The sequence below is a fragment of the Adiantum capillus-veneris genome, chromosome 17 (assembly GCF_014529385.1).
Source record: "Adiantum capillus-veneris isolate H3 chromosome 17, ASM1452938v2, whole genome shotgun sequence".
Classification (NCBI taxonomy): Eukaryota; Viridiplantae; Streptophyta; class Polypodiopsida; order Polypodiales; family Pteridaceae; genus Adiantum; species Adiantum capillus-veneris.
Genome location: NC_140947.1, coordinates 117,661,035 through 117,805,213, shown reverse-complemented (window position 1 = coordinate 117,805,213; position 144,179 = coordinate 117,661,035). Strand labels below are relative to the sequence as shown.

Genomic DNA, 144,179 nt, shown 5'->3' with positions numbered 1-144,179 from the left:
AGATTTAGGTAATTTGATAATTCAACTAAACTCTCATTGGACCCCTTTGCCTCCTGGCCAATAGGAATCAGGCAAGCCATTGGGCTGCTGAATGCTCATTGGATCCCTTGGGAGACTGTCCAATAGTCTTCTAGAGGACTTAATTCTCATTGGTTCTTTTATTAAGTGTTTTTAAATTAATTAAACTAGATTTACTCTAGCCTAATTCTCATTGGTCCACCTCCAAGGCCATCCAATAGGAATTGGGTACACCTTGTGGGCATCTGGCCTAGGGAGCTGACATGTGTCCCTCATTCCCTTTGTGTAAAGGGAGCTTGTGTGTGTGTGTGTGTGTGTGACTTTCTCTCTCATCCTCTACATGCTAGGCTCGCCCCCTCCTATGTAGGGATGTGCAAAGACTTTTTTGGACACACACAAAGCATCCAATTCCCCTAGGGTTGACCTTTGGACACAACCTTCGAATTTTGGAACCTTAGCATTTTGGAAGTCTTAATGGGCTGAACCTTAGGGTCTTTTTAGCCCATTGTTGCACATGGCTCTTTTGCAGATGGCCCCCCCTTTGGATCCCTATTTTCCCTCCTTTGGATCCCTACTATGGCCGGTCTGCTAGCTTAACCAATATTCTAGCTTTTTCTCCCCTGGCACTTCCCCATATTAAATGATCATTTTAACATGAGAAAATCTTTTGGGAGAATTAGATATTGATTATTATGACACCATTTGTGTAAGAACGTATTGACCACATCCTTGTTGCCATTACGCTCTTCCCCGTGAAACTCAGGAATGGTGATATTTTTAAGTAATGCATTGCTACCTTCTGCATCTTCTACAAAACTTGTCTCTTGGACTCCTTGAGTCGTACGAGCTTGGTTCCCTTGAATCGTGCCACTTGTGGCTCCTTGAGTCGTCTGTGAATTCATAAATTTCACAAGTAACTCCATAAGATTGATAACATTTGCGTAAAGTGCAGAGCTTGCGTTGAAGTATGCTTTGGCGATTTTCCAAAGTCTTGAAAGCAGCCATATCTACAAGGCCATGATCTCCTAAATCATCATCATCATGCATATTAGTGTCAGCCGCACGAATGGTGCCCTGATTTTGATCTACGTGCTCAGAATCAAACGTGTGTGTAGGTGGGATATCCTCACTGGCCATGGTAAACACACTAATGCAAAGAGAGAGAAAAAATGTCAACTTGTACCTTATGAAATTGAAGTCTTTGTGTTTTGTATGCTCCACGACTTGCATTGCATGCGAATCTTGCCTTGCAAGAATTGGAGCGCTTCACGTGTCGCTCGTCGTAAGAACACCTTTGTTGGTTCTTCATAAAAGCTCATCATTTTCGTGAAGGCTTTTCTTCACTTTGAAGCTACCTCCTTGAGGAAAAAAGAATTTTTGGAGGAAAACTTGCCTTCCTCCAAGAAGTGAAAAGAAAGCCTGAAGCTACTTCTTTGAAGTTTGAAGCTTTCCCTTTCCTTCTAGTTTTCCTTTCAACACAAGTATGCTCTCTTTCCTTGTTATACACAATAAGGGTCAATAGCTTGATGGTAAAGTGTTGGCCTCTTACCCTCATGGGGTCGGTTCAACCCTCCTTCATGCAAGGGTTAAGCGGGCCTTCCTACGCGCACAACCAACGGCGTCAAAGAAAGCCTTTGGAGTCTCAGTACTGTCGAGTTGCCAGTCGAGTTTGCCTTGGTCGCCAATTGTGGAGGGCGTAGATGGGGCGACCGCGATCGACTGTCATTGTCTATCCACGCGTGTTGTGCACAGAGAACCGAGTCCGTCTTCTTTTTGCTACACAACGCAGACGTCGATGTCTGCGGAACGTGGGAGAGAAGCAGCACTTATAGAAAATGACGCATGGACTTTATGTGATTTGCCTCCTGGCAAAAAGGCCATTGGTACGAAGTGGGTTTACAAGTTGAAACGCAAACGGGATGGTGAGATCGATCGCCATAAGGCTCGACTTGTTGCAAAGGGTTATGCACAGCAAAAAGGCATTGATTATGAAGAGACTTTTGCTCCCACTTGTCGTATGACTACTGTGCGTTTTCTATGCGCATTGGCAGCTCATTTTGGTTGGGATGTACATCAATCAGACATTGTTACTGCTTTCTTGAATGGTGACATATTTGAGGAAGTTTATGTAACGTAGCCTCGCGGTTTTGTCATAAAAGGACAAGAGGACAAAGTGTGCAGATGTAAGAAGGCTTTGTATGGGTTGAAGCAATCTCCTCGTGCTTGGTATGAGAAAGCTGACACTCATTTGGTTAAACGAGGCTTTCGTAACATTCCAATTGAAAGCACATTGAATGTAAAGCGTGAGGGTGATGTACTTCTCATTGTGGTTCTTTATGTCGATAATTTGCTGATCACTGGACCAAATGAGAGACATATTGCTGAATTTAAGGCCGATTTGAATGCTACTTTCAAGATGAAAGATTTGGGGCGATTGCATCATTACTTGGGTATACAATTTAAGCAGTGTGATGGTGGTATTGCCTTGTGTCAGAAAAGTTACATACAGACATTGCTATGTAAGTTTGGACTTGAGGATTGCAAACCTATTGACACTCCCATGGAAACAGGTTTGAAGTTGAGTCTACATGATGCTGGCGATCCTGCTGATGTCACTCTTTACCAAACTGCCGTTGGCTGCCTCATTTATGTATGCAACACGAGGCCAGATATTCAGTTTGCCGAGCAGATTTATGCATAGCCCAGGGTCTAAGCATTGGCAGGCTGTCAAGAGGATTTTCCGCTACTTTAGTGGCACTATACATCTTGTCTTGTTTTATCCCAAGGGGGGATCATTGCCGCCAGACTTACATGCTTTTTTGGACTCAGATTGGACTGGTTGTTTTGACACGCGAGTGTCCACAAGTGGTTCTTGCTTCATGCTTGGCAGTTCATGTATATCATGGTTGAGCAAGAAGCAACCTACTGTGGCCACTTGGAGTTGTGAGGCTGAGTACAGGGTAGTCTTCATAGCTACGATTGAGTGTGTATGGCTCAGACGCCTTATGGCTGATTTGGGTGTTGGACAGGACACTGCCAACACTATCTACACTGACAGTCAGAGCGCATTGGCAGTTGCGAGGAACCCAGTTTTTCATGCTCGCACAAAGCACATTGAGGTGCATTACCACTATGTCAGGGAGAGGCTCTCAGTACGAGAGATCAGCTTGGGTTATGTGCCAACACAGGACAACCTTGCAGATCTTTTCACAAAGGCATTGTCTCGTGAGAAGCTTGAAGCTTTCCACAAAGTTTTGGGCTTACTCCCCTTTGTGGACTGATCATGTCCTCAGGGCATGGCACTTCCCTTTACTCATGTGCCAGCTCTCGTTCACCGCATCACTCCAGGGGAGATTTGTTACCATATACATGTGGTAGTAATGTGTGTGAACACACTACGACCGCCGGGGTATTTTTTCCCTCTTTAGGAGGTTTTTTCCCCCGTGCATTGTATATACGCCCATCACTCTAGGGCTATCTATCTTTCCATTGCACACTAAGTAACACACTCTCTATTGTGTGCCTTGAGCTTCCTTCGTCTTCTCCAAGCTGTGTGCGTTTCTCTGCAACCCTAATTCCAACAGTAGGAAGCGCGAGAAGGAGAGGAGTGAGCGCCATTAGCTCACGTTGTGTATTTCATTATCCAAAAACTTACAAATTTTGACTTTTATACCTTAGCCAAGGTTTTTGGTGGTCAAAACTAATAATCTGGGAGTTCTACCAAAGCTCGGTAATGACAGGCTAATACAATCTAGAAGCTTGTAGCCCCGGCTCATTAATTATAGAGTTTATCCGAGAAAATAGGAGTTAGAATAATCACAATTTATCAAAATAATAAGTGTTTTACAAAGAGAATTCCAAAAAATGGTATCCATGTTAGCTTGTTGCTAACACCCCGGCAGTCAACATAACGTTTTCAGCCAAAGACCAAGCATAGTGTTTTCTTCAAGTGCAAAACCAGTCCAACATTTTTGAAAGGGTGGTGGTAATGTGTGTACTAGTCTCCACCCAACTGTGCTCTCTTTTAGCCTCCCCCTAGCGTACACACTATCTGACAGTGCCGGTGACCTTTCTTGTAGGACCCATGTCCTTATATTATTCCCCCCCCCCCCCCTTGGAGAATCGTTTTCGTCCTCGAAAACTAACGTAGGAGAACGTTTCTTAAGTGCGGAGACATTCTCCCATGTAGAACCTTCTTTAGGTCTATCTAGCCATTTTACCAACACCTGTCATTTGACATGATGTCTGGTGCGAAGCTCATGAGAATCCAAAATATTTTCGGGCTCATGAGGGATGCTTGGCGGTTCAATTAGATCAACTAACACACCTGTGTCAATGACATTATCATTCTGTCCTAGCTGTTTTCGTAAATGGCTAACATGAAAAACAGGATGAACTCGTGAGTGCTCTGAAAGAGCTAACTTATAGCCCACTTGACCTATACGTTTGAGAATGGTAAACGGTCCACAATAGCGTGGTGAAAGTTTAGCAACTTTTCCCAACTTCAGACTTTCTGAATGCTCCGAAACTTTGAGGAAAACCTTGTCTCCTTCTTCGAAAGTAGCAAGACGACGATGCTCATCTGCGTACTTCTTATATCGATATTGAGCTTGCTTAACATTTTGTCGAGCAACTCGAAGCATGTCAAAGTGGTCTTGGAGAAAATCCTCCGCTTGTTGTATCTTCTCCTTAGCCAACCCCACCCTAAAGGGTGATCTAGATTGAATTCCATACAAAAGCATAAATGAATTAAACCGTGTAGTCACATGCTTTGAACTATTATAAGCAAATTCCAATATAGATAAGTAGTCTTCCCAATTGGTTTGCTTCTTGATAACCTATGCTCTTAGCATATCCTCTAGCACTTGATTAACTCTTTCTGTTTGACCATCCGTTTTAGGATGATCAGTCGTATTTAGATTAAGTTTATTTTCCAACAACTTTTGGAACACAGCTCTCTAGAAGTGATTATCGAACTTTCGATCTCTGTCACTAATGATACTAGCTGGAAGACCGTAGAGTTTACATATATGCTCTACAAATAGCTGTGCTAATTCTAGTGTCTTAATCGTAGTCTTAGTGGGAATGAATCGACCCATCTTTGTGAGACGGTCTACAATTACCCAAATTGCATCATGGCCACGATTTGTAGTAGGTAATCCTAAAAAATCCATAGAGATACTCTCCCACTTACCTTGTGGAATCTCTAAAGGATGTAAAAGGCCACCTACTTTGAGGCGCTCTGCCTTATTAACTTGGCACTGTTGGCAATTTAGTACGTACACTTGAACATCATGATGTAAGCCCGGCCAATAAAATTGGCGTTGAACTAAGGCATACGTCTTACGAATACCTGGATGACCAGCACTTGGACGATCGTGACACTCAAATAAGATTTGGCACTTAGTGTCTGAGTCCTTTGGCACACATACTCTACCTTTGTGGAGTAAGTAGCCATCATCAATGGAAAAATTCTTCCATCGCTTAAGCCCTTCTTGAGTAGGGGTGGAGCTCTATGTGCTGGAGTTTTTATATGCACATGTAGAGACATGTAAGTGTGAGGGATCCCATTTTAAAACTGCACTCCACACTTTAGCATATGATTGATCTTGTGCACACTTGCCACGTAATGACTCTAAAAATCCACTCTTTATTTTTGTGAAAGCAAGTGAATTAATCTGAGGCATCCGACTTAGTGCATCCGCTACTACATTATATCACCCCTTGCAATATCGTAGCTTACAATCATAATAAGGATTTCGGTCCATCTAGATTTACGGCACTTCAAGTCCGTTTGAGTAGTAAACCAATTGCTACTCTCATGGTCAAAAACTACTTCAAACTCGGCACCATATAAATAGTGTTGCCACTTTCGTAAAGCGTGAATTATGGCATAGAGCTCTCTCTCATAGACATAATAATTATGTTGAGCTCTATCTAACTTTTTACTTTCAAAGGCTATAGGTCTTCCCTCCTGGAGAAGTACCGCACCAATTGCTTTATCACTAGCATCAGTCTCTACCACAAACAACTTAAGTGGGTCGACGATTGCTAGGATGGGAGCAGTAGCTATAGCTACCTTGAGCTGTTCGAAACTGCCTTTTTGGACTTTTTCCCAAGAAAAGGTCTTACCTTTTGCTTTAAGTTGATCCGTCATAGGAACAACAATTTTGCATCACGGATATACTGTCGATAAAATCAAGCCATGCCTAAAAATATTCGAAGCTCCTCAACCGTGTTGGGATGTGGCCATCCAAGAATGGCAGCAACCTTGTTAGTGTCCATTTTGATGCTAGAATAACAGATCACATGACCAAGGTAATGTATCTCTATTTTAAAGAAATCGCACTTTCTTTGCTTAGCATACAGCATGTTAGCTTGTAGCTGTTTGAACACTAATCCTAAGTGTTCTATGTGTTCATCTTCAATCTTACTGTAAATGAGAATGTCATCAAGAAAAACCATAACAAATTTTCCAAGATAGGGACGTAAGACACTATCCATGAGTGTCATAAATGTAGCTGGAGAATTGGTTAGGCAAAAAGGCATAACGAGAAATTCAAAATGCTCAAACCGTGTTCTAAAGGCAGTTATGGAGATATCTTGCAATAGGATACGCACCTGGTGGTATCCTGAACGAAGATCTATCTTTGTATAGTATCTTGCCCCGGGGAGTTGATCAAACAACTCATCCCCTGAGGTAGAGGATACTTGTCCTTGATGGTTATCGCATTTAATCCGTGATAATCTCTGCACATGCGCATAGTACCATCTTTCTTTTTCACCAATAGAATTGGTAATGCCCAAGGAAAAGTGCTAGGTCTAATGAAACCACGAGCGAGGTAGTTAAAAAATTGACTCTCAACCTCCTTGGCTTCTTTAGCACTCATACGATAAGGTAGTTTACTCACCAATTTAGTGCCTGGCAAGACATCTATGCCATGTTGCACATCACGTGTAGGGGGTAAACCCGGTGGTAAATCACCTAAGAACACATCACTATACTCCATGAGTAAGTGAGTTAGCTTTTCCCGTGCAAAAGGAGAAAGTAAACTAGAGTTATGCTGGGACGGAGAATCTTGTAATGTAATGTTTGTTTTACAACAGTTGCACGTTGCTCTATAGAATTAAAATTGAGAGCACTTTGCTCATTCAATTTGTTAACACTTTGTTTATCAGTAGATTCATTGCACTTTGCATACCATTACTAGAATTCACCGCACTTTGCTGTTGAGAATTCACAAGACTTGGAGACAAGCAGTAACACAAAAAGACTTCATCTATTAAATCTGCTTTCTGCAAAATAAAAAGCTCGGCTGTACATATAAGAGGTGCAGATGGTATATTTCTCTCACCAAGAAAAAGCGCCAAAAAAGATAAGGAGTTGTGTACATAACTAGTGTGCAATGTGTTTCCTAAACCATGCAGCCACTCCCATCGTAAAACTACATCAACACGGTCCATGTTCATAACTTGGAAGTCAAGGGTCATTGTATGATCTTGAACACTAATCTTAACACCTTGAACTAAACGTGTCCGATACTTCTTTATTATTCCTAGACATCTACTCGACCACATACTTGTGAGAGCAGGGAGTCTGTGTAAGCTTCAATTTCTTGACTAGTTTATAGTTCAAGAAGTTATGAGTTGCAACATCATCCATTAAAATATGAACAGGTTGTCCGTTAAAAGTGCCATGCATGCGAATCAAATCATGGGGGCCAAAGGTGGCTTGCCACATTGAAGCAGGCACACAACACTTGTGTTTTTCTTCCATATGAAGAACCTCTACAGCACAATATTTAGGAGATGAATCTAATGTGAGGCGTTGCACTGTGTGCATGGCCTTTTCTTTGCCTTGCAAAAGAGGACAATCTTTCTTGTTATGTTGGTTCAAAAGACATCTAAAACACAAATTATGTTTCTTTGCACGCTCAAAATCGGTAGTGCTGAGAGACTCACGTGGAGTATCTCGTGAGTGCTTAGGCTTCTTAGCCTCTTGTGGGCGTGGAGAGGTAGATTGTCTCTTATCCCTCTTGGAACGTGTGGGAGATCTACCTCGCCATTGGCTCTTAGCCACATTGCTCTTAGTAAAAGTATTCTTAGAGTAGGGAACATTTCCTTTCCTCTCTTGGTCATCATCATATCTTTGGGCATGACTGATGGCTTCTTCCAAAGTTTTTGGATGTTGGGTCTTGACATGAAGACGGTAGTCTTTGTCAAGACTCCTATTAAAACCCCGTATCTTTTGGAATTCATCTAGACCTTCTAGTTTTAATATGATTTCCGGATACTTTGAAAGGTACTGTGTGTGAGAGAGGCCAGACATGCGGCATGCATCCCATGCTAACCAATTCTTATCTTCTTCATTGGAGTCCAAAAACTCTTTGGAGAAAGAAGCTTGAAATGCACCCCAAGATGGAGGACGGGCATGTATTGGAAATGTCATCCACCACTTATAGGCCTTGCCTTTAAGGGATAAACTTGTTTCCACATCTGTCTTTATATCCTGGGTGTGTCTCAATCTATGAATATCACCCCCTAGCATACACACTGTCCGGCCGTGCCGGTGGCCTTGCCCGTAAGACCCATTGTCCTTACAGTTTTGCATCTATAGCAAATTGGCAACATCCAGATCGTAGATCAGCCCTAGCGTTAGCAGATCCAACAGATACCCTAGCGTTTTTGCATCATGACAAAATTCAGCCCTAGCGTTTTTGGATCAGTAGGACAAATCAGCGTTTTGCGTATTCACTGCGACGGAACCACCAAAAGCACTCGCATTTTCAGTTTTCAACATCAAGACTCCGCACCGAAGTTTGCAGTTTCAGCCCGAAAAATGCAAATTTAAGCATCTGTGTTTTCAGCGTGTTGTCGTTGCATCATCGCCATCATCGACATAGAATCAAAATTCAGCAGATAAATATTTGCAGATTTCAGTCATTAGCGTTTTCAGATTTCAGCCCATCTCGTCATCGTCCTCATCATCGGCAGGTCCAAGCATTGTAGAGATTTGTGCAATAGTAGACCGCTCTCGCCATAGAGAGCGGGGCCTTCGGTGGAGGGTTTGACAACATTTTGGTGTCGTATTCTTCTCTCTCTATCTCTCAGTCTCAATACCTTCATTCACAGTGTTTACCACTTTGTTTGTGATCATTGCACTCTCTCACTAAAGGAAAGGAAGGCTCTCCCTTACGTAAGTTAAAGGAACATCGAGCACATTTCGGAGCAATCATCTTGAGCAAAGTGCAACATTCACTTCCGCTGCACCTTACATGTCCTTATGTGTGTACTTACTCATCTAATAGATAGAACTTTAGATTTAGAGTGTCTTTGAGCAGGTATGTTTGTCTCTTATCCCAAACCCCAATAAGGTATAAAGTAGATGGTAAGCCTCTTCGATACTTTGCATGATTAAATTATAATAATAAGTAAATGTATATGACTACTAGGCAAAGTACTTGTCTTTACTTGCTCATCTAATGGGTAATGCCAAAGAACTCTAAATGTCTTTGAAAAGATATATATGCCCTCTTCTCATAATCCCCAATACTGTATGCATACATCTGATAGGTAATTTATTGGCCTGTACTTGATCAGCAGAACTTGGGATATCCTTTAGAAATTATAGGTTTTGATCCGAAAATAATGCACTGAAAGGGTCTAAGGAATGGGAGATGGAACATACAATAGTGGATACAATTAGACAAGATTATATGGTCTGGAAAAACAACATAAACTCTGAATTTAAAAGAAAGGGTTTTAAAAACCAGTTGCAGGATTGTTGATGGGAATACACATGCTTGATCAATTGTCATAATTAAATAAATAGGATGATACTTAGGCCGATCAACTGCTTTTCAGATTTGCACTACCTACCTGATAGAGAAAAAATAATTATGGTGTATATTGCTAGTCGCATAAAAGTCCAGAAGTCTTTGTAAACATAAGTGTAACACTTTGGTAGGAAGAGCTTTTTGGTTGTAGTCTTGAAGACATAATCTGATTAGAAAATCTTCTTTTGTTGTGGGTGAACCAAGGGATATACATTTAAAACTGGGTCATGCTTACCCGATCATATGCAGGTCCTGATAAGGTAGTTCTGTAAAGATATATATGGTCAAGTTTTTGGAAGACAGCTGGTTGCTTGTCGAGAAGTAATAGTATAATGACTGGTTTTTTTTGAGCAATTATGGATTACATATTATTCATTACGGGAAAATGAAACATATTCGGGAAGGTAATTAGAATGGTTGGAGACTTGTTATAGTTATGGTTTTTTTGAAAAATGCTTGAAAAACAAACAAAACTCTGTCAATTTTTAAAAATAAAGTTTCATAGTACAATGATTGCCAATGCTCATGAAATGAATGCTTGTCTGGCACAAGAATCAAGCAAAATAAGGCTGACTGATCGGATTAGGGTGAATAATAACCCAGAGAACATGAAGGCAATTAATAATAAGATGCAAATGGACAAACTGGAGCTTAAATCACCTACAGGGAACCCTATAGGACTAGAGAATTCTTTTCTAGAAAAGCTAAAGCTGTTTTCGAACCTACTGTTGTAAATAATCATAATTCAGGATAGTAGTAGGGGGTTGTTCTAGGGGTGTGACAACAATAACAAGTGGCGGAGGTTACTTGGTACCTGTCTACCCATTCATTGTAGCCTATTCTAATAAGCTTTGCTATTTGGATGGTGGCAGGTACCGATGTCTCCTTCACCTACCAGGGGACGTATCTACTCCTCCCGAGTTGCCACTTGTACTTCATACTTGATGAATTAATTCATTGATTTATATTCATGTTTTCTTATTGTATAATTATGCTTATGTCATGTTTTGAAGTCTACTGTTTATGTTCATTGGTGCAATTCACTATACAGTTCTGGTAAGTTGGAAAAATAAAGTAAACACACACACACTCCTTCCTCTCGTGTGTGGGTCATTGAGTTTGCAGTGCTAAACAAAAATATTTTTTTCCAAAAACTTGGCAAACCTACATATGATAAATTTTAGATATAAATTGACTAAATTTGGAGGGTTTCACACTAAATTTGTCTAAATTATGTACGTTTTCTCACCTTCAAACTTAAAATTTAGACGTAAAACTCAAAATTTATAGGTGGGATTACACTACGCCTAGTTTTTTTAAAGCACTAGTTTGTTGCTTACGATTTTGCTGATTAACCCTATAGCAACATATTCAATATAATTTTTGAGCTCCCTCCCGACGGCCACTTGCCCCCTTGGAGGATGTGCCATCCATCACCAAGGGCGGGTCAAAGGAGTAGCACGCACATGAGATGTGACATGCACCTTGCAATCATGATCGCTATCCATCGCCATGGCTCTGATCTATGTCGTCGCTACACGGGAGGGAGACGCAAGTGCAACAACCAAAATGAGGGTAAGAGCAATCGACAGCTGGACGATATAAACTGAGGCCGAGAATGATCATCAATGACTCGTGACTAATTATAGTAATATAATGACATAGAGTGGAAAAGTGGTGAATCTTGAGACCAAACCACTCAGGCTACTACCAATAATAGCTTGGACAAGTGGTGGACCTTGAATGTAAACCCCTCATCTACGACATATCGTGGGTTTAATGTTTTTCGATGGAGCGTAGCATCTTGGAGACATGGTGCACCTTGCTTCTCCTCATGTTTCAATGGAGCCTACCTTGGACAAATGGTGGAGCATCCTTCTCTCCATGTTTCAATGGACCCTAGCTTAGACAAGGGGTGGACCTTTGCTTCTCTCTATGTTTCAATAGAGTTAGCTTGGACAAGTGGTGGACCTTGGAACCAAACCCCCATGTAAAACCTACCATGGTCACTCCAAGTAGTAAGAAATAATAACCTTTAAGATGTAGCCTTATAGGTTGGACAAGTGGTGGACCTTAACACCCACATATTCTTAATAAAAGTGGTGAATCTTGAGACCAAACCACTCAGGCTACTAGCAATAATAGCTTGGACAAGTGGTGGACCTGGAATGTAAACCCCTCATCTACGAAATATCGTGGGTTTAATGTATTTCGATGGAGCCTAGCATCTTGGAGACATGGTCCAGCTTGCTTCTCGTCATGTTTCAATGGAGCCTATCTTGGACAAATGGTGGAGCATCCTTCTCTCCATGTTTCAATGGACCCTAGCTTGGACAAGTGGTGGACCTTTGTTTCTCTCTATGTTTCAATAGAGTTAGCTTGGACAAGTGGTGGACCTTGGAACCAAACCCCCATGTAAAACCTATCATGGTCACTCCAAGTGGTAATAAAGAATAACCTTTAAGATGTAGCCTTATAGGTTGGACAAGTGGTGGACCTTAACATGCGCATATTCTTAATATAATGACATAGAGTGGAAAAGTGGTGAATCTTGAGACCAAACCACTCAGGCTACTAGCAATAATAGCTTGGACAAGTGGTGGACCTTGAATGTACACCCCTCATCTACGACATATCGTGGGTTTAATGTTTTTCGATGGAGCCTAGCATCTTGGAGACATGGTGCACCTTGCTTCTCCTCATGTTTCAATGGAGTCTACCTTGGACAAATGGTGGAGCATCCTTCTCTCCATGTTTCAATGGACCCTAGCTTAGACAAGGGGTGGACCTTTGCTTCTCTGTATGTTTCAATAGAGTTAGCTTGGACAAGTGGTGGACCTTGGAACCAAACCCCCATGTAAAACCTATCATGGTCACTCCAAGTAGTAAGAAAGAATAACCTTTAAGATGTAGCCTTATAGGTTGGACAAGTGGTGGACCTTAACACCCACATATTCTTAATAAAAGTGGTGAATCTTGAGACCAAACCACTCAGGCTACTAGCAATAATAGATTGGAAAAGTGGTGGACTTTGAATGTAAACCCCTCATCTACGAAATATCGTGGGTTTAATGTATTTCGATGGAGCCTAGCATCTTGGAGACATGGTGCAGCTTGCTTCTCGTCATGTTTCAATGGAGCCTATCTTGGACAAATGGTGGAGCATCCTTCTCTCCATGTTTCAATGGACCCTAGCTTGGACAAGTGGTGGACCTTTGTTTCTCTCTATGTTTCAATAGAGTTAGCTTGGACAAGTGGTGGACCTTGGAACCAAACCCCCATGTAAAACCTATCATGGTCACTCCAAGTGGTAATAAAGAATAACCTTTAAGATGTAGCCTTATAGGTTGGACAAGTGGTGGACCTTAACATGCGCATATTCTTAATATAATGACATAGAGTGGAAAAGTGGTGAATCTTGAGACCAAACCACTTAGGCTACTAGCAATAATAGCTTGGACAAGTGGTGGACCTTGAATGTAAACCCCTCATCTAAGACATATCGTGGGTTTAATGTTTTTGGATGGAGCCTAGCATCTTGGAGACATGGTGCACCTTGATTCTCCTCATGTTTCAATGGAGCCTACCTTGGACAAATGGTGGAGCATCCTTCTCTCCATGTTTCAATGGACCCTAGCTTAGACAAGGGGTGGACCTTTGCTTCTCTCTATGTTTCAATAGAGTTAGCTTGGACAAGTGGTGGACCTTGGAACCAAACCCCCATGTAAAACCTATCATGGTCACTCCAAGTAGTAAGAAAGAATAACCTTTAAGATGTAGCCTTATAGGTGGGACAAGTGGTGGACCTTAACACCCACATATTCTTAATAAAAGTGGTGAATCTTGAGACCAAACCACTCAGTCTACTAGCAATAATAGCTAGGGATAACCATTAAGATATAGTCTTTCAAGGGGTGAGAAAGAATAACCATTAACATATAGTCTTATAGGTTGGACAAGTGGTGGACCTTAACACCCAAATATTCTTAATATAATGACAGAGAGTGGAAAAGTGGTGAATCTTGAGAGCAAACCACTCATGCTACTAGCGATAATAGGTTGGACAAATTGTTGATCTTGAATGTAAACTCCCCATGTACAAAATAACGTGGGTTTAAGGTATTTCGATGGAGGCTAGCATCTTGGAGATATGGTGCAGCTTGCTTCTCTTCATGTTTCAATGGAGTCTATCTTGGACAAATAGTGGAGCATCCTTCTCTCCATGTTTCAATAGACCCTAGCTTAGACAAGTGGTGGACCTTTGCTTCTCTCTACGTTTCAATAGAGTTAGCTTGGACAAGTGGTGGACCTTGGAACCAAACCCCCATGTAAAACCTTTCATGGTCACTCCAAGTGGTCAGAAAGAATAACCATTAAGATATAGTCTTATAGGTTGGACAAGTGGTGGACCTTAATACCCAAATATTCTTAATATAATGTGTTGAGCCAGCAGAGGATCACACCCGCATTTTTGTTCACACCCATCATTTTGTAACCATTGATTGTAGTAAATGTCTTTCCGACATTAATTTTGATTTGAGCCATTCATTAAGTAACGGGACTCAATTGAGTTTCCAGCTTGTAATCCCGACGTAATTTCACCTGCTGATGTAAATAATTAGAGATGTTTTCACCTCCAAGGCTGAGGTATATAAGCCAAAGTTTTGTAACCTAAAGAAGATTCAATTATTAATAAAAGTGAGTTTTTTTGAGCGCCGTGACTGTGTCTGAGAGAGAGAGAGAGAGTCTTATCTCCTTGCTACGCGAGCTACGGGGCCGCCATTGGAGAAGCGACACCGCCATTGTGTTAGCAACGGTGAGAGCTACGCACAGATACCAAGAGTGCGCGCTATCGGCTTCTATGTGTGGTAAGTTCCTACGAGCTTCGGTGTGAGTTTTCTTCCAACTCGTGTGTCGGAATAGAGCGTGCAGCATATCTATAGAACCACAACGAGTAGAGCTACACATTAGTACCATCGGGGTCAAGTTTCGGTCACCTGTATTTTTCGGCCTGTCTTCATAGGCGTTTACCGCACGGAGTGGTTATAGGTTGATTTTGCAGTTCAAGTCTTTAGGGTGTTGTTCTTACCTAGTGCATAGACTTCCCCTTGAGTTTGAGATCGATTCGATGATTCTAGATCCTGTTTCGTATAGCATTCGTTCGTAGTACGGATTTCAGTCACTTGCGTGTTTTAGAACTTAGATTTGGTTTCCTTAGTAGTGATTGTCATTAGAAGGTCGAGTAGGTGATTTGACACCCACCTAGTTGTTTCCATGCGCCTGCGGGTCAAGCTCCGTCCTCGTCTGACAAATTCTGTTGTTGGTTGAGTTCTCGCTATTTAGCTTCCGCTAGCGGCGTAACCGCCTTAACATTTGGCGCCGCTGCCGGGGACGAGAGCCCTAAGTAGGTGACCTTAGACTAATCCTACGAGGTGAGTCGTATAAACTACTTTGTATATTTTAGTTAGAAAAGATCTAGGAGTGGTGGACTCCGAAGATCTCGAGAGATACTAGGAAGTGGGGTATTCCTGGGTCTTCCGTGTTGACAGTATTTTTAGTCTAGCTTAGATTAGATTGTTTTTTGATGGTGTTTAAGGGGTTGTTGACATAAAAAGCATTTGCTACTCCTTGTGTGGTAGTAAATCTCTTTATATTTTCAATTGCAAAATAATAATAATAATAATAATAATAATAATAATAATAATTCCACTTTATGATTAGAAGTAGCTTAGGTAGGGCCTGATTTGATCCTGATCTAGAGCTATCAATTGGTGTTCTATTTGCTTGATGTGTTTGATTGCATGTTAGATCACTGAAAAAAGTCTCTTTGGTAGTGAAATATGCAATAAACAAAGTTCAGAAAAATTTCCTGTGTAACTGATTGTTGCTGAGCACTTAAAAGAGCTATTGGAAGAGTTCTGTGCTGAAAAACTGGAAATCTGCAACTTTAGACATCATACGCGTATGATGTTTGAGAACCTAAACAGAGACTAAAATTGAAAATTTGACATTGCCAGAGTGTTTAGAAGGGGGGTTTTACCCTAAGATCAACTTAAAACAAGAGCATTTACACTCAAAGAAACCCAAAAAGACAAGTCGGAGTCCAAGAAACGCAAAGAATAGGAAATTTTGGATTCAGATCTTGTTTTTACATTCAAACCTGACAAAAACACTTGAAACTCAATTATAAACATTGGAGAAGGCTTAAAACCAAAAAATAGTCAAAATCTGGGACAAAAGACATCATACGCGTATAATGTCTTTTGGCACATCCACTGCTTATTTTTGAAATCTGACCTGACAAGATTGTTACAAACACTGTGGGAAGCATAAATATCAAGTTTGGACCCAAATTGATGAAAAACACATCATACGCGTATGATGTCTTTGACCTAATTTTGGACATATTTTGATACTTTGCTAACACAGATCCATTGTAATAGCTGTCTAGAGGTTATATTTCAAGTTTCATTCCATTTGGATCACAATTGACCCAAAAAACAAGTCAAAAGCGGAAAATTGCCAAGAAAAGCCTAAATTAGCCATAACTTGCTCAAACAGAGTTCAAACTGAATTTTGTGAGTGAACAGAGCATAAAGGGGTCACTGAGAGTGAGCATAACCAAAATAGTCAAAATCTGTGAAAAAAGACATCATACGCGTATAATGTCTTTTTCAGCATAACAGTAACAAAATTCTCACTTGATGAAACAGAAGTTGCCCAACTGACAAGATTAAACAATTGACCAAGTATCAGTCAGTTTGGATCAATTCTGACCACAAAAACCTGGGAAAACAAATTGCCGAGACGGAAAAGTTAAAGTCCTTCAGGGGAATTGATGAATTTGAGATCGGGCAGGAATCTCCGGAATAATCAACCAAAACAAGGGGAACCAACAAGTGTTATATCAACCGAGGGAAGTGTAAACCAAAGTTGGGTGCAACCATTAGAGCCGATCTTTGAAGGAAGTGTCTCTGATACTTCTTCGGAGAGATCTTACGAGATTTTCACCAAAAACTTGGAACACTTGAAGCTGAACAACAGAGAAAATATGGCAGCAGGATCATCAAACCCTTCCGCCACCATGAAGCTATTGTTCATAAAATACCAGTACAACAATGAGCAAGGTGCCAAGATCTACAAAGATGGAATGGACCGCTATTGTGTAAAGATAGAAGAAAGACCTAGTGAGTTCAAGGACTTAGTGCCTGTGAGCTATAGCGGAGATAGATATCTAGATGACGAGGGTACCATGTACTTGGTAGTCCTAAATCCTAACATTGTGGACAAGTGGGGATTGATGGGCACCAAAGCCAAAATAGATGAAGAACTTGAGGAGAAAGCACCAATAATGAACTTCCCTAATGCGAGGTTAAGAAGAGAGAATGAAACTACAAGGATCAACACTGATAACATCTATGTGGGGCTATACAAATATAATAATGGGGAGCAAGATCTCTATTATAGATGTGAAGAACCCTACACCGGAGAGTTGACAGACCAAAAAAGACTTTATGTCTTTACCTACACAGAGGGATCGGAAGTGAAAATTGCCGCTTACGATAAGTATGGCAGGCAATACTCAACAATGGGCAAGAAAGAATTAGAAGGATATACATACTTTGGGGGACCACTACATCAGTATTATGTTACTTCTAGCTCACATAGACCAGCACCAACAAATGGAGTGCAAAACTCAATGACAACAGGAGGACAAAGAACTCAGGTTGCTGACTCTTTCAGTCAACCTTGGGACTCGAAGCTCGGACCAATGGGATCATTACATTCCAGAGAGTCAATGGAGACGAATCGAGGTAGTGCAGTTCCAATCCCCACCTATACCACTCCAGGTCCAAGGTTTGAAGCGGAACCATCACATTTACCTCCTAGTAGTAGATTCAGGGCAGAGGAACCGACAAGGGTAACCCATGAAGTCCATGATGCTAGAGAAAGCTTTAGCCGAGACACAGGAGCAATGAGATTGGTAGCAGATCATAGACGTATGAGACCATCTCAAGTAGCCAAGTGTATGCCAAAGAAGTATGGTGGTTCAGGAGATCCGTATGCACATGTGTCACTCTTTAAGCAAGTCTTAAGAGCTGAGCAGATAACAGATTTCCATACACAATACGAGGGATTTGGTCTTACTCTAGAAGGTACCGCATTGACATGGTTTCAACCAATGAACATTGGGGGATTCCATGACATTGACCATTTGCTAAGAGAGTTTGCTGAGGAATTCTCAAAACGAGGGATTAAGCACAATACGGTCTCACAAATATATGCTTTTAAACAGAGAGAACACGAAAAAGTGAAGGAAGCTTCACTTCGCTTCAAACAATACATTGAGAGATGTCCAGTACGTGAACGACCACAAGATGACAGACTATCTGTTCTCTTTATTGAGGGACTGAGGAACGACACTCTCAAGAAGGACTTGCACTTGAAAGCTTGTACAAGTTTCGAGCAAGTAACGAGAGAGGCATTGTACTTAGTGGATAACTGTACGGTTTATGGAGAGGTGTCAGCGGATACAGATTTTGCATCCAGTAGCTCCTCCTCCGTAGCGAGCGAGACTACCACTAAAAAGAATGTTCAAACAACAACCATGCCAAATGTAGAGCAAATGATAGAAGATGCTCTAAAAAGGATGGCACCATACCAAAAACCATTGCCAAAAACACTGAAATGGTGTGCTATTGAACAAAAATGGACAAACCATCCAACAGAGGAGTGCTATTACAACAAAGGGTATGTAAGGGAGCGCCAGTATGCACCTCCTGCTCAATTAGCACCACCTCAAGTACATCCAGTACCTCGATACCCAACGGGAAATGTACCTGGACCTATGGGGATAGAAAGACCGCAACCGGTATTGGGACAACAACCACCTTTACCAGGAGCAAGACCAGTGGGCATTAGATATGCACCAACCTTAGAGAATCAGGAAGAACAAGCCTTAGTGCCTGTTCAAGCCTATTATGAAGAATCGGGTGCACACATGTCTCCGACAGTTTATTACCCACCAGAAGAACCAAAACAACCAGAACCATGGGGCATGATGGGGAATGTTGGAATACCAACAATTACAAGTGCTTCTGATGAAGAGAGATACAATTTGGACGCAAGAACCTTGATGTTCATAGCTCATGGAGGGTTAACAGGACAAAGACCATCCTATCCACAAAGGACGAATCAAGCGGGACCAAGACCAGCACTAGGACCCTGTTACAAGTGTGGAGGTGACCATCTGATGAATGTTTGCCCACATACGGAAATCATTAGAATTAACGCTTATTGCACTGAGTGTGGGGTTACTCACTTCATTGAGGATTGTTCAAAGAATCCAAACAAAGTGCAAAAGACGACATTGAATATGCTAGAAACTATTCCTACCAGCAGTGGGTCTGAAAATGAAACTCTGATACCAACGCAAGTTGTTACTAGAGCTCAAGCTAAGAAAACCACTAGAGAACCTGAGAATGGAAAGTTAGCGACTGAAGTGGTTAGTCAAGGACCGCGGAGTCAGAAAAACACATGGAAAGCTAGAAAAGCACGCATGAAGTTGAGAAAAGAACGTGAAGACGCTATTCTAGCTGAGGAACTAAAGCAAACTAAAGCTAGATTAGAAAAACTTGAGAGTCAAAACGGGAAACGAGAGATGAGCCCGGAAAGAACGAAACAAAAGAGTATCAAAGAAACAACGAGCTTAAGCTCCGGGGGATCAGTGCTAGTCGACAAGGTACACGAACCATTGGACGCACTGATGAGAGCTTACGAAGCTAGGTTAAGAACAACCAAACACAAGAACAGAGGTGGATGACATACCCAAACGCGGAATTGGAAAAGCAGAGACTTGAAATGTGCCAGAGAATGATCGAGACTGCACAAGCCTTATTAGAACCACCAAAAGAAACAATGAATTGTGGAAAGGAAAACCCAATTCAGCAAGAGACTATCGTTTCACGGGTAGCTGAAAAGACTCCCAGTGCACAAAAGCCTGAAATACACAAAAGGATGACCGCATAGTATTGAACACAACCGATCAGGAGATAGAGAGTTTTCATCCAGTCATACAGAGGATTTACGGAAAAGATGAGGATTACAATGAATTTTGGAAACAAGTGAGAGAGGCAAACTTTGCAAACGAGCTAAGTTGCCAAGCTAATCAGACAAATTGGGAAAAGGACATCAGGAATCCTCCCATAGTGGAATTTGAGGCAGGATCTCAAGTGGACTTGGATCTGCAATCTTACTGGGGAGATGGGGGCTCTGTTAGAACAGTGGAGAGCAAACCTCATTCACTAAAAACCTTACCTTCATACTTAGGAGAGTATGAAGCAAAATCCGAGATTAGAGCACTTCCCTCACGAAGAATCTCATCAGAAAAAGTCATGGACTCGCAAGGATTTATAGAGATTTTGTCAACACCAGTGACATGCACTATCACTCTAGCTGAGCTTTTGAGGCTAAGACCACATATGTGGACCACTGTAGGAAAATGCTTGGAGAAATTCGGGATAAAAGATCCAACATCGAGATTGCAAGAGAGCATTAAGGAGCTGAGCAAGCCACAAAAGAACGCTAAGCCTGTACCCTTAAACAAGGTTGGAGAGTATTGCGAAGGTGAAGAGGGGAATACAACCTTACCAGTTGAATTCCAAGGAGTGAACACGATGGCAATACTAGACAGCGGAGCTGGGGTAGCCATTGCTACAAAAGAAATCTGGAAAAAATGGGGGAAACCAGCAATAAGGAAGACTAGGTTGAAACTCCAATTAGCAGATGGACACATGGAGAAACCTATGGGGTTATTAGAGAAAGTTGTAGTGACTTCTTGCGGCATTGAATACGAACATACTTTTGCTATTGTCGATTTTGGCAAGGAGAATAACTATGATATCATACTGGAAAGACCATTCATGAGACAGTTGAAAATGGTCCAAGATTGGGGCTACGATCACATATACTTGAGAAATATGGAAACCACTACACGTGTGAACCTGAAAGACCATAGCTACAAAGATGTGAACCGAACACCGGTAGAGGAGTTTGATTCAGCTACTTTGGCGGGATCCGAATTTCCAGCTTGGTTAGGTAAACCCAAGGAGTTATGGATGTGTGGAGCTTCGAAATGTGGAAGTCTGAAACGAGAAGAATGTGTTTTAGAAAGGGCTATCGAAGACGAAACTTATGTAGGAGAACCCTTTCCAGAGGACACGTTTGAACCATTAGAATGGACACACATTCTAGCAACCCTAGATGTTTGTGCAATTCCGGATGGTCCCACAACGAAATTTTGCGACAAGGACGGGTACGACGTGGTTCCGTATTTCATGTTGAGAACTGTACTCAAAAAAGAAACTGAAAAGAACGATACACTGGAAAAGGAAGATGAAGAAGAGGTGTTTCACGACATTCCCGATCATCCAGAGTGGGAAATGAAGCAGACAACGAGTCAACGGACAATTCAAGCGGAAACGAAGAAACTATAACGGATGTCCGATTTTATGATTTTCCGAACCAAACTAAACAACGCCAGAAACACTATAGAGCAAAGAAAAAAACAAAAGGGGTTAGAACCAATCCGATGCCTAGAATAAGAGGAAAAAATCAATTCCTAATGCTAGTAAAGGCTGAAGATTGTGTTAAGGATAAGATTTCTGAAAGAATGAGAGGCAGTGATCAAAAGAGCTTACGAAAAGACAAAAGAGGCTCAAGAAATCAAGTTCAAAAGAATGGAACGAAAACTGAAACAGAAAAATCAGAAAAGAACAAGCGCAACAGAGAACACACGGAGTCCAAGCTAGAACGTAGAAACAAGTACAGAGAGCTCAAGAAAACTCTGAAAGAAGTTTGGACTACAGAAATTGAGAGTGGAGAGGACAAAAACGCCAAAATCAAGGAAAACATGGATGTTCCCTCTCACTATAGGAAATTCACAATAGAGGATAGGAAGGTGATATTAACCCCACCTATTCGAGAGAGAAAGGAGAACGAATCTTATGACGGACCGGAGGATGCAAAAAAAGTTGATTTAGCAGCTCCAGGTGAGCCACCTAGACCGGTGTACATAGCCACAGATTTGTCTCCAGGCGAGGAAGAGAGACTTTTGAGTCTTCTCAGAGAGTATAGGGATGTGTTTGCATGGTCTTATAAGGACTTAAAGGGAGTTGACCCATCGATATGCCAACACACAATCCCACTGAAACAAGACGCAAAGCCTAGCAGACAGAGACCATACACATATAATGATACGTTTGCTAAGCGAATCAAGGAAGAGATAGATAAGCTAATGGAAGCTGAATTCATATACGAGATTGAACACACTGATTGGGTATCTCCGATTGTGGTAGTACCTAAGAAGAACGGAAAACTCCGAGTGTGTGTCAACTAAAGAAAGTGAATGCTGCAACAATCAGGGACAATTATCCCCTGCCGATAACTGATCATGTTCTAGAGCGTGTATCAGGAAAAACAGCATACTCCTTTCTTGATGGTTTTTCAGGATATAACCAGCTAGCCATAGCACTGGAAGATCAACATAAAACAGCTTTTGCAACGGAGTGGGGAATTTATGCTTATCGGGTTATGCCTTTTGGTCTAACCAATGCTCCCGCAACCTTCCAGAGGCTGATGACGCATGCTTTCAAAGAATACTTAAGGCTGTTTCTAGAAATATACATGGATGACTTATGTGTACATTCTCTACTGAGAGATGAGCATCTAGAACACCTAAGAAAAGTATTTGAGAAATGTAGGACATATCGCATTTGTCTCAATCCTGAGAAATGTGTGTTTATGGTCCGACAGGGCAGAATTCTGGGACATATTGTCTCACAAAACGGAATATCCACGGATTTAGAGAAGATAAAAGTTATAGTGGATATGCCTAGACCAACCAATGCGAAACAAGTACAGAGCTTTATGGGACATTGTGGATATTATAGACGATTCATTTACATGTACGCTATAATAGGCCAACCACTTTACAGGCTAATAGTGAACTTTGAATGGACAGAGGAGTGTGAGGAATCATTCAAGAAATTGAAAGAGGCACTCATTACTGCTCCAGTCTTGAAATCACCAGATTGGGAGAAGATATTCCATGTGCACATAGATGCTTCGGCATATGCAATAGGATGCATTCTGGCTCAGCCAGAAGAAGGAAACATGGATTTTCCTATCTGTTACGCCAGTCGACAGCTCAACCATGCAGAGAAGAATTACACCACAACAGAGCGAGAGGGATTAGGAATGATATATGCTGTGAAGAAATTTCGGCATTATCTTCTAGCCAACAAGTTTGTGTTTTTTACGGATCACCAAGCCTTGCTCTACCTAGTGAATAAACCATGCAATACCGGGAGAATAGTGAGATGGTTCATTATCTTACTGGAATTCGACTTCACGGTAGTAGTAAAGAAAGGAAAAACACATCTTAGAGCTGATCATCTTTCGCGATTGACGAATGGAGAAGACCCTATAGGAGTAGATGACGACATGCCAGACGCGTACTTGTTCAACATAGAAATGATACCGAGGTGGTCTCAAAATGTCGTTGACCTATTAACCTATGGAGGAGAGTTCGATAGAAGAGAATACAACCTGAAACATATTGCTATTCAGCAATCCAAGAATCTTCAATTGATTGCAGGAAGGTTGTATCAATTGGGAAATGATCATGTTTTACGACTATGCATCAATCCTGAGGAATATAATATATATCTGTGCGAAGCACATGTTCAGGAATGTGCATTTCATTGTTCAAGAAGGAACACATATAGGAATTTGTTACAATTGGGAGTCTATTGGCCAGGAATGAAAGAAAGCGTACATGAATATGTCACTGTATGTATTGTATGTTCATCAAAACCTCCAGCTGAGTATTCGACATTATATCAGATAATGATCGCTCCAGAATGGAGTCAGTATATTGTTGAATATCTCACAAATAGAACTTTCCCAGAAGGAACGTCAAAAGCTCGTCAGAAATCTGTAGAGACAGAAGCTAGAGATTACGCTTTAATAGGAGATCAACTCTATAAGAGAGGTAAAGACAACCAGCTTAGGATTTGCGCATCAGAGTCTGAGTATGTGATAATCCTGGAGCAAGCTCATGGAGGAGTAGGTGGAGGCCATTTCTCAGGTGATAAGACAGCAAAACTTGTCTTAGCCGCAGGAATATGGTGGCCAACATTACATATGGACGCTGAGGAATACGTTAAACGGTGTGATGACTGTCAGCGGACCAAAGTACCACTTAAAAGAGATGATATGCCGCTTAGACCAATGATGGGGGCAAGAGCTTTTGCAAAATGGGGGATTGATTATGTCGGACCCATTTCACCTCCTGCATATAAGACTCATGCACAATACATCATTGTGGCTACAGACTATCTAACAAAGTGGGTCGAAGCAAAGGCAACTCAAAAAGCAGATGCCAGGACCACGGCACAATTTCTATATGAATACGTCTTTGTACGATATGGATTGCCAATAGAAATTGTGAGTGATCGAGGCACACATTTCATAAATGAAGTGATAGAGATCCTTCTAGATGAATTCATGGTAATCCATAGGAAATCAGCCCCGTATCATCCACAAGCAAACGGACAAGCTGAAGCAACAAACAAAACCATATGCACGGTCCTCACGAAGATTGTATCTGAGTCGAGAACTGACTGGGACCAAAAGTTGCATTCAACATTATGGGCATATAGGGTGCATATAAAACATCCATAGGAACGACCCCATATAACATGGTTTTTGGGCTAAATGCTATCTTACCAATAGAATTCTTGATTTCAACCTTAAGGGTGGCTAAGGATCTAGAGTGGACAGGGCACGAGCTCTCTGATAGAATAGATGACCTGGAAAAGCTAGATGAGCTTCGCCTAAAAGCAGTAGCTTCCATCTACGCTCAAAAAAGGCGACAAAAGGAATTTTTTGATAAGCATGTGCGGACTAAAGAGTTTAAAGTTGGGGACTATGTCCTAGTTTACACTCTGAAACAGCATGCTAAGAAGCTTAAAAAGCGAGGGATGGGACCTCTGGTGATTAAAGATCTATCACCAAGTGGAGCCGTCAAGCTTGCTACATTAGACGGAGAAGAAATGCCCAATTGGATTAGTGGATGCAGAGTGAAAAAGTATCTGTTGCCGCTAACACAAGACATGCTTCTCAAAATACATCAAGAAAAGCTGCGTGTCCAGAAAAAGAAAAAGATTAGGAGGAAGCGCAAGCCGAGGCGAAGGAAAGAATGGAGAAAAGAAGACTACTGCGTCAGAAACAGCGCAATGAAGGAGCAATACGAATAAACGCAGTCAGTATAACAGAAATGGATAATGACAAAGAAGAACCCATCATTGAATGCAAAGTAGGAACCAACCAAATCAAAGCCAGAGCACTATTGGATTCAGGAGCTCAAGCTAACCTACTTTCACTCAGTTTGTATAGACAATTGACAAATGACACTAAACTACAAACTGCCAAGCAAGAGTTAAAGAGTTACTCTGAGAATTCAATCAAAACTGTCGGATGCACAGTTTTACATATACAGATTAACCAATATGTGTATCCTCATATGTTTTACGTGGTTGAAGACCAAGCTACACAACATCCATTATTGCTAGGACAACCATGGCAGAAGCAATACAATGCAATGATTGACTGGAGTTCTAAATCAGTGCTTATCAAATACGAAGGTGAAAGTCAATCAGTTAAGTTCACCAAAGGAGCAGAGCCAACTCCAAAGGAAGAATCCACGGACAAGGGCAAACAACAAACAGAGAAAAAGAAGAAGCAATGGCAACCAAAAGTTTCTATACAACCGGATTACTCTTCGACGAGGAATTCTCAACAGTGGATAAGGAAGACAAGCAATAATATAACAGCTCAACCTTGGAAAAAACGGAGTCAAAGTTGGTATGGAGACCAAAAAAGGCTGTGCCAGAGAACAAAAAGGTGGAAAACAGAGTCTTCAATACCAGACAACAGAGTGATCCCCGACAATCAAGGACAGTGAAACAGATCTGGATTCCAAAGAAGTTCATGACGGCACAAAGCTACAGCAAGCAAATTTGGATCCCAAAGATTTGTAAACAGGAACTCCCTTCAATACAATCAACGGAAACTCCTAGGTATTTCAAGGCGAGGAAATCAACACAAAGAACAAAGCAGGTTTGGGTCGCAAAGAGTTTGTGGCAAGCACAAGCAAAGCGGAAGCAGATTTGGATTGTAAAAAAAGACAACAAGGTAACGAAGAATCCATCTACTGATTCTACTACCGAAGTGCCAAAACCAACCCAAAACCCGACCACCAATCCTTCAATCAAACAAAGAGCAGCTTTATTGGAAAGACTGTTGTATCATCGCTCTACAATTGCATTGGGAACTTATGACCAAAACAACTACAATGCTTCACCCACAGACACTTCATAGTCGTCCGGGAGGACTCAGACTAGGAGGGGGGGAGGTATACAGGAGCTACAAAGCAGCTACAAGCGGAAAAAACAAAGAAAAACAAAAATTATATTACAAGGGCAGTGTCTTACATGATTTTGCAATTTTTATGTTTGATTGCGGATATTGATAATATTTATGCCCTTATATACCTTGTTTTGCAACAAGAAGAGATCAAATGATGAATTTGGGTCTCTAGATGTGTAAATATCACTAAATAAGAGTGTTTTTGGAGCTAAAAAGTGGAAAAAAGTGGTAATCCAAGTCCAGAAATCACAAAGAAGTGTATATTCATATACACAGGGTTACCAGCTATTTATCATGTATGTTTGGAATTTTTTGGCTTCAATTTGCTATTTTCCTTTATTTTTTATGATTTTCTTAATAAAAGTAAAAGAAAAATAAAAAAGCAGGTGAAATGAGATCGAAAAAAGAAAAGAATAGACGGTGATGATCCTAATGACAAGGGAACCCAGGTAAAAATTGGGTACAATTCTGAAAAAGTTGCGGAAAGCCCGAAATGACAGAATTTTGGCAAAGTGGACAGATTTCTCAGAAACAGGTCAAACGGAGTCCAAATTGAGAAATTTCAAATCCTAAAGTGCATTTCACGACGAGATAGGAGCACATGTCAAATTTGGTAACAAGTGATCCGGGAAGCCCGAAGTTAAGTATTTTTCACTTCACTATCAAGCTCATTTCCACTATTACCTTCTTGGAGAGAGCAAAGAGCACACAGGAGCATCCGACCTTCTACCGCCTTCTACGACTGCTACGAGAGCTCAGAGGACACCAGACATGAGAGGTAGACTCGTTGCCATAAGCTTTTGATGCTTATCGTTAACTTTTGTCGCGAAAACTCACCAAAACCAAGAAACAAGAGCAGACGGGGAATGGGGAAGAACGCTAGGTAGGGGCACAACCGCCTAACCAAACCTTGCAAGAACTTAGAGGTGGGTTACCCTAACATAGAGGATGAGTTTCTAGCACTCAAAGCTCGAGAAAGAACGACTGGAAAAACCCTAGGTCAACAGAGCCTGCAAGAGGCAAACAGAAAAAAGTTGTCGGAACGACACAAAACTTCTCAGGAAGCTTAACAACATCGAGGGCAATGCAACCATGGAGTATCTCCGGGTTTGGATCACCAAAAGTAGGTCGGAACAACCGATTCGGCTGCGGACACACAAAGCGTCATTTTGGCATAACGGCTAAAATTGACGACCAAATGACATGAAACTTCACAAGCAGCTTCAACTATACATGGATGACTTATGTTTGCAAGCAAAACCCAAAAGAAAGCTGATTCACTTACCGATGGTGAAAAAGACGCTTTCGGGCAACCAAATGGAGAAAGATGGAGAACGGGGAGCCAAAGTCAAGTTCAACCAATAGGTGGCTTCACAACATATCCAATGAGCTGGAAATGCAACTCTCAAGAAGAAAAGTTGAAGAAATTCAACTCCAAGGCAAAAAGACGACTTCGGAGACTGAAATGCCTATAAGGGGGCTTTTTAGCTAAACTGATGACTTTTTAAGTTGAAAACTAGTTAGCAGGGCTTAGGGCACTAGCACAAAGCATTCTTTGCACAAAAAGACCAACATTTCAAGAAAAGACATCATACGCGTATGATGTCTCACAGCATGATTTTCACATCCATTTCAACATTTGAGTGCATAGCCTCATTCCACATGTTAATCACATCCTATGAACCAAGTATCATGAGAATTGGAGTTAGAAAACCCAAGGAAAACCAAAAAGACGCAAAGTAGGCCATAAAATTGATTTTTGGTCCTAATTTTGTCAAAATAACTCCAAACTCATTGAAACTTTGTAGGATTGTTGATTAACACATCTACAAGCTATCTGGAACCAAAAAGCACCATTTTGACACAAAAGACATCATACGCGTATGATGTCTATTTGCACTTACAGAGCCAAAAATGCTCATTTGTCATCATACATCCATTATATATATCTAATACATGCTACATATGAAGTTTGAAACCATTTGGTCAAGTGGATCACCCCATTAGCCCAATTAAGAGAAAATCCTTCATACAAAGCCTATTTTTGTCCCAAATCCAACATATTCAAGTCCAAACCAAGATTTGAGTATAAACAGTCCTTCACTAGCACATGGAGAGTCCACAGAACCAATCCCATGAAAAATTGATGAAAAAGACATCATACGCGTATGATGTCTCCAGAGCCATTTTTAGCCCAAATCTATCCAAACTTCATAAATCCACTGAATAAGCCTATCTAAAGCCAAATCCAAGCTTATAGAGAAAATTGGTCCAAAAATGCACCAAAAGACATCATACGCGTATGATGTCTCACTATGTGATTTTGGCACCTCGGGGCTTCAACCACCAAACAGAAGTGTTCTACATGCTATTTGAAAGTAATCCACCAAGTTTTACCCAATTTGGATCATAAAATCCAATTCCCTTTCAAAATTTTGCCAAGAGCCCGAACTGGACTAAACTGGCCAAAACTTGACCAAATGGGATCCAAACTCAAATCCAAGCATATGACACTCATGTATACACTATCACCTACAAGCACAACCAATATGAAGTCATTCTGACACAAAAGACATCATACGCGTATGATGTCTCAAGCATGTTTTTGAGCCAAGTTTGCATATTTTTTCACCTACACTGCATCCTTAGGCCCTGAATAGCTCATGTTTCAATTTTCAAGTCATTTGAATAGTTAAAAGCTTCATTTCGGCTTTCAGTACTAAAAAGACGCTAACTTCTGAAATTGGAGTTACAGGATCCATGGATTCCGCTAAGTCATCGGCAACTAAGAGAAAAAGACCAACCATCAAGGATGCTCTTGCAGAGGCAGAACCTTTTGATATTCCAACAGAAACCCTCAAGCCAACCAAGACTTGGGTGGAGGAAGCAGTACTAGAAAAAGAGGGAATAAAGATCTACCAGGGGACTTTCAGAGATCCTCAAGGGCAATCGGTCGATGTACCTATGATCCCACGAGAATTAGTGGATTATAGCAGATCAGAGAACATAAGCAGATACCTGGAAAAGGCTGACTTACACAGGTTCTTCACCTCGAGACCATCAGGTGTAGACACAAGAAGAGTGTATGAGTTGGCAACATCCATTCAGAAGGATGGGAAAGCCACGTTGACAGCCATGGATGGAGAAACAGTTGAAGTACAGATCACTCCACAGCTCATTGCAGATGCATTGAAGCTGCACAACAAAGGGAGTTCTGTCAGAGAAAGAAGGGAGGCCATAGAGGTCTATGGATCAAAGAAACAAAATACAACCTACGGAGATATGGCAGATCAACGAGCGGCAACCCTTTGCCGATTATACAACCAGTTTTTCCATGTGTGCAGTAAAAGACCGCAGAAGTATACTACACCACCCCATGCCATTGCGACAACCATCACATGGGCACTGAAGAGCAACGTGCCAAAAGAGGTGAATTATGCTCAATACATCCACGAGCAAGTAATCGCCATGCACAACCAGAAGCCAAAGTACATAGGAGGAGGAGAAATCCTAACAAGAATAGCTTATGAAGCTATTGGAGCTAGGGATCAAGGGCCACAGATTCCCTCCCAGAATGAGTGGCTTAGAGAAGCCGATGAGGAGGAAGAACAGCAAGAAGTATCCAAGAGGGCGTCCACAAGAGCACGCCGAAAACTAGAAATAGTTTCAGAACCTGAAGAGGCTGTGGACGAGCCGCTCAAGAAGAAAGCGAAGAAGAAGGCCGATCCCAAGCAAACCAAAAGTCAAAAAGCCGCAAGAATGGAAAGGCTGGTGGAGCAGTTTAGAGCGGAAAGAGCTCTAAAGGGGGACTTCGAAGAAATGTGGGTGCCAGACCCCAGTAAAGTCGGAACCAGCTCAGCCAGGCCACATGTTGATCAATATGATCAATATATTAGAGCTTATGAGGAGTCGGAGGCCATACTGGAGCAGCAACCTGTCGAGCCTTATACTGAAGAGGAAGTACAGCTTTTAAAAGCTGAGCTGCAAAAGGACGACAAGGGGAAGAAAAAATAGATGAGTCTACTGAACCTAAAGAAAGAAGGCAAGCAAACAAAGGGAAAGCCAAGATGACTGAGGACAATCAGCCCTCTTTTACTGTTGTACCAAGCCCGAAGAAGATGGAAATTATTGTGGAGGAAACCACAATAGAAATAGAAACAGAAATTATGGAAAAGCCGGAGGCCGGGACCAAGGAAAAGAGATAGATCCAGTTCAGCAAAAGAAAGATGATTATGAGGATCTGGTAGCGATCGGATACAGTGAAGAAGAGGCCCTGGAGGCAGTTTATGGGATATCCCTACGGAAACAAGATGATCGGAAAGGGACGAAAGAAAAGACAAAGGGTACAATGGAGAGAGAAGAAAAAATGGACGAGCCGAAGCCATTGGAGGTGGTGGCAGAAAGAGCTGTCAAGTTGACAGATGAAGATGAAAAAGACATGCACATGGTGCATGAACTGCTCAGCAAGATTAAAGAAAGATCCAGAGCAAAGGAAGTAGCACTTGAGACAGCAAAACAAAAGGAAGCAGAGTTGCAGAAGAAGTTAGAGAATGCTATGACTGAATCTGAAAGTCATAAAGCATCACTCTACGACGCAGAAAACGAGAGAGACGGCTTGATACTCCAACTAGCCGAAGCTTCAAGAGAGGTAACAAGCTCACAGGAAGCAAAGGAGCGAATAGAAGATGAGCTGGAGGCAGCCAAGGATGAGCTCATTGAGCTAAGGGAAAGAGTCGAACTTCAAGAAAGGACAATCATGAGACTCAGGACCACCCCTAGAGCTAGCAGAGCAGGAACAGAACAAGAGGGAGCCCTCGTACCAGCTCTGGAAGAGCAGGTCAGAAGTTTGCAAAGAGAGCTGAGGTTAGAGCAAGTGCAAAGATTGCACATGGCAGGAGGGATCATTGGCTGCAGAGGAGAGGCTCACATCAGAAAACCAAACACTAAGGACAGAAAATGAGGCCCTCCGCAAACAGCTCCAAGACCTCCAAGAGCAACAAAGAAGAGAAACAGAGACACCACAAGAAGAAGCAGGGGGAGCAGCCATAGAGCTACCAGAAACTGGAGAGGCAACCACAATTGAAGATCCAGCCCAGTTCAAGAAGTGGCCTCGACTTCAGGAATCTCTGAAGAAGAAGAACAAAGGCTCCAGGACCAAATAGAAAAGTCAACAGAGGAAAGTGCCAAGGCGGAAATGGAATGGGAAAGGAGACTCCTCATCTCCATTAGACTTCAAGGTTTAGACACAAAAGTGCTCCACGAAGAGTGGATGCAACCCAGCCTGCCTTTCCCTCTGATGAAATTTGAAGTGATAAAGACGAAAAAGAGAATAGAGGAGGAGCAGTATGTCGCTCTTTACGAAGGCGACATCACAAAGGATGAACAATCAAAGAAGATTGTAGATTCTCAACCTAGATGGAGGAAAGGTTGGCTGAACAAATACCCAGCCTACCTCATCTACTTGGTAGAGGCTCCAAAGGAGATTCGGGAGGATGCAACCTTCTGCCCGGTGCCAAGAGTCAGAAACTGGAAAGAGCATGGCAGGATTGCAGAAAAGAAGCCAAATTGGCTTAATTACCCAGGATGCCAGGACCAAAGGAAGGAGAGAGAATAGGTAAAGCCTACATGGTGAAAACCCTAACGGGCACCATCAAACTCTTTACTGGCTCTCCTGACCTTTCGTGTCAGATGCTAAAGAAAATCTGCAGGACTCTCTTAGCATGCATTGAAGTGTTCGCGCCAGATAAAGCCACGACCTCGAGTCTACTATCGACGGCCGACACAGTGACGGATATGATGTATGATCTTTCATTGCAGCCATCACCAAAGGTGTTACATCTCTTATACCAAAGAATTATGTTTTTGCCTAGCTTCCACATGCAAACATTCGAAGAAGCTTTCTACACCGGTTTTTTCACTCACGAAAGCAAAATATTCGGCCCAACCTTGACCATCGGCAACCTACGCTACGAATCACATTTGCAGATGCTCAAGACGACAGGACTCTATTGATCAAGCCTAAAAGTCATGTCAGGGACGACATGAACGCGGAGGGGGGGAGTGTTGAGCCAGCAGAGGATCACACCCGCATTTTTGTTCACACCCATCATTTTGTAACCATTGATTGTAATAAATGTCTTTCCGACATTAATTTTGATTTGAGCCATTCATTAAGTAACGGGACTCAATTGAGTTTCCAGCTTGTAATCCCGACGTAATTTCACCTGCTGATGTAAATAATTAGAGATGTTTTCACCTCCAAGGCTGAGGTATATAAGCCAAAGTTTTGTAACCTAAAGAAGATTCAATTATTAATAAAAGTGAGTTTTTTTGAGCGCCGTGACTGTGTCTGAGAGAGAGAGAGAGAGAGAGTCTTATCTCCTTGCTACGCGAGCTACGGGGCCGCCATTGGAGAAGCGACACCGCCATTGTGTTAGCAACGGTGAGAGCTACGCACAGATACCAAGAGTGCGCGCTATCGGCTTCTATGTGTGGTAAGTTCCTACGAGCTTCGGTGTGAGTTTTCTTCCAACTCGTGTGTCGGAATAGAGCGTGCAGCATATCTATAGAACCACAACGAGTAGAGCTACACATTAGTACCATCGGGGTCAAGTTTCGGTCACCTGTATTTTTCGGCCTGTCTTCATACGCGTTTACCGCACGGAGTGGTTATAGGTTGATTTTGCAGTTCAAGTCTTTAGGGTGTTGTTCTTACCTAGTGCATAGACTTCCCCTTGAGTTTGAGATCGATTCGATGATTCTAGATCCTGTTTCGTATAGCATTCGTTCGTAGTACGGATTTCAGTCACTTGCGTGTTTTAGAACTTAGATTTGGTTTCCTTAGTAGTGATTGTCATTAGAAGGTCGAGTAGGTGATTTGACACCCACCTAGTTGTTTCCATGCGCCTGCGGGTCAAGCTCCGTCCTCGTCTGACAAATTCTGTTGTTGGTTGAGTTCTCGCTATTTAGCTTCCGCTAGCGGCGTAACCGCCTTAACATAATGACACAGAGTGAAAAAGTGGTGAATCTTGAGACCAAACCCCTCATGCTACTAGCGTTAATAGGTTGGACAACTGGTGGACCTTGAATGTAAACCTTCCATGTTTCAATAGAGTTAGCTTCGACAAATGGTGGAGCATCCTTCTCTCCATGTTTCAATGGAGCCTAGCTTGGACAAGTGGTGGACCTTTTGTTTCTCTCTATGAGAAGAATAAAGTTAGCTTGGATAAGGGGTGGACCTTGGAACCAAACCCCTATGTAAAACATATCATGGACATTTCAAGTGGTGAGAAAGAATACCCTTTAAGATATACCCTTATAGGTTGGACAAGTGGTCGACCTTAACACCTAGATCTTCTTTATATAATGACATAGAGTGGAAAAGTGGTGAATCTTGAGACCAAACCACTCATGCTACTAGGGATAATAGCTTGGAAAAGTGACTGGCCTTGACGTTAAACCCCACATGTAAACAATATCATGGGTTTAAGGTATTTCAATGGATCCTAGAATCTTGGAGACATGGTGCAACTTGCTTCTTTTCATGTTTCAATGAAGCCTATCTTCCACCAATGGGGGATCATCCTTCTCTAAATGTCTCCGTGGAGCCTAGCTTGGACAAGTGGTGGACCTTTGCTTCTCTCTATGTTTCCATAGAGTTAGCTTGGACAAGTGGTGGACCTTGAAACCAAACCCCCATGTAAAACATATCATGGTCATTCCAAGTGGTGAGAAATAATACCCTTTAAGATCTAGCCTTATAGGTTGGACAAGTGGTCGACCTTAAAACCTAGATCTTCATAATAGAACGACATAGAGTGGAAAAGTGGTAAATCTTGAGACCAAACCACTCATGCTACTAAGAATAATAGGTTGGACAAGTGGTGGACCTTGAATGTAAACCCCCCATGTACGAAATATCATGGGTTTAAGGTATTTCAATGGAGCCTAGCATCTTGGAGACATGGTGCAGATTGCTTCCCTTCATGTTTCAATGGAGCCTATCTTGGACAAATAGTGGAGCATCCTTCTCTCCATGTTTCAATGGAGCCTAGCTTGGACAAGTGGTGGACCTTTGCTTCTCTGTATGTTTCAATAGAGTTAGCTTGGACAAGTGGTGGGCCTTGGAACCAAACTCCCATGTAAAACCTATCTTGGTAACTCCAAGTGGTGAGAAAGAATAAAGTTTAAGATATAGCCTTATAGGTTGGACAAGTAGTGGACCGTAGCACCCAGATATTCTTAATAGAATGACATAGAGTGGAAAAATGGTGAATCTTGAGACCAAACCACTCATGCTACTAGAGATAATAGGTTGGACAAGTGGTGGACCTTGAATGTAAACCCCCCATGTTCAAAATATCATGGGTTTGAGGTATTTCAATGGAGCCTAGCATCTTGGAGACATGGTGTAGCTTGCTTCTCTTCATGTTTCAATGGAGCGTATCTTGGACAAATGGTGGAGCATCCTTCTCTCCATGTTTCAATGGACCCTATCTTGGACAAGTGGTGGACCTTTGATTCTCTCTATGTTTCAATAGAGTTAGCTTGGACAAATGGTGGACCTTGAAACAAAACCCCCATGTAAAACCTATCTGGTCACTCCAAGTGGTGAGAAAGAACAACCTTAAGATATAGCCTTATAGGTTGGACAAGTGGTGGACCTTAACACCCAAATATTCTTAATATAATGACATAGAGTGAAAAAGTGGTGAATCTTGAGACCAAACCACTCATGCTACTAGCGTTAATAGGTTGGACAAGTGGTGGACCTTGAATGTAAACCCCCCATGTTTCAATAGAGTTAGCTTCGACAAATGGTAGAGGATCCTTCTCTCCATGTTTCAATGGAGCCTAGCTTGGACAAGTGGTGGACCTTTGTTTCTCTCTATGTTTCAATAGAGTTAGCTTGGACAAGTGGTGGACCTTGGAGCCAAACCCCCATGTAAAACATATCATGGACATTTCAAGTGGTGAGAAAGAATACCCTTTAAGATATACCCTTATAGGTTGGACAAGTGGTCGACCTTAACACCCAGATCTTCTTAACGTAATGACATAGAGTGGAAAAGTGGTGAATCTTGAGACCAAACCACTCATGCTACTAGAGATAATAGGTTGGACAAGTGGTGGACCTTGAATGTAAACCCCCATGTACAAAATATCGTGGGTTTAAGGTATTTCAATGGATCTTAGCATCTTGGAGACATGGTGCAGCTTGCTTCTCTTCATGTTTCAATGGAGCCTATCTTGGAAAATGGTGGAGCATCCTTCTCTCCATGTTTCAATGGACCCTAGCTTAGACAAGTGGTGGACCTTTGCTTCTCTCTATGTTTCAATAGAGTTAGCTTGGACAAGTGGTGGAACTTGGAACCAAACCCCCATGTAAAACCTATCATGGTCATTCCAAGTGGTGAGAAAGAATACCTTTAAGATATAGCCTTATAGGTTGGACAAGTGGTGGACCTTAACACCCAGATCTTCTTAATATAATGACATAGAGTGGAAAAGTGGTGAATCTTGACATCAAACCACTCATGCTACTAGTGATAATAGGTTGGACAAGTGGTGGACCTTGAATGTAAACCCCCCATGTACGAAATATCATGGGTTTAAGATATTTCAATGGAGCCTAGCATTTTGGAGACATGGTGCAGCTTGCTTCTCTTCATGTTTCAATCAAACCTGGCTTGGACAAATGGTGGAGCATCCTTCTCTCCATGTTTCAATGGAGCCTAGCTTGGACAAGTGGTGGACCTTTGATTCTCTCTATGTTTCAATAGAGTTAGCTTGGACAAGTGGTGGACCTTGGAACCATACCCCTATGTAAAACCCATCATGTGCATTCCAAGTGGTGGTAAATAATACCATTTAAGATATTGCCTTATAGGTTCGACAAGTGGTAGACCTTAACACCCAGATCTTCTTAATATAATGACATAGAGTGAAAAAGTGGTGAATCTTGAGACCAAACCACTCATGCTACTAGGGATAATAGGTTGGACAAGTGGTGGACCTTGAATTTAAACCCCACATATACAAAATATCATGGGTTTAAGGTATTTCAATGGAGCCTAGCATCTCAAAGACATGGTGCATCTTGCTTCTCTTCATGTTTCAATGGAGCCTATTTTGGACAAATGGTGGAGCATCCTTCTCTCCATGTTTCAATGGACCCTAGATTGGACAAGTGGTGGACCTTTGCTTCTCTCTATTTTTCAATATAGTTAGCCTATATTAGACAATTAGTAGACCTCGAATCTCTCCATGTTGTCTAGAGCTGAGCTTGGACAAGTGGTGGACCTTACTTCTCCCTTCCCTTAGTTTACTAGCTTAAATGATCACTATGTATACTTGCTTAGATCTAGCTTGAACAAGTGGTGGAACTTGTATTCACACAAACTTAATCCATTACAAAAAAGTATATGTTAAAATAACATTTGGTTTTTTTTGTTTCAGGAAAGATGGCTCCAAAAAAACAGGTTGCAAGGGTTGCTGTCTCAGTTGACTATACTTGCAATGATCTTAGGAAATGGTATTTGGACATAACATGGTATAGAGGGTGCACAATTTCATAAGGTGCATCTATTTATTGCCAAAAAGGAGAATGACAGCTTGTTTGAAGATGTTGGACAAGTTGGTGGAAGCATCTGTCTCTGTAGTTGATAGTCATCCAGAGGTGGAATGCATGGCATTCTAGTTCCAATGAATCTAGAATTTCAACTATCTCCAGGAGCATATGCATTGGAGCGCATGTCTAGAAACAAAGAAGAGACAATGTTTTCTCGAGGATGGAAGTTTGCAGAATCAAATCCAAATATCACAGCAGATCAACTTCAAAGCTCCATCATTGCCACACTACAACGAAAAAAGGTGAAAGCTTCACGACCACCATCCACAAAGAAGCAAGCAAAAGTGCAGAAAGTAGAAGCTAAGCGAACTAGTTCCATTTTGGATGTAGACAAGGCATCTTTGGCATCCTCATCAACAGAGGTTCAATGTCAAAGATGAGAATTGTGGATCCAAATGTTTTAGAAGCTGAGGCCATGAAAGGACAAGAAAAAGATACAGGTGGAATGAATAAGTACATAAATTATTTTCCTTTCCAATATAGGGAATTTGATATCCCTATTCAAAATTGTTGGCTTGCTCCTGATCACTATAATGCACGTATTATGGATAAAAAACACGCTGAAAGTGTGTTATTTGGATTTTCACGGAGTACGACCAAGCCTGCAGCATGTGCATATTTGATGCCTGTTCGAAATGCAAAATCAAAGAAGGGGACTCCTTTGGCAGTAGAAGAGGTAGAGGAGCAAAAAATTAAAGATTATCATTATTGGATTCTTGATGGGCAGCATTCAATCTATGCTGCAAAAGTTTTGCTTCACAATGAACAAAACAACAAAGAGATCTTTGAAAGACTGATTAGCGTGTATAAATTTAGAAAGGCTCGCATTGTTGTGAATTCTCCTCCATTTGTTGCAACTGCTATATCTGCCATTGCAAATAAGGAGGCTCAGGCATTGTATGTCAAGCAACCTTACAGCCAAATATTGAGACATTTACGGAGTCAATGGATCTTCTCAGACGACCACCAAAGGCAGCAAGTAGAATTGCAGAGGGACATGCATCTTGTGCCGGATGGGATGTAAGTTATTTTCTTTGTCTTTTTTATAGTGTTTAATTAACAAATCTTGCTCAATAGTTTAATTATTTCTCTATTTCTTTTTAGGCTTTTCTTCGATTGGCAAGAATGAGTGCAGCAGCAAGTTGGATTGCTAAACAGGCACACATGGTCACGTACTCTGATTTAGTTTATGATTGCTGGATAGAAATCATTGAAAATCTAGAAGAGGAGAATAAGAAACCCCCAACAACTGTATTTAGATACCTTTGTGGCCTTGAGGAATCAGAGGTAAAGACTATTCAAGAAGAGATTAGAGATGAGAAGATTTTACTGTCAAAGAGTGCAAAGGATGGTGATGCAACTGACATGTATGATCAAATCAAGCAGTTGAAGCAAGACAAATTGATTCAAGATTCACTTCTTGAAGGCTTCAACAATTTGAATGATCTTCACCATGTAAAGACTGGGAGGAGGTGGTCAAAATGTATAACATCAATGATGTTGTTTATAAAACAATTTTAATGCTATGCGAGGAATGGATCAGATCTAGTTTGACGTGTGGAACAAAGAAAATGGCTTTTCCAGATGGAGCAATAAATACATGCAATGGGCAATTCACCTTCAAAAGGAGAAAACTGAGCCTAGAGATTTGCCATGGTCAATCTATGTGGTGAGCCTACAAATGGAAGGCAATCTCTACTTGATGCGCCACTTCAATAATAAAGTGCCTATTGGCTTATGTGTTTTAGATATGACAAAAAACGTTGGAGGCAATTTGAAGTGGAGTGAGGAGACATTTAACAATGCTTTGGATGGGATCTTGGCTATTGCTGGAGGGTCAACAGATCCTGGATTTGTCTTCTTGCATTTGTGGATTTCACCAACTTCACAAAATTGCAATGTGCCTTTGACGCCATGGAGATAATCTGAGCTACCATTGTTGTGGTGCATTGCATCACTTTCCATCAGCTCCTTGCAAAGGAGCAATTCAATTCCTAACATTTATTGCCTTCTTGGGACAAGGCAATGCATTTGAAGACCTGAGAAGAAGATTAGAGGAACATCCCATGCCAATTGATTGTTCTCTTCTTCAAGTAGCAGATAACGATATGTCAGATTTGCAATATTTGGAGGCCAAAAAAAGAGCTTTGGTCAAGCACTACATTCGTACATATTGTTTTGAAGACCGCAAGCTTGTTGATGTTTTTGGTGATGGCTCCTTGGTTGCACAAGAAGGAATACAACAGAAAAAAGAAGTTATCTGCTTAATTGATAGTGTGGAGGAGGCAAAAAGCGTGGAGACCATGCTGCTAGACTTTGTTAAGTCTCATGAAGATATAGAAAAATGGGTTGGACTTCAACAATCCACTTCGCAATCAGGCGACATTGTGCCTGTTACAGAGGAGTGCTCTCCACAAAGAGAAGAAGAACAACAACAACACCATCCTCTGTCAATGGAGGACTTTTGGAAATGGAGACACGTATGTTTTGAGTTTCTTGTGCATGTTAGTGTTTCTTGTTACTGATTTGATACTCTTAATGTTAGATTTTGCTTTATATAGTATTGATTGAGTTTGTATCTTGTATCTCAAGCATTCAAGGTTTGAATGTAAATAGTAAATTACTTGAGTTTTTGAATGGTGGATCTGTAGACTAAAACTATAACATTTAATACTCACAAAGACTTAATTACTTAAGAGCTTGAACTCAATAAGTTTTGGACCTTTTATCAATACCCCCTTGATATGATACATTAGATCGTAGCATGGTTAAATGGTGATGCTTCATAAATTGAACCTAGCTTAGACAGGTTCTCAAGCCTAAATTTAAACTAACCTTGCTAGAAGGGAGCTTATGTTTGGACTTTGAGAACTAGCATAAGTAATCAATTAGAGCATAGATTAGACATGTGGTGGTGGCCGGCCTTAGAGACCAAAATCTTAATGAGCTTGGAAAGGTATTTAAGTACTGCAATTTACTTAGTTTTAGTACTCATTAAATGCATAGCTTGACAAAAGGTGGACCTTACATGGATCCTAATTTCAAGAGGTATGGTAGACCTTCAAAACAAGCTCATATAGCTTGGACATGTGGTAGACCTTGCATGAAGACTAGTTTAGTCAAGTGTGGTACACCTTGTAACCAACACCCATTTGTTATATTAGCTTGGACAAGTGGTGGACCTTGCTTTTATGTTTCAATGGAGCATATTTTGGACAGGTGGTAGACCTTTTTTCTCTCCATGCTTCAATGGAGAGAAACTTTAGCTTGGACAAGTGGTGGACCTTGTTTTTATGTTTTAAAGGAGCATATTTCGGACAAGTGGTAGACATAGTTTCTCTCCATGGTTCAATGGAACCCACCTTAGACAAGTGAAGTACCTTGAAACCAAACCCCCATAATACAACCTACTAAATAGGTTGGAAAATTGGTGGGATATGAAACCATCCATGATAGAGAATAGTATAGGTGAAAACGTAGTGGTCCTTATATCAATTACCCATGCATAGCTTGGACAAGTGGTGGACCTTGATTCTCTCTATGTTTCAATGGATCCTATCTTGGACTAGAGATATATCTTACTTAGTTCCATGCTTCAATGGATTGTAGCTTGGATAAGGAGTGGAACTTCAAACAAAACTCCACAGCATAGCATATATTAACAATTCATGGGTTTTATAGAGATTGTCTTGCCTATTTTGGAGAGTTGGTACACCTTTATTCTCCATTCTTCAATGGATCTGAGGTTGGACAAGCGGAGCTGGAGAAGTGGTCAACCTTAAAATGAAACCTCCCATGCTACAACCCATCATAGATCGTATATGTAGTGGACCTTGAAACTCTTTTATGTCCCTAGCTTAGAGAAGCATTGCACTCTTGATTATCTCCATACATGAAGGCAAGGTTGGACAAGTGGTGGACCTTCAAACCAGAATCTCTATGCAATAATAGGCAAGTGGTGGAGCTTGTTTTCTCCATGTTCCAATGGAGCCTAGCTTAGACAAACAATGGAGCTTGCTTCTCTCCATGTTTCAATGGATCCTAACTCAGAAAAGTGGTGGAGCTTTGCTTCTCTCCATGTTCCAATGGACCATAGCTTAGACAAGTGGTAGACCTTGAAAAACACCCCCCGTATACAACATATTATGGGGTTTTCATGTTTCAATGGCTCCTAGCTTGGACAAATGGTAGAGCTTGCTTCTCTTTATGTTTCAATGGATCCAATCTTAGCCAAGTGGTGGACCTTGAAACAAGAATCCCCCCCCCCCCATGTACAACGTATTATGGGTTTTGAAAGCACTGGGAGAAAATAATAGCTTTGATAAGTGGTGGACCTTGCTTCTCTCCATGCTTCAATGGAGCCGAGGTTGGACACATGTTGGAGAGAAGATGGTTGCCCATGAAATAAGACCATGCATGCTATAATCAATCATATGTTGTACACATGGTGGACCTTGCAATTGTTTTATATGCCTAACTTGGACAAGTGGAGGACCCTTGATTACCTCCAGATATCAACAACAAGCCAAGTTTGGACAAGTGTAGTACCACCAAACCAAAATCTATATGCTACAATAGAGTATAGGTAGGACACGCGATGAACCTTGATATCAAACCATCCATGCTACTAGAGATGATAGGTTTCACATGTGTGGAACCTTGTATCAATGTTCTATGTGTAGTTTTTGACTAGTGATAGACCTTGAAACTAATCCCTCTAGGCTACAAGAAAAAAGAGATGGATGAGGAGGCTAGACTACTTTTGTGCATCAATGCATCCCATGTTACCACATATACTATAGGGTTCTTGGATAAGTGTTGGATCTTGTGTCAATGCTCCATGTCTAGCTTGGACAAGTGGTGGACCTTGGTTCTCTCTATGCTTCAAATGGGCAATAGATTGGAGACACAGTGGCCTTTTTTTTCCAATGATTTTATTTTTGGAAACCTTGGAGGCACCATGTAAGAGGCACTCTAAGTCTTCCATACAATGGACCTATTGGACTATAAAATAATGATATCTTTCTTTGATATTGTCATTATTTTATGCATAATATTTTCTCTTTTTGCAGACACAAAGGAGTTAAGTGATATAAAAACTAGATGTATTTCACACTATGATTGGCATGAAGATCCTTTTGGGACACCAACTTTTCCTATTCCCAAAGATGTAATTTTCCATATTAACGGTGTGGATTTTGAAGTGCGACTTTCATGTATTGAAGGAGCTGGTTATGGGCTATTTGTGCATACTACCCTGGAAAGTGGTTTGACTATTCTAAACTATGGAGGGCATAAGTATAGATTTCAAGACTGGAAAAAGATATGCAAAATATTTCCAAGAGCTTATAAATATTCTCTTCTAGAGGATCCAAACATAGAAGAAGAGGAAGATCAATCATACATTATTGGTTGTGTAGAAGAAGGAAACGTGTCGGGCTATATAAATAGTTCTCACAGTACAAATGTCTGTCCCAACGTACGCTATACATTTGATCCAAATTTTCCACCTTGGCATAAATGCACCTCTTCACACATCAAGTCAGAAGAATATGGCCATGTATGCATTGAGACTATTTGTCAAGTTGAAGCAGGAGAAGAGTTGTTTGCTGACTATAACTTTACTTGACATTGTAAAGTATTGTACATGGATGGAAATCTCAAGTACATGCATCATTTTCATTTTTCATGGATGAAATCTCAAGTGAATATAACATTTGATTATTGTTTAGTTTATGCTCAACGAGAATCTAGAGTGCTCTTATGCTTTGTGTGTTGTCTAACATATTTGACTACCTTGGCCATAGAATCTTGATTCTACTCTAGATTTGTGATAAATCTTACCAAAATTTAATCAATGTCTAGGTTGGACAAGTGGTGGGCTTCAAACATTACTGTCTTAAACAAGTGGAGTTATCTTACTTGAATAAGTGGTGGCCTTTGAATCCAAATCTAAGCCAAATCTCTAATTATTTTCTTGTAGTCTAGGTTGGACATTTGGTGGACCTTGTATCCATGTTTCCTCAACAAGGGTGGCTTTTAGTTTTCACTTTAAGTACTCATCTTTAATAAAGTGTAGGATGGAAAATGTTGAGTTAGTAGATTGTATTTTAGACAAGTGGTGTTTGGTGTACGAATGCTGAAAATGGTTGCAAGGATTCTAACAACGACTTTACCTTAAATAAATTTCTTACTAGGAGTTCTACATATAAATATGGTGAATAAAATTCTAGTGGTTTTGAGATACCATTTGTGTGTGTGTTTTCTTAGATTCACAAACTGGGATGGATAATGCTCCTATGGTTCAGTCAACAACTATAGAATCCATAGATTCTATGGTTTCTAAAGTGCCCAAGATGGATGATATTTCTATACTAGAGTCTAGTGTTGTGCAACTTGAGCAAGCTTCCAATAATGAGAACCAAGAAATCGATGCTTCAAAAATGCAACATACATCAAAAGAGACTGAAAAGTCCACTCACGAGCTATTGCCAATTGGTACTACGTCATGTAGCGTAGATGTTGAGAAATCCATGCTTACAATTATATTGGATTTAAATGGTCTATTGTTGAAACGTTCCCCTCAACCATCCTCACACCACAACTCAGTGCAAATGGATTCAAAAAGATATATTATACTCAGGCCAGGTTGCATCCAATTCTTGAAGACTATTTTACAAGGTTTAATGTTGCAATTTGGTCGACAGCTACTAGGAATAATGTGTATCAAATCCTTGCAGCACTAAACAACTTAGCTGAGGATACATTGCCTTTCTTTGCAATTTGGTCGCAAGATGTTGCTACACCGCTCAAACTCAAAAATTGTTTAGACCCGACAATCCAAACGTTGAGGCAATGTTCAAGCCTCTAGCCAAAATTGCCATGGGGTTTGAATGTGATCCACAAAGAACAGTGCTTATTGATGACTCTCCTTACAAGGGATGTATTTCACCAGCAAACAATTGCATTTTTCCACCACAATTTGATGCTGAGAAGATGGTTGACAATATGCTCTTGGAGGAGCTACTGCCATACTTGATTCAGCTTGATGAGAGAAGGGATGTGCGTGATTTAATTGCTTCTAATCGTTATGGACAACCTATAGTGACAAATGATAGTGAATACAAACAAATCATGGAGTATTGGAAGCAGAAAAATGATGTTTGGTCAGCTAAGGTGTTTCTTTACAAGAAGAATACCACCTGCAAAAGGTGACAGAGATGAAACTATCATTGAAGATGCAAGTGACACAAGCCACCGCAATGAAATGAGAAGAGCCCAAATACAAGAGATCTTGGCAAAGGAGCGTACACCCATTGAAAGCATGAAGGCGTCACAATTGACCACTTTAGCTAGGCAATTGGGTTGTAACACAAAAGGAGTTTTGAAGGCAACCACAGCAAAGGCTTATATAAATAAGGTGAAAGCTGAGAACAATCTTCTAAGGCTGGATAGAAAGCAACCCTAAGGTACTAGTGACATGTCATATATTCTTGATACACATGCTTGAACACTCATGTGCATGGTATCTAACAAATCTTTCTTTTATTCCTTCTTGCAGGATCTTACAAAGGATACTACTAGATGGAGCTCAATCAATAGAGATTTTGATATTTTTGCTCAAAATAATGAAGCAGTCACCTACATTTTTTGTTTATCAATTTCTTGAGAGACTTTATTTTAGTTTGTAATCATCAAATGAAATGAAAAGTATCCTTCTTATAAGATTGTTGATCTTTTTCTTGTTCAAACCTTTCAATTGTGATTTATAGTTTTGTTAGCATGAGATTGTGCTTTTTTAGTTTGAAAAAAACTGTCAAAGATCCAAGTCTTTTTGGCTTTACTTAAGTTATTAATTGTGAAAGATCCAAGTCTTTTTGCTTTACTTAAGTTATTGATTGCCTATGTAATAGTCCTTAAAACAATATCGGATGGCTTTCTTGCTCCCATGTCTCACATTGGTCTTTAGGTAAGACAAGTGGTGACCTTGAAAGTATGGTCTCATATCTCGATCAAGTGAAGAGACATGAAGCTTAAATATCACTACTATGTATCTAGTGTTAAACTCCATCGAGACAAAGACTAGATAGCCAAATTGCAGTCGAGTTTAAGTGAAAAATCCATTTGAGCTAAGGTAAAACTTATAGTGCCTCATTTTTCTAGGATTCTACCCCATCAAGGAAGTTAGAATCTAGCACAAACCAATTAAGACTCTTTTGGAGCCTAGATAGGACAATTCGTGGAACTTATGAAACTTATTATTGAGTTAGAGTCTAGTTTAGATAAGCAAAAGATCTTCAAACCAGCACTTGACTTTCTTACTATTCAATATTCAAAGTCCCTTGAGGCTAACAAATTACATACCCACTTGTAACCTAACTAATGAGTAATTATATAGATCTAAGCAAGTATATATAATGAGTCTTCAAACTAATAATCCAAGGGAAGAGAGTAGCAAGGTCCACTACTTGTCCAAGCTCAGCTCTAGACAACATAAAAGATGCTAGTCTACTAATCTAATTATATTATTGGAATTAGAATTGAAGAGGTTGTTGTCCACCTATCAAAAATAAGGTTTGGCCTTAAGATTCACAAACCAACCCCAATCATCCTTACAAATGAAGAGTAAAAAAACTCCACCACCCTCCAAGCTATTCTAAAATCCACATGGAGATAAGCAAGCTCCACCATTTGTCGAATCTCTCTTCCATTAAAACATGAAAAAACTCATCTATGTTGTATAGGGGGACTTTTTTCCAAGGTCCACCACTTGTCCAAGCTAGGATCCTAGTAGCACGAGTGTTTTGGTCTCAAGATACACCACTTGTACACTCTACGTCATTATATTAAGAAGAACTATGTATTAAGGTCCACCACTTGTCCAACCTATAAGGTTATATCTTAAATGGTATCCTTTCTCACCACTTGAAATGCCCATGATATGTTTTACACGGGGGTTTCATTCCAAGGTCCACCACTTGTCCAAGCTAACTCTATTCAAACATAGAGAGAAGCAAAGGTCCACCACTTGTCCAAGCTAACTCTATTCAAACATAGAGAGAAGCAAAGGTTCACCACTTGTCAAAGCTAGGCTCCGTTGAAGTATGGAGAGAAGTAACCTCCATCATTTTCCAAGATAGGTGCCATTCAAACATGGAAAGAATCAAGATCTACCATGTCTCCGAGATTCTAGGCTCCATTGAAACACCCTAAAACCATGATATTTTGTACATGGGGTGTTTACATTCAAGGTCTACCACTTCTCTAACGTATTATACCTAGTAGCATGAGTGATTTGGTCTTAAGATTCACCACTTATCCACTCTATGTCATTAATTAAGAATAACTGGGTGTTAAGGTCCACCACTTGTCCAACCTATAAGGGTATATCTTAAATGGTATCCTTCACCACTTGTCAAGGTCCATCACCACTTTTCCAACCTATAAGGTTATATCTTGAATGATATTTTTCCTCATCACTTGTAATGTCCATGCTATGTTTTACAAAGGGGTTTTGTTCCAAGACCCACCACTTGTCCAAGCTAACTCCATTAAACATAGAGAGAAGCAAAGGTCCACCACTTGTCCAAGATAGGCTCCATTGAAACATGGAGAGAAGGATGATCCACCATTTCTCCAAGATAGGTTCCATTGAAACATTGAGAGAAGTAATCTCCACCATGTCTCCAAGCTAGGCTCCATTGAAATACCCTAAACCCATAATTTTGTACATGAGGGGTTTACATTCAAGGTCCACCACTTGTCCAACTATTATCCCTAGTAGCAAGAGTGGTTTGGTCTCAAGATTCACCACTTGTACACTCTATGTCATATATGAAGAAGAAATATGTGTTAAAGTCCACCACTTGTCCAGACTATAAGGTTATATTTTAATAGTATCCTTTCTCACCACTTGAAATGCCCATGATATGTTTTACATGGGGGTTTCATTCCAAGGTCCACCACTTGTCCAAGCTAACTCTATTAAAACATATAGAGAAAGAAAGGTCCACCACTTGTCCAAGCTAGGGTCATTGAAACATGGAGAGAAGGAACCTCCACTGTTTCTCCTAGATAGGCTCCATTGAAACATGGAGAGAAATAAGCTCCACCATGCCTCCAAGTTGCTAGGCTCCATTGAAATACCCAATACCCATAATTTTTTGTACATGGGGGGTTTACATTCAAGGTTCACCACTTGTCCAACCTATTATCCCTAGTAGGTTTGGTCTCATGATTCACCACTTGTCCACTCTATGTCGTTATATTAAGAGGAATTAGGTGTTAAGGTCCACCACTTGTCCAACCTATAATGTTATAGCTTGAATGGTATTTTCCTCACCACTTGTAATGCCCATGACATGATTTACATGGGGGTTTTGTTCCAAGGTACACCACTTGTCCAAGATAAATCTATTGAAACATAGAGAGAAACAAAGGTCCACCACTTTTCCAAGCTAGGCTGCATTGAAACATGGACCTTAATACCAAATTATTTCTAGTAGCATGAGTGATATTTTGTACATGGGGCGTTTACATTCAAGGTCCACCACTTGTCCAACCTATTTCCCTAGTAGGTTTGGTCCCAATTTCACCACTTATCCACTCTATGTAATTATATTAAGAATAATTGGGTGTTAAGGTCCACCACTTGTCCAACCTATAAGGTTATATATTGAATGGTATTTTTTCTCACCACTTGTAATGCCCATGATATGTTTTACATGGGGTTTTTGTTCCAAGGTCCACCACTTTTCCAAGATAACTCTATTCAAACATAGAGAGAAACAAAGGTCCACCACTTGTCCAAGCTAGGCTCCATTGAAACATGGAGAGAATGATGCTGCACCAATTTATCCAAGATAGGCTGCATTGAACATGGAGAGAAGCAAGCTTTACCATGTTTCCAAGCTAGGCTCCATTGAAACACTCTAGGGGTTTTATTTCAAGGCCCACCACTTGTTTAACCTATTATCCCTAGTAGCATGAGTTTTGTTTCAAGATTCACCACTTGTACACTCTATGTCATTCTATTGTGTTTAAGGTCCACCACTTGTCCAACCTATAAGGTTATATCTAAAATGGTATCCTTTCTCGCCACTTGAAATGCCCATGATATGTTTTTACATGGGAGTTTCATTCCAAGATCCACCACTTGTCCAAGCTAACCATATTCAAACATAGAGAGAAACAAAGGTCCACGACTTGTCCAAGCTAGGCTCCATTGAAACATGGAGAGAAGGAACCTCCACCATTTCTCCTAGATAGGCTCCATTAAAACATGGAGAGAAGTAGTTCCACCATGTCTCCAAGATGCTAGGCTCCATTGAAATACGCAAAACCCATGATATTTTGTACATGGTGATTTACATTCAAGGTCAACCATTTCTCCAACCTATTATCCCTAGTAGGTTTGGTCTCACAATTCACCACTTTTCCACTATATGTCATTATAATAAGAGGAATTGGGTGCTAAGGTCCACCACTTGTCCACCTATAAGGTTATACCTTGAATGGTATTTTTTCTCACCACTTGTAATGCCCATTACATGCTTTACATGGGGTTTTGTTCCAAGGTTCACCACTTGTCCAAGCAAATTCTATTGAAACATAGAGAGAAACAAAGGTCCACCACTTTTCCAAGCTGGGCTCCATTGAAACATGGACCTTAATACCAAATTATTCCTAGTATCATGAGTAATATTTTGTACATGGGGGTTTGCATTCAAGGTCCACCACTTGTCCAACGTACTTTTCCTAGTAGGTTTGGTCGCAAGATTCACCACTTGTCCACTCTATGTCATTATATTAATAATAATTGGGTGTTAAGGTCCACCACTTTTCCAACCTATAAGGTTATATATTGAATGGTATTTTTTCTCACCACTTGTAATGTCCATGATATGTTTTACATGGGGATTTTGTTCCAAGGTCCACCACTTGTCCAAGCTAAATCTGTTCAAACATAGAGAGAAACAAACGTGCACCACTTGTCCAAGGTAGGCTCCATTGAAACATGGAGAGAATGATGCTCCACCATTTATCCAAGATAGACTCCATTGAAACATGGAGAGAAGTAAGCTCCACCATGTTTCCAAGATGCTAGAGTCCATTGAAATACCCAAAACCCCTGATACTTTGTACATGGGGGGTTTACATTCAAGGTCCACCACTTGTCCAACCTATTATCCCTAGTAGCATGAGTGGCTTGGTCTCAGGATTCACCACTTGTCCACTCTATGTCATTATATTAAGAAAAATTGGGTTTCCATATCTAAATGGATCTTTGCTTGGGGTTTATCACAAAAATCTGAGTGATATTTGGAAGATATTTGAGGATTTGGATGCAAACAATACCTTAATTTTTGATGACACTCCATATAGGGTGATGTGGAACATGCTAGGGACATATCTTATATTTCAAAGATGTGGAGGCAAACTTCCGAGCAACTTCAAAACTTCTTGCAGAGAACCATAATTCCATGGTTGGTAGGATGGTTTGTATGCAAGAGATAAAGAGTCTATACATACAACACAATTTAAATCAGTATAGTGATTCTGAGACAAATTATGTCCTTGGTGTGTACTTGTCAACACGAAAGCATTGAATAAATATGGCTATAAGATGCTTTTTTTATTCTAGTGTGTATCTTTCAACATTTTTATAATTTGATATAGTCTTTTTTTTTTTTTAAAGGTGTGTCAATTTTATGAACACTTGAATGGAGTGCACCCTACTCTAAGGGGACTTCAATGTACTATTGGAGTGCATCCTATTGTAAGGGGACTCTGATGTATTGCTAGAGTGCACCCAAATTTTTGGGGACTCATTTTTTATTTGATTGGGGCCTATGTTGGGTCATATAGTAAAAGAAATTCATTTTTTGTCATTCATATCGAGGTTGCATTTATTTGGAACTATGAAAGAATTGATGTTTGATGTCAAAATAAAACTTGTAAGTGTGGATCAGAGAATTCATAGACTTTAAATATGTGAGAGGGATCTTTTTCTTGGGCACAAATGTTTGCTTCAAGAATTTTGTCATTACATACTTTATGTGAAAGAGTTTTAGAACCTAAAAGACTTTGAAAACAAAACTATGGAATCTAAGTGCATGTATTCTTGAATGGCTTGAAAGTTGATGTATACATGCATGTCGCCTTGATGAAGATTTAGATCTGACAAGATGGAAAGATATAATTCTTGGACGTTACCTTTGTCAATTTGGTAATAACATATTTAACTTTCTTTTAATATGGGTGGAAAATATATTATTATGTGCATTTGGAACTAATTGCTTGACCTTCAAACCAAGATTCCTATGTTATTTTTTCATATACCTTTTTGTACTGAATTAAGATTGTGGATGCAAGGTCCACCACTTGTTCAAGCTAGATCTAAGAAAGTATATATACTGAGTCTTCAAACTAGTAAACCAAGGGAAGAGAGAAGCAGGGTCCATCACTTGTCCAAGCTCATCTCTAGACAACATAGAGAGATGTTATGTCCACTAATTCTCCAATATAGTCATGGAGAAATGATAGAAGGTTGATCCACTTGTCCAACCTATCATCTCTAGTAAAATGGGAGGTTTGGCCTTAAGATTCACCATGTAACCAACATATACTTCATTGTATTATGAAGAGTAGAAAAGAAAAGCTCCACCACTTGTCTAAGGTAGTTCCAAAATCAACATGGAGAGAAGAAAGCTTCACCATTTGTCCAAGATAGGTTCCATTAAAACATGGAAAACCTCATATATGTTGTACATGGAAGCTTTTTCCAAGGTCCACCACTTGTCCAAGCTAGGATCCATTAAAACATGGATAGAAACAAGGCTCCACAACTCGTCCAACCTTTATAGCTGCGAAGTGTACCGGTTGTCTAAACTAGGCATGGGAAAATAATAGAAGGTCCACCACTTATCCAATATATTATCTCTAATAGCATGGGAGGTTTGGTCTCAAGATTTAGGAATTGGCTGACCTGTATTTCATTGTATTATGATGAATTTGGTTTTTAAAGTCAACTACTTATCCAAGCTATAAGTTTATATCTTGAATGGTATTCCTTCCCATCACTTAGAAAACCAATGATATGTTGTACATGGGAGGGTTTGTTACAAGGTCCACCACTTGTCCAAGCTAGTTTCATTGAAACATGGATGAAGACAAGCTCCACCATTTGTTAAATCTAGACTCCATTGAAATCTAGAAAATCCATTCTATGTTGTACATGGGGTTTTTGTTTTAAGGTCCAACACTTGTCCAAGCTAAGATCCATTGAAACATGGAGTAGAGAAACACTCCACCACTTGTCCAAGCTAGGCAACATTGATAGTAGTTGGTTTATTTTGAAGATCCACCACGTGTCTAAGCTAACTCTATTGAAACATAGAGAGAAGCAAAGGTCCACCAACTATTCAAGCTAGGCTCCATTGAAACATGGACAGAAGCAAGCTCCACCATTTCTCCAAGATAGACTCCATTGAAACATGGAGAGAATCAAAGGTCCACCATTTCTCCAAGCCAAGATCTAGTTGTCCAACCTATAAGGTTATATCTTAAATGGTAATCTTTCTAATCACTTGGAATACCCATGATATGTTTTACATGGGGGTTTTGTTCCAAGATCACCACTTGTCCAATCTAACTCTATTGAAACATAGAGAGAAGCAAAGGTCCACCACTTGTCCAAGCTAGTCTCCATTGAAACAAGGAGAGAAGCAAGCTCCATCATTTCTCCAAGATAGGCTAGCATGGATAAGTGCACCTTGAAACCAACCTTCCTATGAGGCAATAGAGCATATGCTACATATTTTATGTATGCCCCATGCCTCAAATTAAGAAGTTATAGATTAGAAGTGGACCTTGCTTAAATGTCACATGCAATAAATTAAGGAAAAATAGCCAAGTGGATTGTATTCCTCAATGGATCCTTGCTTTCATAAGTTGTGAACCTTGAGTCACTTTTACATTAACTTGGACAAGTGGTGGACCTAGAAACCAAGCTCTCCATGTTGAGATAAGTTGTAGGTAGGACAGTAGAACATAGACAACGATAATGGATGCAATATACTCCTCTCCTAATAATCCAATTGATTGAAACCATGATATTTTAGTTGTTTTCATTGTGTATTGTATGTGCATAAAGTAGAATGAGACCTTAAGAAAACTCAAATTTTTGACAAAATCTCTATATTTTATACATGATATATTGAAAGTTGTCCAACCTGGGAATTGGGATTTTCCCACTTTACCTAATATGGTCTTCATGCATTGAAGCTTGGATCTTGGTTGGATTTGCATCACAAAGCCAAGAGTTGTTGGTGTAGGCCTCCCTTCTCACAAGCTTGGAGTAGGTGATAAGCTTTCTAATGAATTAGAGTAGATGATGATATCATCAAAGAACACTCCAGTAAAGGTTCGGTGAGGCCTGAATAGCTTCTCCATCAAGCGGTTGAATGTGGCGGGTGCATTGGTCAAGCCAAAAGGCATGACAATATATTCATAAAGACCAAACGTAGTGCAAAATGCGGTCTTTACAATGTCTTGATCAACTATCCTTATTTGATGATAGCCTCTTTTTAGGTCAATCCTATTGAAGTAGGTGGACCCTTGTAGCTTATTAAATAGGTCTTCTACCCGTGGAATGGGAAACCTATTCTTGATAGTGATCCTATTTAGTGCTCTATAGTGGACACACATACGATATGTGCCGTCTTTCTTTTGCACTAGTAACACGGGTGAGCAAAATGGAGATGAGCTAGGCCTAACCATGCTTTTCTCAACTAACTCATGCACTTGCCATATAATCTCCTCTTATTGAGCTTGAGAAACTCTATGAGGAGGTTTATTAGGCGGTGAACTTCCTAAAACAAGTTCAATTGCATGGTCATCATTGCCTCGTTTAGGAGGTAGCTCACAAGGGATGTAGTCAATAAAGACATCTTGAAACCCCTTGAGAAAATTGGATAACTCTAAATCCTTGTAAGTGTGTATATTTTCTTTTGCTAAAACATTAGGTTCATTTTGAGAATCTTTAACAAAAATCATGTACATGAAAATAGATCTATTTATTGACTTATTGAAAGCTTGTGTATGTACAATGGGTGTGGTGTTACCTATTTCTTTGGCATCTATGTACGTATCTTTTTCCCTTAACCTAAAGTAGATTCTCCTTTCAGGGAATTTAATATCGGTAGCCATGAGATCAAACCATGGTGCCTCTAGGATTACATCCTCATGCTTGAGAGGAGAGATAAAGAAGTCCTCTTTGTCCACATAGCTTTGGACATGGAACCTCAGTTTCCCGATTAAGGGAGTGACTGAAGCTTCTTGCCCCTTGAAAGCACCATCTACGGATAGGACATCTCCCATCTCGTAAGCTTGTATGCCTAGCTTGGTGGCCAACTCTGTGGATATGAAATTGTGAGTAGAACCAGGGTTAAAGAGAATAAAAGCATCATGGTCTCTTACCTTTCCCCAAGCATGGCATAGAGGAGATCCTTTGTGGTGATTTTCCTCCTCTTGGATTTTGACCAAGGTAGCTCTAAGAGGCTCATGGCGGTTGTTCTTTTGGGGACAAGCGCGGTACACATGCCCTTGCTCGCCGCACTTGAAACAACAGTTATCTTTGCAATAACGCTCAAGCTCTTCAGGAGAGAGTTTATTTTTTGCCTTTGTAAAATCCCTTCTCTTTAGCTTTGTTGGAATTGCCCTTAGAAGACTTTTGGACATTGTCCTTCCCCTTAGGCTCATTGAAACCTTTGTTTTCCGTGGGCTTAGAATTTCTTTTAGCCCCTATTTGGAAATTGATTCAAGAAGCCACCATAGTATGGTGTATAACCACCGATATGGTGTGTGGCCTTTGGGAGTTGACATACTCTACCATTTCTTCAGTTAAGCCCGCACAAAATTGTTGCTTTTGCTCTCCAAAATCCAACTTTTTGAAGACAATGGCTTTGAGTTGTAGGTCCCAAAACTTGTCTACATATTTGTGAATGGATTTGTAAGGAGAAAGCTTCAAGCTTCACCATGCGGTGAGTACTTTGTCTTTGGCATCGGTGGCCAAAAACTGCTTCATAATGGTAAAGCTTTCCATGTTCGTGGAGCTTCACCGTTGGCCCGTAGGCTAGACCACCATTGCCTGGCGGACTTTTGAAAGTGCATAGCTACATGGTGTAGCTTAGAGGACTCTGTGAAGCCCTCATCTCCAAACGCCACATCAAATTGTTGGATAAAGGCCAAGACTTTGTCCGTAGCACCAAAGGTGCCATTGTAGGTAAGGAAAGAGATGCTCTTTCCTCCCTCTTTGAACTTCTTGAGCTTAGATGACCTCTTCCACACGGCATAGGATTTCCTATGGCCTCTTCTTTTTTATGGTTCAAAAGTTGCACCATCACTTTCTTCAGAAGATGGAGAAGAGGGTGACCTCTCTCTCGCCTTTTTCTTTCCTTGATCTTCTTTGTCTTCACCATCACTTTCATAAGAGGAAGAGGATGAAGAAGATGGAGAAGAGGGTGTCCTCTTTCTTGCCTTTTTTTTCTCTTGATTTTTGTCATCCCTCTTTGAATTATGGTGTGGAGAAGCGTGAAATGGTCTTCTCCGTTTTGGAGGTGATGGAGAGCGTTTAGCCCGCCGTCTTCGTGGAGCCATCTCTGCCGAGGTGGTGAGAGTCTCGCTCCTTTATCGTTCCTTCGGTGGAGGCTCTTGAGTTCTTCTTTGAGAAGGAGATGCGTCATCAAGAAGAAAATTTATGAGCCCTTTGTATGGATCCTCTTCTTCTTCCCAAATCGGAGAGAGGCCTCTTTTGGGAGTCTCACAAGGAGGCTTCCTAGGTACTCTCTCGTCATGGTGGGGAGCTTGGAGAATCCCATGATGACAAAGCTGTTGTTGCACTTCACTTTGGAGGGATGGATTGCCCATGGCTTGTTGAAGCCTAGAAACAAGGTAGTTAACAAGCTTAGGTGCATCATTAGTAGCCTGCTCATTCGCAAAATCAAAGTTATCAACATTAATTTCACTCTCTTTACTATTGTCAGCCACTCTAACAACTTTTAGGTGTAAACTTTTTAGGTGTACTTTGGTACTTCAAGCCCTAGCTGCTACTCCTCTTTACCCCTTTAGAAAAAGCACTCAAGCTACTGTACCCATGGCTCGAATACCATTAATTGCAAGGAACAGAAGAGAGGGTCGTTCAACACCAAAACAGCACCGGCTCATGTCAAGCTTCTAATAGCTCAATAGTGGTTTAGCCGTAGGCAAGCCCCTTAGGACTCCACTATTAAGACCATAGCTCTCGACGGTGATGCCCCGTTATCTGCACGAAGGCAGGCGCACTGCAAGGCTGAAAAATCCCTATTCTACTTACTCACATGCAATTAATAATACCAACCATTTATAGCTAGCTTGAGGACCTCCCTTCTTGAGCAAGAAAAGAGAAACCTTGTGCTCTGATACCAATGTAACATTTAATGGCCTAGTAACTTGTGTGTAGCGGAAAATAGCATGAACATAGTGAGCATTTCATTAGAATAGATTCCTAATGAGAATAACAAGAGTGCTTGGGTGGAGAGAGCAATCAAAAGTATAACACCTAGTTAGATAGCATGAACAATACTTCAAAAGAGAGAGATTTAAGCTATTCACAATAGTTGAGGACTGGATTTACATGGAGCCGGTCCCCCCTCCAAAAGGCTTTGTATTATGGTTTATCCCATCAAGAGAGACATTTTACAATACAATTCTTTGTGTTCCTTCAATACTAGCTAGTGCAACGAAGATGGAAACTTCAAGCACTAAGCAAAACACTTATCAAACACAACATCAATTCCCTCACGGTCTCAGACCCAAGACCTCACACACGTTCGAAGATAGTAAGAGCTAGCGGGGTATGAGAGTAGATTGAGAGGAAGAAGGAGTGGTCTTACGAGAAAGATGTACATCTCCTCACATAATCACTCATATTAGCATAGCTTAGTTTAGTAATTAGCATGGTAGAGGAGATGAGCATGCATTGAATCTTGGCTCTTGGTTGGATTTGCATCACAAAGCCAAGAGTTGTTGGTGTAGGCCTCCCTTCTCACAAGCTTGGAGTAGGTGATAAGCTTTCCATTAAAGCTTGAGAAGGAGAGAGAGAGTCTTCTTACTCCACATATGGACTTGTGTGTGTGTGCGCGCGCAATAATGCCTTTGAAAAATCAGTCCCCCTCATTCTCTTGGTCGACCCCTCTTGCTATTTGCACATGCTCACACCCTACTGGCCCATGCCATGCTTAGCCAATGAAACTTAAGCAGCATAAGTGATAGCCTTCTCACATGTGTTCTCCTTTCCCCTTTTGTGAGAGCTTTTTCTAATTAATTAATGCAACTAAACTCTCATTGGACCCCTTTGTCTCCTGGCCAATAAGAATCAGGCAAGCCATTGGGCTGTTGAATGCTCATTGGACCCCTTGGGAGACTGTCCAATAGTCTTCTAGAGAGCTGAATTCCTATAGGTTCTTTTATTAAGTGTTTTTAAATTAATTAAATTAGATTTAATCTAGCCTAATTCTTATTGGTCCACCTCCATGGCCATCCAATAGAATTTGAGTACACCTTGTGGGTATCTGGGCTAGGGAGCTGACATGTGTCCCTCTTTCCCCTTGTGTGTAAAGGAAGCTTGTGAGACTGTGTGTGTCTGTGTGTGTGTATTTCTCTCTCATCCCCTACTTCTTGGGATCGCCCCCTTGTCACTATATGGCACAGCTCTGGGTAAGAGGGGATCTAGGGCCCAAATGTGGGGGCGCCAGGCGGCTTTAATCTCCGTCGTCGGATCACACAGTGAACTAGGGGTGAACTAGGGGCGGGTAACCTTGAGGTGGGTGAACTGGGGGTGAACTAAGGGTGAACTAGGGGCGCCTAAACTAGAGTATGATCATGTGCCATGACAACATGGACAGCGACACGCGCTAGCGTGGTGGTAGGGCATTTATGTGGCAATCGAGACGTCCCAGGTTCGACCCACACCTTGTGAACTGGGGGTGAACTAGGAGTGCCATTTTTGCCCCGAGTTCACCCCTAGTTCACCCCGAATTCACCCCCAGTTCACTGCATGATCCAACGACCGAGATCAAAGCCGCCTCGCGCCCCCAAATTTGGGCCCTAGATCCCCCCGGCCAGAGCCGTGCCATATAGTGACGAGGATCGCCCCCTCCTTTGTAGCACTTGGGAAGACTTTTTTACACACATACAAAGCATCCAAATTTCCTAAGTTTAACCATTGGACACAACCTTTGAATTTTGGAACCTTAGCATTTTGGAAGTCTTAATGGGCTGAACCTTAGGGTCTTTTAAGCCCATTGTTGCACATTGCTCTTTTGCAGATGGCCCCCCTTTGGATTCCTATTTTCCCTGCTTTGGATCCCTATTGTGGCCGTCTGCCAGCTTAACCAATATTCTAGCTTTTTCTCCCCTGGTACTTCCCCATATTAAATGATCAATGTAACATGAGAAAATCATTTAGGAGAATTAAATATTAGTTATTATGACAGGTGTTGCTCAATGCAATGGAGTATGCAGTGGGGCTTAAGGGAGTGAGAGTTGCTGTGAAAGAAGGGGGTGAGAGAGGAGTTGGGAAAGAAGACAGCAAGGAGGAGGTGTGTGATGGAGGGGGTACATGCATTTAAGGAAAAAGTGAAGGGGAAGATGATGGGTATTGAAGATGTTGGCAAGAATGTGGTTGAGGTGGTGTAGGAGGCTAGAGTGGGCTCATCGTTGTTATGTGATTTTACCCACCATGTCATACTTGTTAATTGCAATAGGGAAGAAGCACATCCATGGACATGGCATGAAGCCCCATGCTTGTAAAATCTAGCCTTTTACCCGCTGCTCTTTCTGAACCTATGTAATTCCCAATGTGGTGCTTTTGACCAAACTCCAATTCAATATTTTTTGAGTTCATGTCAAAATTTTTCTTTGCCTTGTGTACATGTCAAATTTTCTTTGTGTTTTCTACACATGTCAAATGTCCCCTTTGACTTGTGTTCTGTGTGTCTTGGTTTTTTGAGTCTCGAAGTGTGTCTCTTGATTAATGAAGATAGTGCTGATATTTTGAATACTAGTACAGCCGACCGCCTTTGGCGGCCTCTCTCTCTTCCCCTCTCTCCCTCTTTCGCGTGCAAAAGGGCTTTTTTTAGTTTTGGACTTTAGCCTTCAGGTTTTGAATATGTGTGAATCATATTTCACTTGGCACCGTTGTATCTAATGAGTGGTGGCTAAAGGATAAAATTGCTGCCACAAAGCTACCAACGGATCATTTGGCAAAAGAAATGTGGCTTATAATTTTTGATGTAAAAATCTACTCAATGCCACCATCATATGAAATTTTTGGTCAACTTTGTGAGGAAAACGGACCGATTGTATATCAAGTTTTTAGATACTTGTGGTGTGTCGTGAGGTAAGATGTAGATCAAGTCCTCACGCATTTGTACTAGCAAGCAAACCTTATAATTTGGTCATGTTGTTGAAGGAAAAATCTCCTTCAAGTCCTACATATGTGCATGCCTTTCTGTTTCCAAAAGAATGTGTTCAGAGGTAAAAGTCTAAGCATCTTATACCTATGCTACCGTTGTGTAGGCATGGCCTCCACTATAACATATTTGTTTAACACGCAATATAAGCTATTAAGATGAGCATAACTAAAAAAAGTTACATCGATCAATAAATCATAGCAAACTCCACAAGAAAAATCTTTTGTTTTTTCCAAAACTCACAATTGTGAGTGGATAGTATTAAGAACAGAAATATACACCAATCCTTGAGCTCAGACCAAGCCTTGAGGATCAAAGGATTACGAGTTGTCTGCTTGGCAGAGAAACCACTCCTACTCCTCGGCTTTACTTATTACAAGATATTATGTATTGTTCTAGTCCAGTCCTCTAAGGTTTGTTTGCATCCGATCATGTGGATCATCAATCTACTCTCTTGCATGATTTCACAAAAGCTTGCCACAACTAGATCCCCCTCAAACATGCGGCGGTTCCTTGCTTGCCAAATATGGTGCAAGAAGTACCTGATTATTTGAGTGCAGACGAGAAGAGCAGGACTTCCCATCACTACCAAAGAACAGATCATTCTTGAAGAACTTAATTTGCCATATCCTTTGAATCCACTTGCATATTTTCCCAGCCATGCCCCTGATTGTCTAGAATTCCATGAAAAGGTGGGCTAGGTCTTCACTGGCTATTCTGCACCCCGAGCAACGATTGGACCCGATGCCTCTTTGTTGTATCTTTACGTCCATCGCGACAGAGCACCCCACATCACTTTCCACATAAATATCTTCATATATTGAGGCCATCTTGGCTTCCAGATGTTCTCCATGACTCCCTCCCACCGTTTTTCTGTCCAGTACCTCTTCCATAATTTGTTGAGGGGGCTACACCAATTAGCCTCGTGCATTAATGCATGGTAGATGCCTTTAGAGTGTGGTTTCCAGAAGAGGCTACTCCCGAGCCATCTCCAAACGTCCCATTCAAAGTTGGATTCACAAATTGGCATCACCACCTTACCAAGCTCTTTAATCACCCTATAGACTAGTAAGATCTCAAGGCCATCCAGCTGAAATTGGATGGCTAAAGAGTCAACAGTTTTCCAGCACTTCCTATTGCCATCCCAAGATTGTTGTAGTCGAATGAGCCCCTTATTATTCACCTTCCTAGCCATTTCTATCCAATAAGGGCTTTGCGGCAGCCCCAATATTTTAGAGAGCCAAGGGGACCAGTGCAATATGGAGTTCTTAAAGTATCTGGTTACTTCCCCCCATTCCAGAACCTCAGCAGCACTTTTGCACTTCCTCATCAGTTCCCCTGAGAGTCCACCAGATCTAAGATAAGACCACTTCGAGGCAAGAAGTTTGTCGTGCATCACAACCCCCTTCCACTTTCCCCCTTTCGATCCCAGTTTTGCTGCATCAAGCATTTCCTTGGTCATGATAGCCGAAGCTTGGTCCTGTTTAGCCAATGAGACCAAAAATTTGGCACAAAGGGCCTCAGCATGAGATACAAGGTTAAGAATTCCGAGCCCTCCTTAGTCTACCGGGCAAGCAACTACCTCCCGGCTAGCCCATTGCCATGGCCGGGAGGTTTTCGTGTTGTTCTTCCAAAGAAACCTTTTTACTGGTTTTAAGAATTCTTTCCAGTTACACTTAGCCATCTTGAGCAGGGGGCTAAGGAAAGCAATATACGGGATCATAAAAGCATTGATCACTCTAATCCGGCTTTGGAAGGGTAGAAGAACAAACTCCCCCTTCTCATTTTGGCGCTTATTTTTTCAATGACCCATTGAAATCTTTGACTGTGGGTTACGTCCACCCCTATGGGGGCTCCCAGGTATCTAAATATACTCCCTTTTGAGATAATCTCTCCTGTCCAGACTGCAGGGTCAAAAGAGTCGTTTTCCGACAGGGAGATTAGTTTTGACTTCTCTGTATTGCACTTGGATCCCGAGGCCACGGAAAATGTTTGAACAATCTCCAGAGCTCTCCTGACAACTTGAGGGCACGCCTTCAAGAATAGGAGTGAATCATTTGCGAACATTTTGGCCAGTAGCTGGTTGGACCCCGGCAATGCCAGACCTTGAATCTCTCCACGTGCAGCACTGGCTTCGAGCATTGTAATGAGAGGATGCGACCCAATGGAGAACAGCAAGGGTGCCATGGGACATCCTTGCTTAATAGACCTTTTTACCTCAAAAGATCCCACAATTCTGTCATTAAACAAGAGCTCTGATTGGCTGCCACCGCCTAGTGTGCGTATGAGGCGACAAAGGCGAGGCCCAAAGCCCAGAGCTCCCATAACTTCTTCTATATAGGACCATTCTATCCTATCATAGGCTTTGTCAAGGTCCAGCTGTAGCAAGATGCACTCTTGCTTGGAGAAGGATGCATACTCTATTCCTACCATTGATACCAAGATATTGTCATATATAGATCTCCCTTTAATGGACCCGTGTTGATGGGGAGAGATGATCCGACTCAGGAGGCGGGCAAGTCTGAGAGCTATCACCTTGGCAATAATTTTGTATGCTACTGACATCATTGTAATGGGACGCCAATGTTTAAGTTGAGAGCAGCAAATCTATTTGGGGATGGGTTTGATAAGCCCTCTCTTAACACTTGCATCCAACGACTCTTCGAAAACAACTAGATTGGCCATCCGTGTGACTGGACCCTTGAGATCTTCCCAAAATTCCCTGAATAATTTAGTCGTCAGTCCATCCCAGCTGGGGGACTTTTCATTGCCAAGAGCTTTTAGTGCCGCTGAGCATTCTTCCTCAGAGAAGGCCTTTTCCATGCGGTTGGCTTCCTCCTGGGGAACCTTCTTTTCAACACTTCCAAGTAAAGACGCCCGGACTTCTTTTACTTCCTGAGATTGGGTCTCTGGCTGGCCGATAATCTGGTTGAGATACTTGAGCATAAGTGCAGCCATCTCATCTTGGTTTTGAATTGTATTCCCTTTCTCATCATCGAGCACTTGCACGCGGCCTCGACTTTTCCTCATTGGCTTTTTTTACCCAAGGACCCGACGTTTTGATAGCTTTTTGTATAATCTGAACAAATACATTCCAAGCACAAGGTTTATTCATTCCCACATATTTCTTGAGCTTTCCCAACGCTTTCTTGGTGATGCTTGTGAAGGGAGGGTCTTTGAACAGGTATGTCCCTATAACAAGAAGCTTTTTCTCCCCTCTCGGGGATTGCCCCCCCCCCCCCCCCCCTTGCTTAAGTTGTAAGTGCAATGGCATGTGATCGGGAGAGGCTTTTTGTTGAGATTACCTTCATCTCTACCGTCGATGAGATCCAGTCAGCTTGATGAGAGCAGTAGCATCTATCCAGCCGGAAGGCGATGCAGGCATACTGAAGGCTTGTGTACGTGAATACAGGCATGTTGTTCCATGGGCCCACTTCCCACAAGTCAATCATAGCCCACTTCTCACATAAGCTCAGCCATTTAGACTTTTCTGAGCCAACTAGTAGACTGGAGGAGCCTAATCTGTCCTTACTTTTCTCAACCATATTGAAATCTCCATACCATCAACCACTCCCCTTCCATCGGAGTATCCCTGAGCTGCATCCACAAGAAAAATCTTACTGAAGCATTTATATTCTCATTTCCATGCTTAGATAGTCACAATTAAACTAATGTTTTGATAAGTGTTATTGAACAAAATCTCAAGATGCATAACAGTGTATACAATTTATGTAAAATTGAATCCCAAAAGAATTTGTATTTGAATGGTTTTAATCTATAGAATCACTTTAAATCATACTTTTTAACTAAAATTACCACATTGATTTTTGTCTTTCTAAAAGAAGCCTTAGAAGAGAGTTAAGTTATACATACTTTCAATGTTTTCATTGATGATTGAGACTTACCTTGAATGTTATTTAAATGGATTTTTTATTTCACCTTTCATTTTGCATCCTCACATGGCTTGACTTCTCTTGCATTCTATTCTTTTAGAATGCTAAAGTGAAGCTTCACCTTACATAATTCTAGTAAATTCTATACATACATACATACACACACACACACACACACACTATATATATATATATATATATATATATATATATATATATATATATATATATATATATATATATATATATATATATATATATATATATATATGTATGTATGTATGTATGTATGTATGTATGTATTTATGTTTATTAGACCTACCTTTTTTATGAAGGCATTAAAAAAGAAGTCCTTAAATAACAAGACATTAGGCAGGGCGTTTATAACATAGTCCGTCGTTGAAGACAATGGTGGGGGTCAAATCGACCAATAAGCCGTTCTGGAACTGCTAGTTTGTAATTGTGTGTGTATATAGACAATACAATTTAATATTAAAACAATACAATTGCAACACTGATTAAAACCTACTTTCGATAAATCTTTCCTCTCCTCTTACCTACAACAGGCCATCATGAGTCCTCACCTTTCTTTATTTCCTTTTCATTCTCTTTTGTTTTACAATACCAATGTGCACATTTCTTGTTGTTTAAGTGGGACCCTTGTAATATATAAGAAATTTATTATTTATGTATATAATGGATAATATGATTTTATATTAAAACACAACAAAAATAACATGTGATTGTACGCATTGATGTTAACATACTCCCCATAAATCTCTTCCCCTTTTAACACTATATTTGTGATTTGAACCACAATAGTGGCTTGGCACCTCATTCTATAAACTTGGCTCTAAAACTATCTATTTTTCAAGAAACCCTGATCATAGGATATCATTGAGGTCCTATGGCATAGAGGAAAATTTTAATATACCATTTATTCCAAAAGAGTGAAATTAAAAAAATTAAAATTTTAAAAACAGCAAGAAGCCACAAAACTGGCTTTTAAATTTAACATCATACATGTTTTTGAGGTCTAAAACAATTCCAGAGTTTTTTTCTCAAAATAAATATGTATAGATTCTCATTGTATAGTATACATAAAAGTTTCAATGTGCTTTGAAGGTTTTTAAGGGATTTACATGGGATATCAAAACTTTTGAGAGATTTTTGCTCGATTGTACCTAAAAGATGGCTCTTAAAAAATAAAAATCTTACATTAAATTATTTATTTCTATTTTTTTTAATTGCTAACATACCTTGCAAACAAATCCCTAAAAGGTTTGGATGAGGTTTTTTGTGGTCTATGAGAACAAGAATTTACAAAAAAGTTGCTTATAGCCACAAAAGTGGCTCATGTTCACACATCCCTAGTGTTAACTTCAGCATTCTTCGTGACTCTAGTTACCTTGTTATTTTACCTTTCATTTCCTATTGAGGTGTCCAGCATCTCGTGATGGTGCACTGCAATTTTGGCACCAAGAAACCATGCAAAATGAACGGTTGCAATTGACTACCCTCCGACCCCCAATTGTGACGGTGGGGAGCGAGCCAAGTGGAGACCACATGTGGGAAGTAGGTGCATCATGGCGATAGCCCCTTATGTAGTCCATAGTGAACTTTCACCTTGTATCATTTGGATTGATCATATAGCACAATATTCAAGATATTCCATTGTATTAATTTTTGAACTTTTTTTGAAGAATGTATTATAGTTGGACTTTAGAGACTTTGTTAGGCAGAATGTCTAGAGGTCATCCCAAGGAATATAAAAGAAACAAGAGAAATCATCATAAAAGAAGAAGCAAGCTCCGATCAATGGGACCTGAGAGACCAGACAAACACTTAGAAACTTCGATTTAAAAAATCTTTGATAGGTCCACATCTTTAAACCAATTCTTCCAGCACATAATAATTTTGTGTAGGAATACCATGTAAGAATCTATCTTAGCTACTTTTAACAACATACCTTCTCGGATGTAATGGAAATGAGCTAGGAAGAGCAATTCTTTTGACTATATGTAAGCAAGAGCCATAGTCCCATACTATGCTAAGAATCTTAGAAAATCCTTGTTCCTAAATCTTGGTGTTATTAAAAGCTATGTTGATAAATTGAACAAAACTAGTTCAAAAAGTTGACAAGGAAGACATAAACAAAATTAAACGTATTAACATATAAAAATGAAATCTTATTTAAAAGTAAAATGTCAAGTACATGTGTAGTGTACAAATCTTTTGTGTCTCACGACATTTGTCAAATGTACAATACATAGAATTAAATGTCAATGTAAGAGAATATTTATTTATATCCGTAATCCAATCCTTAATCTTCAAAAGAATCTAAGTGTTATAAAGCAAGAGCAGACATCCTCGGTGTTCGCATTCATCCAAAATGAGAAAACACATAGGTAGCATGGATTGATTTTTACACAGTGTCAACAAATCTACCCATATTGGGTATTGATGTCATTCATGTTTGAGCACCTGTGTTGCAAAAGTGTACTAAAGAGAAAACACATAGTCAGCATGAATGCGTTTTACAAAAGTGTCGATAGAGCCACCCACGTCTTATTAATGTCACTCATGGTTGAATCAGCTATGTTAGAAAAGTGTTCCAAGGACTGATTTTTCCTTAAAAGAAATTATGCAGACCTTCTACTGCCTCTAAGAAAGATCAATCTATCAATTCAATTGTGGCCATTTTTACCATGGGCAATCATCCTAGTTGGTTATTCAAATGGAATCAAGTGCAACACACAACGGTAGGCCGTTCAACAGTCACATGATTGACTTAGGGCTTCAGTTCAAAATACCAATAAAGACAAATCAACCAGTTAATGACCATGGAATTCATAAATAATAGTTCAATAAAACTCCAAACAAGATGTGCATAGCTTATGTAGACATTCTTATATGTCCGAAGCACTGGCTAATAAACAACCAATGCAAGAATCACCTTAGGTTATTACCCATTTAGTACAAATTTTCTAAAAATCAAAACAAAACTTTATGCATAGGAAAATAATCAATTAAAGTAGATTTTCTGCCCACATAATCTTGATTATCCCAAAGATAATTGTTTAGTGCCCCGCCAACGCAGGCCAAAGAATCTTAATGCACACAAGTCTCATGGACCATGAGAAACTTAAATTTACTAACCAGAAAGAAACTCACATCAAAGAGTTGTAGTCAGAGGGTGAATGGACATATATATAGGTTCCACATAGGATTCAGAGCCAATATTGCGTCCTGTGAGGTTTCACAATGTGAGACACAAATCTAAGGAGTGCATCATTCTAACCATTCATGTTTTAGTCAAACTCAATCAAACAGATATCCCGTTATCGAAAATACACAAGTTGCATGCAAGTCTACGAGACTTAGGAAGATGGAAATCTCTTGGATGGGACGGGCTTACTGTTGAGTTCTCTCTCCTTTTTTGGGAATACCTGTTGGATAAGTAGGTTTGTCTAGCTTCTTGCCATATAGTGTGAGTGGCCCCCATATGAAGATATCAAGACTGGAAATAGATGAAGAAATCAAGAGTATTATCAGCTAATCATAAATTCAAGAAAGGCCATCATATTTGAGACAAAACAAGACTCGTTTTAGTCATCCATCATGTTGAATAAAGTCACATGCTCTGCGGAATAGTTTAATCAATGAAATATTAATTAAAGTGTTAATTAAGAATTGATTCAAACTAATTAATAAACAATAGATTAATTCCTTACATTGGTTAGTCAAGTAAACCCTCATTAGAGAATTAGATAACACTTACATGGGTACAACTCCTAGTACTATGGCTTTTGATTCAACCACGCACACCAAACCATGCCAACCCCGCCTAATTAGCCGACGGCCCCATTCTTGTGAAGCTTCAGTAATGAAGTATATGCAATCCATTGCCCTACCAGCCAGGGAGTCTACATTTTTTAGTTCAAGGTATAAAGCATGCAAAAATTTTATGCACAAAATGTTGAAGGGTGAAAATATCAGGCTACTTGTAGACATTTATCATTTTCATAAGTGGGGTAATCAGTCGCTAATCAGTCCATCTTCCAATGTTTGGAATGAGGAGGATGTGTCTTGTCTCTTTAGAGATATGAGTATGTATGTCTCAAAAGATGTGCCTTACAGGCGAAGGGAACTTCAAAAGGGAATATGAGCTTACGTGGAAGCCTCTCTTAGTCTTCTAAACTGCTTACATATGCCATAACAATAGGCTAATCCTGCAGAAATTTAAGCGCAACATCAACCTTCGATTTCCATATAAACTATTAAAACCAACCATTGCCAATCCAATCATGTCCAACACACACAATCCAATAACAGAGCAGCCTTCCTCATTTCTTCCATAGCAAGTGTCGGTACAAATGGTGTCACCCATGTGAGGATAACATTAGAGCAATAAGTTTCAAATGCCAACCTTAAAGGTCAGACCATGTACAGTTGAGGTGTAAGCACAGAGTACTAAAGCTACAAAACTTTCGGTCATGAAGTGTCCAAATCAGTGGTTCCTCAACACATCAAAAGCCAGAGTTGATACAGAATCTTGATATCACAGTTCTGCAGTTGCGGACTCCATATTCTTTGAATTTGAAGCTCCAGACCACCACTGTTGAAGCCGGTTCGAGGCATTCTTCACGTGTTTCTGGGCAGTTGAAAGTGCCTTCTGTGTTCTGCTCTTGATGGCAGCTATAATAGACTGACTATGGCTAGTGTACTTGTCTGCTGGTTTGGTTTGAAATTTCCCCTGAAACATTTAATAGATGTAACCACAAACATTTGATAGATCAGAAAACATTTGACCACAAACATATAAAGGATCCGGAAACATTTGACCACAAACAAACAAAGGATCAGAACACATTTGACCGAAGTGCTAGCTTGGCTCTCAGAAACAGAGATTCATACAATTTGTCCAATTGACTCCTTGAAGATAAAATGCCAAACTCTAATATAATGGAAACATGGTCACCACAAGAAACAGACACGGAAAAACAGGAGTTTAGAGTTTTGACCGAGGTCAGAGTAGTCAAGAAACGGCAGTTCTTTTAATTTAAAAAATAACTTAATGTACAATCTATTGTAGGACTTAAGCATACACAGAGCCACCCAAGATGCCCACTAGTCACAATGAGTGTTTAAAGCCACAAGAGTCGCTCTCAAGTACCCCTTAAACCTTGGGGGGGGGGGGGGGGTGTGTGTGTGTGTGTGTGAGAGAGAGAGAGAGAGAGAGAGAGAGAGAGAGAGAGAGCAGTACACACAGTGCAGAGTCTATAGAGAAATGCAAGTCATAAAAATGATACTGCGGAGAATAAAAAGTGACATGCAGATTTTTTAACTCCCCCATAAAAAGGTCATTAATGCAGAAACAGAACGGTGGGACACGGCTGGTCCTTTTCAAGGAAGAAAAAGCGTTTCTTGTTACTATGAATGGAAATGTACCTTAGTTTGGGGCATATCATCTTCCTCTTCATCATCATCCTCATCCTCATCCTCCCCACTGAAGTTTGGAATCCCATTCATAAGATCATCCTTGGAGTATACCTTCATCCCAGGTGCTCCAGGCATGTCCTGCAATGTGAACAAGTAAATTCAAGAAGTTACTTTCTTGCTGGATCCTAGCATACCGCACGAAGAAAATATTAAGCACAACCAAACTTACACTCATTGATTTCATTATCCTCTCTATTTCGGCATCTTTTGATGACTTTACCATGAAAGCCTCACCAGGTACCCTATCCTAACATTGCGCAAGCAAAACCAGGTTACCTCCAATTGCATTATGATATTATCATCCTGTAAATCAATGAACGAGAAGGGCCGCAAGGGAAAGTGCACTGCAAAAAACAGCACCTTACGAAGCACCAATATTGAAACAAAGTAAATAAATGTGAGGCTCCAGGAATAGAGAAGAAAACAACAAAAATGAGTTCCCCTGACTGCTGTCTAAATCATCGTAACTATTTATCTTGAGGCTTCACGACATGGAAGGAGCCTCACATGCCAAACATTTACCTTCTCCTCACTTCAAAGGCATCAAAGACAAAAGAAACTTGTAAGCCATTCTGCTGAGCAGAGCCCGCCTTGAGGTTCTTCAACCAAAAACAATCAAAAAACACAATGCAGAGAAGTAAGAGGAGTGCACAATGGGGGACATGACTATACGAGCTGGTAGAGTGCCATGCAGTGCCGATGTAGACAGGTCCAACAAATTTTTCTGTGCCACAAACTTGAACCTCATGTATGACACCTACACTAATTTTCACCTTATTTCGAAGAAATACCTTAGGTACGGAAGGTATCTTGCCACGGCAAGCTTTACTAAGATCTTTGCAAAGATAATTTGATAGCTCATCCACAGATACAGCCCCTTTATACATAAACTCTGCAATATCTGTATCATGATAGCCTATAACCTGCCAAAAAACGTACCCATGATAATGTATCATTAAGAAGAGATTCTGAATGGTTGCTAGTACTCCTCCAAAACTATTTACTTCTTAATGGAGGTTCAACAAATACCTCTTGGCAAGCCTTCTCAATGGTCTTGCACTCCGTTTTGCATTCTCCTTCCTCCTCTTGTCGAACTAGCTTAAGGCATAAATAAAGAGGAAGATTGGCAATGTTATACAAGAGTCGAAAAGATACAAACTCAAAAGCCGAGATTATATTTTCTGAAGAAAACAGACATTTCAAAAAAAAAAAAAAAACTAGAATGACTTTCAAGTGATGGAGGTAGTTCCACTGTATATTGTGATGAAAGGAGGTCTTCTAACCATCTGAGCTAATTTTCCCACATTGAATCATTATATCAAAGATGCTAACAATAAATCTCTAACCAACAAGCCACTGGTGAGGTGGTGAATCCACAGCAAACACACGACTAAACTTGGAAAACTATTTTCACTTTGAACTTTCAGAGAGACACGGAGAGGCGGAGTTCCACGCAGTAGCCCCTAATTCAGGCACCTGTAATGGTACTTCCTTTTCTTGTGATAAAATCACACACTACAACTAACGGGAAGTCACTCTGCAACTATGTAGCTATACACTGTCACAAAGTGATGAGGTGGCGTGTCTAATGGAAGAGACATGGCCAAGTGGACAAGAGAAACTCAACCCAGGACAACTTTGAAGTTGTGGGCGAGGGGCCTAAAAAGGATTTAGGATTTAGAAATCCTAACCCAACAACTTAAAGAACTCGTGGAGCACTGGCCAAGGGGCCTAAAACCCTAAAAATCAAAAGCTTGATCCCTGGAGGAGATTTCTGATTGACATGCTAACGTGGCAAGCTGTATGAAATTCCGTGTTTTGCGCTTCTGGCTGTTTTGGGCAGTTTCCGTGAGCTATTGGCAGCAGATGCTTTTGGGGGTTTGTGCTTTAGATTGAGTGCTTTTGGGGCTCTGTTTTTCGGCATCCCTTGTACAGTTTATAAGTGCCCTTGGGGTCACCTCTCGAGACAGCATCTGGATGAGAGTCTCGGAGAGATTTGGACCCTCGGGGAGTTGTACTTTGCAAGCATAATAATAAAGAACTATAGAAAGGGACTTGGGGCCAATGCATCTAGGGTCGTCTCTCTCTCTCTCTCTCTCTCTCTCTCTCTCTCTCTCTCTCTCTCTCTCTCTCTCTCTCATCAGAGACTAGACTGACGAGAGCCTATGCAGCCTTGGGAGGATTGGAGAGGATGTGTTTGCAGGACCAAGTTCAAGAACCGCGAACAAAGCTCTGGCTTTTTGACACTCTAGTGACTTCAGCTATGCTCTACGGAGTTCAGGTATTAGTAGACCATCATGGGAAATCTGGTAACACAGATGGATGGAGATGCATGGAGAGGCCTTTGGTCTCTATGATCGCTCGGATGATTCGGACTAAGGCCTCAGTGCCGCATAAGATTATCCAAGCCGAGCTAGCCGCCCCCCCCCCCCCCCCCCTCGTGGTCGAGTCATTGACTAGATCAGTATCCTTTATACACAGTTTATGGGACCTCCCCGGAGACAGATATGCTCGGCTTGCCCTGGAGTCATCTCGACAACAAGCGCTACAAGGCGATACAGCATGTTGGTATGCTCGGCTTGCCCTGGAGTCATCTCGACAACTAGCGCTACAAGGCGATACAGCATGTTGGTATGGACAGATGACAGCGTGGTTTCAGTCACATGGTTTCAGCATGGATAGATTGCATCCGTTTCAATACTCCCTGGATGCACCCTGCCTATCTCTCACACGGACAGAAATCACTAGACTCATATGTCAAGATCTAATTCAGCTAGATACTAGGAACACATGTCAGGATCTGATTCAGCTAGATACTAGGAGCACATGGATACAGCCGACACAAGAGTTGGGCACAAAGATGGCCTGCTAAGGAGAGCATCTTCTCCAACTCACGGAGGACAGTTTTCTAACTAGGCCTGCATACATGGATACGCACTTATCTCATGGGATACGATGCGCTATTGGGCAGATAGCACATCCTCACACTAGCTCTAGATTGAGACTGGCCGATTTTTCGAGGAGTACTGGCGTGGGGCCAGGATATGTCACTTATGTCGCTTAGAGCCAGAGACAGAGCTGCACTACACATTTCATTGCCCGACGTAATATGAGATACGAGGCGCTTCCATTGTCTGTCCAGAGAGGGTTTTGGACCATTTTCTAGAGTCATGAGATACGAGGATAAGAGATGTCTCGGATTGTTTCTACTAGAGCTAGCAGACTTAGGGAGAGCTTGCTAAGGACATCAGGGGGGAGAGAGTCTCAGAGACAGATCACAGATTTCTTTACACCAGCAACGGGAGAGCTAGAGGAGCAGTCATCACAGCAGATCTCAGAGCCCACCCACACTAGAGGTACGTTGATTGATCGAGCCATTGAACTAGGCAGATCCAGACGCCCACAACCTCAGGGGGTCTCCCACCATCGACGAAAGCTACAGCAGAAGATGTTAGGGAATAAAGGCCTAAGTGCCTTGTACTTATAACTTATAAGTTAAAAAGACTTATAAGTGAGGGGGCCCAAGTGTGAATGGCCCCCTAGTCACTTACTCATATACTCAAATGTGAAGCCCAAAAAGAACAAGAGCGTGGCTTTTCCCAATTTCCAACGAGCTCTCTCTCTCTCTCACGTTTTCTCTGCGTGTGCTCTTTCTGCGCCTATTTCCTCTTCTCCTTCACTCTCATTGCATAGGATAGCAAGTGGGCTCTCTCTCCTGCTCCCCCACACATGGTATCAGAGCTTTAGGGTTTCCAAGAGAGCCATCTTCGCAACACAGATCAAAATTCTGTTTTTGCTCGCTGCGGAAAGGATATTCAACCGTTTTCGATCAACTCTGTCGCGAAGGGATCCTCTCACCGTGTAGAATCGACCTCCGGTGACAGTTTCCCCAAAATTAGGGTTTCAAAAACTGGCGAACAGCAGCCTATTTCTGCTGAAATTGACCAATTTCGGGGTCAATTTGATGCAATTTCATTAGGGCAAGTCTCACAGGTCAATCTTACAGGTGTTTCCACCAACGAGGTTCTGAAAATTCAGCAAAACAGGTGTTTACAGGTCTGATTTTTGCCCTAAAACAGGGAATTTCAGCAAGCAAATGATGTATACACCTTGTGGAAACCTTTGGTAAGAGTTTGGCAGTGAATGCACGCTGTTTTGGGGTGATTTCGCGTGAAATTTGCTCGCTGTTTTTCTGTAACAGCAAGCTGTTTTTTGCCCGATTGCGCACATTTGGGCATGTTTAGGTCGGCAAAACAAGGTTTCAGTGTTTGCAATCACTCAGAATGGCTTCTAGCAGTGAAAGTGGCAATTTGTTGCACATTCGCAAGCTTGAAGGTGCCCATAACTTTGCTATATGGAAGAAGCAATGTTATAATGTGATGTTGCAGAAGAAACAGGCGAAACCTATTAAGTTACAGGGTGTGAAACCAGTTGATATGGAGATTGAAGAATGGGAAGAAGTGGACGAGTTGGCTCGCTCCACGATCATGCTTTCGGTGTCTGACAATTTACTCTTCAATGTAGAGAATGAGCAGACAGCATGGGGCATGTAGAAGCGTTTAGACGAGCTGTATGCACAGCAGAGTGCTGCCAGTAAAGTGTATTGGCTTAAGAAGCTTATGGATCTCCGCATGAAGGAGGGCACACACATGTCAGTGCACCTCAATGAATTCAATTCTATTTTCAGCCAACTGACAGAGCTGAAATTCACGATTGATGAGGAGTTCAAAGCTACTTTTCTGCTATGCACATTGCCCGAGAGTTGGGATGTATTCCGGACAGCTCTTAGTAACTCAAGTGCGTCACTTAAGTATGCAGATGTAGAGAGTTCTCTCTTGATGGAAGAGATGAACAGGAAGAACACCACAGGTGGGTCTTCTAATGCATTGCACTTGAGAGGCAGGTCTCAACAGAGGGAGAAATCTGACAGTAAGGACAGGGCACGCAGCAAATCTCGTAGGAAAGATGTTGTGTGTCATCATTGTGGAAAGAAAGGGCATTATAAACGGGAATGCTATGAGTGGAAGAAAGAGAAGAACAAGGGTGCTGAAACTGATGCAAAGGACAAGGGAAATGCCAAGAAGAGCACTGTGTTGATTGAGGAAATCAATGTTGCTAGTAGTTGTGACAGTGACAGCAGCACTGATGTACTCAATGCCTCTTCTGTGGATGCACATACCCTTGCTATGGGTTCTGATGTGGACATGCATACTTGGATTCTTGATTCAGATGCCTCCTTTCATGTAACACCTCATAGGGATTGGTTTACACAGTACTCAGGTGAGGTGCAGGGCACTGTTTATTTGGGAGACAACTATGCATGTGACATTGCAGGTATTGGCAGTGTCCAGTTTTCTTTTGCTGATGGTATGACTTTTGTTTTGCACAAAGTGCGCCATGTGCCACAACTCAAGAAGAGTTTGATTAGTACAGGGCAGCTAGATGATGCAGGCTATCACACCACTTTTGGTGATAGCAAGTGGAAAATTTGTAAAGGGGCCCGGATTGTAGCCAAGGGTTGTAAATCGGACACTTTGTATCCTTTGCATGTATCTAGTGTGCGTGACCATGTTGTCGCCGTAACCGAGCAGCCAAGTGTTTCTTTGTGGCATGGCCGGTTGGGACACATGAGTAAAAGAGGAATGGAAACTCTGTCTCGTTGTGGTTATTTGCCGTGTTTGAGGTATGCTGATTTTTCTCATTGCGAGCACTGTATTTATGGTAAGCACAGTCAAACACCGCACAAAAGGTCTCTTTCTTTGAAGTCTGACAGGTTAGACTTAGTGCATTCCGATGTATGTGAAATGCCACAATTGTCCTTAGGGGGAAAGAAATATTTTGTCTCGTTTATCGATGATGCTACACGTAAGGTGTGGGTGTATCCAATACGTGCTAAAAGCGATGTTTTGGATACTTTCAAGAAGTTTCTTGCGTTTGTTGAGAATCAAACAAACAAGAAGCTTAGGTCTTTGCGCTCAGACAATGGGGGGGAGTATGTATCAAAAGCATTTATTGACTTTTGTGCTACTAAAGGTATTAAAAGAGAGCTCACGGCTCCTTTTAATCCCTCTCAGAATGGAGTTGCAGAGAGGTTGAACCGGACTATCCAAGAGAAAGTTCGGAGTATGCTGTCACATGCTGCATTACCTCATGGTTTTTGGGCAGAAGCTGTGCAAACAGCTATTCACTTGATTAATCGCTCACCTAGCAAGGCTTTGGGTGGAAAGGTGCCTGAGGAGGTGTGGTCTGGCAAGCCACCCTCATATGCACATTTAAGAGTGTTTGGTTGTGAGGCCTATGTTCACATCCGGAGTGAACTGCGCACCAAACTAGAACCAAAGTCTCATAAATGCATTTTCCTAGGATATGGTGAGGATGGTGAAATGGGGTATAGATTATGGGATCCCGCATTACGGAAAATCATACGCAGCAATGATGTCATCTTCAATGGAGATTGCATGCACAAACAGCCCACAAAGGTCGAGGAAGTGCGCCGGGTTGTTTTTCGTGAAGATGTTACATATGGACAGCCAAGAAGGCCCAATGTTCAGCAGCCTTTACATGCTGAAAATGGTGCTGAAAATCAGCCATTAGCTGCTGAAAATCAGCCCCAACAAGTTGCCATTGATGCACCACAGGTAGGGGAACAGGTTGATGCTCCTAGACCGCCCGTTGTTGCGATGCAACCGGCTGAACAGCCTGCTGTTTTTGATGGTTTACAGGCTGAAAATCCACCTGTTATGGATCATTGGGTGCGTAGGTCTACTCGGGTGACAAGGCTCCCCGATAGATATGAACCGTCTTTGGACTATGTCATGCTTACTGATTGTGGTGAGCCGTCTTGCTATAAAGAGGCTATGCAACGGGAAGACAGTAAGAAATGGTTCAAAGCAATGGTTTCGGAAATGCAGTCTTTGGAGAAAAACCATACATGGGACTTGGTTGATTTGCCTAAAGGGCATAAGGCTCTGCCATGTAAATGGGTTTACAAGACCAAGGTCACATCTGATGCTTCTTCTAAGTACAAGGCACGTTTGGTTGCTAAAGGGTACAAGCAAAAGCATGGTGTGGATTTTGATGAGATTTTTTCTCCTGTTGTAAAGCTTGCCACATTACGTCTTGTTTTAGGCCTGGTTGCTTCTGAAGATATGGAGTTAAAGCAAATGGATGTCAAAACAGCGTTTTTGCATGGCGATTTGCTTGAGATGATCTATATGATGCAGCCAGAAGGTTTTGTGTCAAAGGGGCAAGAGAAGAAAGTATGTAGACTCTTGAAGAGCTTGTATGGTTTGAAACAATCTCCCCGTGCATAGTATCACAAGTTTGATACATTCATGAGGTCTCAAGGATACAAAAGAAGTAATTCTGATCACTGTTTGTATATCAAAACGGCAAGTGATGGATCTCTTCTATTGCTGATTTTGTATGTTGATGACATGCTTATTGCGGGTAAAAATGTCATGGAGTTGGATGCATTACAGCAAAGCTTAAAGAATCGCTTTGACATGAAGGATCTTGGTGATGCTAATCATATTTTGGGCATGTGTATCTCTCGAGATAGAACCAACAGGCGTCTGTATCTATCTCAATGAGATTATGTTAATAAGGTGCTACATCGTTTTCATATGGATGGGGGAAAGGCACTTGGTACTCCGCTGCCTCCATATGTAAAACTGACTGCACATGACTGCCCAAACACAGATGATATGCGGGCTGAAATGGCCAAGATTCCTTATGCATCAGCCGTTGGCAGTTTGATGTATGCTATGGTTGCTACACGTCCGGACATTGCATTTGCGGTGGGAGTGGTAAGCAGGTACATGAGCAATCTCGGCAAAAAGCATTGGGAAGTAGTGAAGTGTATCTTGAGATACTTGAAAGGCACTAAAGACTTGTGCATTTGGTTTGGGAAGAGTGAGACATCTGTGCATGGCTTTACAGATGCAGATTTTGCTGGACATCCAGATTGCAGGAAGTCTACCTCTGGATATGTGTTTACATTCACAGGAGGTGCAGTTTCTTGGATTTCTAGACTGCAAAAATGTGTTGCTTTGTCTACCACTGAGGCTGAGTATGTGGCTGCCACTGAGGCATGCAAAGAAGCTTTGTGGCTCATGCGTTTGGTAGAAGAGCTAGGCATTAAGTCACCGGTTCCTGTGCTACACTGTGATAGTCAGAGTGCTATTATGCTTGCAAGGAATCCTGTTTTTCATGCCAAGACAAAGCACATAGAGGTGAAGTATCATTTTATCAGGAGTGTGCTTGATGACAAGAGCATTACACTTGTCAAGGTGCACACAGATGACAATCCTGCAGATCTTTTGACCAAGAGTCTTCCAGCAGAGCGGTTTGCATATTGCCGTCAGATGATGGGTGTTGGATGAGTAAGTGCATGATCAGCTGTTGTATCATAGTTAGCTGATTCTTTGATCTCCCAAGGTACATTGCCTTTAGGTGGGAGGTTGTTAGGGAATAAAGGCCTAAGTGCCTTGTACTTATAACTTATAAGTTAAAAAGACTTATAAGTGAGGGGGCCCAAGTGTGAATGGCCCCCTAGTCACTTACTCATATACTCAAATGTGAAGCCCAAAAAGAACAAGAGCGTGGCTTTTCCCAATTTCCAACGAGCTCTCTCTCTCTCACGTTTTCTCTGCGTGTGCTCTTTCTGCGCCTATTTCCTCTTCTCCTTCACTCTCATTGCATAGGATAGCAAGTGGGCTCTCTCTCCTGCTCCCCCACAGAAGATCCAGATCACTCTAGCTCGACATGCAAGACGCCCAATCAGAGTACTGACTTTGGAGGATATTGATGAGATTTGACAACGATCGATGAGAGATTTCATTTGAACCCACCACCCCCCTCCCTCTATCTCGTTTCAGTTCCGGATCAGCTTCAAATTCATTTCCTTAGTGTTTTAGTTTTAGTTCTTTGTACTTTCCGTACTCATACACACCAATTGTAACTTTCTGGTCTCATAGGTCATTTTGGCCTTTCAAAAGACGTTAATATAACATTTCATTTCATCTCTCTCTCTCTCTCTCTCTCTCTCTCTCTCTCTCTCTCTCTCTCTCTCTCTCTCTCTCTCTCTCTCTCTCTCTCTCTCTCGTCAAGTTCAGTGATTTTGCAGTTTCTGTTCGTGTGTTGATGTCACGAGGACGTCGCAACTGCTAACCTTAGTTGTTGGTTTCTTTCCAATGATTTTTGTTTAATTTTTGAGACCCTCTTTTTGAAGTTGCAAATGGTCAGACATTGTATGGCCAATGTGAACAGTAGTTTCATCCACATACGGGAAGTTGGTAAGCACTGGAATTCGTATAGTAAGAGGATGTTTAGGCTCAGTGCAAGATCATGTAGGTCCCCCCGTCGCACTTAGCAAGTTGGTGGATACTAGGAAGTGAACTCAATGAAGGCATAAAGTCAAGGTGGGATCACCAACAAAAAGCATCCGACAGTTGGGCCACATTACACTTTTGGATGCAGTCCCAATGAGGATAGATGGTCAAAAGACCAGTGGGAGCCCAACGGAAGCATCTCCTAAAATTTAGGGAACTGCTATTTTGGGCCACGAAATCTATTCGCGTCATTAGCTTTAGAATGACAAGGGGAACATTTTATTACTCTGCTGCAAAGTCAATTGATGCACGAGTTGAGAGATTTTTAAGTAGGAAGCCCAATGCGGGGAAATTGCATGTATGAGTGCCAAGTGGCACTTTTTGGCCAATTTACCAAGTTTGGGAGAACAAAACTCGTAACTAACTTTTTTGAGCAGTTTTGGAGGCTGATAACTGTGATTTTCAACCATTTCTCTCCATTTTTGAGCTTTCCATGACTTTACCTAGGACCAAGGAGCTCATTTTCAGCACTGGAAGGCATCAGATGCGTGTTTACAGGGCTGTTTTGCTGCATTTTCAGCGATACGCAGGTTTTGGCAGCCATGGAAATCTTCCCCTTTTTGCATCTATTTGTTCACAGATGCATTACAGGTCAAGCGCAGAAGAGGGGACCCTCGATTTATGCTGGGGGGATGCTTCATTGAGAACCTGTCACAGGTTAAGAGCTATGGAGTGCTTTCTTTCCCTCTCATCTCACAAATTGATGACGTGGCTGCCTAGTGCACACACAAACACACACCCCTGGACAGACAGAAATGCTGACGTGGCTGTCAGCCCCGGGAATTGCGGAAAAGCAGGACACTTGGCAAGCCGTACAGCATCCCGCGATTTGCGGCGTAAGTTGCGGCGTAAGTTGCGGCTTTCTGGGCGACGCTTTATTTCCCCTAAGGCAGCAAGAGAGAGAAGCTTTTCTGCTTTATTAAACCTTGAGAGAGAAAGAAAGAGTCCTTGCTTTAATTTTATCAAGGCTTTTGATTTTTAGCTTTTAGGGCTCGGCTTTTGGCATCCCTTGTAACTCTTTATAAGTGAAGTTGGTCTCTCACTTCTCAGAGCATCTAGACGGAGAGTCTGAGAGTGAGACCCAACCGCACTCTTGTACATTGAACTCAGATTAATACAAAAACAAACACCGAAAGGGACGCCAGTCTTTGGGGCCAATATCTCTAGGCACGGAACTCCGTCGGGCCAGTGTTGAATCGATTGTAAACTGTGAAATGTTTTGAAGTGGTTATTTGGTGTTGTCGCAGTAGATTCTTGACTTGGAGTGTCCAAGTCTGTTACAGTAGTATCAGAGCACGGCCGATTTCTCTTCTACGGGAAATCCGATCCTAAATTTTTTTTCCGCGGCACCTATGGCTTCACGCAAGGATCAGTCGACTCCCTTTGCATCCGAAGATGTGGCAAGGGATCACAACGAAGATTCCGGCAGCGAGTATGGCCCGCCTTGGCCTACTCAAGCGAAGCGACGAGAGATGGAGCGTCGTCAATTGATCGGCGATGCAACAAAGATGATGCTCAATTTTGCGAAGGACCCAAAATTTGCAAAAGATATGAGCGAGACTTCTTTTCAAGAAGTGCATGCGCAGTGGCAGAAAACAACACCACCACCCCCAAAACCTTCTCTCAAGAAACCTTCTGCTCACAAGAAATATTCAGAGAAGGAATTAAAAGAGGTGGTTGATGCACAGATTGCTGAGCTTTTTGACGCGCAAAACAAAGCTAAAAAGCACGACAAAAAGCATAAGAAAGGCACTGACTTCCCGGGTTATTTGGGTCGTCAGTCAACATTTGAAAAGGCAAAGAAACAAAAGAAGCGTGTTCGATTTGAAGAAGTACCCAGTTCTTCTTCTTCTTCTTCTGACAGTTCTTCTTCTTCTTCTTCTGACTCGAGCGAAGAAGACCGCAAAGGCAAAAAGCGAAGCAAGAAACAACGCTTTGGAAAGGGCTGCCTCTTACTTTAAGGGGAATGCTCGAACTTGGTGATCCACGCTTCTTTTAAACAAGACTGCGTCAGTTAAATGCCTGAAATTTAAGAATCTTTTTATTTCTTCTTGGCTGACTCAAGAGTATGAACGCGATATACGAGCTGCTTGGAACCATCTTCAGATGACCAAGAAAGATACAGTGGACGTGTAACAGACTTGGACACTCCAAGTCAAGAATCAACCGCAACAGCACCAAATAACCACTTCAAACAATTCACAGATCACAATAGATTTGCACTGGCCCGGCGGAGTTAAGAGCCTAGAGATATTGGCCCCAATGTTGCTAAATTGGCTTTATCTAACAGAAAAATAATTTTAAACGAATTATTGGATTTATAATTGAGAGGGTTTTCTCGCTTGGAACAAAAGGAAAAATAATTCTAAATGAATTATTGGAATTTTAAGTGAGAGGGTTTTTCTCATTGGAGACATCCGAGTACAGAGTATTCCTGGTGCATCATTCAAAGTAATGACGGGAGCACTGTGAACGAGAATATCTGTAAGGCCACCAAGAACGGGTACTTCTGATGCGTCACATCGGATGGGTGACAGGGAGCATCGGAAAGAAGTATCCGACCATCCGGGAACGGACATCTTTGATGCGTCATAGGATGGGTGACATAGAGCATCGTGAAGGAGATTGTACCGTAAGTTCGGTAAGAAAGGATTAGGTGATGGGTATTCTTGATGCGTCACAAGGTGGGTGACGGGTGCATCGGAAAGGGAATATCCATAGTCGGGAGGAAATTCCGAACTGTGTTAGAATTGTGCACAAGGAAAAAGCAAGCACTTGAATGAAGATGGGTTCAGAGGAAACTTTGAGGAAAAACAGATGCTTTTTGAGAAAGCGGGATTGCTTTTCGGGAAAGCAGATGCTTTCCCGCGAGGAAGTCTATGTCTGCATTGCAACTGTGCATGTGATTGCATCCAGGGACGCCTGGGAAGTGCTGTGAAAGCATTGTTTTGAACTTATAAGGTTTTATTGAGTTTTTGGGCAGGTTCAGACTATTTTTAAAATACACCGGCCGCCCACTTAATAAGTGGGCAGCCATCTGATAAATAAGGCAACAGATCAGCCAGCGTGTTCTCTCTCTCTTTTTTTGGTAGAACAGAAACAAAAAAAAAAAAAAAACCCGGCCGCGATCTCTACGCAAGCAGCTATTCATGCCCGTGGCTAGGAGCTATAAAAGCATCACATGCCCTCACTCAGAGGGGGGACCAATCTTTGCAAGGAGGAGATGCTGCTGCAGATTTCAGCCGTAAAGAAGACGTTGCCGGTGATGCCCATGGCTGCCCCAAGTGTACCAGATGTCGCCAAGACCCAGTGCGCAAGTTCCCTCGCGAAGAAGTGCCTACGAAGCGTGTTTCCATCGCGACAAGTTGCTGTTTTTCTCTGTTTTCAGCCCATAAACGTCGTAGACGGGGCTGATGTACGAGAAGGAACCCGAGAACACACCTCTTTTGTGTGTAGGATTGGAAGAGAGGATTTTCTATGGAGAGATCTCTTCCGAGGAATTGCTTTTCGAGAATCGAGTTGCGTTTCGAGCGTCAAGACTTTGAAGGTAACGATTTTCATGTTCTGATCTTTGAGTATTTGATTGCAAGTGTACTTCCTCTTCGTGAGGGAGTAGGAGCAGAGGAAGGCATGAGCCTCTGCAGGAGAAAAGCGCTCTGAGGAACTAGAGCCAGATCAGCCCAAGGGTTTCGTACCCGAGTTTGGGAAGTAGATCCATGGATCGGAGAGAGGTAGTCTCTCAAGTTGTGATATGGAAGTTGGGATTCCCAAGTAAGGACTTCGTGTCCGGGAAAGCAGAGTTGTTCTGCGGGAAGAGGACTCTGGAAAGAGAGTTGCAGGGATGCCATGCCTTGAGTCTGGAAGGTGAGATCCAGAGGCGAGAACCTTGATTCTCGAGGAATTGGAATAAGGAACGGAAGTTCCTTGGAATAGGGTTTTGCCCTAGGAATCGGAAGTTGAGGCTTCCGGGAACCATCAAGTCTTATTCTAGAACGAACGTGGTAATACGTTCGGTTCAAGTGCTTATATAGACTTCTCCTCAGTAATAAAGATACTATTTCGGGGGGGGGGGACCAGCCCTTCTTCTGGTCCCAGTACTGTGTCGATCTTCTCACTCTCTATCTCTCTCTTTATCTATTTCTCTCTATATCCTCTGGCTTCAGTAATAAGTGATAAATCCTATTTATCCGAATGTATTTTATATTGTTATGCGCTCCCGTTTGTGACACCCAAAGACTGGCGCCCCTTTCGGTATTTCTTTTGTATTAATCAGTTCAAAGTACAAGAGAGTGGTTTGGGTTTCAGATGCTCTGAGAAGTGAGGCGCTCACCACTAATTTAAAGGTTACAAGGGATGCCCAAAAGCAGCGTCCCAAAAGCTTAAAAGCAAAAGCAAATTCTCTCTCTCTCTCTCTCTCTCTCTCTCTCTCTCTCTCTCTCTCTCTCTCTCTCTCTCTCTCTCTCTCTCAATGAGAGTCGGTAAAGCAAGTTCTCTCTTTTTCTCTCTTTCTCTCAAAGCGTAGCTTAAAGAAAAGGCATCTGCTGAAAATTCTGCCGCAAAAAGCAACCAGCGCAATTTTCGGGACTGCCGTACTGCCACGTCAGCAACCCAGCGCATTTTTCGGAATTTTTTCTCCTGCTGCCCTAGGGTTAGGTTTTCCAGGGATTAGGGTTTGCTGAAAATTAGGGGTTTTGGCAGATTTTAGGGTTTGCAAGAAATTAGGGTTTTTTGGCAAAAATTAGGGTTTCTGCTGCCGGTAGCCACGTCGTCACTTTGTGACATACACCCTCTTGAAAGCATTGTAATCGACCGCGATTACGCATGCAAATCCGACAAAAGCCATATACCGTCTTAGCAGACACTAATTGTTAGTACCTACATACTAGGAACACACATCTAGCACATGTACCAAGTCGACAGTCACATCACACGACATCACAGGACATCACATGACATTCAACATTCATTCGTATCTTAGAGCATGATTTATCGGCAATGTAGCTAGCAATCACATCTAGGTCCAATCGGGACCTCATCGATGTCCGATTGACTAACCCCTATTGCAACCATGTCTATTTGAGATCAATCATACCAAAATGTTGCAGCCATTTCATCTATCAAATCCTACGGTTAAGAGAAGTCAAGAACAAATCAGTATCATAATCAAGAATTCCATTTCATAAAGTTATACAGCAGAATACTGTCAGCTTTCAGTATCCCTGAAGCTCAAAGAGACATCAGTGACTCTAGTATCTAAATCAAGGCATCTGTTGAAAATCAAGGCATCTGTTGACAAAGGAGCGGAGCGACTCCCTTCTTGTGCATCCCACTGCACCAGATCTGCGGCCAAGCTGAATTCTGGGTTCCGTTTGGAATAGACTATGCTAAACCAAAAGCATCGAGGTAAAGTTTCACAATCTGAAGAGTATCTGCTAGGTCCTCCACCTCCATCCACTTCGCATCAAATGCAGGATAGTTCTTGAACTTAACCAAGAATCGCCTTCGGACTTTACCTTTCTTCGTATCCCTATGTGCCAAAATCTGTTCAAGAACAAGGGTCTCCTCGTTTTCTTCCACTTCGGGTTGCTCATCAGGTTCCCCATCATCATGCACATCACCCTTAACAAGTTTTGTCACAAAGTGATGACGTGGCGGACAACAGAAACCCTAATTTCTACCAGAAGCCCTAAAATTCCTGCAAACGCCAGAAACCCTAATTTCCGAAAATCGCGGAGGCTGAAAAAAAAATGATGAGCGACGCGAATTTTGCTTTTTTTTAATAAAAAAGAGAAAAGACTCTCTAAGAGAGAGAGAACTGATGCTTTTTATTTTAAAAGCTTTTGGGGCTCTGCTTTTGGGCATCCCTTGTAACCTTTAAATTAGTGGTGAGAGCCTCACTTCTCAGAGCATCTGGACCCAGAGCCACTCTTTCTTGTACTTTGATCTGATTAATATAAGAAGAAATACCGAAAGGGGCGCCAATCTTTGGGGCCAATATCTCTAGGCACACTCCGCCGGGCCAGTGCAAATCTATTGTGATCTGTGAATTGTTTTGAAGTGGTTATTTGGTGCTGTCGCGGTTGATTCTTGACTTGGAGTGTCCAAGTCTATTACAAGTTTCAAGAGACTCACATGGAATGCATTGTGAATCCTCCAAGTATCTGGCAGTTTCAATCGGAAGGAGACATCATTTATCTTTTCAGTGATCTGGAAAGGTCTGTAGTATCGCATACTAAGCTTTGGAAAAAGCCTCTCCTTTCCCTTTTTCTTTCTTAGGCGTGCCTTCTCAAAACGTAAGAGCACCCAATCATCCTCCTTCAATTTCAAGTCGCGACGATGGCGATCCGCTACCTTTTTCTGTCGTACTTCTGCAAAGTCTCGCGAACCTTGGCAAAAGCTATATCTACATCTATTCATCCGCTTCAAATTTCGTGCTCAGGAAGGATGGAACCTTCGCAGCACTTTCAACAATCTCAAATGGCGTCTTCCCTGTCGAAGAGTGTATCGTGTTATTGTAGGCAAATTCCACCAAAGGTAAGTTCTTTCCCCATTGAGTCTTCTGATTCGAGTTACAAGACTTCAATAAATCTAAAACCACTGAATTTGGCAATCTCAGATTGCCCGTCAGTCTGCAAGTGGAACGATGACGAGAACTGCAACTGCATGCCAATGTTCTCCCAAATTTCCTTCCAAAACAAACTCATAAATCTGGGGTCTCTGTCGGAGACAATCGTCTCAGACGTGCCATGTAATCAAAAAATCATCATGATCATTCTGTGTTCTCGGGAGATCAAAAATGAAATCCATTTCAATACTTTCCCAAGGGCGGGTGGGTATGTACAATGGGTAAAGGCTGTAACAATCCCTGTGCCTTATGCCTGTCAACTTGACCTTCTGGCATACTAGGCAACTGCGCACAAACTCTTCCACATCCTTTTTGAGTCTCGGCCAAAAGAAGTATCTCTCTACCCCCTTCATGGTGGTAGCAATGCCGCGGTGACCCCTAAAAGGTGGACAGTGGCATTCAGTCATAACCTTTTCCCTCAATTGTTGTGTAACGCACAACATAGTCTTTCCCATCAAGTAGCCTTCCCAAAGGGAGTATCCAACTACTGTCTCCCCATCCCGTATCCGTGTGAAAATATCTGCAAAATCTGTGTCTGTGGCATACTGATCGACCATATCCTCGAAGCTCCTATGAGGTATCGCGGAAATAGCCAGAACCAACGGCTTCCGAGACAAAGCATCTGCCACCACATTCTTTTGTCCCTAGGGGCTCATGGACAATCTAGAAGTGAAACTGTGACAAGATGTTCGCCCACCGCACTGCTTTTCCGAAAACTGCTTCTATGACAAGAAGTAGCGCAAACTCTGATGGTCTGTAAAGACAATAAAATCCGCTCCAAGTAGGTAATGCAGCCACTGAGTAAGAGCATGGATAACCGCCAAAAGCTCTTTCTCATATATCTGTGCTGTCATCTCCGGCCCAGAGAACAATCGGCTCTCGTAAGCAATGACATGGCCTTCTTGCATTAAGACCGCACCCAGACTACGACCACTGTTGCTAAATTGGCTTTATCTTACAAAAAAATAATTCTAAATGAATTATTGGATTTATAAGTGAGGGTTTTCTCGCTTGGAACATCAAGAAACTAATTCTAAATGAATTATTGGAATTTTAAGTGAGAGGGTTTTTCTCACTAGAGACATCCGAGTGCAGAGTATTCCTAGTGCGTCATTTAAAGTAATGACGGGAACACTATGAACGGGAATATCTGTAAGGCCACCAGGAACGGGTACTTCTGATGCGTCACATCGGATGGGTGGCAGGGAGCATCGGGAAGAAGTATCCGACCATCCAGGAATGGACATCTATGATGCGTCATAGGATGGGTGACATAGAGCATCGTGAAGGGGATTGTACCGTAAGTTCGGTAGGAAAGGACTAGGTGATGGGTATTCCTGATGCGTCACAAGGTGGGTGACGGGTGCATCGGAAAGGGGATATCCATAGTCGAGAGGAAATCCGAACTGGAAAGAGGAATACGCATAAAGACGCAAGCACAAGAATAAAGATGGGTTCTGAGAAGCTTTTCTTAAAAAGCAAAATATTTTAACGAGTTTTCCGGGAAGAGAAAACGCTTTCCCGCGAGAAATCTATGTATGCATTGCATTTGTGCATGTGGTTGCATCCAGGGACGCCTGGGAAGTGTTGTGAAAGGCATTCTTATAAGGTTTTATTGAGTTTTTGGGCAGACCAATTTTAAAATATGCCGGCCGCCCACTTAATAAGTGGGCAGCCACTTAGAAAATAAAGCAACAAAACCGGCCAACGAATTCTCTCTCCCTATTTCCGGTAGAACAGGAAAAAAAAAAAAAAATTAAAAACGAAAAAAAAAAAAAATAAAAGAAAGTCCGCGATCTCTACGCGAGCAGCTATTCGTGCCGTTGTGAAGGAGCTATAAAAGCACCACATGCCCTCACTAAAAAGAGGTTACCAACACAAGCAAGAGAAGACTCTACCGCCAGAAGACGCGAGAGATCGCGAGACTACGAAGCACGGAAGTCGCTTTTCCCCCACAAGAGCGACAGGTCTCTATTGTGGATTCACCATACGAATTGTTGTCGTGTGTTTGCGTGTGTGTTTGCAGGTACTTCATCGCGAAGGAGAAGCGAGAAGGCTTCGGCCTACGCTTGGGAATTCCGGAAACGGAATTCGGAAATTGTCTGCGGAGTCTCAACTCCGAGTACAGACGGAAAAAGGATTGAGAGCTTGTCTCTCGGATTTCCCTTACAGGAAGGAACAACCATCGAGTCAAAAAATTAGAACGGAGGGGTTTTCTCCGGTTCTTTTACTTGTAAAAAGATTCTCCCTAATAAAGAATTCTCTTTAAGGGGGGGGACCAGCCCATCTTCTTGTCCCCAGTACTGTGTCGATCTTCTCACTCTCTCTCTCTCTATCTATTTCTCTCTATATCCTTTGGCTTTAGTATTAAGTGATAAATTCTATTTATCAGAGTATATTTTATATTGTTATGCGCTCCCGTTTGTGACAACCACAAGCATCACAAAATACTTCAAATGACTTTTGCAAGTCCGGCAAAGTCAAATCTGGTCCTGCAGTCAATTTCTCTTTCAATGTCTGAAAGGCAATCACCTCTATGGATCCCCATGAGAAAAGGGACTCCTTTCTGTATCAAGATATACAAAGGAGAAGCAACCTCTACAAACTTTCGAATGAACCGTCTGTAGTACGAACACAGTCCCAAGAAGCTTTCAACTTCATGGACATTCTTCAGATCGGGCCAATCACGGATAGTGTCTATCTTGGCCGGATCCATTTGCACTCCTGCTGCTAAGACAAAGTGTCCCAAAAAAGTATCTCCGAAGCATATGATCTCTGTGTTCTGCTTCATTCTTGGAGAAAACAATGATATCATCAAAGAAAGTGCCAACAAATAGCCTCTACTCTCGAAAAATGTCGCAGGAGCATTGGTTAAGCCAAAAGGCATCACCAAAAACTCAAATAATCCAAAAGTAGTCCGGAAGGCTGTCTTGTAGACGTCTCTCGTCGCAATTCGGATCTATTGATATCCACTCTTCAAATCAATCCTGCTAAAGCACGAGGATCCCTGTAACCTGTCGAGCATATCATCGATCCTAGGAATCGAAATCTGTTCTTGATGGTGATTTTGTTGAGAGCTTCTATAATCGATGCACATTCTCCAAGATCCGTCTTTCTTCAAATCCAACAACAGTGGAGAGCAATACGGTGAAGTACTATGCTGGACAAGACCCTTTTCCAAGAGGTCTTTCACTGGGTTCATAATATTTTCATTCTGTACTCGGCTCACACAGTAAGGTGGCCGATTCGGTGGCGCGCTTCCAGGTATCAGGTCAATGGTAAGATCTTCAGGCCCTCTAAAAAGCAATCGGCATGAGTGTGGAGAGAAATCTTGGCGTTCTTTTGATCAGGTCAAAACATATTCAACCTTTATCCATCGTTCAGTTCTCTCCCAGAAGAATGAGTAAAGAAACTGAATTTCATCAAGTACAATCTCTGAGCCCTTCATTTATCAAAGTCGCTTTCTCGGCCCGGTAGTCAACCACGGCGTAATTCTTGTGGTACCAAGGGATCCTGAGTAGAACGTCACTCGCGTGGCCTGAACACCCCTGTCATTGCAAACGAACTTTGCCAATGCTCGATGTAATGGCAGCATCCCATCTGGGTGCCAGTCGAACTACCTCGGTCTGTGGTGTCACTCTGTCGGGCGTAATTCCAAATCGAGCCGCCAAGAGAAAAAAAAAAGTTGGCCTTGGCTCCTTCAAAAGAGCTTCCTGATCCTTCACTTTGCCCCAAAAACGGCAAAGTTTGTACTTTCTTTCATTTGATTCGGTGCAAGTCCCACGCCATGTGGTACCAGTTCTACTTTTCTATCTGCCTTTCCTGCCACGTTCCTCAGCTGCTCTCGAACTCTCAGGCATGTCGTCGTCTTTATCATTCTGTTCTTTCTGTGCCTTTTTAGGGCACTTCGCGGAGATATGTCCATGTTCCCCGCATCCAAAGCACTTCCCCTCCTTGATGAATCGAGCTCTCTCCTCGGGAGTAAGCTTGGGTCATGCATCCTTTTTCTTTGGGTTGCTCTTTTTCTTTCTACTTCATTCCCAGAAGTCTGTTCGGTTCGTTGTGTCATGGCCTCATCTGTGGGGTAGGTCAGACTGCCAGAGTGAATGGCAAAGCCCCGCTTCGCATGACTCATCAACTCCTGAATAGAAGCCGAATTCTGGTCCAAGCAGTGATCTCGGATCTCTGTAGGTAGACCCAAGGTGAATCGCTCAATTTGTTCTCTGAACGAGATCTTCTTGAATGAAGAGGCGGGTAGAAAAGAGCTCCAGAATCTCTCACAATAAGCATTGATTGTATCTTTCTTGGTCATCCGAAGATGGTTCCAAGCAGCTCGTATATCTCGTTCATATTCTTGCGTCAACCAAGAAGAAATAAAAAGCTTTTTAAATTTCAGCCATTTAACAGGCGCAGCCTTGTTTAAAAGAAGCATGGACCACCAAGAACGAGCATTCCCCTTAAGGTAAGAGGTAGCTCTCCGAATCTTGGAGTGCTCTGAATAGCGTCCTCCCACATAAGCAATGTCAAACTACTGTATAAAAGACAAAGCCTTCGAAGCATCTGAGTATCCTGAAAAAGTATCAAACTTGATCGAGTGACCACCTTCCTTAAACTCTCGGACTTTCTTGCTTTTATCTTCGAGAAAGTCATACTGGTTGGCTTTGTAAAAATTCTTCTTGTTCGCATAAAAGCTTCCATCATCAGAATCTGAGTTGTCTGTAGACGAGCCCTTTCCGAAGCTTTGTTTCTTGCTTCGCTTTTTACTTTTTCTGTCTTCTTCGCTCGAATCTGAAGAGCTAGAAGAACTGTCAGAAGAAGAAGAAGAAGAAGAACTGGGTACTCCTTCAAATTGAACACGCTTCTTCTGTTTCTTTGCCTTGTCAAAAGTCGACTGACGACCCAAATATCCCAGGAAGTCGGTGCTTTTCTTTTGCTTTTTGCCGTGCTTTTTGGCTTTCTTTTGTGCGTCAAAAAGCTGAGCAATCCGTGCATCAACCACCTTTTGTAATTCCTTCTCTGAATACTGTTTGTGATCAGTAGGTTTCTTGAGAGCGGGTTTCAGTGGTGTAGTGGTTCAGTGCTTTTCTTCTGCTTTTTGCCGTGCTTTTTGGCTTTCTTTTGTGCGTCAAAAAGCTGAGCAATCCGTGCATCAACCACCTTTTGTAATTCCTTCTCTGAATACTGTTTGTGATCATAAGGTTTCTTGAGGCCGGGTTTCAGTGGTGGTGTAGTGGTTTTCTGCCACTGTGCATGCACTTTCTAAAAAGAAGTCTCGCTCATATATTTTGCCAATTTCGGATCCTTCGCAAAACTGAGCATCATCTTTGTTGCATCGCCAATCAATTGACGACGCTTCATCTCTCTTTGCTCCGCCTGAGTAGGCCGAGGCGGGCCATACTCTCTGTCTGAATCTTCATTGTGATCCCTGCCCGCATCTCCAGATGCAAAGGGAGTCGACTGATCCTTGCGTGAAGCCATAGGTGCCGCGGAAAAAAAAAATTTGGGAATCGGATTTCCCATAGAAGAGGAATCGGTCGTGCTCTGATACCACTGTAACAGACTTGGACACTCCAAGTCAAGAATCAACCGCGACAGCACCAAATAACCACTTCAAACAATTCACAGATCACAATAGATTTGCACTGGCCCCAAAGACCGGCGCCCCTTTCGGTATTTCTTTTTGTATTAATCGGTTCAAAGTACAAGAGAGTGGTTCGGGTTTCACTCTCAGACTCTGCGTCCAGATGCTCTGAGAAGTGAGGCCCTCACCACTAATTTAAAGGTTACAAGGGATGCCCAAAAGCAGAGCCCCAAAAGCTTAAAAGCAAAAGCAAATTCTCTCTCTCTCTCAATGAGAGTCAGTAAAGCAAGTTCTCTCTTTTTCTCTCTTTCTCTCAAAGCGTAGCTTAAAGAAAAAGCATCTGCTGAAAATTCTGCCGCAAAAAGCAACCAACGCCGATATACTCAACAGATTACAGGGATCCTCGTGTTTTAGCAGGGATTGATTTGAAAAGTGGATATCATCATATCAGAATCGCGTCGGGAGACGTCTACAAGACAGCTTTTCGGACGACTTTTGGATTATTTGAGTTTTTGGTGATGCCTTTTGGCTTGACCAATGCTCCTGCGACATTTAACCGGATGATGGACAGGATTTTTTGAGAGTACAGGCTATTTGTTGGCACTTTCTTTGATGATATCATTGTTTTCTCCAAGAATGAGGCACAACATAGAGATCATTTGCTTCAGGTCTTTCAGGCATTACGAGATCACAAGTTATTGATTAATGCAAAGAGAAGTGAATTTTTCCTACCAAAGATACACTTTTTGGGACACATTGTGTCAGCAACAGGAGTGTAAATGGATCCGGCCAAGATAGAGACTATCCGTGATTGGCCCGATTTGAAGAATGTCTATGAAGTTAGAAGCTTCTTAGGACTGTGTTCGCACTACAGGCGGTTCATTCGAAAGTTTGCAGAGGTTGCTTCCCCTTTTTGCATATCTTGACACAGAAAGGAATACCTTTGTCGTGGGGACCCACAGAGGTGACTGCCTTTCAGACATTGAAAGAGAAATTCACTATGGGACCAGTTTCGACTTTGCCGGACTTGCAGAAGTCATTTGAAGTATATTGTGATGCTTGTGGTCGTAGTCTGGGTGCGGTCTTAATGCAAGAAGGCCATGTCATTGCTTACGAGAGCCCATTGTTCTCAAGGCTGGAAATGACAGCACAGATTCATGAGAAAGAGCTTTTGGCGGTTATCCATGCTCTTACTCAATGGCCGCATTACCTACTCATAGCAGATTTTACTGTCTTTACAGACCATCAGAGTTTGCACTACTACTTGTCACAGAAGCTGCTATCGGAAAAGCAGATGTGGTGGACGAACATCTTGTCACAGTTTCACTTCTAGATTGTCCATGTTCAAGGACAGAAGAATGTGGTGGCAGATGCTTTGTCTCAGAAGCCGTTGTGCTGGCTATTTCCGCGATACATCATAGGAGCTTTGAGGATATGGTCGACCAATATGCCACAGATACAAATTTTGTAGACGTTTTTACACGGATACGGGATGGGGAGACAGTAGCGGGATATTCCATTCGGGATGACTACTTGATGAGAAAAACCATGTTGTGCGTTACACAACCGTTGAGGGAAAAGGTTATGACTGAATGCCATTGTCCACCTTTTACGGGTCACCGAGGCATCGCTACCACCATGAAAGGGGTAGAGAGAGATTTCTTTTGGCCGAGACTCAAGAAGGATGTGGAAGAGTTTGTGCGTAGTTGCTTGGTATGCAGAAGGTCAAGTTTGACAGGCATAAAGCACAGGGATTGTTACAACCTTTGCCCATACCCACCCGCCCCTGGGAAAGTATTGCAATGGATTTCATTTTTTATCTCCCGAGAACACACAGTGGTCACGATTGTATCTGGACTGTTACTGACAGATTTAACAAGCAGGCTCATTTCATTCCAGCGAAAAAGACAGACAAGCCGGATCACTTAGCGAGACTGTTTGACGCCCAGATTTTCAGATTACATGGCATGGCTGAGACGATTGTCTCCGACAGGGACCCCAGAATTACGAGTTTGTTTTGTAAGGCAATTTGAGAGAACATTGACACGCGGTTGCAGTTCTCGTCATCGTTCCACCCACTGACTAACGGGAAATCTGAGATTGCAAATTCAGTGGTTTAGATTTATTGAAGTCTTATATCTCGGATCAGAAGACTCAATGGCAAAAGTACCTACCTTTGGTGGAATTTGCCTACAATAACATGATACACTCTTCGACGGGAAAGGCACCATTTATGATTGTTGAAGGTGTTGCGAAGGCTCCACCCTTCCTAAGCATGAAAGATAAGATTTTTGAAGCGGATGAGTATACGCACGACGTAGACACGCCTTTTGCCAAGGTCCGCGAGGCTTTGCAAAATCTCAAGAACGAGAGAAAAAGGCAGCGGATCGCCATCGTCACGATTTGAAATTGAAGGCGGATGATTGGGTACTCTTACGTTTTGAGAAGGCACACCAGAGAAAGACGAAGGGAAAGGAGAGGCTTTTTCCAAAGCTTAGTATGCGATACTACGGACCTTTTCAGATCTCCGAAAAGATCAATGATGTCTACTTCAGACTGAAACTGCCTGACACTTGGAGGATTCACAATGCATTCCATGTGAGTCTCTTGAAACCTTTTCAAGGTGATGTGTCTGATGATGGGGGGCTTGATGAGCAACCCGAAGTGGAAGAAAACGAGGAGATCCTTGTTCCTGAACAGATTTTGGCACATAAGGACACAAAGAATAAAGGTAAAGTCCGAAGGCGGTTCTTGCTTAAATTCAAGAACTATCCTGCATTGGATGCGAAGTGGATGGAGGAGAAGGACCTAGCAGATACTCCTCAGATTGTGAAATTTACCTCGAAGCTTTTGGTTTAGCATAGTCTACTCCAAATGGAACCCAGAATTCAGCTTGACCGGAGATCTGCTGCAGTGGGATGCACAAGAGGGGAGTTACTCCGCTCCTTTGTCAACAGATGCCTCGATTTTGATACTAGAGTCACTGATGTCTCTTTGAGCTTCAGGGATACTGAGAGCTGACAGTATTCTGCTGTATGACTTTATGAAATGGAATTCCTGAATATGAAACTCATTTGTTCTTGACTTGTTTTTTAGTGTAGGAACTGATAGACGAAATGACTACAGTATTTTGGTCTACTTGATCTCGAATAGACATGGTTGCAATAGGGGTTAGTCAATCGGACATCGATGAGGTCCCGACTGGATATAGATGCGATTGCTAGCTACATTGCCGATAAATCATGGTCTAAGATTCGAATAAATGTTAAATGCCATGTGATCTCCTGTGATGTCTAGTGATGTCCTGTGCTGTCGTGTGATGTGACTGTCGATTGGTACATGTGCTAGATGTGTGTTCTTAGTACGTAGGTACTAACAGTCAGTGTCTGCTCAGACAGTTTATGGCCTCTGTCTGTTTTGCAAGCGTAATCGAGGGTGATTACAATGCTTTCAAGACGGGGTATGTCACAAATTGATGGCGTGGCTGCCCTGCACACACACACACACACCCCTGGGCGGACAGAAATGCTGACGTGGCTGTCAGCCCCGGGAATTGTAGAAAAGCAGGACACGTGGCAGGCCGTACAGCATCTCGCGATTTGCGACGTGAGTTGCGGCGGATTTTGCGGCAGCCTTGCAGCTTTTTGGGCAACGCTTTATTTCCCCTGAGGCAGCAAGAGAGAGAAGCTTTTCTGCTTCATTAAAGCTTGAGAGAGAAAGAAAGAGTCCTTGCTTTATTTTTATCAAGGCTTTTGATTTTTAGCTTTTGGGGCTCTGCTTTTGGCATCCCTTGTAACTCTTTATAAGTAAAGTTGGTCTCCCTCTTCTCAGAGCATCTCGACGCAGAGTCTGAGAGTGAGACCCAACCGCACTCTTGTACTTCGAACTCAAATTAAAACAAAAAAGAAATACCGAAAGGGACATCAGTCTTTGGGGCCAATATCTCTAGGCACGGAACTCCGTCGGGCCAGTGTTGAATCAATTGTGAACTGTGAACTGTTTGAAGTGGTTATTTGGTGTTGTCACGGTAGATTCTTGACTAGGAGTGTCCAAGTCTGTTACATCTCATGTACAGTGTGGTGCTAGGAGTGATGCCCTGCACACTACACACTGCTCTCTCTCCCCCCTACGTGTAGTTATGTGATGCCCCATAAGAGGGCTCTTCATTTGACTAATGTACAGCTGTGTGGGTTCATGCTTTTGTGCTGAGGCAAGAGCCTCCTTGAGCAGGAACAAAGGTAGCTAGCTGCTACACCAAAGTAGGCACAGGTGAGGGTTATAACCTCACCATACAGGTGCGTTTTCAGCGCTGTGCATGCGCTGTAAATTGACTGTTTTTCAGCCATACGAACGCCAGAACCAGTGGGAATACTGCCCCATTGGCAGAGGACAGTTAGGGGACTGTTTGGGGCTGAAAACAGGGCAAAAACCAGTAAATACAACGTGCTGAATTTACTGTTTTTGGGCAGGAATCAGAGGGTATATATGCCAGCGGAAATGACTTCTAGCAGGGGAATTGGTTTTGCGCAAGTTTTGGGGCTGTTATGCTACCGAAATTTGGCCAAAACAGGTGGTATCTAGCTCGATACAGATAAAGGATTCCCAGGACTCTACTTTGTAATTTACCCTCTCAAAGTATAAAGAAATTCCGAAAGGGGCGCCAATTTTGGGGACTACACGTTGTCGGCGTCTGCTCGGAGCATTCTAGCTTCCGAGCCGTGTGTGTACTTAAGTGTCAATTCCCGTCGCAGGTTTCCTTTGCACGTTCTCTCTGTGTGTGTCTTAAGTAAAGAATTTTGGGTGAAAGCCAAAGCCTACCGCCCCACGGGCCGGTTTCAAAGTTCCGTTGCCGGGACTGGAATCACTTTTTCCTCAAGAAGTGAGCCTCGGTTGTTTTGGGTAAAAACACAGAATACAGAAACGCGGAATTACACTATGGCCGACAAAGGGAAGGGCATTATGGGAGAGGGTTCCTCTTCACAGGACAAACATGAAATTCCGCATGTTCGCTCTGCCAAAAAGTGGTCAAATTAGGACTGATTTTCTACTGCATTTTTAGGGTTTGCAAGTATGAACCAAGATGAGATAGGGAGAGGTCTCACGGTAGTAGATTGACCACTAGATCTCTTGCAGGAGTGATGTGGGTCTGCCAAGCGGCACGCTGCTCGCCGATTCTCTAAGGCGATTGCTAGGATTCTTTGACACATTGGTAAATCATCTTGAAATTTGAGCTTCCTTGGACGTGGGTAGTACGCTACAATGTTGCGGAATTATGCTCGTTTGCAAAAGCAAGAGCCTCTTGCACAGGTAAAAAGTTAAGGGACAGGTTGCAAGATGCTATGTGGTGAAGTTCAAGAACTATCCACCTATGAATGGAAAGTGGATGGAAGAGCATGAACTGTTAGAGTCACCAAATGTATTGCAGCTTTACCTTGAGGTCTTTGTTACAGCCTACTTATGCCCCAAACCAACGTGTGCAAAGGAGGGATAATGAAAGAGCTAGCACATCATATGTACATATGTATTCAGTGTAATAGATGGAAATGACAAAAGTATGAAGGTCTCATGAAGTCATTTGTATCTATGTGTTACGACCTTTCTTGCGGATATATGCGATGATAAAAGAGTGTTGATAGCACAAGATCATCAGTGGCATGTATTTATGGTATGCAATCGAGGACGTTTGCGATTTCAAGAGGGGGATATGTCACGAGACATGGCAACTCCTAACCTTAGTTGTTGATTTCTTTCCAATGATTTTTGTTTCATTTTTGAGACCCTCTTTTTGAAGTTGCAAATGGTCGGTCATTGTATGGCCAATGTGAACGGTAGTTTCACTCGCAAACGGGAAGTTGGTCGGCACTGGTATTCGTATAGTAAGAGGATGTTTAGGCTCAGTGCAAGATCATGTAGGTCCCCCCGTCACACTTAGCAAGTTGGTGGATACTAAGAAGTGAACTTAATATAGGCATAAAGTCAAGGTGGGATCACCAACAGAAAGTATCCGACAGTTGGGCCACATTACACTTTTGGCTGCGGTCCCAATGAGAAAAGATGGTCAAAAGACCAGTGGGAGCCCAACGGAAGCATCTCCTAAAATTTAGGAAAATGCTATTTTGGGCCATGAAATCTATTCGCGTCATTAGCTTCAGAATGACAAGGGGAACATTGTATTACTCTGTTGCAAAGTCAACTGATGCACCAGTTGAGAGATTTTTAAGCAGGAAGCCCAATGCGGGGAAATTGCATGTGTGAGTGCCAAGTCGCACTTTTTGGCCAATTTACCAAGTTTGGGAGAACAGAACTCGTAACTGACTTTTTTGAGCAGTTTTGGAGGCTGATAACTGTGATTTTCAGCCATTTCTCTCCATTTTTGAGCTTCCCATGACTTTACCTAGGACCAAGGAGCTCATTTTCAGCATTGGAAGGCATCAGATGCGTGTTTACAAGGTTGTTTTGCTGCGTTTTCAGCGATACGCAGGTTTTGGCAGCCATGGAAACCTTCCCCTTTTTGCATCTATTTGTTCACAGATGCATTACAGGTCAAGCGCAGAAGAGGGGGCGCTCGATTTATGCTGGGGGGATGCTTCATTGAGAACCTGTCACAGGTTAAGAGCTACGGAGTGCTTTCTTTCCCTCTCATGTACAGTGTGGTGCTAGGAGTGATGCCTTGCACACTACACACTGCTCTCTCCCCCCCCTACGTGCAGTTATGTGATGCCCCACAAGAAGGCTCTTCATTTGACTGATGTACAGCTGTGTGGGTTCATGCTTTTGTGCTGAGGGAAGAGCCTCCTTGAGCAGGAACAAGGGTAGCTAGCTGCTACTCCAAAGCAGGCACCGGTGAGGGTCATAACCTCACCATACAGGTGCGTTTTCAGCACTGTGTATGCGCTGTAAATTGACTGTTTTTCAGCCATACGGACGCCAAAACCATTGGGAATAGTTCCCCACTGGCAGAGGACAGTTAAAGGACTGTTTGGGGCTGAAAATAGGACAAAAACCAGTAAATACAGTGTGCTGAATTTACTGTTTTTGGGCAGGAATCAGAGGGTATATGCCAGTGAAAGTGATCTCTAGCAGAAGTGAGTTCTAGCAGTGGAATTGGTTTCGCGCAAGTTTTGGGGTTGTTATGCTGCCGAAATTTGGCCAAAACAGGTGGTATCTAGCTCGATACAGATAAAGGATTCCCAAGACTCTACTTTGTAATTCACCCTCTCAAAGTATAAAGAAATACCGAAAGGGGCGTCAATTTTGGGGCCTACAGGTTGTCGGCGTCTGCTCGGAGCATTCTAGCTTCCGAGCCGTGTGTGTACTTAAGTGTCAATTCCCGTCGCAAGTTTCCGTTCTCTGTGTGTGTGTCTACAATAAAGAATTTCGGGTGAAAGCCAAAGCCTACCGCCCCACGGGCCGGTTTCAGTTGTTGTTGATTTCTCGCTTGGAGTGTCCAAGCCTGTAACAATGGTATCAGAGCTCAAAAAATTTCTTCTTCAAGAAGGATCTGATCACTTCTGCAAAACATATGGGTTCTTGCAAAGAATCTGAAACAGACAACACCCCTCTACAGGGAGATGAAGAAAAGTGGAAACCCAGCGCGGGAACTGAAGAAACCAACGGGGATTAGGCAAATTTCCAGGAGGGAACTTTGCCAGAGCGAAGTACAAACATCAACTGCAAGTTGACAAGTGTGTAGAAAGATTGATCAAGTACTCCAGACACCCGAAATATGTAAAGAATCTGAAGAATTACCCAATTGATTAGATTCACTCGAGAGGCGAGAGGCCGTCAATTCTCCTCTCAAGACAGGAAGGAAACTGAAAGAAAAGCTGAGTACAGAAAAGTGAAAATTGTACTTCCAAAAAGAGTTCAACAGAGCTCTTGAATAAAGATGAACTAGTTAACGAAAGCCTTACAGCACTCTCAGAAAAAGAGGAAATCAACAGATTTCCCCGGAAATTTGGGCCGGAAGTCGACTTTCGAGGTGGCAAGCACATCCAAGACACGTGTTTGTTTCGAGGATGACCCAAATTTCTCTTCCTCTTCACAAAGTTCCGACGGTTAGTCGTTCTCTAGTCCCATCGAGGATAAGAAAAGGTGGAGAAAGTGGAGAAAAAGCAAGAAAAGCAGAAGTTTGAAAAAGTCTAGAAGGCATGGAAGGCCATCTAGAAGTTCATAGGAGGAGTGAGAGAAGAACAAGAAGACCAAGGAGTTGAAGGAAGGGGATCAGGCAATCAAGTTTCACACATTTTCAACCTACCAGGACACTCATCGTGTCACCAGGAGGTGTATTTTTCCTGTTGCCTTCCGTAAATAAGTATTAGATATATTTATTTTATTTTTACTTGTTTGTCCCAAAACCCTTGAAAAGGTGCAAGTGGACATTGCATGGCCAGTGTGAAACGGCTGCAGCCAAATGGGTTTCTCACATCGGGGATCTAGGTCGGTCAAACAGGGACTACCCGGGCCAGTTAGCACTGAATTCTGATGAGTATGGAAGCTCGTGTGCGCCAAACTGGAATTTGGGCCACTCGTCAAGTCACTGCAACTTTATAAGTTGAAAGGGGCCAGTAAATTAACCCACATTGTAGATGTTGGTCAAATGGTAGTCTTCAATGATGGTCAGGAGACCGATAGGGACGCCATGAAAGCATCTCCTAAAATTTAGGGAACTGCTATTTTTGACCAGAAAATGTGTTCGCGTCATTAGCTCTGGAATGACAAGAGGAACATTTTATTGCTCTGCTGCCAAGTCAACTGACGCACCAGTTGAGATATTTTTAGCAGGGAAAGCCCAAACTCGGAAACTGGGCGACGTGTCAGCCTGTGAGCGATTCTGCCACTCTGGGAGGCAAAAACGAGTGCATATCAACAAAGGGGGCGCCATTTTCAGCCTCAGGTGGATTGTAGCAGGTACAGAAGCTATGGAATGCTTACCTTGCCCTCTATGCACAGTATGGTGACGGGAGTGATGCCCCGCACGCTACATACTGCTCTCTTTCTCCCCTACGTACAGTATGTTATGCCCCACTAGTGGGCTTCTCATTTGAACTATGTACAGTTCTGGGGGTTTATGCGCGTTTGCCAAGGCAAGAGCCTTCTCAAGGAACCGGATTAGCTAATTGCTAATCCACGGATTAGCTAATTGCTAATCCCCCACAGGTACGCACAGTTCCATCACGAAAGATTGCGAGTTTGGAGAGTTTTCTCGCGTGAAAACTCGTCCAATTCACAGGGGAACTGTCCCATTGCGTGCGGGAGCCCTTGGGACACGCGTAGGCGTGTTCACTCCGCTAAAAACGATCCGAAACAGGGAATTACAGCCTGCTGTGTTTTTCTGCAGGTTTAGGGTTTCGCACCTAAAGTGCAAGGGAACATCGGGGGAGCCTCGTGAGAGCCTTGGGATGCGTGTATAGGCTTTTGGGCTCCCGGCAGTGAAAAACAGAGAATTACAGCCCGCTGAATTTCTGTGACAGCTCACCAGAAAGCTTCCAGATATTGAGGGAATCCGTCCTAGACATGTGTTTTTGACCTACAGGGGTTTTTGCGCCGTTATGCTGTCGAAATCCGGTCGAAAACCTACGTTTTCAGCCCTCGCCAGGTTTGGACAGCTTTGTGAAAGCTTGTGCTAAGTGGTCGGATCGTCTACCTTAATTTGAATAAAGAAATACCGAAAGGGGCGCCAGTCTTTGGGGCCTACAGGGTGTCGGTCTCGTGTGCGCAGTGACATTCTAGTCGCTGGACGCAACTGTGTTCTCTTCCCTTCTCAGTGCTCTGTGTAAAGTTAACAGGTAATTGAAATAGTACCGCCCTCTAAGTTGTACGGGCCGGTTATATGGTTCCATCGACGGGATAGTCACTTTTTCTTCAAAAAGTGCAGCATGGATTGTTGTGGGTGAAAGCAACACAGAGCTTGTCGATATGGCAGAGAAGAGAGACAAGTAGCTGAAGAGGGATCTTCCTCACATGGCACAGAGAAAATTCCTTCAACTCTTCAAGAAGAGGACAGGTTGTTTAGAACTCAACTGCATTGTTGAGTGGACATGTTTCAACAGTTGGCTAACAACCCAAGGATGCAGGAATTCTTACAGGCTACGACACAGGGTTTTCAGCCTCCTACACAGGGCATGACTGAGCCGTTGCAGGAAAAGGAGATTTCCAATGCGCAAAGGACTCATGATGCTCGAGGAAAAGCCCATGTGGTTGAGCAACTAGCGGTGTCCAATGATCCAAAGCAACTTGCTTTAGCTGGACAGGAACCGTTTGTGAATGGTCAAGGGAGCAATGAACAGGCTATGCGTCAGACCCTTCCATTACCTAATACTTATCCTGGTTATTTTGGAGGTGGTTCAGTGTTTCAAGCTATGGCTAGACCTTCCACAGGTTATATGCCAGGGAATGTGTTCGGGACAATGCAAACAGGCATGGGCGACCCTATGTATGCGAACATGGGTGTCCAACCAGGTTTTCAGGGTGCCTATGGCCAGTTTCGAGTGCCTGGAACACAATTTGGTATGGCTGGTTTTTCGCAGCCATACGTACAAAATGCAGATATGACAGGGAAAACAATTGATGCGAGTGCTGGAATGAACACTCATGGAGCACCACTGTTACTGGCACCTGTTTATGATAATGTGGCTCCTTTGAGTCAGCCTAAGGATTACAAGGAAGGTGAGCAAGGAGTGAAGTTTGAAACTTTCAGAGGAACTGAGGACCAATTAAAGGCTTTGACCTTCATACAGCAATTCGATGCAGCTTATGCTGGAGGCAACTTCACGGAATCTTCAAAGATACGCAAGGCTGCCACTTTCTTGAAAGGGAATGCGCTTCAATAGTGGACCGCATTGTTGAACCAGGGTCAAGCCCCAACAACGTGGGTCCAATTCAAACAGCTTTTTGCGCCTGCATGGTTGACAAACACTTTTGAAGTGGATGTGATGACAGAATGGCACGAGTTGAATGCTAAACAGTGTGCGAATTTGGAAGAGTACAATAAACAGTTTTGGGCCGCACTGTTGCCAGTCACCTCTTACAGGTTTGTGCCATTGTCAAAACAGATTGAGAAGTACTGTTGCGGATTGCCCAAGAAAATCAGGGACTACTACACAAAGACTACTGTCATGAATATGTTTCAGTTGATAGAGAATGCAAGAGTGGCCAGCAATCTGTCGAAGGGAGATTCCAATGGATTTAATAGCCACAAGAAAGGGTCCCAGGGCAAACAGTTTTCAGCCAAGGGCAATGTTGCAGCAAAGCCTTCTGAGCCTCCCACAAAGAAGCCCTCCACTGAAGAAGGTGATACATCCAAGAAGCAGTCTAAGTCTTCTTCGGGACGAGGACAAGGACAAAAAAGGCATTTTTCTGGCAAAACTTTTCAAGAAAGGAAAGCTCTTAGGGAGGCCAAGAAATGCTACATTTGTGAACAGGAAGGACACTTTGCAAATGAGTGCCCACAGAAGAAGTCACAGGATAAGGATGACAAGTCAGACCATAAAGGGAAGAAGCCAAAGCCGAGTGCAGGACTTGTTCCAAGTTTGGTTGGAGATCAGCCAAACACAGATGCCACGGAGCTGTGCAGAGCTTGGGGCAAAGTTAGAGACCAGACAGTGCCGGTTTTCTTTGATCCAGGAGCCCGTGCAAATTTCATATCACCAGAATTGGCATCAAAGTTGGGCATTCGTGCAGAGGAGATGGGTATGACAGGCGAAGCAGGTTTGGCATGCCCAGGACATTCAAAGCCTGTTACTCCCATTCTGGGAAAGCTTCGTCTGCACATTCAGAGCTATGTGGATGCGGAAGAATTTCATATTATGCCGCTTGAGGGCTGTGATGTGTTATTGGGTATCCCATGGTGTTACAGGTTGCATGCTATGGTGGATACTTACAACAAAAAGATTACCCTTGTACATAGAGGAAAGACTCATGTCCTTGATGTAAAGCTTAAAGGCGAGTCTGTTCCAGTTGTTTCTGCTTCTGCTATTTCATCTGTAATAAAGAATCATCTTTCTGCATACTTCATCTTTGCAAAAGAAGTACCTCAAGTTGTATCTAATTTGTCTACCTTAGATAAAGACAAGTCAACTTTTTTGAGTGGTTTCAGTGATTGTTTTTCGGACTCTTTGCCAGGGGAGTTACCTCCTGAGAGACCTGAGGATCATACTATAGATCTTGTGCCAGGTTCTAGTCCACCGAATAGACCACCATACAGGGTTAGTGCAGCCCAGCAGAAAGAGATTATGGATCAAGTCAACGAGCTTTTAGAGAAGGGGCTGATTCAGCCCAGTTCATCCCCTTTTTGTTCGCCTTTACTCTTAGTGCTGAAGAAGGATGGTTCATGGCGCATGCGCATTGACTATCGCGCCTTGAATAAGAATACCATCAAGAACAGGTTCCCCATACCGAGGATAGATGACATTCTTGATCGGCTTGAGGGAGTGTCATTGTTTACAAGAATAGACCTACAGAGCGGATATCATCAGATACGCATTAGACCAGAAGATGTCCATAAGACTGCGTTAAGGACAGCATTTGGTCTCTATGAGTTTCTTGTCATGCCATTTGGTCTCACAAATGCTCCTGCCACATTTAATAGAATATACCTAGATGAATCATGGATATACCCAGATTCACCCTTGAAGGAAAGTGCAAGGTATAGACTCATGGTAGTCACCCACGAGACAATATAACCATCAGCTCCATCATGCATAGTATTGACTAAATACCACGACATCCCCACTAACGTCGTCAGTGCCCAATAGTGGGTGTAGAACTAGGTACAAACATATGCTCCCAAACACAAACACACACCACACGCACACACACATGAGCATACATCAACACAAAGTTCAGAGTGCTGAGTTTCTGTCATGACTCCGGAGATCAAGGGCAGACTCAGCCATAATGAAGCCTAGCACTAAGAGAAGCGTTAAATTGGAAAAATTAGCACAAAAGAAAAGGTAGTTGATAGGGCATACGCACCACAAAAGATAGAAAGAATTAGCACAATATCAACTGGTCGTAACTCGGACGAAAACTTCACAATGTGAGGTCTGCATGTCCGCTATACGACTAAAAAATATACCTAGATGAATCCAGGATATACCCAGATTCACCCTTGAAGGAAAGTGCAAGGTATAGACTCATGGTAGTCACCCACGAGACAATATAACCATCAGCTCCATCATGCATAGTATTGATTAAATACCACGACATCCCCACTAACGTCGTCAGTGCCCAATAGTGGGTGTAGAACTAGGTACAAACATATGCTCCCAAACACAACACACACCACACGCACACACACACATGAGCATACATCAACACAAAGTTCAGAGTGCTGAGTTTCTTTCATGACTCCGGAGATCAAGGGCAGACTCAGCCATAATGAAGCCTAGCACTAAGAGAAGCGTTAAATTGGAAAAATTAGCACAACAGAAAAGGTAGTTGATAGGGCATACGCACCACAAAACATAGAAAGAATTAGCACAATATCAATTGGTCGTAACTCGGACGAAAACTTCACAATGTGAGGTCTGCATGTCCGCTATACGACTAAAAAATATACCTAGATGAATCCAGGATATACCCAGATTCACCCTTGAAGGAAAGTGCAAGGTATAGAATCATGGTAGTCACCCACGAGACAATATAACCATCAGCTCAATCATGCATAGTATTGAATAAATACCACGACATCCCCACTAACGTCGTCAGTGCCCAATAGTGGGTGTAGAACTAGGTACAAACATATGCTCCCAAACACAACACACACCACACGGACACACACATGAGCATACATCAACACAAAGTTCAGAGTGCTGAGTTTCTGTCATGACTCCGCAGATCAAGGGCAGACTCAGCCATAATGAAGCCTAGCACTAAGAGAAGTGTTAAATTGCAAAAATTAGCACAAAAGAAAAGGTAGTTGATAGGGCATACGCACCACAAAACATAGAAAGAATTAGCACAATATCAACTGGTCGTAACTCGGACGAAAACTTCACAATGTGAGGTCTGCATGTCCGCTATACCACTAAAAAATATACCTAGATGAATCCAGGATATACCAAGATTCACCCTTGAAGGAAAGTGCAAGGTATAGACTCATGGTAGTCACCCACGAGACAATATAACCATCAGCTCCATCATGCATAGTATTGACTAAATACCACGACATCCCCACTAACGTCGTCAGTGCCCAATAGTGGGTGTAGAACTAGGTACAAACATATGCTCCCAAACACAACACACACCACACGCACACACACACATGAGCATACATCAACACAAAGTTCAGAGTGCTGAGTTTCTGTCATGACTCCGGAGATCTAAGGGCAGACTCAGCCATAATGAAGCCTAGAACTAAGAGAAGCGTTAAATTGGAAAAATTAGCACAAAAGAAAAGGTAGTTGATAGGGCATACGCACCACAAAAGATAGAAAGAATTAGCACAATATCAACTGGTCGTAACTCGGACGAAAACTTCACAATGTGAGGTCTGCATGTCCGCTATACGACTAAAAACTATTCCTAGATGAATCCAGGATATACCCAGATTCACCCTTGAAGGAAAGTGCAAGGTATAGACTCATGGTAGTCACCCACGAGACAATATAACCATCAGCTCCATCATGCATAGTATTGATTAAATACCACGACATCCCCACTAACGTCATCAGTGCCCAATAGTGGGTGTAGAACTAGGTACAAACATATGCTCCCAAACACAACACACACCACACGCACACAAACATGAGCATACATCAACACAAAGTTCAGAGTGCTGAGTTTCTGTCATGACTCCGCAGATCAAGGGCAGACTCAGCCATAATGAAGCCTAGCACTAAGAGAAGCGTTAAATTGGAAAAATTAGCACAAAAGAAAAGGTAGTTGATAGGGCATACGCACGACAAAAGATAGAAAGAATTAGCACAATATCAATTGGTCGTAACTCGGACGACAACTTCACAATGTGAGGTCTGCATGTCCGCTATACGACTAAAAAATATACCTAGATGAATCCAGGATATACCCAGATTCACCCTTGAAGGAAAGTGCAAGGTATAGACTCATGGTAGTCACCCACGAGACAATATAACCATCAGCTCCATCATGCATAGTATTCACTAAATACCACGACATCCCCACTAACGTCGTCAGTGCCCAATAGTCGGTGTAGAACTAGGTACAAACATATGCTCCCAAACACAACACACCACACGCGCACACACATGAGCATACATCAACACAAAGTTCAGAGTGCTGAGTTTCTGTCATGACTCCGGAGATCTAAGGGCAGACTCAGCCATAATGAAGCCTAGCACTAAGAGAAGCGTTAAATTGGAAAAATTAGCACAAAAGAAAAGGTAGTTGATAGGGCATACGCACCACAAAAGATAGAAAGAATTAGCACAATATCAATTGGTCGTAACTCGGACGAAAACTTCACAATGTGAGGTCTGCCTGTTCGCTATACGACTAAAAAATATACCTAGATGAATCCAGGATATACCCAGATTCACCCTTGAAGGAAAGTGCAAGGTATAGACTCATGGTAGTCACCCACGAGACAATATAACCATCAGCTCCATCATGCATAGTATTGACTAAATACCACGACATCCCCACTAACGTCGTCAGTGCCCAATAGTGGGTGTAGAACTAGGTACAAAAATATGCTCCCAAACACAACACACACCACACGCACACACACACATGAGCATACATCAACACAATGTTCAGAGTGCTGAGTTTCTGTCATGACTCTTGAGATCTAAGGGCAGACTCAGCCATAATGAAGCCTAGAACTAAGAGAAGCGTTAAATTGGAAAAATTAGCACAAAAGAAAAGGTAGTTGATAGGGCATACGCACCACAAAAGATAGAAAGAATTAGCACAATATCAACTGGTCGTAACTCGGATGAAAACTTCACAATGTGAGGTCTGCATGTTCGCTATACGACTAAAAACTATACCTAGATGAATCCAGGATATACCCAGATTCACCCTTGAAGGAAACTGCAAGGTATAGACTCATGGTAGTCACCCACGAGACAATATAACCTTCAGCTCCATCATGCATAGTATTGATTAAATACCACGACATCCCCACTAACGTCATCAGTGCCCAATAGTGGGTGTAGAACTAGGTACAAACATATGCTCCCAAACACAACACACACCACACGCACACACACACATGAGCATACATCAACACAAAGTTCAGAGTGCTGAGTTTCTGTCATGGCTCCGCAGATCAAGGGCAGACTCAGCCATAATGAAGCCTAGCACTAAGAGAAGCGTTAAATTGGAAAAATTAGCACAAAAGAAAAGGTAGTTGATAGGGCATACGCACCACAAAAGATAGAAAGAATTAGCACAATATCAATTGGTCGTAACTCGGACGAAAACTTCACAATGTGAGGTCTGCATGTCCGCTATACGACTAAAAAATATACCTAGATGAATCCAGGATATACCCAGATTCACCCTTGAAGGAAAGTGCAAGGTATAGACTCATGGTAGTCAGCCACGAGACAATATAACCATCAGCTCCATAATGCATAGTATTCACTAAATACCACGACATCCCCACTAACGTCGTCAGTGCCCAATAGTCGGTGTAGAACTAGGTACAAACATATGCTCCCAAACACAACACACACCACACGCGCACACACATGAGCATACATCAACACAAAGTTCAGAGTGCTGAGTTTCTGTCATGACTCCGGAGATCTAAGGGCAGACTCAGCCATAATGAAGCCTAGCACTAAGAGAAGCGTTAAATTGGAAAAATTAGCACAAAAGAAAAGGTAGTTGATAGGGCATACGCACCACAAAAGAAAGAAAGAATTAGCACAATATCAACTGGTCGTAACTCGGACGAAAACTTCACAATGTGAGGTCTGCATGTTCGCTATACGACTAAAAAATATACCTAGATGAATCCAGGATATACCCAGATTCACCCTTGAAGGAAAGTGCAAGGTATAGACTCATGGTAGTCACCCACAAGACAATATAACCATCAGCTCCATCATGCATAGTATTGATTAAATACCACGACATCCCCACTAACGTCGTCAGTGCCCAATAGTGGGTGTAGAACTAGGTACAAACATATGCTCCCAAACACAACACACACCACACGCACACACACACACATGAGCATACATCAACACAAAGTTCAGAGTGCTGAGTTTCTGTCATGACTCTTGAGATCTAAGGGCAGACTCAGCCATAATGAAGCCTAGCACTAAGAGAAGCGTTAAATTGGAAAAATTAGCACAAAAGAAAAGGTAGTTGATAGAGCATACGCACCACAAAAGATAGAAAGAATTAGCACAATATCAACTGGTCGTAACTCGGACGAAAACTTCACAATGTGAGGTCTGCATGTTCGCTATACGACTAAAAACTATACCTAGATGAATCCAGGATATACCCAGATTCACCCTTGAAGGAAACTGCAAGGTAAAGACTCATGGTAGTCACCCACGAGACAATATAACCATCAGCTCCATTATGCATAGTATTGATTAAATACCACGACATCCCCACTAACGTCATCAGTGCCCAATAGTGGGTGTAGAACTAGGTACAAACATATGCTCCCAAACACAACACACACCACACGCACACACACACATGAGCATACATCAACACAAAGTTCAGAGTGCTGAGTTTCTGTCATGACTCCGCAGATCAAGGGCAGACTCAGCCATAATGAAGCCTAGCACTAAGAGAAGCGTTAAATTGGAAAAATTAGCACAAAAGAAAAGGTAGTTGATAGGGCATACGCACCACAAAAGATAGAAAGAATTAGCACAATATCAACTGGTCGTAACTCGGACGAAAACTTCACAATGTGAGGTCTGCATGTTCGCTATACGACTAAAAAATATACCTAGATGAATCCAGGATATACCCAGATTCACCCTTGAAGGAAAGTGCAAGGTATAGACTCATGGTAGTCACCCACAAGACAATATAACCATCAGCTCCATCATGCATAGTATTGATTAAATACCACGACATCCCCACTAACGTCGTCAGTGCCCAAGAGTGGGTAGAACTAGGTACAAACATATGCTCCCAAACACAACACACACCACACGCACACACACACACATGAGCATACATCAACACAAAGTTCAGAGTGCTGAGTTTCTGTCATGACTCTTGAGATCTAAGGGCAGACTCAGCCATAATGAAGCCTAGCACTAAGAGAAGCGTTAAATTGGAAAAATTAGCACAAAAGAAAAGGTAGTTGATAGAGCATACGCACCACAAAAGATAGAAAGAATTAGCACAATATCAACTGGTCGTAACTCGGACGAAAACTTCACAATGTGAGGTCTGCATGTTCGCTATACGACTAAAAACTATACCTAGATGAATCCAGGATATACCCAGATTCACCCTTGAAGGAAACTGCAAGGTAAAGACTCATGGTAGTCACCCACGAGACAATATAACCATCAGCTCCATTATGCATAGTATTGATTAAATACCACGACATCCCCACTAACGTCATCAGTGCCCAATAGTGGGTGTAGAACTAGGTACAAACATATGCTCCCAAACACAACACACACCACACGCACACACACACATGAGCATACATCAACACAAAGTTCAGAGTGCTGAGTTTCTGTCATGACTCCGCAGATCAAGGGCAGACTCAGCCATAATGAAGCCTAGCACTAAGAGAAGCGTTAAATTGGAAAAATTAGCACAAAAGAAAAGGTAGTTGATAGGGCATACGCACCACAAAAGATAGAAAGAATTAGCACAATATCAATTGGTCGTAACTCAGACGAAAACTTCACAATGTGAGGTCTGCATGTCCGCTATACGACTAAAAAATATACCTAGATGAATCCAGGATATACCCAGATTCACCCTTGAAGGAAAGTGCAAGGTATAGACTCATGGTAGTCACCCACGAGACAATATAACCATCAGCTCCATCATGCATAGTATTCACTAAATACCACGACATCCCCACTAACGTCGTCAGTGCCCAATAGTCGGTGTAGAACTAGGTACAAACATATGCTCCCAAACACAACACACACCACACGTGCACACACATGAGCATACATCAACACAAAGTTCAGAGTGCTGAGTTTCTGTCATGACTCCGGAGATCTAAGGGCAGACTCAGCCATAATGAAGCCTAGCACTAAGAGAAGCGTTAAATTGGAAAAATTAGCACAAAAGAAAAGGTAGTTGATAGGGCATACGCACCACAAAAGATAGAAAGAATTAGCACAATATCAACTGGTCGTAACTCGGACGAAAACTTCACAATGTGAGGTCTGCATGTTCGCTATACGACTAAAAAATATACCTAGATGAATCCAGGATATACCCAGATTCACCCTTGAAGGAAAGTGCAAGGTATAGACTCATGGTAGTCACCCACGAGACAATATAACCATCAGCTCCATTATGCATAGTATTGATTAAATACCACGACATCCCCACTAACGTCGTCAGTGCCCAATAGTGGGTGTAGAACAAGGTACAAACATATGCTCCCAAACACAACACACACCACACGCACACACACATGAGCATACATCAACACAAAGTTCAGAGTGTTGAGTTTCTGTCATGACTCCGAAGATCAAGGGCAGACTCAGCCATAATGAAGCCTAGCACTAAGAGAAGCGTTAAATTGGAAAAATTAGCACAAAAGAAAAGGTAGTTGATAGGGCATACGCACCACAAAAGATAGAAAGAATTAGCACAATATCAACTGGTCGTAACTCGGACGAAAACTTCACAATGTGAGGTCTGCATGTTCGCTATACGACTAAAAAATATACCTAGATGAATCCAGGATATACCCAGATTCACCCTTGAAGGAAAGTGCAAGGTATAGACTCATGGTAGTCACCCACAAGACAATATAACCATCAGCTCCATCATGCATAGTATTGATTAAATACCACGACATCCCCACTAACGTCGTCAGTGCCCAATAGTGGTGTAGAACTGTACAAAGAAAAAGTAAAATGCTAACAGATGCTCCCAAACACAACACACACCACACGCACACACACACACAGAGCATACATCAACACAAAGTTCAGAGTGCTGAGTTTCTGTCATGACTCTTGAGATCTAGGGCAGACTCAGCCATAATGAAGCCTAGCACTAAGAGAAGCGTTAAATTGGAAAAATTAGCACAAAAGAAAAGGTAGTTGATAGAGCATACGCACCACAAAAGATAGAAAGAATTAGCACAATATCAACTGGTCGTAACTCGGACGAAAAACTTCACAATGTGAGGTCTGGCATGTTCGCTATACGACTAAAAACTATACCTAGATTGAATCCAATATACCCAGATTCACCCTTGAAGGAAACTGCAAGGTAAAGACTCATGGTAGTCACCCCACGAGACAATATAACCATCAGCTTCCATTATGCATAGTATTGATTAAAAACCACGACATCCCCACTAACGTCATCATGCCCAGAGTGGGTGTAGAACTAGGTACAAACATATGCTCCCAAACACACACAACCACACGCACACACACATGAGCATACATCAACACAAAGTTCAGAGTGCTGAGTTTCTGTCATGACTCCGCATATCAAGGCATCAAGGGCAGACTCAGCCATAATGAAGCCTAGCACTAAGAGAAGCGTTAAATGGAAAAATTAGCACAAAAGAAAAGGTAGTTGATAGGGCATACGCACCACAAAAGATAGAAAGAATTAGCACAATATCAATTGGTCGTAACTCAGACGAAAACTTCACAATGTGAGGTCTGCATGTCCGCTATACGACTAAAAAATATACCTAGATGAATCCAGGATATACCCAGATTCACCCTTGAAGGAAAGTGCAAGGTATAGACTCATGGTAGTCACCCACGAGACAAATATAACCATCAGCTCCATCATGCATAGTATTGACTAAATACCACGACATCCCCACTAACGTCGTCAGTGCCCAATAGTCGGTGTAGAACTAGGTACAAACATATGCTCCCAAACACAACACACAACCACCACACCAGTGCACACACATGAGCATACATCAACACAAAGTTCAGAGTGCTGAGTTTCTGTCATGACTCCGGAGATCTAAGGGCAGACTCAGCCATAAATGAAGCCTAGCACTAAGAGAAGCGTTAAATTGGAAAAATTAGCACAAAGAAAAGGTAGTGTGATAGGGCATACGCACCACAAAAAGATAGAAAGAATTAGCACAATATCAATGGTCGTAACTCGGACGAAAACTTCACAATGTGAGGTCTGCATGTTCGCTATACGACTAAAAAATATACCTAGATGAATCCAGGATATACCCAGATTCACCCTTGAAGGAAAGTGCAAGGTATAGACTCATGGTAGTCACCCACGAGACAATATAACCATCAGCTCCATTATGCATAGTATTGATTAAATACCACGACATCCCCACTAACGTCGTCAGTGCCCAATAGTGGGTGTAGAACTAGGTACAAACATATGCTCCCAAACACAACACACACCACACGCACACACACATGAGCATACATCAACACAAAGTTCAGAGTGTTGAGTTTCTGTCATGACTCCGAAGATCAAGGGCAGACTCAGCCATAATGAAGCCTAGCACTAAGAGAAGCGTTAAATTGGAAAAATTAGCACAAAAGAAAAGGTAGTTGATAGGGCATACGCACCACAAAAGATAGAAAGAATTAGCACAATATCAACTGGTCGTAACTCGGACGAAAACTTCACAATGTGAGGTCTGCATGTCCGATATACGACTAAAAAATATACCTAGATAAATCCACATATACCCAGATTCACCCTTGAAGGAAACTGCAAGTATAGACTCATGGTAGTCACCCACGAGATAAATATAACCATCAGCTCATCATGGCATAGTATTGACTAAATACCTCGACCAATCCCACTAAGTCGTCAGTGCCCAATAGGTGGGTGTAGAACTAGGTACAAACATATGCTCCCAAACACAAAAAAATAAAATAAAAAAACACCACACTCGCACAACACATGAGCATACATCAACACAAAGTTCAGAGTGCTGAGTTTCTGTCATGACTCCGAAGATCAAGGGCAGACTCAGCCATAATGAAGCCTAGCACTAAGAGAAGCGTTAAATTGGAAAAATTAGCACAAAAGAAAAGTAGTTGATAGGGCATACCACCACAAAAGATAGAAAGAATTAGCACAATATCAACTGGTCGTAACTCGGACGAAAACTTCACAATGTGAGGTCTGCATGTCCGCTATACGACTAAAAAATATACCTAGATGAATCCAGGATATACCCAGATTCACCCTTGAAGGAAAGTGCAAGGTATAGACTCATGGTAGTCACCCAAGAGACAATATAACCATCAGCTCCATCATGCATAGTATTGACTAAATACCACGACATCCCACTAACGTCGTCAGAAGCGTTAAATTGGAAAAATTAGCACAAAAAAAAGGTAGTTATAGGGCATACGCACCACAAAAGATAGAAAGAATTAGCACAATATCAACTGGTCGTAACTCGGACGAAAACTTCACAATGTGAGGTCTGCATGTTCGCTATACGACTAAAAAATATACCTAGATGAATCCAAGATATACCCAGATTCACCCTTGAAGGAAACTGCAAGGTATAGACTCATGGTAGTCACCCACGAGATAATATAACCATCAGCTCCATCATGCATAGCTCCATCATGCATAGTATTGTCTAAATACCACGACATCCCCACTAACGTCGTCAGTGCCCAATAGTGGGTGTAGAACTAGGTACAAACATATGCTCCCAAACACAACACACACCACACGCACAAACACATGAGCATACATCAACACAAAGTTCAGAGTGTTGAGTTTCTGTCATGACTCCGAAGATCAAGGGCAGACTCAGCCATAATGAAGCCTAGCACTAAGAGAAGCGTTAAATTGGAAAAATTAGCACAAAAGAAAAGGTAGTTGATAGGGCATACGCACCACAAAAGATAGAAAGAATTAGCACAATATCAACTGGTCGTAACTCGGACGAAAACTTCACAATGTGAGGTCTGCATGTCCGCTATACGACTAAAAAATATACCTAGATGAATCCATGATATACCCAGATTCACCCTTGAAGGAAAGTGCAAGGTATAGACTCATGGTAGTCACCCACGAGACAATATAGCCATCAGCTCCATCATGCATAGTATTGACTAAATACCACGACATCCCCACTAACGTCGTCAGTGCCCAATAGTGGGTGTAGAACTAGGTACAAACATATGCTCCCAAACACAACACACACCACACGCACACACACATGAGCATACATCAACACAAAGTTCAGAGTGCTGAGTTTCTGTCATGACTCTGCAGATCAAGGGCAGACTCAACCATAATGAAGCCTAGCATTAAGAGAAGCGTTAAATTGGAAAAATTAGCACAAAAGAAAAGGTAGTTGATAGGGCATACGCACGACAAAAGATAGAAAGAATTAGCACAATATCAACTGGTCGTAACTCGGACGAAAACTTCACAATGTGAGGTCTGCATGTCCGCTATACCACTAAAAAATATACCTAGATGAATCAAGGATATACCCAGATTCACCCTTGAAGGAAAGTGCAAGGTATAGACTCATGGTAGTCACCCACGAGACAATATAACCATCAGCTCCATCATGCATAGTATTGACTAAATACGACGACATCCCCACTAACGTCGTCAGTGCCCAATAGTGGGTGTAGAACTAGGTACAAACATATGCTCCCAAACACAACACACACCACACGCACACACACACATGAGCATACATCAACACAAAGTTCAGAGTGTTGAGTTTCTGTCATGACTCCGAAGATCAAGGGCAGACTCAGCCATAATGAAGCCTAGGACTAAGAGAAGCGTTAAATTGGAAAAATTAGCACAAAAGAAAAGGTAGTTGATAGGGCATACGCACCACAAAAGATAGAAAGAATTAGCACAATATCAACTGGTCGTAACTCGGACGAAAACTTCACAATGTGAGGTCTGCATGTCCGCTATACGACTAAAAAATATACCTAGATGAATCCAGGATATACCCAGATTCACCCTTGAAGGAAAGTGCAAGGTATAGACTCATGGTAGTCACCCACGAGACAATATAACCATCAGCTCCATCATGCATAGTATTGACTAAATACCACGACATCCCCACTAACGTCGTCAGTGCCCAATAGTGGGTGTAGAACTAGGTACAAACATATGCTCCCAAACACAACACACACCACACGCACACACACATGAGCATACATCAACACAAAGTTCAGAGTGCTGAGTTTCTGTCATGACTCCGCAGATCAAGGGCAGACTCAGCCATAATGAAGCCTAGCACTAAGAGAAGCGTTAAATTGGAAAAATTAGCACAAAAGAAAAGGTAGTTAGTAGGGCATACGCACCACAAAAGATAGAAAGAATTAGCACATTTAATAGAATGATGGACATAATTTTTAGACCACATAGAAACTTCGTGGGTACCTTCTTTGATGACATGATTGTCTACTCAAAGTCTGAAGAGGAGCATAGGGATCACTTGACTACAGTTTTCAATGAGTTACGTAAGAACAGGCTACTCATTAATGCGAAGAAAAGTGAGTTCTTTTTGCAAGACATTCACTTCCTTGGGCACATTGTTTCAAAGGATGGGGTACGCATGGATCCCGCTAAAGTGGAAGCAATTAGGTCATGGCCAGACTTGAAGTCCGTACATGACATTCGAAGCTTTCTAGGCTTATGTTCCTATTACAAGAGGTTCATCCGAAATTTTGTTGAGATTGCTTCTCCACTCCATGCACTGCAAGGAAAAGGAGTTACTTTCAAGTGGACAGCCAAGGAAATTTTAGCGTTCAAACACTTGAAAGAGAAGCTGACTTCAGATCCGGTAATTATTTTGCCAGATCTTTCTAAACCTTTTGTGGTTCAATGTGATGCGTGTGGCCATAGTCTTGGTGCAGTTCTAATGCAGAATGGCCGAGTAGTCGCATATGAGAGCGAAATTCTTTTAAAGACTGAAAGGAACTTGCAAGTCTATGAGAAAGAATTGCTCGCAGTAATTCATGCTCTCACTAGTTGGAAACACTATTTGCTAGGGGCTGATTTTGTTGTCCAAACGGATCATCAAACCTTGCGATATTTTCTTACACAGACGAAGTTGTCTGAGAAGCACATGCGATGGGCAAACATCTTGTCAAAGTTCCATTTTCAGATTGTGCATGTGCAAGGGAAAAAGAACGTGGTGGCTGATGCGTTGTCACGAAAGCCCCAAATTTCAGCAGTGTCAATTCCGTACCATTGTGAACTAGACGAAATGAAGACACAATATGCTGAAGATTCAGATTTTGCAAGGATCTATGACCAGCTTGTTGATGGGCAACATCATGAGCACTATATGCTTAAGAATGACTTTCTCATGATGCATGGAAAGTTATGAGTTACTAAACAGTTACGGCCAAAGATTTTGATGGAAAGTCATGCTCCACCTTATGTTGGGCATCGTGGAATTGATGCGACAGTGAAAGGGGTTGAGGCATTCTTCCATTGGCCAGCTTTGCGTCAAGATGTTGACACATTTGTAAGATCATGCTTAGTATGCCAAAAAGTCAAATTTGAGAGACAAAAGCAACCGGGATTGTTGCAGCCATTCCCGATCCCTGATAGGCCATGGGAAAGTATAGCAATGGACTTTATCTTTGATCTTCCAAGGACGCAAACAGGAAATGATGGGATTTGGACTATCATTTGTAGGTTCAATAAGCAGGCCCATTTCATTCCTGTTAGGAAGAAGATAAAGCCAGAACACATGGTCAAGATATTCATGAGCAATATCTTTAAATATCATGGGATGCCTCAGTCAATTGTCAGTGACAGGGATCCACGTATGACGAGTCTTTTCTGGAAGGCATTGTTTGAGAACATGGGCACTACGCTCAAGTTCTCTTCTTCGTTTCATCCGCAAACTGATGGACAGTCAGAAGAGGCAAATTCTACTATCTTGGACCTACTCAAATGTTATGTCTCAGAGCACAAGGCAACTTGGGAACACCATCTCCCATTGGTTGAATATGCTTACAATAACACTGTGCATACATCAACAGGTAAGGCACCATTTGAGATAGTGGAAGGAGGAAAGAAAGTCCCACCCATTTTGCAGACTAAGGACAAGATATTTGAGGCAGACAAGTATGTGCAAGATATGGATGAAACATACAAGAAGATAAAGATTGCTCTTGAGAAGACTCCGGCTAAGCAAAAGAAAGCTGCTGATCGTCACCGTCGTGAACTTGTATTTTCACTTGGTGATTGGGTACTTTTGCGCTTTGAAAAGGCCAGGTTAAGGAAAAGGAAAGGCAAGGAACGCTTGTTTCCTAAGCTCAGTATGCGATATTATGGTCCTTTTCAGATTTCAGAAAATATCAGCGATGTAGCTTACAGGTTAAAGCTACCAGAAGGCTAGAAAATAAATAATGCTTTTCATGTCAGCCTTCTAAGGCCCTTTGTTGGTGATGTGCCAGAGAATATGCTTGATGAGGAACAACCCGAAGTGGAAGAATTGGATGAAATCCTTGTTCCTGAACAGATATTGGCACATAAAGAAAGAAAGGTTAGAGGAAAAGTTGCAAGACGCTATTTGGTGAAGTTCAAGAACTATCCATCATTAGATGCCAAATGGATGGAAGAGTCTGAATTGCTTGATTCACCTCAGCTATTGCAATTGTATCTTCAAGCCTTTCAAATGGAACCCACAGTGACTTGATGCAACCTTTTTGGAGCAAGGCAAGAGCATGGTTCATGATGCTCAAGAGAGTAGTTAAGCAATTGTATCTACTCTTTCCATACAGAATTTAGCTAGAGAAGTTTGTGCTCAAGAGTACACTAGAAGACTTCTATGCTTGATATATGTGTCGTAGCCAGGTTGGTGGGATTGTTTAATCGTCCAACGCTACATTTCTGGAAGCATGTATATCTTGGATTCCCATCATAGAATATATGTGATATCAGGAGATATCTGCATGTATTATTGGCATGCAAGCGAGGTCGCTTGTAGTATTTCAAGGGTGGGGTGTGTCACCAGGAGGTGTATTTTTCCTGTTGCCTTCCGTAAATAAGTATTAGATATATTTATTTTATTTTTACTTGTTTGTCCCAAAACCCTTGAAAAGGTGCAAGTGGACATTGCATGGCCAGTGTGAAACGGCTGCAGCCAAATGGGTTTCTCACATTGGGGATCTAGGTCGGTCAGACAGGGACTGCCCGGGCCAGTTAGCACTGAATTCTGATGAGTATGGAAGCTCGTGTGCGCCAAACTGGAATTTGGGCCACTCGTCAAGTCACTGCAACTTTATAAGTTGAAAGGGGCCAGTAAATTAACCCACATTGTAGATGTTGGTCAAATGGTAGTCTTCAATGATGGTCAGGAGACCGATAGGGACGCCATGAAAGCATCTCCTAAAATTTAGGGAACTGCTATTTTTGACCAGAAAATGTGTTCGCGTCATTAGCTCTGGAATGACAAGAGGAACATTTTATTGCTCTGCTGCCAAGTCAACTGACGCACCAGTTGAGATATTTTTAGCAGGGAAAGCCCAAACTCGGAAACTGGGCGACGTGTCAGCCTGTGAGCGATTCTACCACTCTGGGAGGCAAAAACGAGCTGCATATCAACAAACGGGGCGCCATTTTCAGCCTCAGGTGGATTGTAGCAGGTACAGAAGCTATGGAATGCTTACCTTGCCCTCTATGCACAGTATGGTGACGGGAGTGATGCCCCGCACGCTACACACTGCTCTCTTTCTCCCCTACGTACAGTATGTTATGCCCCACTAGTGGGCTTCTCATTTGACCTATGTACAGTTCTGGGGGTTTATGCGCGTTTGCCAAGGCAAGAGCCTTCTGAACAGGAACCGGATTAGCTAATTGCTAATCCCCCACAGGTACGCACAATTCCATCACGAAAGATTGCGAGTTTGGGGAGTTTTCTCGCGTGAAAACTCGTCCAATTCACAGGGGAACTGTCCCATTGCGTGCGGGAGCCCTTGGGACACGCGTAGGCGTTCGCTCCGCTTAAAACGATCCGAAACAGGGAATTATAGCCTGCTGTGTTTTTCTGCAGGTTTAGGGTTTCGCACCTATACTGCAAGGGAACATCGGGGGAGCCTCGTGAGAGCCTTGGGATGCGTGTACAGGCTTTTGGGCCCCCGGCAGTGAAAAACAGAGAATTACAGCCCGCTGAATTTCTGTGACAGCTCACCAGAAAGCTTCGAGATATTGAGGGAATCCGTCCTAGACAGGTGTTTTTGACCTACAAGGGTTTTTGCACCGTTATGCTGTCGAAATCCGGTCGAAAACCTACGTTTTCAGCCCTCGCCAGGTTTGGACAGCTTTGTGAAAGCTTGTGCTAAGTGGTCGGATCGTCTACCTTAATTTGAATAAAGAAATACCGAAAGGGGCGCCAGTCTTTGGGGCCTACAGGGTGTCGGTCTTGTGTGCGCAGTGACATTCTAGTCGCTGGATGCAACTGTGTTCTCTTCCCTTCTCAGTGCTCTGTGTAAAGTTAACACGTAATTGAAATAGTACCGCCCTCTACGTTGTATAGGCCGGTTATACATCGAGCCCTTGAGTTCATACAGCAGTTTTAAGTCGCCTTCTCAGGAGCTCGATTCTCGGAACGCTCCAAGGTGCAAAGGGGCCTAGCATCTTACTTGAAAAGAAATGCACAGACATGGTGGTCTCTCTATTGTTATGCAAAGAAGCACCTATGACGTGGGCAAAATTCAAGAGAATTTTCGCGTCAACTTGGATATCAAAAGAATACAAAGAAGATGTCATCACAGCTTGGCTTTATCTGAGAATGACTAAGAAAGACACATTGGATCATGAATGACTACTGCCAAAGGTTTTGGGAAACCTTTTTGCCAGTGTCCTCGTTTTGAAGGACCAATCTGAGCGACCAGATTTAACAGTTTTATTGTGGTTTGCCAAAAGAGATTCAACAATATTGTCTGCAATAGAAATCTGATTCTATCCAGAGACTTATGGGACATGCCAAGCAAGGTTTTGGAATGCATGCCGGCTAATTGATTGTTCCCACGAACAGGTCAACAGTGCAAGAGTCTTCCAGTGAAGAGAATGAACCAAGGAAACCAAATGACAATTCATCAAAGAATTCCGAAGAAGAAAGGAAATTAGATGATAGTGCATTGGAGGGTTCCGACGAACCAAGGGATCAACGGATTCTATCAGAGAGGAAAGGAAATCGGATGATAGTGCATCAGAGGGTTCCAATGAAGCAAGGGAATCACCTAATGGTTTAGGAGAGAATTCCAACGAAAAAAGGTAAGCTAGGTCCACCAAATAATTTGATCAAGGGTACTTTTTGGCCCTTGATGCAAAGGAGGAGAACATCGCAAATTCTCTTCAAAGAAAATTAAGTTTATACAACAATTTGACGTCCCCTTCTCGAGAGGTCGATTCTCGGAACGCTCCAAGGTCCGAAGGGTGGCATCTGACTTGAAAGGAAATGCATACACATGGTGGTCTATTCTGTTATTACGCAGAGAAGCACCTACAACGTGGGTAAAATTCAAGAAAATTTTCACATCAACTTGGATATCATAAGAAAATGAAGATGTCGTCACAACTTGGCATCATCTGAGAATGACTAAGGAAGACAAATTGCATGACTATAGACAAAGGTCTTGGGATACCTATTTGTCAATCTCCTCGTTTCGGAGGGTCACTTTCAAGAACCAGATTGAGAATGACTAAGGAAGACAAATTGCATGACTATTGCCAAAGGTCTTGGGATATCTATTTGTCAGTCTCCTCGATTCGGAGGGTCACTTTCAAGGTCCAGATTGAGCGGTTTTGTTGTGGTTTGCCAAAAGAGATTCAACAGAATTGTTTGCAACAGAAGTCTAACTCTATTCTCACACTTATGTGACATGCTAAGCAAGGTTTTGAAATGCATGCCGGCTCATTAACATATCCGATGGACAGGTTAGTATCCACCTCAACAGGGCAAGAGTCTTCCAGTTATGAGAATGAATTAGGGGAACCGGATGAAATTTCATCATAGGATTCCAGAGAAGAAAGGGAATCATATAATAGTGCATCTGAGGGTTCCGCGGAATCTAGGAAACCAAATGCAGGTTCATCAGAGGATTTCAGAGAAGCAAGAGAATCAAATAATAACGCATGTGAGGGTTCTGACTAGGCAGGGGAATCAATTGATGGTTACTTGGAGAATTCAGACGATTGAGATTAACTAACAGCAGACAAGGGAAGACAGCGAGGCTACCAACAGGTCCCAAGGCACAAGAAAAGAACATAAAGAGAATCAACTACAATCAGCTACTAGATTAGAAGATTCCATAGATCTAGAGAACGTCGCAAATTCTCTTCAAAAGAGTTGTTTTGAAGCTTTTGGGTCATTAGCAGTGTCTATGCCAAAATTTACCAATGAATCAGCAGGTTGAATCTGGTGCGGTGCGGGTGCACAAGAGACTAGCCACTCCACTCCAAAAGGGTATGAAGAAAAGGGTAAGGAGATAATGGTTTGCAGGTTTAAGAAAAGCTTGTATGGTTTAACGCAAGCATCAAGATAGTGGTACTTGAAGTTCGACCGATGGATGTTAGATCATGGATTTAAAAAATGCAACTTAGATCACTGTGTCTGCAAGAAAATTTGGGAGATGGCAAGTTCATCATCCTAATGTTGTACGTTGATGATATGCTGATTGCAAATGCTAACATGCAAAATATCAAAGACCTAAAAGAGTAAACCTTTTTCAATGAAAGATTTAGGCCGCTGCAAAGCGGATACTTGGTATGAAGATATCAAGGGACAGGACGAAGAAGACACTAAAGCTATCTTACGAGGATTACATCAAGAAGATACTAGAAAGGTTTGCAATGCAAGATGCGAAACTGGTTTCTACACCTTTGGCTAGTCACTTTGCACGAACCAAAGATTTGTGTCCAAAGGCACAAAAGGAGATAGTCTACATGTCTAAAGTTCCATATGCTGCAACGGTAGGTTCTCTAACGTACTCTTCTGGAAGAGGGACAGCTAAAGCTACACACAAGCAAGAATCTTGCAAACATGTTAACAAAGGTGGTCAACAAGGAGAAGTTGAGCTTTTGCTCATCTTCAAATGGCATTCAAGCATAAGAAGCCAAGATAAAAAGCAGTCATCACAGGCTAGGTGTGGAGATCAGTCTCGAAGTAGGAGATTGTTAATAATGGAGCTTGATTCACCCCTTGTAATTTTAAGTCTCAAAAACGCACATTTGTAAGGGCCCCGTTATGAGAGAAGCCATCATGCGTGAGAAAATCACTAGCCTAAAAACCAAAAATGGCCGGACAACGACCGAAAAGTGGTCGGAAAACGGCCGCTCGATTGGCCGGTTGGCCAATGGCCAGTAGTCAATGGCCGCTAGTCGGAAGTCTTTGGCCGGTGGCCAAATTCAATGGCTAGTAGCAGAGTTTCAGGAGGACTTTAGCTACGGCCACACATGGATGCATGGACGAATTTCAGGAGAACTTGTCTAAACAAGGGCGGCTACACACACGGGTGTCTCTCATGAGAGAGGGCAGCCTTTTTTGGCCTATAAAAAGGAGGCCTCTTCTACACACAAAACGCATTGTGAAGTTGGTGAAACAAGGTGTGTGTGAGACGGTGAGTGAAGCAAGGTGGGAGCTCCATTAAGGGCCTAATCCCTATGTAACCTACTTCTAGTTTGAAGCGCAAAGCCATTGAGTGGTTCCCACATTGGGTGAACCACGTATATCATGTGCTCTCTCTCTCTCTCTCTCTCTCTCTCTCTCTCTCTCTCTCTCTCTTGTGTGTGAAAATTCTCTCTCCATTGAATAAACCACTCTAGTCTCTACTTAGCTACACCGCTATTTCCTAACACTTCCAGAAGTGCTTCAAGCCTTTCATTATGTAGTTCATCTTCTTTTTAAGAGCTCTATCCAACTCTTTCTACGAGTACAATTCCTACTTATCTGCACTTGTCTGTCCTTTCAGCTTTCTTCCCAACTTGAGAGGAGAGTCTATGGACTCACACCATCTCGAGTGAATCTCATCAATCGGGTAATTCTTTAGGGGTTTCGCAAATTTCATATCTCTAGAGTCACACCGAAATTTGCCCAATTCTTCTTTCTTTTCTTCGGTTCGTGCATTGAGTTTCAATTTTTCTTTATCTCCCCGCAGAGAGGTGTCATTTCTGTCAGATTCTCCGCAAGAACCCATGTGGGGTCTTGGGTTCTTTATGGCTTATGCCCCTTAAGACGGAGCCATGAAGACGGGAGCGCGCCCAATGCGTGGACAACTAAGGGTAGGAGTGGCTAGTAAGTCTAAGGCAGGGACACGAAGATTCTTTTGCAAAACAAAGATCTGATTGCTCTCTGTGCTCTACAAGGACCGGTATGCTTTCAAAAAAGCACACGCTTGAAGCTCTGATACCACTATTACAGGCTTGGACACGCCAAGCGAGAAACCAATAGCAACACACGAACAGAAACTGCAAGATCACTGAACTTTGCAAGAGACACAGAGAGTGGACATGGCACGGCGGTGTTCAGTGCCCAGATGCACTGGTCCCGATATTTCTTTATTATTCCTCACGACAAAGTACAACTCCCGAGGGTCCTCTATTCTCTCAGACTCTACATCCAGATCCTCTACAGAGTGAGGCCCTGGGTTCCTTATAAGGGTTGCCTAAAAGCAGAGCCAAAGAGCACTTCTCTCAAAAGAAATAACCCCCAAAAGCATCTACTCCCAAAAGCTAGGGCTGAAATCAGCTAGCGTAATATGCGAAAATCCGTACAGCCTGCCACGTGGCATCAACATCGCAAACCGCGGAGATTTTGTACAATAGCTACCACATCAGCATCCCTACAGCATGCCACGTTAGCATGTCAACACATTCTACAGAAATCATCTCAATCAATCGGTGCTCAAAAGTCCTTTGAGTTGGTTGGTTCGGCTTCTCTTGTCCACTCGGCCATTTCTCTTCCAATTCGGTATGCCATATCATCACTTTGTGACATAATTTATTAAAGAGTTCCTAACTTATAGGACCCCATCCGATGGGGTCTAATATAATGAACGCACACACACACACACACAATTGCCTTGCAAATCTAGCTTCTAGCTGATTATGTGGTGGTTGTACGGCTCCCTGCAAATCATGATGACGTGGCACCGTACGGACAGTTCAACGTTTTGCACTACCGATTGTTGACATGGGAGCCGAACAAATTCCCTAGTTTTGTGTTGTCAGCCTTAGATCAGATGCTTTTGAGTTTGATGCTTTTCATGTGACTGCTTTTCGGGCCTAGGGCCTATATATATGAATTGTGTGCTCATGCCGTTGTATTGAGTTGAAGAAACATAAAGAAATACCGAAAGGGGCACCCAAATTTGGGGCCAGTGCTCTCTTGGGGTGGAACTCCACCACTCCATGTCTCGTGTGACTTGCATCTCTTTCAATTCTGTTATTGAAGTGCTTAAAAGTCTGTTCAATCATCTTTTCCGTCGCCTCGTAGTGCCCTCCCGTAATAGTGGTATCAGAGCTCCAATCATGTGCTTTTCTCAAAGCATATTGTTCCTACCAAGAACAAACAAAGTATCATGGCGTTTATGGATTCGCAAGAGTACCTGTACTTTCTTCTTAACAAGCTTCGCGACATACTTTCACGGCCTCCGCAAATGAATCCCCCGATGTTGTAGAGTTTCCAACAGTTTCTAAATTACATGTTGCCCTCTCTGATACCCCAGGTAGTACCACCTCCTCCGGCACCAGGAAATATGAGAGCTTCCAACAAACAACTTTCTCAAACATCTATTCCGATTGCGGGAGTCTTCAAGAACATGGTGCAACCGCCTCACCCTGATCCGGCGCAACCGCCTCTACCACCGCCGTTGCCACCATCACCACCGCCACCTAGGTGCAATGGTTATCCCGACTATCCATATCCGAGGTTTGTGCCTAATCAACCAAAGGATTTCAAGGACGGCGGTACGACACTCAAGTATTTCGCCTTTTATGGGGTGAGAGATCGGAAGGAAGCCCTACAGTTCTTACAACAATTCGACAAAATGCAGAAGAATCAAAGTATTCTCGAACGCCGGGATTTCTTAAAGATAATGCTATGCAGTGGTGGAGTTCCATAGCGACACAATGGCATGCTCCAAGAACTTGGCAAGCTTTCAAGACAATTTTTTCATGAAGTTATAAGACCTCCCTATTTGAAGTCCAGATTTTGTCAGAATGGGGCAACTTGAAAATGCTTGCCGCAAAGACCATAGAAGACTACAACCAAAGGTTTCCGGAGTCTTTCTTTAAGTTGATTCCCTTGGAATCTCGATATACCATAGGACTGTCATCACCTTTACAAGAATATTGTCTGTCTAAACAAGTATCGACAATGCAAGAGCTCATGGACCATGCTACGGTCAATTACAAGCTTATGAAAGGAAAGCTAGAGTTAATTACAAGAAAAACTCTGGTAACAAATCACAATAGTTGACCACAACGTACAACTCCTCGAAATTCTCGTGAAAGTCAATCTCAAAGGCCTCGTTTGAATATACGACATTTACACGAAAACACATGTTTTGGATGTTTTCAATCACGGCATAATTATTTTAATTGTCCCCTTCAATCTGATCGACCTGCTGAGCCAACCCCTGCTCCGACAACTGACAGAGCCTCGGGACCACCTCCGACCAAGCAAGCTAGACCTGCCATTGGACTTGTGCCTGGTATTAATGGCATTAACCTTGAAAGCTCAAATGAATCGTGCATAGCCTATGGCAAAATCAACGGCTTGAAAGCCTTGACCTTCTTTAGCCCAAGAGCTACTGAAAATTTCATCCATCCTGACTTCTTGAAGCAGATGGACTTTGATTATAATTCACAAGGGGGCGAACTTGAAGCCAAGCTAGCTACAAGGCAAACCCAAAAGATGGTACCTCTCATTGGTGCTCTTCCAATAACCATCCAAGGATACCATGGAAAAGCAGATTTTCATATCATGACGTTGGGCAACTGCGAAGCTCTCTTGGGCATGCCTTGGCACGACAAGAGTGATGCAACTCTCCAGATACAAAACCGTACGATCACTTTGATCCAAAAAGACAAGCCAGTCGTCCTCAAAGTTCGCTTGTCCAAACAAAAACCTCAATGAATTTTCTAATTGCTCTGTATTTAGATACATATTAAACTTTGTTGAGAAAGTGTTGTTTGAAATTTGTTTGAAATGGATTGTATCTATGTTAAACCTATCTTGGTGCCGATTTGAGAATTGCTCGACTCTGGTTTGGTTTTTGGTCAGTAATTTACTCCCAACAGGAGTACTGAAGAGAATTGATGCTTGATAATACCTGCACATACTCATGGCCCAGACCCTTGTGGTTATTTGCAGGGGGAGTATTGAATGTTTGCATAGTGTTGTTTACTCATGGCCCCCGGACCTGGATGATTATCTGCAGGGGGAGTATTGAAGTCTGAGTAGCGGTTACTTGACCACCTCCAAGCGACACAGACTGCAGTCCGGGGAGCGTTTGGTTGATCTCATGGCCCGGAGTCCGGACCTCTTTAGGTTATTTGCGGGAGGAGTCATGGTGTCGTTGAAGAGCTCATGGCCCGGATGGGGATGGTTATTTGCAAGGGAAGTGTTCATCAGCGACTGTATGTTTCTATGTCTTGTAACATGCATATGAAAGCATTTGTGTTGCATTGTGATGTGTCAACCACTGAAGGTAGCAAACATTAGTGCTAGAACTATGTGTTCTACTTCGGTGAATCCCTTTTCTGATGGGGTCATGACTCGACTAGAGAAGTAAATAGGGCGCATGAAAGAAGTTTTGGGATCCTTTTGCATTAGCACTGCTCCCAGAGTATCATTTCCCACACTAGGGTTTACATCAGCGACTGTATGTTTCTATGTCTTGTAACATGCATATGTAAGCATTTGTGTTGCATTGTGATGTGTCAACCATTGAATATTCCTAATTGGGTGAGATTGACTGGGTACGTATGCAGATGCTCGTTACAGATTAGCGGTCTAAGTGTGATGGCTAATTTTGCAACATCGAAATATCAAAAGCTCCGATATAAAATGGAAAATTGAATGTCCCTCGGAATGACCTTTTAAGCTAACTTGAGTTGTATTGCAAATATAGTGTAATAGCGGACAATTACTCTTCTTTCAAGAAGGGGGATGTCACAAACTTTTGCCGTGTCAAGCCACTAAAGACCCTGCAGGTTAGTGTTTCCCAGACCTAACCCTAGCCAACTTACAGATCCAGAGCGAGGGGCCTAAACCCTGGTAGCAGAAGAAGCAGAAGTTCCTACCAACTTACAGTTCCTCGACGGGAGGCCCAATTTATTAAAGAATTCCCAACTTATAGGACCCCACCGTCCAATGGGGCCTAAAATAATGAAGACACACACACAAAACTGACTTGCGAATCCAGTTGATAACATGGCTATCATACGAACGGTCCATGCAAATCGCGTTGGCATGCTTGCATAGCACCGTACGGACAGTTCCACGTTTTGCATTGCTAGTTGCTGACATGGCGGTCGTACAGATTGCCTGATTTTACGCTATCAGCTTTTAGTTCAGATGCTTTTGAGTTTGATGCTTTTCATGTAACTACTTTTCAGGCCTAGGGCCTTTATACATGAACTGTGAGCTCTTCCTCTGGCATTTTAACGCAGGTAGATAGATGTAGAGTAGAGCCACAGCCGGTGTATTAAATTGAAGCAATATAAAGAAATACCGAAAGGCGCGCAAGGTTGGGGGCCAATGCTCTCTTGGGGTGGAACTCCGCCACTCCGCATCTCATGTGTTGTGCATCTCTTTCAGTTCAGTTGTTATTGAAGAGCTTAAAGGTATGTTCAGTCTATTCCTTTCTGCTGGCACGTGGTGCCCTCCCGTTACAAGAAGCGTTGGGAGCCAATGAAACGTGTGATGAGATACTTGAAAGGTACAAAAAAGTTGTGTATTTTCTTTGGAGACAAAAACGCATGGGTAATTGGCTATTCGATTGCAGATTATGTAGGAAACGTGTACAACAAAAGGTTGAGATACTTGAAAGGTACAAAAGAGTTGAATATTTGCTTTGGAGACAAAAACGCATGAGTAATTGGCTTTTCGATTGCAAATTATGTAGGAAACGTGTACAACAAAAGGTCTAGATCACGCTGTCTCTTTACATTCACTAGTAGTGCAATTCCATGGCAATCTTGTTTACAAGAGAATTCTCAATCTATTGAGAAAGCAGAGTATATTGCGTAAGATGCCAGCAAGGGTCAAGTGCATATGGGCATTTGGTAGGGATCCGCACTATATATACCTTGTATATATATCCATAGCTTGCTTTTAAGCACAATGGCTTTTAAGTGGAAGGTTATTGGGTTTAAGGCCAATCGCTTGGCCGACCCGTGTGTGCGGGCACCTCTTGATCTTTGTGCATGCACTGAGTGCAACACTTGATATAACAATGATACATAACAATGGAGTTGCATGATCTTAATTCCTTATCTTCGACAACAAGGACTTGGCAACAATAATATGTGAGCTCCATAAATTTTATCTTCAACAGAACTATCAAGACAAAAGATACATACCGCCAATGTGTCTCCTTGTTCGACAATATCTTCATACAAAATCCATTCACCCTCGAATTTTTTCAAATTGCAAATATTTTCAGCCAATTCTATAATTTGAAACTCTGACACCTGCCAAACACAATAGCAGGCAGAGTGATGTGAGTGCTACAAATCAGTAGAACATAATAGCAACCAAACCACGCCACTATCCATACTTAAGAAAGTGCACGGTGCATCAAACAAAGCCAATTCAATAGAAAATTTCATGTCATCAACTAGACATAGATTGCTCTTGGTTTTTTCTTCAAAAATGTTTTTGCCACTGTAGCACAAGTGTGCAGAACTGCACATGTATAACAGGCTTTTATAGTTCGGTTCTTACAAGACAAAATGATGGGTCTTGCCTAATTTGTTGCGGGACTGTCAGACATTTAGTTAGCCCTTAAGTAAGCGTCCTAAGCGGGCTCCCCAAAACCCGTGTAGATGCTTTACAATGAGCCCGCACAGGTGTATCGCAAGGTACACGGGTTGGGGAGGCCCCTGGTTCATCATCATCACATATGCAAAACATAACACAAAATGAGGTGGCTGGTATCAGATCCTTCTTTTCATTGACTCAGCACCGAAAAGAACCTGCTTAGGAGCAGCTTCGCTTCTCTTCTTGTCAAATTGACGAGATAGCTCCTTCGCGATCTCGGTACAGACGGCACACTTGATATATTTAATGTCCTCCTTACGAACGACAGCAGGAGCGGATTTTGAAGATTTAGCTGCTACAAAGGCTAGTATCGACCAAAGGAGCACGCCCATAAGAGCGGAGCGAGCAAGGAACTGCGCCATCGCTGAGCGTGCTCCTCCTACCTACCACGCTAGGCCGGCCATGTGTGTGATGAGAGGTAATACTAGTTAGTGTATACAAACGTACTTAGAATCTCCACATATATACACATAGTACGGCCGGGCGGCCTCTCTCTCTCCCCCTCTCCCCCTCACTCGGACAAACCGGAACTCACCACATGGAGCAAACTTTGACACGTGTCACTGAAAAACCAGTCTCCTTAATATATCGTATAGATATAGATAGATAGATATCATGTATATTAATTTACTCTTCTTCTCGCTCTACTTCTATTTTATTCAATATACCATCTCTTTATGAGAGTATTTTCCTCTTACAAACTCCTCTTGTAAAAGGGAGAGGACGACTATAGGTTTCGAGCGAGAGCAGGCTGATTGGTGATGGTTACTCCTACTCTAAGCCATTCGAGCAAATGCCCTGCTTGATCTGCTCTGCCCTGAATAAGTCCAAAAAATAGCTACTCAAGCATCCCCCCTTCGCACGAAGCCAGGGCTTGCCCTGCTCTTTTCGCCAGTTTTTGTTGGTAGCTGCCCTACGAAAGATGCGCCACGTCTTTTCATTTCATGGTTGCGTTGACACCTGCGACCTCCTCAGATCTACCCCGCCACCTACGACCTCTCGAGAGCAGCACATTGCGAGATTCCACTTATTAAGGCTTTTTCGAAATGTATCCGACCTACTCGCTCACTAATGGTGAAAAATAAAATTCCACATATACACTCACACAAACAAGGTGGGATCACGATGAACGGCATGCTAATAAGAAACTGCCATGAAAGTAGTGGGAGGTTGTGGGAGGAAGATAGGTGAGTGCCATATCATATGTGTTCTTACATTTACATCCATAATACTTTTTGGCCTACCCCCTTAGTGATGCCTCCCCATTTTGGTAATGAAAAAGAGGGCGGTTATTTTAAAAATAGATTTATTTTTTTATTATTGATAACTTCATGATCCATGTATAAAGTTAGTGATCATTTATTTCATTGGTTGGATGGGATAGAAATCTTAAGAAAGAGAAAAAAAAGATTTTTTCTGTGAATGAGATCTTGAAAATATCTACACTATTTATATTATATACGATATCTATCTTTACTATCTATTAATGAGACTAAAATTTCGGCAGCAACGTTGTATCTAGTGCTTCATCCAGCCACTCCAAGCAGCCCGCTAGAGAGAGAGAGAGAGAGAAGTGCTTGCATGGTAACGCACTTGACCAAGAAGCTGCGAGTCTGTCGCTATGTATGGCCACCCTTCAGCTAGACATGGCTCCACAAGACAGAGAGTAGTTGTTGTTGGCGCTCATACTATAGGTTCGTTCTCTCTCTCTCTCTCTCTCTCTCTCTCTCTCTCTCTCTCTCTCTCTCTCTCTCTCTCTCTCTCTCTCTCTCTCTCTCTCTCTCCCCCCCCCACAGATCTCAAATCTACATTTCTTTGATGACATGAGTACTACTATTGCAATTGACAACATGCTACTTTGTGGAGAAAAGGTGGGTGCTTCTTGCTTTGTGGAGATTGGCTCTAGCTTCCACCTGGCATAACCTACACCTCGCAGTGCAACATCCACACAATCTTGAGGAGCAAGTGCAAGTGAGCGTCAATTTGATGGGAATCCAAGCAGGGATGAGGGCCTCAAGTTGTAGGGAGTCCAAGCGCGACTTCATTGAGGGCTACCCGCAAAGCGACGGATGATAGAGCCATCGAGACTTGAGAGTGGCCAACACCTCTTCTCCCCCTTCTCATTGCAAGTCCCTCGAGGCCCCCAGGCCCTCCTATAGCGTTTTCCTTTGGATTTTCTTCCCTATTCAGTAGCGACCCCTTTTTGTTGTGTTTTCCTTAAGTAGATATTGCAGCTTGCAATTGTGTGTGTGTGTGTATGTGTGTGTTGTTCTTAGACTAAAGAACATAACAGTTCAAAAGAGAGCTGGCTTTCGACAAGGGACAAGGATTAGCACAAAAATGACTCAGTCTTTGATTTAGTTTTGTACATCATATTGAGAACGAGGTATCATTCTAGTAATTTGTACAGAAGATAGTCGAGAACAATCGATTCTAAGTGACAAAGGCCAAGTTCGACGGTGATGGACAGTAGCAAAGCCAAAAAGATCCTACGTAAAGATAGAGTCCTCATTTGCGTCCATATAAACAAAACAATAGTTTTGTTAGCTTTGAATACGTTTTACAGGTGTCGAACCCTATCAGTTGTTATCCATGTCCTACTTAAAACCTTTTTTAACTTATACCTACCATCCATAAAAAGTTAAATACAACAAGTATCCATTCTCAGAAAAATAGTGATGAGGCTGTCATAGTGAGATCAGGAGGCCATTACCCCTTCTCATCAAGTGTGAAGTGTGTTTTTTATTTTAGAATTTGTTTTAGGTTGTGATTAGAAGGCCATCACCCCTTTTGATCCAAGTGGAATCTTTACAATAGGTTGTAAAAGTAAGTAGTTGCCCATTTTTTTTAGAAAACTATACATATTAATTAGATTAAGTTCTGATCAGAAAGCCATCACCCCTTTTGATCCAAGTGTTTACCCATTTTTATCCCATGAAGCCTTTTTGTCAAACCACTTCAGGCTTTAAGATGTTTTTTTTGTTGGGATTCAGGCCAACTGGCCAGACATCCCACTTACTACTAACCCATCTACTAACATAACCATTATACACTTATTCTTTAATACAATAGAATAAGGTGCAAGTGCGAGAGAAGAGAGAGAGGATAACGTTGTTGTAAGCTCCACCCAAAGCAGGTCTTTCTCCCTCTCTCTCTGCTCTCACACTTGCACTCGCACACGCTTCCTTGGCACCTTCAACTGGTATCAGAGTAGGGTTTGTGCTTGCTGTCTTCGCATCTGCGCGCGCGCACTTTCAAAAGTGCAAACAGGTTTTCGATTTCGGCATCGGCAAATTCAGCGTTTCGAGATCGTTTCCCACAGGTGTCCTGAAGTTTTACCACCCTTTTGAAGTTGTTCGTGCAGTCGAAAGCTTCATCTGAGCTACGCTTCAGGAGTTGTATTTTTCAACTCCACTTTTGCTACAGGTACAGGTACAAGTACAGGACACAGGTGCAGGTTGTTCAGAGACTATTTTGGGATGGTATATAACCGTTTTATGGCTATTATGTGCTATTGAGACGATGTTTATGGGCTGATTAGGAGCACTTTTCGGCATCGACATTGTCTCGGGTTTTTCAGGCATCCATCTCCTCACAGGTTCTTGCATACATACAGGACATCCAGGTTTCCTACAGGTTGCAGTGTTTAGCATCAGCACAGATTTCAATGGGAGTATTTGATGCACATATGCATTGTTTTGGCACTTTGATAGTACTTGAGCTCTTTTGAGAGCGGTTTTACTCCCCGCAAGGAATTGTTTACTGCTTGCACATTTTGTTTGGTGCCTGTTTGAGCGCGTATACTGCACCTTGCAGTAGTATTGACAGTGGATGTACGTTGAGTTGCGGAAACTGCCATATGTACCTTTTGTGGAGCCGATTTGGCTTGTTTCTGGCAGTCCCGACCATTTCTGAGACTCGATTCGGAAGCCCTTTTTGAGAGTGGGCTGGTTTCTTGTCTGCATAACCTTTTGTGAGGGTCGATAGCGTGAGGTTTTCTTGAGCTGGGGGATTCTTGAATGTTGAGATCCTTCCGGTGATACAGGTTGCTGGACCCCTTTTTCGTGGCCTCGCCATAGGACATGTATAGAGAGGGCTAGGTGCATTTGACGTCATGTTGGCAGTCTTGGGTCAGCTTTTGACTTTTTATGCACAATTAGTGGTTGATGCGCCTGTCTTATGCTCTGAGAGCATTACTTTTTATGCGTTACTGATCTCTTGTGACAGTTTTGGATTGAGATTCTGTTAGTTTTTCTGGGAAAACTCTGCCGAATTTTTCCAGAATTACCAGTGTTTATCGCCATATTATCTTTAGCTTGCAGCCATGTCATCTAGTGGTGAAAAGGATATTTACAATATCCGAAAATTTGATGGGACGAATTTTGCTATCTGGAAAGAGCAGATTCAATATGTTCTTATACAAAAAGGCCAGTTGGATCCTATCATGGAGCACCCAGAGGACGAGTATACAGATGTTGAGTGGGAGAAACTTGATGCTAAGGCCAAATCTACCCTCCGTTTGCATTTGGCCGAATCTGTGTACTTTACTATAGTTAGAGAAAGGACTGCTAGAGATGTATGGGATAAGTTGTGTTCCAGTTATGAGAACAAAAGTGCCACTAATAAGGTTTTCTTGATGAAGAAGCTATTTGACCTTCGTATGAAGGAAGAGGGCACTATTTCTACTCACATTAATGAGTTCAATATCATTTTCACTCAGTTGACCACTCAGGGTTTGGTCTTCGATGAGGAAATTAAATGTATATTCTTGCTATGCAGTTTACCCTCGTCTTGGGATACGTTCTAAATTGCGATTAGCAACTCAGCACCAGGTACCGGTCTAATGTACAATGACGTCCTTGGGAGTCTGTTTACCGAGGAGATTTGCAGGAAATCTCTCGAAGGCAAGAAGGATGGTGATGCGTATGTTGCTAGTGACAGACAAAGGGGTCGCACTCAAAGTCGTGCCAAAAGCAAGGAACGTGGGGGCTCACGCAGTAAGTCTCGGGGTTCTATGCGTAATGTTGAGTGCTATCACTGCCATAAGAAAGGGCATGTGAAGAAGGATTGCAGGAAATGGCAGCAAAGCAAGAAGAATAAACAATTGGGTGAAACTTCTAAGTCTGATGATTCAAACAAGGGCAAAGCAAAGTTAGAGGAGATCAATGTGCTAGAGTTTTCAAATACTTCTATTGTAGAGACTCTTCCAACGGTTGTTATGCCACTTACCCCTAGCGTATTGGTCTTCACAACAAATCTACCTATCGAGGCTCTTGTTATAGAAGAGACGCAGTATGCACAAAATTGGATAGTAGATTCCGGTGCGAGTTTCCATGTGACACCACATAGAGAGTGGTTCTCTACTTATTCTCACTCTTGTGGCAAAGTGAGACTTGGTGATGCTTATGAACTAGACATTGAGGGTGTCGGAAACGTCAAATTGCATCTAAGGAATGGCACACGCTTTACTTTATGTAATGTAAGACATGTGTCCAAGTTGACTAAAAGCTTGATTTCTATTGGTCAGCTTGATGATTTGGGCTACAACACCCACATTTGGCAATGGTTCGTGGATAGTATGAAAGGTAATCTTGTTGTACTCAGAAGTCAGAAGCATGGTACCTCGTATTCCATGCATGTGTCAGATGTTGGTCATGATTACATATCTATAGTCGAGCTGCCGTCTACTGAGCTGTGGCATTGTCGGCTAGGTCATATTAGCCAAAAAGGAATGAGAACTCTGACTCGTTTTGTCTACTTACCTATCTTGTCTTATGTTGACTTTCCTGTTTGTGAGCAGTGTATTTATGGCAAACAGACTAGGTCCGTGCACTTACCATTGGGTCAAAAGCGAGCTGAACCTCTAGATTTAGTACATAATGATGTTTGTGGTCCTATGTCAACCAAATCTCTAGATGGAACCAGCTATTTTATGACATTCATAGATGACTCTACTCGAAAGGTGTGGGCATATCCTTTGAAACATAAGGATCAAGTTCTTCCTGTGTTCCAAAATTTTTTAGCACTCATTGAGAATCAGTCTGGCAAGAAACTCAAGAGGTTGCGGACTGACAACGATGGAGAGTATGTCTCCAAGGAGTTTGACAATTTCTGTGCTAAAAGGGGGATTAAAAGGTAGTTTACTGCACCATACACACCAGCTCAGAATGGAGTTGCTGTGCGCATGAATCGTACGATTCAAGAAAGAGTCACAACCATGCTTTCTAGAGCAAATCTCACACAAGGCTTTTGGGCAGAAGCCGTCTTGACTGCAGTACACATTATAAATCGTTCGCCTACTACGCCATTGAATTATGAGATTCCAGAAGAGTTATGGTCTAAAAATAAGCTCCACTATGACCATCTAAGTGTTTTTGGTTGTGAAGCTTATGCTCACGTGCCTAAACAACTTCGCCAAAAGTTAGAGCCAAAGTCACACAAATGTATTTTCATTGGATATGGTGTAGATGGAGAGATGGGATATCGTCTCTGGCACCCGGAATCTCGTCGAGTCATCCGTAGTTCATATGTGATCTTCAATGAGTCGAAGATGCATAAACAACCTATCAAGGAAATAGAGATTCAGAGAGTCACGTTTGAGGATATTGCCTCAGAGACAGTGAAGTCAACTCAGTGGGCTAGTGATGTATAGCAATGCTCCAAAGGGAGCAGATAGCAATGGTCAAGGAGTGAGACGGTCTACTAGAGTCTCTCATCCACTTGCGCGTTTTGAGCCAGGTCTTGATTACAACATGTTGATAGATTGCGGTGAGCCAAGCTGCTACCAAGAAGCCATGATGGCGGATGATGTGGTGAAGTGGGAGCAGGCTATGCAATCCGAGTATAACTCGATTCTGGCTAATGACACTTGGGACTTGGTAGAACTACCAAATGATGCAAAAGCTTTACCTTGCAAATGGGTTTACAAGAAGAAATTTACCTTAAGTGATCCAAATCCAAGGTACAAGCCTAGACTTGTAGCCAAAGGGTTCAAATAGCAAAAGGGAGTCGATTTTGATGAAATCTTCTTGCCTAGTGGTCAAGATGACAACGCTTAGAACTGTACTTGGTCTTATAGCGATTGAGGACATGGAACTTGTCCAGATGGATGTGAAGATAGCATTTCTTCATGGGGATCTCGATGAGGATGTTGACATACAGCAGCCTGAAGGGTTTGTTCATGAGAAAGTATCTCGTGAGGAGATAGCATGTAAGCTCAAAAAGGCACTTTATGGCTTAAAGCAGGGTTCAAGGCAATGGTATCATAAATTTGATGCATGTATGAGGTCTCAAGGATATAAAAGGAGTGAAGAGGATCGCTGCTTGTACACACAAAAGCTAGATGATGGTAGATGATGGCTCGATGATCATTCTAGTTTTGTATGTTGATGACATGCTTAGCTGGGTAATCCATTGCGAAAATTGCCAACTTGAAGAAAACACTTAGCAACAATTTTGCAATGAAAGATTTGGGGGATGCTACACACTTTCTTGTCATGAGAAGCAGAAGAGATTACAAAGGTCGTATTCTTGAATTATCTCAGGAAGCATACATTGAGAAAGTTTTGCAGCGTTTCAATATGCAGGGGGGAAGCATTGAGTACCCCAATGCAGGCATTCTTGAAACTTAGCAAGGAAGATGCACCCAAATCTGATGTTGAGCGAGCTGAAATGGCTAAGGTACCATATTCTTCGGCAATGAGCAGTCTCATGTATGCTATGGTGGCCACATGACCAGACATTGTTTTTGCAGTGGGAGTGGTGAGGTGATATATGGCAAATCCTGGCAGCAAGCATTGGGAAGCAGTGAAGCACATTATTAGGTACCTCAAAGGTACCATCGGCAAGTGGTTACGCTTCGGGAATAGCGATGCATCCATCATGGGTTATGCGGATACAGACTATGCGGTTTGTGTCGACAATAGGAGATCGACATCTGGCTATGTCTTCATATTTGTTGGAGCAGCAATATCTTGGAGGTCATGTCTTCAAGATTGTACGTTGTCTTCCACTACGGAAGCAGAGTACGTTGCATTGTCGGATGCAAGTAAAGAGGCTATATGGTTATCTCGCTTGGTCAGAAATCTTGGCATCGATGAGACTCCAATGATATATTGTGATAGTTAGAGTGCTCTTGCATTGGCAAGAAATCCCGTGTTTCACTCCAAATCAAAACACATTGAAGTCAGGTATCATCTTGTGAGAGATTTCTTGGCCAAAAAGCTCATTGATTTGGTCAAGGTACACACTGACGAAAACCCAGCAGATGCTTTGACAAAAGGCTTGGCTTTGGAGCGGTTTACACATTGCAGTGAGTTGATGGGTATAGGTTGAAGCCACTAGATTTCTTCACGGTTGTACATACCAAGTCACTTGGGCTGTGTTGGCCTTCAAGTGGGAGTTTGTTGGGATTCATGCCAAATGGCCGGACATCGCACTTACTACTAACCCATCAGCTCATTGATTTGGTTAAGGTACACATTGACGACAACCCAGCAGATGCTTTGATGAAAGGCTTAGCTTTGGAGCGGTTTACACATTGCAGTGAGTTGATGGGTATAGGTTGAAGCCACTAGATTGCTTCACATTTGTACATACCAAGTCACTTGGGTTGCGTTGGCCTTCAAGTGGGAGTTTGTTGGGATTCAGGCCAACTGACCGGACATCGCACTTACTAACATAACCATTATACACTTATTATTTAATACAATAGAATAAGGAGCTGTGAGCTCCACCCAAAGCAGGTCTCTCTCTCTCTCTCTCTGCTCTCGCACTTGCACTCGCACACGCTTCCCTTGGCACCTTCATTTTTTTCCAATGAAATCTAAGGTCAAACAATGGTTTAATCATTTATTAGTGTAAAAACTATATATGGTTTAATCACTTCTTAGTTAAAAAATGGTTTAATCACTATCTATGCAATACAAGTGAATGGTTTTGAGAAATATAGTTCAAGAGTTACAAATGTTAAAACACTCCTAGTCAATATCATTAGTATAAGCTAGGTAGTAAAATGTATTATCAACCAAGCATTAGACAAGTCATGAACCAACAGTCATCAAAGTAAGCACCTTGGAAAGCTGTTTGAGATGAAATACCCCCTTTATAACCTAAAATGGCCAAAGCGAACAATTTAACATGTCTAACCTCAAAACGTTACTAAGTAGGAAAGCCTAACAACCCCAAATTAGTCAGGTATTCCGAGCCAGCAAGTGGCCACTAACAGGTATTTTGAGCCAACAAGTGGCATTATTTCCAAGCAGCCTTCTTACTGAACCACTTACAATTTAAAGTGGTTTTTGTATCAAGAAATAGTTCTAAGATTTTACACATGTGTCATAAGCAAGATCATCAACCAACTAATATCCACAAGATGCTTTGTAAACCAACCATGCTTGGGTGATCAATATATACCAAAACTTTACTTGACATTTTCAACGAATCCATACCGTATGATTATTGAGTCTCCTAGTCCATGAAATATTAGATTATCCAAATGTGGGGTTTCACAATCATACAAAAAAGCATCCAGTAGCCCTAAGAAATAGACATCATCACCGATTCTTACAGAGCTTAGTTATAATTTCAGCAACAGTAATCACATGTTAACCGAGTAATATCCTTGGGGCTGAAATGTTATGCAAGCAAGCATCATAAAGGCACAAAGATCTGATAAATTAACGAACTTATCAACATGTTAAGCATTGAGCTACTTATTCTGTATTATCCCCTAGGAATTATATAGTTGTAAAACCTAGGATTACATATGCCATCTTTATCCTCGATCATCCCCATTAATGAGGTCCACTCTCAGTGTTAACCAATAAGTATGCCAACCACTACCCATTAGTTCAAGCAACAGTTTAGGCCAAGCAAAAACCTCCATCTAAAGTAGAAATCTCCCATTTAGAGTCAGTTAGATTGTATGCTCATAGCCAGCATGCATCAACTAGTTACCAAGTAGGAAAGCTTAATAGCTCCATATCATCTAGTTATTTTGAGATAGTAAGTGGCCAACATCACTTCATTCATACCAAACCATTATGTAGCATAATTAGAGCGAAAAACTAGAACCAATCAACATAGAGGTAGCGTTTTGAATAACCAATAGCCACATTAGAGTAGCATATATGTACCTATAGTTTAGGCCATGCAAAACACCTGTATCTAAGGTAGATTTAAGTCAGTATAACTATATGCTAAATTTGAAACAGCCAGCAGGAAAGGCTAAGTTATCCCATCTAGTATAGCATCTCATATTATCAAGTTTCTAAAATCATCAAGGCCAGGTATTCACCCATGGGAAATCAAGGCCATATTCAGGCAGAAAACTCCCAGTAAAGTCAGTGAATAGCTTACAATATCATTACGGACTTCAAGTATGCAGCTACTGTGCTAAGCTATTAAGAGTTAATGGCAAAGGCGCCCAACATATGCCATAGGCAGGGTGGGAGTTTGCAGCATATGCATTCAAGCTCGGGAGGGGTGACATTCAATAAACGCTATGTACCAAAATACGCCTGGTTTATTAGTTTAAGGATGTATTTTCACCAGAGACATATCCCATTCGATAGATAGTTTAAGGGTTAATTCCCATGTGGGCTAATAATGCTCAGGAGGATGAAAAAAACTCATATGGGTTTACCCTACGGTTAGGAGAGGGGTTGAGTTTCAAGGCTCCTAGAGAGTACAACGAGGAGAAAAAGTAGCCCCTCCATTAGTTTACGTGGTCAAGCTAAGGATAGGTTATGCCAGAAGGAGTGAAACTACTTTATAGTTCAAGGCACCTATAAAGAAATGTAGCTATGATTAAGGGGGTTGAATTGCAAGGTTCCTAGAGAATATAAGGGGACAAAGAGTAACTCCTCCACTAATTTAAGTGGGCAAGCTAGGGATAGGTTATGTCAGAAGGGGAAATATTAATTTACAGTTCAAGGCATTGAGAGGGTAAAGAGAGGAAGATACGAATTGTAGCTATATTTAAGGGTGTTTAGCTCTACAGAATATAAGCACCAACTAGAAGGTAGTTTAGAGGATATGGCTAAGTCAAAAATAAATAAATTGGGATAGGAGTAACCATGTATAGGCTAGGCCAGACAAGAGTGTTACTGGTGGGTTCAACTCGGAGCATACCCACCCCAAGACATTACTTAACCTTAGATAGTGCAAGAAGAGTTCTGGCCCAAGAGGAGAGCTATATTTTTAAAGCCTCTAGTGGAAGGTCTTACAATGAACGAGGTCAGGTTCAAAACAGTATTGTGGTTTATAAGTTTGAAATTGAAGTTTCAAAGTATAGGATAGGCCAAAAGTAAGCCACATATGAAAGTGACATGTGTGGGTCAAAGTGATAGTGCTACAAAGGCACAAGAATGGTATATTAAATATAGGGTAAATGAGTTATTGTGAAAAATATCCTGCTAGTAAACCACAAAGAATTACCAGGTACAGACTCATGGTAATTGCCCACAAGACAAAAAAACCATCTAATACATCAGTAAATCAAGTGTGAATGTGTGTGTGTAGCTTGATGAAGCAATATAGCCATATGAGGTGACCAAGTGTGTGTGTGTGTGTGTGTGTGTGGGGGGGGGGGGGGGGGGGGGGAGAGAGAGAGAGAGAGAGAGAAGAGAGAGAGAGAGAGAGAGAGAGAAAGGCCGTGATGTCATACTAACCAAAATCATTATACAATCTAGAAGCTCCAAGGAAGAGCACACTACTCCAATGGTAACCTGGGGTTGCATTGTACGTTTTCAACAAGCTAGGCATGTGCCTCCACTACCATCTAATCTAAGACCGCCCCCTCACTACTCTCATCCCACAAATGGGATTAAAAGCAACTCATGCTTGACCTTAATATCTTTTCCCTCCGATCTTTCACCCTCAAAATGGATCCCACATGCACCACTAAGGATTTTGGGTGTGCCACAATCACCTGGCCAAGGCTGCTCATTTCATGCATTTTTCGCAAACACTTACAAGAGCCTTTTGAAAACAATTACAAGTCAGGTTGGCTAGAAACACATGCATATTATGTCGTGTAGAGGTGGATGGAATTTGAGACGATCAAGAGGTGTTATACGTCCACTCTGCTTCTGTGTGTGTGTGTGTGTGACACTTTGCAAGCATCATAGCCAAAGAAGAAAGGCTATTGGCAGCAACAAATTAATGGCATTTATTGCAATAGCAATCTTTGTAGTTGCTTAGATTGACAGGTCCATGACAGGTTTCGATCTATTTCAGCAAGGCTGTCAAGCGGTGTTCCCATCAAAAGCACCCTCGGTCAGGGAGGAAACTAAGACATGCATGCATGGCAAGTTTTCCTATGTGAGAGAGAGAGAGAGAGAGAGAGACCCTTAGCCTCTGCCATATAGGTTTCTTGACTTCTTGATGATTCTACATTGCCTATCTCTTTGTTATTGCAAGTTGAATTGTTTCTCAATAATGTGCTCATTTGCTTGAGTTTTGTTTGACTTTTCATCCTCGCCTTGCTTTGTTTTTTGCTTGTGTCAGTGCCTTGCATTTTTCAAAAAACGTTTTGTATGGTAGGTACATGTGAACCTTGTGGGTGAGTAAGTGATAGTCCTCTATGAATATGAGCACTTGTCAAACCATGCAAAAAAAATGCCATGACATGGCAAAAATTTCAAACTTAAATCCATAAGAATTTTGTTGGAGGTCTCTTCTTGGTGAATGGCATTATGTAGTTAATTCTATGGCAAAATACATCTCAATTATTAGTTTTTTTTAATCGGGCTAAGATCGCAAAAATATCTATAAAACAACACAAAGAAGGGTGCTCAATGCTCCTCACTTATATAGGAAGGTAAATAATTGGCACAAAGTCAAAGGAGAATTTGGGTTGAGGAATGATAAAGACAAAGGTTGATACGTATGTCTCTGTCTCCAACTATCTCTGTGTGTGTGTGTGTGTGTGTGTGCGCGCGCTCGCAATGAAGGTCGTCATCTTCTTGTTAGGGTACGCCCAACTTGTGGGAAAGCCCCCTAGCCATCTAAGAAAATATGAATGATGACATGGTCCAATAGCAAGAGGATGCAACCTCTTGAGCCAATGATTGTAAAGCACTTAGCCTATTTGAGAGGCTATTTTCTAATCAATCTTTGCAGTTTGAGCACTATCATTGTGTCTATACTCTCTCTCCCTATGCTCTTGTTCTTGGCATAACCTAATCTTAATCACCATCTCTTTAACCCTAATCCTAACACCATGGTTAAGCTAAGGCTTCACCCTTCGTAGCCTAATGCTAATCATTGGTGATTAGGGAGTATGCTTCTGCATCGACTAACCCATCAAGTGATATCAGAGCCGACGGTTCTACACCTAGGCCGATTAACTACCGTTGCATTAGCATTACACTCTCTAAATCACCACGTGGTGAGCATGCTCCACTACCCTTTTGGTAATTAGGTGAGATTGCGCTTTGCATTTTAGATTACAATTAGCATGCATCTTTCATTGGATTTGCATTTCTTGATTGCATTTAGTAGTGATTTTGCATGTTTTTTATCTCCTAATTATTTGCTACTTAAACCTCAAACCATTGCATTAATTGTTTGTGGAAGAAGTGTTGCTTGAGGTCTTTCCATTGAACCCCTAACCTTTGCATTTGGAAGACTCTAGCATTATTAATCAACTTGCAAAATGTGTTATTTTACTCTCTGGATCTTTTGATGCAGTAGTTTAGCAACTGTGTGGGTGTGTGTGTGTGTGTGTGTGTGTGTGTGTGTGGGAGGGGGGGGGGGGGGGGGGGGGGGGGGGGGGTTTCCTTGAGCATTCATTGCCTACCTAACACCTTGAGCCCACATCAATATTTTTTTAAGAATTTCCTTGGTACCTATTTTTGAGTCGAAAAGAGAAAAGTAACTGGTGGATGCCCATTTGCACACCCATGAGCGGACCACCAAGCTATCGGGTTTGATCGATTGCACCTGTTGGCAAGATTCTATAATTTGAATTGTCGTGACTCGCTCCTGCTCGCCATCAGAGAACCAAGATGCAACCTCATGAGTCACTCGCCAAAAGCTTATTAAGCATTAACCTCCCGAGTGCCAACGGCCTACAACACTTGATGACCTGCGGTGTGCCTTGCTCCATGTTGCACATCATCATGCTGCCTAATGGTGCTTGTAATGACCTATTTCATATTGGCTTCAAGTTCAAATGTTGCTAACACAGCCTTGCTTGTCAACGCTGATCTCGCCATCACCAACCACGCTATAAGTGGCCATTTGCAATGAATTGGCCCACAACATCTCGACCCACTCGACACGTGCTCGCTATCGCCTTCTACTCGTTCGTCAATAGTGTTTGTTATTTATCAAATTGGCTTTAAGATCGGGTTCTCATGTTGCTCTCCTTTTGGGTAACATCTCAAGTGCCTTTGTACAAGACCCCGTTCCTGCGGAGCAGCTTCACCCAAGGGCCAATAAGTCTCAAACCCTAGGCCTCAAGGCCCCTTCGCACACAGAAAAAAGCATATCATCCTTCATGTTGAGCCTTGCACATATTCTTTTGCAAACATGCATTTAATCTTTGAGCATGTTCAAGACATGATTGATAAAAAGGATTACTTTATGTTATGATGACAAATATATCTTCCCAAGATGTATGGGTTTACAGACACTGCCTACACACCAAGTGTATGGTAAGACCACCTAAAAACATGAGCACACACATAACTACACAAAACGAAATGCATGTGTAGTTTACATCATTAGCCATGAAGGCTATACTCAACATAATGGACCAATGAAGATCGACATCAACATGAAAATCACAACATGAAGATGACAATATCATATGAAGCCAACAAAATGAAGATGAAGATAATGACAACAAATGACAACAACAACAATTTTGAAGAGGACACACTTGAAGACCTCTTCACAACAAAAAAAAATGATGAATGAATGAGCAAATTTTGTACTACCTAGGACTACCTTGTGAGCCTTGGATGAGTACTACTGAACCATGAGTGATGAATCCATTATGAGAACCACCATGATGAATCATGTACTATACCTAGATGTATCAGTAGTATCCTAGGACTACACCATGATGCCAAAACACATGAAGTCTACGTAAAACCCCAAGTTTGGCTTAAGGGGGCGATTGTTAGGGTAAGCCCGACTTGTGGGAAAGCCCCCTAGCCACCTAAAAAAAAGAATGAATGATGACATGGTCCAATAGAAAGAGGATGAAACCTCTTGAGCCAATGATTTTAAAGCACTTAGCCTATTTGAGAAACTATTTTCTAATCAATCTTTGCACTTTGAGCATTATCATTGTGTCTATACTCTCTCTCCCTATGCTTTTGCTCTTGGCATAACCTAACCTTAATCACTCTCTATCTAACCCTAACCCTAACACCATGGTTAAGCTAATGCTTCACCTTCCATAACCTAATGCTAATCATTGGTGATTAGTGAGTACGCTTCCGCATCGACTAACCCACTTCTAAGGATGGGGAGCCATTGATGGGGTTTGTGCTTTTCCGTATGTAGAAAGAATATTGGACTGAAGATGTAGCTATTAGGATGTATGGGTACATGCTACCCCCAGATGCACATGTAGAATGGAGAGTTGTCATGTTTGCATCTGATGTTGTGGGTGTGGTGCAATTCGTGAATATGCTACCAAGCATACATTCATTGAGTAGTAGCTGATCGAGATTGTCGAAGAGCATTGACATAAACAAGTTGATATGTTATATCTCCACCTTCCGAGAGCAGGTAGCCATAGCAAAGCCCATGAATGAGCAAAAGAGAAAGAAGAAGAAAGAAGAAGCAACAATTATAGTGAAGAAGAGGATAGTTGGAAGCGTGTTGAGACGACAGTTTGAAAAATCGTAGTTGAAAGCCCATTAAGAGAATCTATCACGTGTACAACACCATGCCTTCGTGTATTGCACATCTAAATACACACTTCCCAATTCCTATACACATACATGCACGTGTGTATCCATGGCTATTGCAGTCTCTCTCACTCTCTATTGCCCAAGTGTGGTAGATTGGTTATGCCATTTCCCTCTTGAATAACAGGTCTTGAGTTCAACTCTCCTCGTCGGATAGATCTTTAATGTTGAAGATGATGAAACAGGAAACAGAAGGAAGACAGCAACTCAGAGTAGGAAGAAGATGGAGAAGGAGAAGACACAGAGCTTGTGTACGAGATCTCTGTAGTCTCTCTCTGTATTGGAATAATAGTGTATACAAACTCAGAGCTACAAAGCTTATATGAAACCCTAAGAGATAAGGTTTCCTTTCACACCGGATGTCCAGGGGGAAAAACCCAGTGGGAGAAAAGTGCCCCTGGTGAAGCGCGTATACACACTAACACTACTACATGTCTACAAATCCCCCCTGTAGTGATAGTGTGAATCCGTACAAGGTAGCAGATCATCATGTGTATGAGAGTAAGCCCAAAGCTTTTCGGAAAGCTTCAAACTTTTCTCGTGATAACGCCTTCGTAAATAGATCTGCAATGTTATCCTATGTAGGACAGTAAGTTAGTGTGATCTCCCCTGCATGTAGCCTTTCCCTGA

The 144,179-nt window shown here is 42.1% G+C and overlaps 1 protein-coding gene across 1 annotated transcript; it reads right to left on the bottom strand.

Moving 5' to 3' along the window:
- Positions 1–66,704: 66,704 nt before the first annotated feature.
- LOC147437954 (nucleophosmin) lies at positions 66,705–128,043 on the bottom strand. Its single transcript, XM_086487348.1, has 7 exons — positions 127,773–128,043; positions 127,158–127,268; positions 68,912–68,980; positions 68,674–68,805; positions 68,052–68,129; positions 67,832–67,960; positions 66,705–67,136 (listed from the first exon to the last, which is right to left on the bottom strand). The coding sequence occupies exons 1-7, from the start codon at positions 127,977–127,979 to the stop codon at positions 66,942–66,944; spliced, it is 921 nt and encodes a 306-aa protein (XP_086343474.1). The 5' UTR covers positions 127,980–128,043; the 3' UTR covers positions 66,705–66,941.
- Positions 128,044–144,179: the final 16,136 nt, after the last annotated feature.

Excerpts from the sequence above, each read along its gene's own strand:
- LOC147437954 (XM_086487348.1), bottom strand. The coding sequence starts at position 127,979 with ATGGCGCAGTTCCTTGCTCGCTCCGCTCTTATGGGCGTGCTCCTTTGG. Across the intron at positions 68,130-68,673 it reads AGATACCTTCCGTACCTAAG|GATAGGGTACCTGGTGAGGC; the intron begins GTATTTCTTCGA and ends GCGCAATGTTAG. Across the intron at positions 67,137-67,831 it reads ATGATATGCCCCAAACTAAG|GGGAAATTTCAAACCAAACC; the intron begins GTACATTTCCAT and ends TAAATGTTTCAG.